General features: G+C 42.3%; 1 protein-coding gene across 2 annotated transcripts; it reads right to left on the reverse strand.

Moving 5' to 3' along the window:
- Nucleotides 1–16,457: 16,457 nt before the first annotated feature.
- Nucleotides 16,458–80,776, reverse strand: MSN (moesin). 2 transcript variants are annotated; one of them, XM_064483083.1, is made up of 13 exons: nucleotides 80,585–80,776; nucleotides 41,140–41,223; nucleotides 32,057–32,152; nucleotides 30,026–30,300; nucleotides 28,574–28,657; nucleotides 27,753–27,899; nucleotides 26,508–26,604; nucleotides 24,655–24,818; nucleotides 20,797–20,927; nucleotides 20,393–20,553; nucleotides 19,870–19,962; nucleotides 19,297–19,521; nucleotides 16,458–18,696 (listed from the first exon to the last, which is right to left on the reverse strand). In XM_064483083.1, the coding sequence occupies exons 1-13, from the start codon at nucleotides 80,594–80,596 to the stop codon at nucleotides 18,532–18,534; spliced, it is 1,734 nt and encodes a 577-aa protein (XP_064339153.1). In that variant the 5' UTR covers nucleotides 80,597–80,776; the 3' UTR covers nucleotides 16,458–18,531. The 2 variants fall into 2 exon arrangements, with proteins under 2 accessions (XP_064339153.1, XP_064339154.1); XM_064483084.1 differs by lacking the exon at nucleotides 80,585–80,776 and adding an exon at nucleotides 56,768–56,786.
- Nucleotides 80,777–144,179: the final 63,403 nt, after the last annotated feature.

Raw genomic sequence — 144,179 nt, forward strand, 5'->3', positions numbered from 1 at the left:
ACTCACTCTTTGCTTTTCTCTTGCTGCCTTTAGGATCATTTCTTTATCCTTGACTCTGGCCATCTTGATTATAATATGTCTTGGTGGGTCTATTTGGGTTCTTCCTGTTTGGGACCCTCTGAACTTCCTGTACTTGGATATTCCTTCTTTAGGTTTGGGAAGTTTTCAGTTATGATTTCTTCAAATACCTTTTCATTCCCCTTTGTTCTTTCTTCCCCTTCTGGAACTCATATTATGCAGAGATTGGCATGCTTTATATTATCCCATAAGTCCCTTACATTGTTTTCATTTTTTAATTTGTTTTTCTCTCAGGTGTTCTGATTGGGTTCTTTCTGTTGTCCTGTCTTCTAGGTCACTTATTCATTCCTCTGCATTATCTAGTCTGCTTTGTACAGCCTTTAGGTCAGCTTTCATATCAGCAAATGTGTTTACCAGTTGTACTTGGCTCTTCTTTATAGCTTCAGTTTCTTTGTTGACATATTTTGTATCTCTAAACACTATCTCATTTAGTTCCTTAAGTACTTTGATCACTTCTTTTTTGAAATCTTTATCTAGTAGGCCATCAATGTCTATTTCATTGATTATTCTTTCAGGTGATTTCTTTTGCTCTTCTAATTGGTAGTGGTTCCTCTTCATTTTGCTCATATTTCTCTGGCACTGTGGCTTATGAAGTATCAGTTATTTATTGTGGTTCTTAAGAAGTTTATCTATCTAAAACCTCTTCAGGAATAAAATTTTTTTAAAAAGAGAGAGAATTGTAAAAGAAGGGAGAAAAAAGTTTGAAAACACTGTAGAATCAATAATAGAAGAGCAAGTTAAAGCAGAATAACAATCGAGTCAATATGTCTTTTTAAAACCTTAAAAAAAAGAAGAAAAGTGCAAAAAACAATATTTGAAACCTGTGTATAATCAATAACAGGAGATCAAAACCAAGAGAAATTGTAATGAAATGAGATGGATTTTTAAAATAATAATAATAAAAATATTTTAAAAGAAAAATTTTAAAGGGGTTAAAACTGAAGACATATACATTTGTTTAAAAAGTAAAAATTAAAAATGTAATAGAAAGTAGAACAGATAAAAAAAGATTTTTTTAAAAAGGGAAATGTGTTCTCGTGGAGACTATGCACTCTTTTTTTTTTTTTCCTTCAAGGCAGCTTTGAGCTGGGGAAGGCCCCAAACCTATCTACTTACTTACTTACTTAATTTACTTATTTATTTATTTATTTATTTATTTATTTATGTTTGTGTGTATGTATGTTAACATTTTTATTGACTTATAGTCGTTTTACAATGTTGTGTCAAATTCTAATGTAGAGCAGAATTTTTCAGTTATACATCAACATATATATATTCATTGTCTCTCTTTTTTTTTTTTTTTTTGCTGTGAGCTGCCACAAGAACTTGTATATATTTCCCTGTGCTATACAGTATAATCTTGTTTATCTATTCCACATATGCCTGTCAGTATCTACAAATTTTGACTTCCCAATCTGTCCTTTCCCACCCCCACCCTTGGGAACCACAAGTTTGTATTCTATTCTAGGTCTATGAGTCTGTTTCTGTTTTGTATTTATGTTCTTTTTTTTTTTTTTTTGATTTCACATATGAATGATCTCATATGGTATTTTTCTTTCTCTTTCTGGCTTATTTCACTTAGAATGACATTCTCCAGGGACATCCATGTTGCTGTAAATGGTGTCTTTTTATGGCTGAATAGTATTCCATTGTATAAATATACCACTTCTTCTTTATCCAGTCATTTGTCGATGGACATTTAGGCTGTTTCCATGTCTTAGCTATTGTGAATAGTGCTCTTATGAACATTGGAGTGCAGGTGTCATTTTGGAGTAGGGTTCCTTCTGGGTATATGCCCAGGAGTGGGATACCTGGGTCATATGGTAAGTCTATTCCTAGTCTTTTGAGGAATCTCCATACTGTTTTCCACAGTGGCTGCACCAACATTCATTCCCACCAGCAATGCAGGAGGGTTCCCCTTTCTCCACAGCCTCTCCAGCATTTGTCATTTGTGGATTTTTGAATGATGGCCATTCTAACTGGTGTGAGGTGATATCTCATTGTAGTTTTGATTTGCATTTCTCTGATAATTAGTGATATTTTGCATTTTTTCATGTGCCTATCAATCATTTGTATTTCTTCCTTGGAGAATTGCTTGTTTAGATCTTCTGCCCATTTTTGGATTGGGTTGTTTGTTTTTTTCTTATTAAGTCATATGAGCTGTTTATATATTCTGGAGATCAAGCCTTTGTCAGTTCCATCTTTTGCAAAAATTTTCTCCCATTCCGTAGGTTTTTCTTTTGTTTTACTTATGGTTTCCTTTGCTGTGCAGAAGCTTGTAAGTTTTATTAGGTCCCATTTGTTTATTCTTGCTTTTATTTCTATTGCTTGGGTAGACTGCCCTATGAGGACATTTTTGAGATGTATGTTAGATAATGGTTTGCCTATATTTTCTTCTAGTAGGTTTATTCTATCTTTTCTTATGTTTAATTCTTTGATCCATTTTGAGTTTCTTTTTGTGTATGGTGTAAGGGATTGTTCTAGCTTCATTGCTTACATGCTGCTGTCCAGTTTTCCCAACACCATTTTCTGAGATTGTCTTTATTCCATTGTATATTCTTCCCTCCTTTGTCGAAGACGAGTTGACCTAAAGTTTGTGGGTTCATTTCTGGACTCTCTATTCTGCTCCATTGGTCTATATGTCTGTTTTTGTACCAATACCATGCTGTCTTGATGACTGTAGCTCTATAGTATTGTCTTAATTCTGGGAGAGTTATTCCTCCAGCCTCTTTCTTTTTCTTCAGTAATGCTTTGGCAATTCTGGGTCTTTTGTGGTTCTATATAAATTTTTTTATGATTTGTATAAAATCTTTTTGGCTCCTCTGTCTGTTTTTTTTTCATCATTACTTGCTTTGTAAACAGTTGTGATTTTGATGTACTCATGGGATGAGGTGAGCTCAGCATTTTCCTACTCCACCATCTTGGCTACTGTCTCATTCTTCTTTTAAAAAGCATTTTTTACTGTAGTAAATTATGTATCATACAAAATTTATATCGTGACCATTTTTAAGTGTTCAATTCAGTGACACTAAGTACATTCACAGTGTGTGTAACCACCACTGCTCTCCATCACCCTAAATAGAAACTCTGTAACAATTAAGCAATAACTCTCCATTCTCCCCTACCACCAGCCTCTAATAATCTCTATTCTAGTTTTTATCAGTATTAATTTACAAGTTCTATATATTTCATATAAGTGGAAACATACAATGTGCTCCTTTTTGTGTCTAGTTTATATTGCCATATTTTCAAGATTCATCCATGTTGTAGCACCTATAAGAACTTCATTCTTTTTTGTCACTGAATAATATTCCATTATATGTATATACTACATTTTACTTATCCATTCATCTGTTGGATTCTGGCCTGTTTTCACCTTTTCAATATTGTGAATGATGTTGCTATGAACATTGGTGTACTCATCCCATTCTTAAACAAATCCCAACCTGAACTGAAGGTGGTGGATCAATGACCTCAGGTATTAGGACTATGACTTAGTGTGTTATTAGAGTGAATTCTGAGCAGTTTTGAAGTGTCTGAATCACAGCTATCTTCCCTCCATTGGCCCACAGTGGTTTCCTATCTTATTGTCCCTGCTTGACATGTTCAAGTTTAGGGTGTTGATGTTACAAATAATTAGAAATTGTAAACGCCAAGGGCACTGATGTATCAGAAAGAAAGCTGATCATCAAACTGTAGAAGGGTAGTGAAAGCCCTCCTGCTAGGCTAGGTGTAGATCTTTTAGTTGCTAGGCAGTGTAAAAAATCTAAGGAGTCCTGAAAGAGGGACTAGAGTGGCCAGGACAATGGTAGGAAGAAAGACTAAGGACCATGGCCATTTACCTACTGACATTGAACTGTTTTAAAATTTAAACAGCTGATACAGCTGTACTAGTAAATTGTGCCTAAATATAGGTCCTGGGATTGTCCATACTAAGCCCTCAGATCGCCAGCTTGGTACCATTCACAAGTTCTTCCAAAAAGTAGAGGAGAGCACAGTCTCCAGCTATGAGGTCAGCATTACCATGAAAACAAAATGTGATAAAGACATCATGAGAAAAAAATGCTATGGATCAATGTCTTTTCTAAACATAGATGCAAAATTTCTGAAAAAAATACCGACAAACTGAAGCATCAACATATAAAGAGAATTTATATACAACAAACAAGTGAGATTTATCTCAAAAATGTGAGATTCATTCATCACATGAAAATCAATCAATATAATGCACAATATTAATAGAACAAAGAAACAAACCACATGATAATCTCAATAGATTCAGACAAAACATTTGCCAGAATCAAACACCCTTTCGTGATTAAAAACATGCAACAAACTAAGAATGGAAGGGGACTTCTTCAGGCATTTACAAAAAAACCCACAGCTAACATCATACTTCATGGTGAAACTGAAAGCCTTCACCCTAAAATTAGTAACAAAACAAGGAAGTCAGCTTTTGCTACTTCAGTTTAACATTGTGCTGGAGGTTCTAGCCAGGGAAATTATACAAGTAAAATTAATAAAGGTTATCCAGGTTAAATAGTAAAAACTAAAAGTCTATCTGCAAATTACCTGTTTCTGAGGAATCCCCCTCAAAACTTAAACATAGAATTACCATATGATACAGCAATCCTCCTACAAGAGAAATAAAAACATATGTCCATACAAAACTCTGTACACACATAATGATAGTAGGATTATTTATAACAGCCAACAAAATAGAAACAACTCAAATTTCCATCAACTAATGATTGGATAAATAAATTGTGGTATATCAATAAAATGGATTATTCAGTCAGAAAATAGTGAAATGTGGGTGGGTATAGCTCAGTGGTAGAGTGTGTGCTTAGCATGCACGAGGTCCTGGGTTTAATCCCCAGTGCCTCCATTTATAAATAAATAAATAAATAAATAAATAAATAAATAAATAAATAAAGCAAACTTAATTACTCCCCCCTTCCAAAAAGAATGAAATACCAGTTATACTAAATATTAAATATGTATCAATACTAAATATGTATGAGCCTTAAAAAGATTCTCCTAAGTGCATGAAACCAGATACAAAAGATCACATATTATATGATTTCATTTATGTGAAATTTCCAGGCTAGGCAAATCAATAAAGAAAGAAAATAGATTAGTGGTCACAGGGGCTTGTGGGAGCAGGAGGAAAGAAGTGGAGAGTGATTGCTAATGGGCCTGAGGTTTCTTTCAGAGATGATAAAAATGTTCTGGAATTAGATAGTGATGGTGTTTGTACAACCTTGTGAATATAATAAAATCCATTGAATTATTCACTTTAAAAGGGTGAAGTTAGTAATATGTGAATTTTATTTCAATATGAAAAAGCTACAATAAAATGTAGTAAAAAAGATAATGATGACAGTCTCATCAGATAGAGAATATCAGTAAAGAGGTATAAATTATTTTTAAAATGGCAATTCTAAGTTTAAAAAATAGAAACTTGCAGCTTCTGTGAAAACTTTTGTGAAGTGATTCTTCCAGTTTCATTTCTGGGTGTGTACTCAAGAGTTGAAAGCAGAGACTTGAACAGATATTTATACACCTGTTTTCACAGCAACATTATTCACAATAGCCAAAAGGTGGAAATAATACAAATGTTTATCAACATGTAAATGTATAAACAAAATGTGCTATATACATACACTGGGATATTATTCAACCTTAAGAGGAATGAAATTCTGATACATGGTACAACATGGATGAACCTTGAAGACATTGTGTTAAGAGAAATAAGCCAACACAAAGACATATTATATGATTCCACTTGTACAAGGTACCTAGAATAGTCAAACTCATAGAAATATAGAGTAGAATACTGATTACTAGGGTTGAGAGGAAGTTATAATGTATAGTTATTATTTAATGGGTACAGGGTTTCAGTTTGAGATGATGAAAAAATTCTGAAGATAGATAGCAGTAATGGCTTTACCACAATGTGAATGTATTTAGTACAACTGTACTATATGCTTAAAAAGTCTTAAAATGGTTAAGTCTTATGTTATGCACATTTTACCAAAATTTAAAAGGTATATAACTGAAATGAAAATTTCACTAGAGATACATAACACTGGATGCAAGCTAGTAATGAAAGAGTAAGTAAACTTGAAAATAGACTGATAGATATTATGCAGTCCAAAGAACAGAGAGAAATAAAGAATGAAGAAAAACATAGTCTGGGAAAAATTTGGGACACCATTAAGCCACCAAACTATACATAATGAGAGGAGCAAAATGAAAGGAGAGAAAAGAGAAAGAAAAGAATTTGAAGAAATAATTATTGTAACTTGCCAAATTTGGTGATATAGCATTAATCTATAAATCCAACAATCTCAACCAACTCCAGGTAGGATAAATGAAGACACACACACACACACACACACACACACACACACACACAGAGCACTGTACAAATGCTGAAAGGCAAAGAAAATCTTTAAAGCAGCAAAGAGAAAACTACTTGTAACATACAAGGGAAACAATACAATTAACAGCTGACTTCTCATCAGAAATAATGGATGATAGAAGGTAATAGGATAATATATTTAAAGTGTTGGAAGAAATTTAAAAAAAGATCTGTCAACCAAGAATCCTATATTCTGGTAAGAATGTGAAGCAACAAGAACTCTCACACACTGTAGTTGGGAATGCAAAATGATACAGCCACTTTGGAAGACAGTTTGGCAGTTTCTTATAAAACTAAACATAATCTCACCATATTACACTCTTTGATATTTACCCAAAGGAGTTGAAAACTTATGTCTACATAAAAACCCGCACACAGATGTTTATAGCAGTTTTATTCATAATTGCCAAATCTTGGACATAAGCAAGATGTCCTTCAGTAAGTTAATGGGTAAACTGTGGTACATCCAGACAATGAAATATTATTCAGCACTAAAAATAAATGAGCTATCAAGCCATGAAAAGACATGGAAGAAACTTAAATGCATGTTACTAAGTGAAAGAAGCCAATCTGAAAAGGCTAGATATTGTATAATTCCAATTATATGACATTCTCAAAAAGGCAAAACTGTGGAGACAATAAAGAGATCAGTGGTTGCCAGAAGTGGGATATGGAAGAGACAGATAAGCACAGCACAGAGAATTTTGGAGGCAGGGAAAATACTGTATATGATATTATAAGGATGGATATAAGTTATTATACTTTACTTTTGTCCAAAACCATACAGCATACAGCACCAAGAGGAAACTTTAAGGTAAACTATGGACTTTGGGTGATTGTGCCAATGTAGTTCATCCTTGGTAAAAAAAAAATGTACTATTCTGGTGACTGATGTTTATAAAGGGAAAGGCTATACATTTGTAGGGGCAGGGGGATATATGAGAAAACTTTACATATTCCTGTCAATTTTGTCATAAGCCTAAAACTGCTCTAAAAATATAAGGCTTTTAGAAAAGGGAAATAAAGATATTCCCATATAAACAAAAAGAGAATTTTTGCTAGATGGGCTCATCTTACAAGAAATACTAAAGAAATTTCTTCATGCTGAAAACACAGTTACTCTAGACAGTAATTTGAATCCACACATAGAAAAAGAGCACTAGTAAAGTTAATAATGTAATTAAAGATAGTATAAATGCATATTTCTTCTCCTTTCTCCTCTTAATTGATTTAAAATGCATGTGTATAAAACAATATGTATAAAACTTTATTCTTGGGCCTATAATATGTAGAAATGTAATATAGTTGACAATATATTGTCAACCCAAAGGAAGTGGATAGAAGCAAAGTTGTATTAAAGAAAAAAACAACCAAATGGTAACTTGAATGCATATAAATAAATGAACAATTTATGGAGCTGTCTAAATTTTAGATAATTTGTCACAAGCCTATTTCTATTTGGGAGAGACTGAATTCTGTCATTGTTAGCGGGTCTCCTAGCCTCCCTGCCCAACAGGGATATAGACCTACTTTGAACAGTTTTCACTTGCCTAAGAACAGCAAGTTAAGTGGCAGCTTAACCAGATTTCTGCCTGGTTTTTCTATTTAAACAGACCCCCAACCCACCAAAGATACCCTTAGACCAAAGAGGGTAAGAATCTTAGGCTGACAGAGACAAGGCAAGGGGTTCAAGTTAAGCTACAAGTTTCCCTGGAGTGGTCAACAGACAAGGAAAAAGAGTGGGTAGAACTGACACTTTCTTAACACCTCTGACCAAATCAAGGGCTGTAAGAAAAATTAAGTTATCCTGGGATTAGAAAACTTTCTGCTATGGATGAGTAAACAACTAGGTGGGAGACAGAAAACAAAAGGTCAGAATAATGTCTCTTGACAGTAAATGCTACTGGTTTAATTTTACATGGTTATAAATGCTCTGAAGAACTAGGTAATAGATTTAGTGAAAATGAGTTGCTAATTCATACAGCAAGTGTTTATGTAGAACCTATGTACCAAGCTTAGTCTGGCAATGGGAGATTCCAGGACGAGAAAGACATGGCCCTCGCCTGGATGGATTATACAGTCAGGTTGAGGAGACACAACACAGATGCACATATGAACGAGGGCCACTCAGGGTAAAATCAGTCATGTCCTGGAGTCAGGGAAGGAGCAGACAATATTGTATAGAAGTTAAGAGAGGAGGGCAGGCCAGAGGCTTCTGAGGGAAAGCGAGGCTGAAGCTGGTTCTTGAAGATTAGATGTTAGAATTGATGGAGTTCAAAACTTGCTACCCCAAATTATGGCACCTTGGCATGTTAAATACCTTAAACTGAAGGAACTTTTTAAAATGGCAGATAGAGAAAGGTCACTCTAAACTCTCTCTCACCCCGCTCTTTCCCCATGAAACAAATAATAAAATTCCTATGTGAAACATACCCTCCCAGTACCAGGAGGAAAGAAGACATTCTTATTACCAGAGACAGAGAATTAGGGGCCCAGAAATCTATATAAATAAACCTTGTTAAACCATCCCTATGTTCCTGGTTACTTCTTCACCATTTACTACCCCTAGCCCAAAGCCCTTTATCTGGTCAATTCTTCACAAATTTATTGTTTCTTTATCTAAAAGACAAAAGCTTCCTGCCTGGTCACCTCTTCAGGTCTTTGTTCTCTTGTGAAGTCTCCCGTGTACATGTAAAAATTTAATAAAGTTGGTATGCTTTTCTCCTGTCAATCTTTCAGTTTAATTTTCAGAACCAGTCAGGAAACCTAAGAGGGTCAAAGAAAACTTTTTCTTCTCCTACAATATTCAGAAAGCAAAGGGGACGATCATTCCAAGTAGAGAAATCCACACGGTCCCAGGGAGTAACCATCCACTCATTCAACAAACATCGAGTATGTATCACAGGATACAGCAAGTGAACAAGATATACTGTATAGCACAGGGAAATATACACAAGATCTTATGGTAGCTCACAGAGAAAAATGTGTGACAATGAATATATATATGTTCATGTATAACTGAAAAATTGTGCTCTACACTGGAATTTGACACAACATTGTAAAATGATTATAAATCAATAAAAAATGTAAAAAAAAAGATTCTCTGCCTTAACTATATTTAATAATGTATAATGGAAAAGAATCTGAAAATTAAAATATATATATGTGTGTGTGTGTGTAAATGTATAACTGAATCACTTTGCTGTACACCTGAAACTAATATTATAAATCAACTACACTTCAATAAATTTTTTAGAAGAGTCTCTGCCTTTGTGAAGCTTACATTTCAGTTAGGCAATACAGGTAATAAACTAGACATCAATAAATAGATTAGGCCATTTCAACTAGTAAGAAATGTTATGAACAAAATTTAAAACAGGATAATGAGATAGAGAATGGATTCAAATCATGGCTCAACTTCTTATTAGTGCAACTTTAGGAAAGTCGTTAAACTTTTTAAATTGAAATACAGTTGGTGTACAGATTTATGTTAGTTTTAATCGTAAAACAGTAATTCAATACCTAAATACCTTCAAAATGATCACCACAATGGGTCTAGTAACCATCACCATACAAAATCAATCCAGTATTAATGACCATATTCCTTATGTTGTAGATTATATCCCCTTGGCTTATTTATTTTATAACTGTAAGTTTGAACCTCTTAATCCCCTTCACCTATTTCACCTAAACCCTCACCCACCCCCGACCCCGGGAACCACCAGTTTGCTCTCTATAAGTCTGTTTTTGATTTGTTATGTTCATTCATCTGTCTTGTTTTTTAGATTCCATGTATAACTGAGATCATATGGTATTTGCCTTTCTCTCTTTGTTATTTCACATAGCATGATACCCTCTAGGTCTATTCATGTTGTCCCAAACAGCAAGATTTTCTTTTTATATAATTGAGTAATATTCCATTGTATATGTATGTGTATGTGTACACACATCTTTATCCATTTGTCTATTTATGAACACTTGAAGTGTTTCCATTTCTTGGATATTGTAAATAATGTGCAATGAACATAGGGGTGCATATATCTTTCTGAATTGATGTTTTTGTGGTCTTTGGATAAATACCCAGAGTGGAGTTGCTGGATCAAATGGTAGTTCATCTTAATTTTTTTGAGGAACCTCTGTACTGTTTTCCATAGTGGTTGTACAATTCACATTCACACCAACAGTGCACGAGGGTTTCCTTATCTCCACCTCCTTGCCAACAATTGTTATTTATTGTCTTTTTGATGATAGCCATTCTTACAGATGTGAAGTGGTATCACATCGTGGTTTTAATTTGCATTTCCCTAATGGTTAGTGATGTTGAGCATCTTTTCATATGTCTGTTGGCCATTTCTATGTCTTCTTTGGAAAAATGTCTATTCAAGTCCTCTGCCTATTTTTCAAACAGATTGGAGTTTTTTTGTTACTGAGTTGTATGAGTTCTTTATATATTTTGAATATTAAGCCCTTATCCTACATATCATTTGAAAATATCTTCTACCATTCCATAGGTTGCCTTTTCATTTTCTTGATAGTTTCCTTAGCTGTGCAAAAGCTTTATAGCTTGATGTAGTCCCATTTTCAAATTTTTGCTTTTGTTTCCCTTGTCTGACGAGACATATCCAAAAAAAAATTACTTAGACTGATGTCAAAGAGATACTGTCTATGTTTTCTTCAAGAAGTTTTGTGATTTAAGGGCTTACATTTAAGTCTTTAATCAATTTTGAATTTATTTTTGTGTATAGTATGAGAGAGTAGTGCAGATTGATTCTTTTGCATGTAGTTGTGTTCAGTGTTCCCAAAACTGTTTATTGAAGAGGCTGTCTTTTCTCCACTTACATTCTTGCTTCCTTTGTTGTACATTAACTGCCTATATAAGTGTGGTCTCATTTCTGAGTTCTCTATTCATTACTGTAGCTTTGTTAACATAGTTTGAAATCAGGGGTCTTGATACCTCCAGCTTTCTTCTTTCTCAAGATCATTTTGTCTATTCGGGGCCTTTTGTGTTTCTATACAAATTTGAGATTATTTTGTTCTAGTTCTGCGAAGAATGGCATTAGTACTTTGACAGAGAATGCATTGAATCTGTTGATTGCCTTGGATAATAAGTTCGTTTTAACAATATTAAACCTTCCAATCCATAAACACAGTATATCTTTCCATCTGTTTGTATCATCTTCAATTACTTTCATTCAGTATCTTACTGTTTTCTGAGTATTAGCCTTTTACCTCCTCAGATTTATTCCTTTTTGATGTGATTGCAGATGGAATTGTTTTCTTAATTTCTCTTTCTGAGAGTTCATTGTTAGTGCATAGAAATGCAACAGATTTCTGTATATTAATTTCATATCCTGAAACTTTGCTGAATTCAGTGATGAGCTCTAGTTGTTTTTTGGTGATGCCTTTGGGGTCTTAAATGTATATTATCATGTCATCTGCAAACAGTGACAGTTTTACTTCTTCCTTTCCTACTTGGATTCCTTTTATTTCCTTTTATTGTCTGATTGCTGTGGCTAGGACTTCTAATACTATGTTTATTAAAAGTGGTGAGAGTGAGTGAGCTTCCTTGTCTTGTTCCTGACCTTAGAGAAAAGGATTTCAGCTTTTCATCATTGAGTATGATGTTAGCTATGGGCTTGTCATATGTGGCCTTTATTATGTTGAAGTATGTTCTCTCTATATATATTTTGTTAAGAGTTTTTTATCAGCATGGATGTTGAATTTTGCTAAAAGATTTTTCTGCATCTGTTAGGATAATAACATGATTTTTATTTTTCAACTTATTAGTGTGGTATATCATATTGATTGATTTGCAGATATAGAACCATCCTTGCATCCCTGGGATAAATCCCACTTAATCATGGTGAATGATCCCTTTAATGTATTATTGAATTAATTTGGTAATATTTTGATGAGGATTTTTATATCTATGTTCATCTTGATATTGGCCTGTAATTTTCTTTTTTTTAATAATATCTTTGTCTGGTTTTGGTATCAAGATGATACGGGCCTCCTAGAATGAGTTCAGAAGCTCTCCTTCCTTTGTAATTTTTGGAATATTTTGAGGATAGGTGTTAATTCTTCTTTAAATGTTAGATCAAATTCACCAGTGAAGCCCTCTAGTCCTAGACTGTCATTTGTTGTGATTTTCTACTATGTCTAGATTGTAAAATGTTGAGGGGAAATAGGTAATGATGAATAGTGAAAGATAAGACAAGTCAAGTTGTGAAGAGCCATGAATGCTCCTTAAGCTAAGGAAGGGAATTGATGTTCTCAGAGAGAAATAGGTTCAAAGCCCTCCATTTTAACTCTAGAAAGTGATGTAGAAGTAGCATGGACTCTTTAAGATCTTGACTAAAATCTTTAAGAAACATCACCTGTGTACAGATATGTAAATGTGGGAGGAGGAGCTTTCTTTAGGAAGAGGATTGGAAGCAAAGTAGCCAAGATGGTAAGGGTGCCCCATGGTAGATATTTGTCCAGGTCTGGGGCAGATACAGGAGATAGTTCAAGGCTAAGTCCTGCCATTGTGACTGTGGACAAGTGCCTTTGATTCTTGGGCCTCAGTTTCCTACTCTATATGAAGAGTAATCAAATTCAGGAATCTCTCTGGCCCCTTCCTGCTCAGACATTTTAATTAAGAGATACAGGAAGACAGGCAATAGTGCACTACTCTTGGATGGCAGAGAAAGCCTGATCCAGGTCTTGAAGTCCCATCAAAAAGGGTCAGAAAGCAAGTTCCAGACCCATATCTGCTGGACTGCTTGTGGGAACTTAGACAAGCCTCATCTCCTCATCTCTCAGAAAAGTATTGGTCTACTTTAGATTCTAGAGCAGTGGCTCTCCAGAAGTCTGGCCCCTGGAATAGCAGCATCAGCACCTGCTGGGAACTTGTTAGAAATGCAAATTCTCAGGCTCTGCTTCAGACCCACTGAACTGGAGACTTTGTGGGTGGAGTCTAGTAATCTGTTTTAAGAAGCCCACAAAGTGATTCTCATATACAGTAAAATTTGAGAAACATTGTTCTAGATATATTCAAACTTTTACAGCAATGGAGGGCCCCCTCTTTCTTTTCTTTTTTTATTGAGTTGTAATTTACATACACCTTGATGAATTTTTACATGTTTGTACCCTGTAACCACCACCCAAACCAATAATATTTCCATGATCCCAGATGGTTTCCTTGTGCCTCTTTCCAGTCAGTTTTTCCCACCCCAGCTCCAGACAACCATGACTGCCCTAGAGCTTGATATATATAGAATTATGTATTGTGTCTGCCTTTTTTGTACAATATAATGTCTGTGAGATTCATCCATATTTTTGTATGCATCAGTAGTTTTTTTTTAATTTCTATTGCTGAGTATTACATGAATATACTATAGTTTTGTCCATTCTCTAGTTGATGGATATTTGTGTTGTTTTCAGATTTGCAGCTATTGCAAATAGTACTGCTATGTCTTTTGGTGAACAAAAGCACCATTGCTGTTGTATATATACACATTAGCAACACTGCCCCCTTTTTAAAAATTAATTCTTTTGAGATCCTTTGTAGATTCAAATGCAGTTATAAGAATAATACAAAGAGATCTCATGTACTCTTTACTTGATTTCTCCAATAGTAATATCTTGCAAACAACCAAAATATTGACATTGATACAGTCAAGACAGAGTATCACTGCAAGAATCCCTCATGTTGCCTTCTTATAGCCAGATCTACTTCTCACATGGCTTCCCCCTACTTCCTTAATCATTGACAACCTGTCTGTTCTCCATTTCTATAACATTGTCATTTCAAGAATGGGGGATGTTGAGAAATGGGTAACAATGTTATAATGGCTTAAAACAATGCAAATTTATTATGTTACACTTTTTGGAGGTCAGACAGAAGTCCTAAATGGGTTTCACTGAGCTTAAACCAAAGTGTTAGCACGGCTGTGTTCTGGGAAATAATATGTTTCCTTGTCTTTCCCAGTTTTTAGCAACCACCTGCATTCCTTGACTTGTGGCCTCTTTCTCCATCTTCAAAGCAGCGACACAGCATCTTCAACTCTCTGACTCTGATCTTCTTCCATCTTTTAATGACCATTGTAATTATATTGGGCCCACCTGGATTATCCAGTATCACCTCGCTATCTTAAACTCTTTAATCACATGCCCAAGTCTCTTTTGCCACATAACGTAATATAGTCACAAATTCCATGGATTAGAATATGGACATCTTTAGGGGGCAGGGAGGCACCATTACCCTGTCTACCATATCCATCTTCCTAGACGCATAAGTTCACATGTCTCCCACTTTAAAAAAATAGTTATTTACACATATTCAGCCCAACATACAAAGCAGAGAAAAGCAAACATCCTCTGGTTGAAATTGGAAGGGACCTAGGACTTCTTCACTTTCTAAGGCAACAACAGTTGGGATTATCATTAGCAGATATTCCTAAGGCTCCTTCCTACACTGATGTTCTGAAATCCTAGAATTCTATTTGTTACCTTAGAATTGAAGCTGTGCAAGTAGTCATCCCTCGGTATCCACAGGGGATTGGTTTCAGGAACCTTGCAGATAACAAAATCTGCAAATGCTCAAGTCCCTTTTATAAAATGGTGTAATATTTGCATATAACCTATGCATATCCTCCCATATATTTTAAGTCATCTCTAGATTATTTATAATACTTAATATGATGTAAATGCTATGTAAATAGTAACTGGCATGCAGCAAATTCACGTTTTGCTTTTTGGAAATTTCTGGAATTTTTTTTTCAAATATTTTCAGTCTACAGTTGATTGACTCCGCGAATGTGGAATCCATGGATACAGAAGGCTGACTGCATCTCCTGTTCCCAGTAGGTATCTGTCTTCCCCTAGACCCCTGGTGGGAATGGTAGGGAAAAGATCTAGTGTAGTGGTTAAGAGCACAGGCTCATGAACTAGATTGCCTGTGTTCATGTCCTGGCTTTACTACTTCTAATCTCTGTGACCTTAGACAAATTAATTCATCTTGTTGGGCCTCAGTTTCTTTATCTGCAAAATGAGGTAACATAGTAAGTCCTCAGAGCAGTGGTTCCCAAGTTTGTCTACACATTGGAATTAACAAATATGCTGTGATGCTTGTGTCCCCCTGCTAGAGATTATAATTTTATCTGAGGATGTGGTCTAGGTTTTGGAATCTTTAAGATTTTAATATGCAGACAAGTTTAGGAGCCACTGCCTGAAAGGGCTATTATAAGGATTCAGAGCTCACAGAACACACAACTTACTTTTCCTTGCAAGTATTGGCTCACCAAGAAGGAAGCTTAAATGAGAGTATGCCATGTCCAAGACAGCCTGGAAGGCTTATCTAGGTCTCAGTTTCCTCAACAGTAAAATTGGGATAACCAATGTAGGCTATAAAATTGACACGAAGTACTGCCCAACAGCTTTTGTACAGATATACAATCTCCATTCTTACTTGACACTCCACTCCCCACCACCTTTTGCAACAAAGCTCAAGATAATTTCTCTGACGTTCATTTGCACTGCAATAAATGAGGGTAGTAGGAGGTGAACAAGCCTGGAGGCCTTCCTGACAAGGAGGCAGGAAAGGGTCTGACCACCCCAGGAGAAGTCCAGAGATAAAAATCACCCCTCACAAGCAGCCCCAAAGCCCCAATGCCAAGCAAGCCCATAAGCACCACATGGTCAATGCAGGGCCCACCTACACTGGAAAAGTTGGCCTGGGGCTATGAAAGGGCATAGGCTATTAAGTCATACAGTCCTGTGCCCTTGGGCAGTTATTCTTTTTCAAGTCCATTCCTTCCTCTATAAAATGAAGAGAGTCAGATCTACGCCCCATACGACTGAAGTGAGAATGGAATGAGACCAGGGATGGGTAGGTGGTCCAGAGAGTGGAAATTACAGTGAAGTATCTTGCAGCCACTTGCTCATTCCACAAAGAAAGATCAAGTCACAGTGATGTCTTCCTAAATTTTATTGGCACTGAGATAGAACATGGGTTAAGCATAAACCCCTCCAAAAACAAATTTTAAAACCCAAAAAAATACACACAAAAAAACCTGAATACAAAATCTAACCTTTCTCCCCAGCTTTCCTGGGAGGGATGCGGGAGGAGGGGAACTGCCCTAAAGGTAGCTAGATTGCCCCACAATTCCAGGTTTGAATTTAGCCAATGTAGGTTGTATCACCAAGAAAGTGTTAATATAATTCACAGCAATGCACATAAGACTTCCCAAGGTCAAGCAGGAGGCAAAGGGAGGGAGGGATCAAAACCATGGGCTCTGGGCTCAGGGCACTGCATGGAAGGACAGTATCGCCCTTGGGGACCAAACTCTGGGGAGACGGCAAAAAAAGGAACAATAAAACCAAATACCAAGTACTTTAAAAATTGATTGTATGACCTATAGTGACAGGTGATATCACTAATACTGAAAGCTTCTTACATTAATGTTTCTGGCAAAATATTCTCTTATAATGTAGTATAAGCTTCCCAAGTGAAGGGGTGGTAAGGGAATGAGGCCAAAATGATCCTGTCCCAAGACTAATATCTTCTTAGGGTGCATTAGCAAGAAATGCAGAAATCAATATTGAGTTAGATGCCACTAAAATATATAATACTGGTAGAAAGAAAAAGAGCACACATGAGACAGAGATGAAGAGGAGGAGAAGGCTGCTCCTGGGTTGAGAAAAAGGGGTGGGGGTGTGAAAGGGACCAGGCCAGAGCCCCTAACAGCTCTCTGGTTTACAGCTCCAAGTGACAGCTCAGCTGGTGGCAAGACCTGGGTTAGAGGTTTGTCTAACACAAGCAGGACCCAATTACCACCTTGGAGAGAGGTGATAGGAAGGGGCTATTAGGCACCTGAAGGGGGTCAAGTAAACTGCAGGATCTGGGCCACGGGCTTCTCTCATCACACTCAGCTTCTTCCACCCTCTCGCCAGTTGAGCCAACTGGCATCAAGATCCAGGGCTCACCACACCAAGGCCTTGATGGCCCTGAAGCAGGAGCTATGGCCCAAGTAGCTCTGAAGGGAGAGGTGGTCTGGGATACCTAGCAGGGAAAATACTGAAGCCAGGTGTGAATATTTCCTCCCTTCAGTAAGAGTCCTGGATGATATTGGCTAGGTTTTGGTGTCACCATTCCTACTCTTCTACCTGGAGGGGATTTGGGGATTGGAGTGATGAGCAGATCCCAAGAAGGGAAGAGGAAGCCAGAATAAGAAGTAAGAGATATCTCTGCCCGTAGAGCTCACTTTTAACAAGCCTATGCTCCCTTAAGGCTTTGGGACAGAACTTCTACCCAGTCTTGCCTGAACAGAAGGGCCAATGGTCTTTGAGGATGTTGGTGAAGCCTCTTGAAGGCACTGTCTCCCCCATCTCACCCTGAGGAGAAACTGAGTCCCTGAACTCAGGGACCAAGTTTATTGGGACCAAGTTTGTAACAGGCCCAATCTGGGAGGTAGAGAGTAGAATGATTGAACATCTTTTTAGCCTCCAATCATTACAAAGCCTAAATGACTCGAGAAGGAATAGACATTGGGAGGCCTAATTCTTGGGCAGTTGACATTCTAGAGCATATAGCCAGGGTCCTGCCTCTTTTCCTAAACCCTGTGATATTCCAATTCTGCAAATCACAGAACCATGAAGAGGAAGGCAGTGGTGGGGTAAGGGTAGGGGCTAGTTTTCAACCTACTCCACACTTGACTTCTGCAGAACAACAGTCAATGTGGGTGTATTTCTCAAATCAAGTAGGAAGTGCCTCTGAACTGGGAAAGTGATTTCTTCTAGCAAGCTAGATCAAAAGGGCCAGAGGAAAAAGAAGGTCCCATTGGCACCATAGTGGGCCATCTCTCTGCCTAGGGATGTGAGTAAGGGGTGAGGGGCTAGGTTTGGTCCCATGGCTGCACCAAATGCTTGGCATGACTCCAGGGCTGCTCTAGTTAGTGGCTCCAGCACAGTGTGTGTTAGGCAAGAGTGTAGGAGTGTCTGGGCAAGGAAGAAGGGAGGAGGGGTCCCTAGAGGCTGAGTGCCCATTACATGGACTCAAACTCATCAATGCGCTGCTTGGTATTGCCCTGCCGGATCTGGCGCAGGGTCTTGTATTTGTCTCGACCCAGTCGCATGTTCTCAGCATGGATCATGTCATTAGCAGTCTTCTTGGACTCATCGCGGGCATTGGCCAGCTCTGAAGTGAGAGCCTGTGAGGGGACAAGGGGATGAGGGGTTAATGGCTTCCTCTTATTTTACTCCCTTTATTAACTAGATTTATTTCCTTTCTTCCTGCCTTCCTTCTTTCCTTCGTCCCTCCCTCCCTCCCCCCTCCCCTCCCACCTCTCTCTCTCTCTCCCTCCACCCCCTTTTTATACACACACACACACACACACACACATGTTTTTGAGAACCATTTCCAGCCCTGTTAGAACTGCAGTGAGGCAAGAATAAAATAAAAACATCACAAACTTAGCAGATCAACTGATGACAGGTATTCCCTGAGAGCAGAACAATGTACCAAAGATTCAGGTACGGATTTAGTCAATCAAGTATAAATGGAGTATGGATGGAGGATGGAGTTTAAAAAAAAGGCAAGGGAAGAGGTGGTCCAGGATCTGATTAAGAAGTGAGAGGTGCCTTCCCCTAAAACACTCACTTAAGAAAGGCTCAAGCTTCCATACAGCACTAAGACAGGCTCCTCTACCTATCCCCTCATGATGACCTAGGAAGGTCATGCCCCACCGATGACCTAGTGAAGGTCATAGGCTACCCATGGTCTCCATGACCCATTGCCTCTGCCTGGGTACCTTCAGGTGCTTCTGCACACGCTCATTCTTCTCTGCCTCAGTGGTACGTTCTTCCTCACTGCGGTCCTTGGCCATGGCATCAGCCCGCAGGTCAGCGCTGGCCTCTGCCCCATTCTCATCCTGCTCATCCTGCTCATTCTCAGCAGGCTCTGCCACATGAGGAGTGCTCATGGCAGTCTTCAGCTCCGCACGGGTCTTCTCCAGGTCTTCTTGTACCATCTGAGCCTGTCCAGTAACAGAAGAGCTGGCAGTCAGACCAGGCCAACTTGTGGCATCCCAACGTATGCCTAGAATAGCCTAGCAGGAAGCAGGCACCAGGTAGGCCAAGTCTCTTTGTCTGCCTGATCCTTAGTTTCCTCAGCTGTATAATAGGATTAATTGTACCAATTTCCTTGGGGTATTGGGGAATTCTGGGAAGTATTTGAGAAAGACTTGAGGCCCTTCTGCCATATTGCTCACTATCAAGAGAGGATGTAAGGGTGAAAGAAACCAAACCTAAGGAATCTAAGGAACTGGAACCTATGCATGTAGAACCCCATCCCACACTGCTTTGCCCTGGACACTGTGTCTTACCTTCTGCTGCCATTCTGCAGCCTCACTCTCCTTTTTCTTTCGGGCCATCTCCAGCTGGGAGATCCGAGCTGTCAGCTCTGCCATTTCCAAGGCCTATGGATAAATCAGAAGCTTATGAGTCTTCAGGGCCCAGGTGTTCTCAACTCCAGATTTTCTGGGAACTAACAGAGAACCTGCTGCTCCACTTGCTTGCTGTTCTAGAGGCTCTTTTTACCATAACTCCTCTAGGAAGCCCAGAGGAACACTCCTATTCTCAGATTTACTACAGCACCCTATTAACTCCAAACCATTTCCTTATAAGTCAGAGCTCCCCACTTACACTATAGACCTGAAGACAAACATGTTATCTCTGTCTTTTTCCTCCTTTTCCTCCTCCTCCTCCTCCTTCTCCCTCTTCTCTCTCTCCCCCTCTCTCACTCTACTTACCTCCCTCTCTCTCTCTTTTTGGCATTGCCTACCTCACAGTTAGGGAAGACAAGAGAAAACTCAGGTCACATAATCTCAGCCCATTTTTTAGCTTTACCAGCTGTTCCTGGGTCTTCTTCTGGTCCCGGGAGGCCTGCAACAGGGCCTCCTTGGCCTCTTCAGCTTCTTGACGCTCTTTGGCCAGTTTCTCAGCCTCACTCTGGGCGCGCTTCCGCTCCTGTTCAAGTTCCAGAGCCCTGCGGGTCTGTTCTTCCAGTTCTGGGAAGAGAAAGGGTTAGAAAGATGGTGAAGAGTGCAGAGATAAAGAAGGGACACTTAGCTTCCTTCCTGGAAATGCTTCACCCCAGGGCACAGCTGACAGAAAGCTCTAGGCACTCTTCCTCTTGCCCCATCCTACATCTATCCTATAGCCACAACTGGAACATATGGCTTGAGTCTGCAGCTCAGACAGAAGGGTTTCCAGCCCAAAGAGTCAGTCTCCAAGATGACTCCAAGCCTCACCTTGCTGAGCCTTCTTAGTCTGTTCCTCAATCTGCTTCAGCCTCTCCATCAGTTCCTCCTTTTCCCGTTCAATCTTCTCCTTCTCCTTTTCTGCCATCTCACGTTTCTTCTTCTCATTTTCCAGCAGAGCACTAGGAAAGAAAAAAGAAGGGATGGAACAGGATAGCAAGACTGCATGGAAGCCTTGGGTCCCCCAGGGCTCCCTGGCCCTGGATCTTCAGTCCCCACCTTATCTCTACACCCTTGTCTTCACATCATAGCCCCACATAGTCTGGTATGCTCAGGGCCCTGTCAGCTTGCCCCAGAATCAGGAGATCCAACCTGGACTTTCTGCTCTGCCACTAACCGGTTGGTAAGCAGTGGGTGACCTTAGCTATGTCACTTCTTTGCTCTTGTTCCCAGTACACCTATCTGTAAAATGGCCTAATAAGTCCTTCCCTGTCTACCTCATGGAGTTATAGGGAGATAAGCTTCAGCTCTGTGCTGGTATACTGTGCTTCAAGTCTGCTGATCTCTATGGCTAGGGCATCAGCCCTCTGCCTGCCCTCTGAAGCCCAGTTCTAAGAGCCTCTTTCCCAGAATTTATTGCAAATCTAGAATAAGTATTTGCTTTTTCCAGGAGGCCTTCTTTTCTCCCTTGACTAGATGTCCTTTATCTTTCTGGGCTCTCAGAATACTTGGCCTATCCTTTTCCACATTCCTCCTCCCTGTTATTTTTCTCTATAGTGCTTCTTATCATGTCACATACTGCATAATATGCTTATTTGTTCTGTCTCTTCCCACTAGAATGACAGTTTCATGAGAGTAGAGATTTTTGTCTGTTTTTTTTCACTGCTCAATAAATGTATATTGAGTGAATGAATGACACAGTATTTGTACCCTGAACAGTTGTGTATATACTGTTGCTCCTTTTACTCCTTCCAGACTATGAGGTCCCTCAGGGCAGGTTCCCACCAGATCCAGGTCTGTAATCTGCCCTCAATCTCATTTTTTTCTGAACAAATGTGAAACTTGGGTGTCTAACCTCTCATAAGTGGAGTCATTTTCCAGCCTACTAGAAGTTTCCTGAAGTTCCAAACTTTTAATGACAAAGTACCTACTAGAACAGTCCATGTGTGTACTGTTTTTAATTCTTTTCAGTATACACCTAGGAGTGGAATTGTAGATTTATATGGTAATTCTATGTTTAACTTTTTGATGAACCACCAAATTGTTTTCTACAGCAGCTGAACCATTTTACATTCCCACTAGCAATGAACATGAGTTTCAACTGCTCCATACTCTTGCCAAGACTGTTATTTTCTGTTTTCATTTATTATATCCATATTAGTGAGTATGAAGTAGTACCTTACTGTGGTTTTGATTTACATTCCCCTGATGACTAAGGGTATTTTCATGTGCCTGCTGGCCATTTGCATATCTTCTTTGGAGAAATGGTCAACTAGGATCTTAACATGCAGATTTTGATTCAGGAGGTTTGGGTAAGTCTCAGGTACTGCCTTTCTAAAAAGTTCCAAAGTTGATGCTGATGCTGCTGAGCCTTGATGCACTTTGAGTAACAAGGGGCTACAGTTGCATAAAGGCTTTGTAGGGAAAATTCTGGTGGCTCTGTCCAATTCTACTCAAAAAACCCTACAGAGTCCAGATTTAAATGAAGGGAACCTCCTGCCACTGCCACTCTACTGCTCAGGCAGCCCACAGCAACCCAGAGTCCACCTAGAAGAGCAGTAGCATGAGGGTCATAGCTAATGAGGAACTATGAAATGTCCCTCCCTCCTATAAGCCTCTGAAATCCGAGAGTACTTTTTTTTAGTTGAGTTATAGTCAGTTTACAACGTTGTGTCAATCTCCAGTGTAGGGCACAATTTTTCAGTTATACATGAACATATTTTTATTCATTGCCACATTCTTTTCCCTGTGAGCTACCACGAGATCTTGTATATATTTCCCTGTACTATATAGTAGTATAATCTTGTTTACCTATTCTGCATGTACCTGTCACTGTCTACAAATTTTGAACTCCCAGTCTGTCCTTTCCCACCCCCCTTCTCCTTGGCAAACACAAGTTTGTATTCTATGTCTATGAGTCTGTTTCTGTTTTGTACTTATGTTCATTTTTTTTATATTCCACATATGAGCAATCTCATATGGTATTTTTCTTTCTCTTTCTGGCTTACTTCACTTAGAATGACATTCTCCAGAAGCATCCATGTTGCTGCAAATGGCATTATGTTGTCATTTTTTATGGCTGAATAGTATTCCATTGTATAAATATACCACTTCTTCTTTATCCAGTCATCTGTTGATGGACATTTAGGCTGTTTCCATGTCTTGGCTATTGTAAATAGTGCTGCTATGAACACTAGGGTGCAGGTGTCATTTTGAAGTAGGGTTCCTTCTGGATATATGCCCAGGAGCAGCATTCCTGGGTCATATGGTAAGTCTATTCCTAGTCTTTTGAGGAATCTCCATACTGTTTTCCACAGTGGCTGCACCAAACTGCATTCCCACCAGCAGTGTAGAGGGTTCCCTTTTCTCCACAGCCTCTCCAGCATTTGTCATTTGTGGATTTTTGAATGATGGCCATTCTGGCTGGTGTGAGGTGATACCTCATTGTAGTTTTGATTTGCATCTCTCTGATAATAATGATATTGAGCATTTTTTCATGTGCCTATTGATCATTTGTATGTCTTCCTTGGAGAATTGCTTGTTTAGGTCTAAACAATCCCCTTTAAAATAGCACCCAAAGTAATAAATTACCTAGGAATAAATCTAACCAAGGAGGTGAAAGACTTATACATGGAGAACTACAAAACATTCATTAAGAAAATTAAAGAAGACTTATAAAAATGGAAAGATAGCCCATGCTCCTGGACTGGAAGAATCAATGTTGTTAAAATGGTCATATTGCCCAAGGCAATCTACACATTTAATGCAATCCGTATCAAATTACCCAGGACATATTGCACAGAACTAGAACAAATCATAACAAAATTTATATGGAACCACAAAAGGCCCAGAATTGCCAAAGCATTACTGAAGAAAAAGAAAGAGGCTGGAGGAATAACCCTCCCAGACTTCAGACAATACTATAGAGCTACAGTAATCAAAACAGCATGGTATTGGTACAAAAACAGACATATGGACCAATGGAACAGAATACAAAGCCTAGAAATGAACCCACTAACTTCTGGTCAATTTATCTTCGACAAAGGAGGCAAGAATATACAATGGAATAAAGACAGTCTCTTCAGCAAATGGTATTGAGAAAACTGTATAGCAGCATGTAAATCAATGAAGCTAGAACACTCCCTTACACCATACACAAAAGAAACTCAAAATGGATCAAAGACTTAAACATAAGACAAGATACAATAAACCTCCTAGAAGAAAATATAGGCAAAACATTATCTGACATATATCTCAAAAATGTTCTCCTAGGGCAGTCTACCCAAGCAATAGAAATAAAAGCAAGAGTAAACAAATGGGACTTAATTAAACTTACAAGCATCTGCACAGCAAAGGAAACCATAAGTAAAGCAAAATGACAACCTACAGAATGGGAGAAAATTTTTACAAAAGATGAAACCGACAAAGGCTTGATCTCCAGAATATATAAGCAGCTCATACGACTTAATAAGAAAAAAACAAACAACCTAATCCTGAAATCTGACAGTTCTAATGCCTGCTTCCTGGGGATAGGGATGCCTGAGACTTAGTGGAGGGAGTGTCATCCCTGTACAGCAATCTCTCTCCCCAGTGAAGGATGGTTTCACGCTCGGCCTCTAGCAGGCTTGGCACCTTTGAGAAGCTTCCTTGCCCCAGCCCTCGACCCCACTTCAGTTCCCCCGCACCTACCGCTCCATCTGCTTCTGGTGCTTTTCCTCCCGGGCCTGTGCCTTCATCTGCTGCACCTCAATGGTGTCGGGCTTGCGGCGGCGCATGTATAGCTCATGGTTCCCCATGCACAGAGCCAAGATCCGCTTGTTAATCCGTAGCCGGGGAGCATAGAAGACAAAGTCCTGGTGGAAAACCAGCAATCAGAAAGTGTTTAGAGGGACAGATGAAGGTGGGCTTCTGCCTTCTGAAAAGCTAAGTCCAAAAACATGGAAAGATCATGCTCCAGATGTGAAGACTATTTATCAGAGTAGTGAAGTGACTTGCCCAGAGTCAGACGGCAGGCTAGTGGCAGACCCAGGACTAGAACCCAGGCTTTTTGATTCTGAAACCAGTGTTCTTTCCACCAAGCCACAGTTTCTTTCAACCTTTGCTTATGAAAAGCATCCTAAAATACCCTCAATCCAATTGAAAGATAGAAACTGACTTTATCCGCTAACTAGGTATCCTGCTGGTTCTCAGGGGCTTCTCATAGAGGCCCAATAATCCCTGCATAATATCCTGGTGAGTACAGTATGGGTGGCCTGGACTGTTTCTATAATCTCCTAAAAGCATATCCTAGACTCAATTCCTTAAATCCTTTTTGGAATGAGACAGGTTGTAAATACATACATAAATATATAAATCTCCTGAACATCAATTATCCTGGTTGTTGTCTTTTAAATAAGCCCTTGATTTAGCTGGCTTTGTTACTTACCTTTTTCTGATGAAAGTTGAGCATAGCAGCAGTAAAAAAAAAAACAAAAACACACACACACACAAGAAAATCCAGTGAGTTTGAGTTTACTACAAATACCACTGGACCAAGGTCACCAGCTGATGGGCTAACCACCAGCTCCTCTGCCACTGAACCCAAACTGCTACCATCTCATATATCTTGGGGTACAGTGGAAGAAGCACAAGCTCTAGAGGTCAAATGTCCTTGGTATAAATCCCAGCTCTATTATTTTTGGCTGTGTGATCTTGGGCAAATCACTCCATCCCTCTGAAACTCAGTTTTATCACTCATAAAATGGGTATTCTACTGCTAACCTTGACAATGTCATTGAGGGTTTAAGGAGACAACATATACAAAGTCCCTAGTAGGGGATGTTCAGAGACCTCAAAGCTGGAGAAGAATAGTTGAGGCCTCATGAGAAGGGTCTGGCTCAGCATGGCCATTAGACCTTGTTGGATACAAGGTACACCAAAAGAGGAGACCCTCCTCTCAGTTTTCTACCCTATTCCCAATCACCAGTTTTCCAGTCTTGCCAGTCTCAGGCAGCTGAGTAGGTGAGAGGTGTGACTGGACCTAAGGCACTTTCTAGTTTTTGGATGGCTCTGGAAAGAAGTCTTGAGAGCACAGCAGCAAAGTTATAACAAAAAGCAAGTTTGGAGGATCATCTTTGGATCTGGACATCTTCTCACTCTGTCCTTTTTTCACCACAATTAAAGATAAATCAAGTATATGAACAGTTTCCACTTTCTGGGGCCTAGAGGCTTTAATAGATAAGATGTATTCTCTTTGTACCCCAGAGCCTCAGGGCATTAAAAGACAGTGGCTAAGAGGCAGTACTTAGACTGCCTAGGCTCTCCCTCATTCACGCTTCTCCTGAGACACAGGTAACAGGATGGCACCAGTTACAGGATGCCTCCTGACCATTTCTTGGCATCAACATCCCCTTTCATCACCAATCACCTTTTGTGCTTCCTATTCCCACCCACATACACAAAAAAAGATAGAAAAGGAAGAGAAAACAGAATGACATGATTGCTCCTAGCATCTTCCAGGACTTGGCAAGCACCTGCCTTGGCCAGTGGGAGGAGTCACTTACCGGGGCTTTTTTGTCAATGGGCTTGATGACAAATTTCTTGTCATTGAAAGAGATGTTCCTGATTTCACTCCAGGGGAAGCCTATCTTAGGAGTCAGTCTGTAGAAATGGAGACCAAGAACATCAGGTCAAGGACAAGATAAGAAGGGACAAGACATAGCAGGTTGGCATCTTGCCCTCCCTACCACCAACTTCTCCCTTAAGGAGGTAGCTTCATTGCCAACTCATCCAGTGTCATCACATGCCACCAGATCAGTTGCCAGCATTGAGGGTACTACAATCAACATATCCCTTGTCCCAAAATTTGAGATTTGTTTTACTGTATTTCTTGTTGAGGCATGGACCTTGTAACAATGTCTCATGAGAATCCCCAGCCCTACTTAACTGGAATTCTCCAACTTGAAGTTGTAAAAGTTGGGGAAAATGTAAATAATGAGTTCCAAGATTCAGAAGTTACGTGGAACAATAATCTAGTGATCCCCATTCCCACCTATAGAAGACCAAGGGGAAAAAATAAGCAAGTGAGATAAAGTATAGTGAGAGGGATTATAGGCCAAAAAGCACTTAATCATCATATGGAAATGAGATTAATTGTAAACTCTATGAAGGGAGGTAATTAAGTTTCTTCATTTATTTCTGCTTGGAGGAGGTACTGGGCATTGAACCCCTGACCTCTTGGGTGCTGAACATGCGCTCTACCACTTGAGTTATACTCTTCCCCCGAGATTAACTGTAAACTCTAACAAGGTAGGTTTTAGGCCAGTGTTATTCAACAGAAATATAATGACAGCCACACATGTAATTTAAAATTTTCTAGTAGCCACGTGAAAATAAGTAAAAAGAAATAGGTGGAATTAACTACAATTACAGTTCATATAACCCAGTATATCCAAAATACTATCATTTGAACATGTAAATCAATATTTTTAAAAATATGAATGAGACATTTTACATTCTGTTTTTCACATCGTCTTCAAAGTCCAGTGTGCAGTTTACAGTTACAGCACAACTCAGTTTGGAGCAGCCACATTTCAAGTGCTCAGTAGCCACATATGGCCAGAAGCCACCTTAGTGGACAGTGCAAGTCTAGTCACTGCAAGATTTAGAGGCCTGAGGGAGGTTATGCAATCATCTGGGCTGGCCCTAACTAGGTTAAAAAAAAGAAATATACAGGGTACAATCCTACTCTGTGGTGAGCCCTAGGTGTCAAAGTGGCCCAAAAAAACTAAGAGAGCTCTGAACTATACCTGTCATTCTGCTCATAGATGTTGAGACCCAGGGCATCCACCCCTAGCCACAACTCTGAGCCTTTCTTGTTCTTGATGTTGAAGTAGTTCACACCATACATCTCCAGATCCTGGGCAATCTTCAGATACTCCAAGACAGCATCCTCCCTAAACAGAGTTGGGGGTGGTTATAAAGGGAAGCCTATGAATCAGACCCAGGGAGGTAGAAAGCCTACTAGCTCTACACTTCTGACAAGAATCTTGCCATTAGGGATGAAAAGGTGAGCAGATGATGGTGAACAAAGCACAGCATGACTTTTGCCAAAACATGTTGACAGGAGCCTGAGGTCTGAAGTTCCCAAGGGGAGTAAGGGTGGACTGACTCTTGCTGGCCTCTGGCATGTTAGCTATCATAGAAGTTTCTTTATACAGGCATGTTCTTAACAGAGCCTAGATGAGGTGGTGATGGTGAAATGGCAAGATTTGCTCCTCAACTAGACAACGCCCAAATGATTTGCCATGGTTATAGAATTCCTTCCTCATTTCATTCTTGAGGAGGAGCCCCTGGTGGCCCAGAAGATCCCTAGGGATCCTGAGGTCCCTTCCATTTCATTATGGTCAAAACTGTCTGGGCTATCAGTTGTCATCATTCACAAAAAGTACAGCTTTATAATGGTCCTGATTTGCCTTCCATCTCTAATTTCCCCTATAAACTGCATTCCTGTCTCTCCCTCTCCAACATCCTCCAGTGTTCCTAGCTCTCTGCCTCTTCTCCCCACCAGAACCAACTCTTATTCTCCCTGTCAGGGCAGCAGACCCCACAGTTGTTAAAGCGGGCTTACCTGAGCATGCCCCGGTGCTCCTCATGCCACACCTGGATCCGCTCCTCCCACTGGTCCTTGTTAAGTTTGTGCTGCTCCAGGACCCTGGAAAGACAAATTGGTGGTGATTAGTTTAAAGCACAAAGTCCAAATGCAGTGGTAAAAAGAGGTCTACTTAGCTCTCTAGGGGGTTGATGCAAAAAGGGTGTGGGGTCATTACAGTGGAAGTGGACTGAAATTACAGCAGGAGGTATGAATTAGACATAGGGAACTGCCTGAGAGGTAGGAGAGATACAGAATGGGTGACCAAGAAGACAGTGGGAACACCTTCCTTTGTACCTTTAACCATAAAATCCAATAATGTGCCATGGTCCCCAAGCAGAACAATAATGCATCAGGAGTCTGTGCTGACTTGTGGGGCTAAGAGTATAAATGGGCCTTACAAAGGCATGTACACTCTCTCCTACATCTTTGTGGGGCCAAGTTTGCATTTGTGACACTATTGGTCAGGGATGAGATTACAGCCTGTGATTACAGAACAGAGAACTGAACCCAAATGGCTTTGGGAGAAACTAACAGGCTCAGCTTCCCAGATCTACTAGATTGTAAGCAAGGCTTACTTTAAATATGCTATCATAGACATCATGGCAGTGACTCAGATAGAGTCCCAGGGCACAACCACTATCCCTAATTCCTTCAGGTGAGTTGTACATTTGCACAGCTCCACTGGGACTGAGGTTACCAAAATGAAGCAGAACTCTTCCTTCCAATCCAAAAGCTTATGAAGACAGCCATTGGATGCAGTAGAGGGGTGGGAATCCATGGTTAAAAAAATCAAGAGACTAGGGTTCCAGGTCTAGCTGTGCCTCAAATGAGCTGTGGGAGATGAGCAAGTCAGAGTGAGCACCTCTATACCTCTATTTCCTTAGCCAGCAAATAAGGATAATGCCTGCCTTAATCATTTTGTGTGTTGTTGTGATGCTAAAACAAAAATAATGAGTGTTTGAGAAAGTTCAACTTTGAAGTTTACACAAGAAGAAAGCTCTGTACACTGGTTGTTAATATTAAAAGACTGAGCTCCCCATATTCGTGGCTTGAGTATTTCTCTCTTACTCCTACAAGCCTCTGATATAAGAGGTCTAAATCAGTGAAAAGGATCTATAAAATGGAATCAGAACAAGGAGAATCAGTCCATCTCTCATTCTCTATATAAGCACCAGTTTCCAGGGTAATGAAGTTCTGTAATCAAGTAAACAGAAGAGGGAGAAAAAAAGCTTTTTATTTTATGAACCAGAGTAATAACAACAGGGTATGGTGTCATACGCAAATATGTCTCTCTGAGCAGCATAACATGGTCTTCAGACAGACTCTAGTGGAAAGGGATAGGTCTGGCAGCCCCTGTGTAATAGGGATCAATCAGCTTTGGGCTGCAGCCCACTCTGGCCAGAGTAAATGGCCAGGACATCACCTCACCTCTGTGGCAGCAACTTGTCCCCAGCCAAGTAGCCAGATTTGTGGACTTCCTTATTGAAGTCACCATACTTGGACTGGACAGCATAGGAGGCCAGCAACACGGCAGTCTCAGGTGGGCAGTAAATATCATCATTGAGAATGCCTTCTTTCACTTGCAGGAAGAACAGGCGCTGTGTGATGTCCTGGATCAATTCCTCAGATACATCCTCAGGGTAGAACTTGGCCCGGAACTTGAAAAGCAAGGGGCTTTCCTTCCGCACATCCTGAGCAGTCACCTAGGAGCAACAAGGGGTTATGGACTCTTAAAAACTAGACTTTGAAAACAAAATAAGACTTTGGAGGGTAGGGGAGTGGCTGTAGGGTGGGGAGAAGACACTGAAAAGTCATCAATTTAGCTAATCCCAAAGAGTGAGGTGTTTTATTGGGAACCCAATCCCACATCCATAACTGCTTTCTGTTGGGAATTTCTTCCTGAAATAACCTAACACCCACTGAAGTTATAAGCCCTTAAACCATCATCATCTGACAATATATTCAACTGCCACCACATTCTGAGGGTAAGCTTTAGAATCTCCTCTTTTAAGACTCCCTCAACTCCGTAAATTAGCAAAGTAAAGACTAGGATATATGACTGAGGCTTGGGAATTGGCTAGGCGAGAGCACAAATCACATTGTCTTTTAAAGCCTGAAATTGGCTCCTAACGGCTCCATATTTTCCCAGCAAAAGTCACCTCCACTCTTTGGGAAAACAAGACTGCCAGCAGAAGGTGGGGTACCCATCCCCTAGACACAATCAGGAAAATAAGCCCCAGGACAGTATGGAGACTTCCAAGGACAAAGTCAGCCAGTTTGAGGATAATGAGATGGAGAATTGCTGTGCTTTTACAGAGGTGCTGCTTGGAGGTGGAGAGCTTGAATGAACCTATACTTAAATCATCCCATCTGTATTTGTCATTAAAGAGGAAAGTAGTGTTTTTCTTTTTGATACTGATTTCTGTCCTTTGTTTTTTTATCAGTTTTTCACTGTACTCATTGCAATGATCCTGAAGCTCAATGAAATAAATATTGAATTTGAAGTACAATTCAGTTTCTATAAGGAGCAGCACTTTAAATCTGTTGGAGCCAAACAAAGTATGTTATAATCAGTAAATATCCTTCTGGGTAGCATTCTACAAATGCCAATATACAAATGAAATTTTAAATCCTGTGACGCACGAATTGAAAAAGCAATTTTGTGAAGAGTATAGAACCAATAAAGTGCAAAAAACAAACAAACAAACAAAAAACCAAAAAACCAAAATCATCCCATTTGGAGTTCTACTGAAATAGAATATCCAGAAAGGGGGAAACATCTGTATGGGGTTCAGGTATCAGTTGACAGGCAGGGAAAGGGACAAGATAAGATTATGAGACTTTCAAGATTCTTTCCAGTTCAAGAGTCTATGACTCTGTTTAACAAATTTCATAAAGCCCTTGAGTTTTGAAAGAAAAAAAGGATACCAATCCCCTTTTGAAGAACTACTAATGGCTGTGGTCTATTAATGGGTACTCTCCTCTGTGGACACTGGCCATTCTCACTGTTAGAAATCCAAGTGGAGACAGAGCAAGAGCTCTGCCCTTATTCTGATCCAGTGGTCGACAGACCACCAAGAGTGAAAAATACAGCCCCAGATGCCCTGGATTTACCAGCTAGCACATGTTATACCCCTGAGCAAGATCTTGCAGAGGAGCAAATTTCAAACCCAGCAGTGGGGTAAGCAATTACCTTTGTTGTTGTTGTTGTTGTTGCTTTTGATTTTTTTTTGTTTTTTGGGGGGAGTTGTTTGTTTTTTAAACCACTTTATTGAGATATCACTGACATACAAAAAGCTGTAAATATAATCAACTTGATGCATTTGGAAATAAGTATATATCCATGAAATCACCATCACAATCTATGCATAAATATATCCATCACTTCCAAAAGTTTCCTTCCAACCTCGTTATTATTATTATTACTATTATTATTATTATTAGTGTATGAGCAATTACCTTCTTATTGAGTTTCAGCCAGGTAGAGAAACCCTTAGTGTCCTGGTACTGCAGACCAAAAAACCAAACTTCCCTCAGGCCAATAGTTTTCACCACCTAGAAGAAAAAACACAAAACCACCACTGATTGAATGACAACCCTGTGCCAGGCACAGAGGACACAAACATGGAGCCCACATGGTCTCTGACCTGAAAGGATATAAGGCACCCAGTGTCTGGCAAGAAAATACACTTGGGCAGCAGTTAAGAAGTGATGTCAACATCTCTCTGCCCAAGGTACTTCTGCTGAGGTAGGGGCTGGATCTATTATTTATGAGCACTACCACACACCAATAACTTAATATTGATTATTTCCTTGACTTTTCACAATAGCCCTATTGTACAATTACAGTTAGGCTCATTGTACAGATGGTAAAGTAAGGTTCAGAGAAATGAAGGTTCAGTTAGTGAGTAACAAACAGAGTCAGGTCTATTTGATTCCTAAACCATTCAAACCCAGGGCTTTCTGCCACCTCCTTCTCTCTCTTATGCCATGCAGCTTTACACTCCCAGGATGGTTTAAAGTCTAAAGGTAGAGACTGTTGGCTTAACTCCTGCATCTTGTTCTCCTGGATTGCTCCTTTATCTTTAGAAACTAGGAATAATGCCTACGCCCTTCAGACTGAGTCCCATTTACAATGCCCCAAGAAGGAATGTTTGAGGAGGTAAATCATGGACTGTGGTACCTACACATCCTAAAGCTGTGCTGTGCCTAGGGGCTGAGATGCTTCTTTCTAGCCCTGATTACAGGTTACTCATGATTCCCCTTTACCACTCACACAGGTTGACAGTGGGAATGAGAGTGGAAACAGGGTAAGTACCTCAGTGTAGTAGCTGAGGGGCCCCCTGGTGTTCTGGGCATCTTGGCTGAGCAGTGGGCAGGAAAATGAGACAGCCAGGAGAAGACAGATGGGGTCTGTTTTCCAGTCCCTGACATTAGCATGTAAATAGTTCTGGCTGGTGGCTTAACCCCAGCATGCCCACCACTGCAGATGGTGGCAGTGAAGCTGAGCCACATCCTAATGAGGTAATGCTGGCATCAGGGAGTCTTCTTTATCTTTTCTCTTATTGAGGGGAGGGTGGTATATATTGAGGTGGGAGAGGGGCAGTGAGGTGAAGAAATTTACCTAGAGTTAGAAACAGATAACAAGGATCCAGTGTTGCTTATGTCCTTCCTTGTGAATAAATCGTTATCTCTTCTCAAGACACCCACGCTCACATATTGCACTTTATCCACAAAGTTTCTACTACACATCTAAAGCCAGGCCCCATGGTCACTCCCAGAGCTTACAATCTAGAGCTTCAGAGAGGCCCCGAGGAAAAAGTAGATCATGTTTATTAAGTACCTATTATGTGCCAAGTACCAAATGCTGAACAACCATGAGATAGCTATTATGTCCATTTCATAAATGAGGAAAATAAGTCTTAAGGGAGGCAACCTGTCTAAAACTGTAGAGCCTAGGCTAGAATCCTAATATGTATGACTCCAAAGCCTGTACCCTTTTTTTCTCTAGTATGCTATCTATTTCCTAATGCCAGTGGCTCATAGGATTTTAGAAGCCCTGGGGTTCTCAAGTGACTAACCAGGTTGTCTCTCTTTTGGCCCAGGTACCCCATCCAGACAATGGACTTTGACCACCTCTGCATCGAGATATAGTTCCTGGCTTTCCCACTAGGCTCAGTCGACAACAACTTTGGAGAGAAGCCATATCCCCAAGTCACTCACTTTCATTGCTCACTAGGGTATGCATGGTGGTCACCCTTCCCTTTCATAGCTTGAATCAGGTATTAGTAAACCTGACTGAAAGTCTCACTTCTGGCTCCAACTTGCTGTGTGATCTTAAGGCAGCACATTTCCCTCTCTGGGCCTCAGCTTTCTCATCTATCCAGCTTCCCCATCTACCACGGGTGGTGTGGCTTAGATGGCCTCTTTCTTCTCTCAAGTTCTATCATTTTACTAATTAGGTTATTTATAAATGACTAAGAAATATAACCCCATTTCCCACCTAAACCTTGTCAACTTGGGTAATTAGGAACATGTTTAGAAAAGATAAATGAGGGAAGGTGTGAGGTATGAGGAAAGATCAAGAGATTTCCAGGATTCAATGGCAAGGTGTGTCCTTGATTCTAAGTTAATAGGCAGTAGGGATTGCCAGCAGGTTTTAGATGGGGCATACAAAGTAGTCATGTTAAAAAGTGATACTGGCTTTTTTGTAGAGGATAGAGGGAGAGGATGGACAGGTAAGATCTTTAAAGCACCTCTTACTCATCCTACATCTAAGATAGGGCCTAATTAATAGTTCTAATGGTTTTTCACAGGGCTGCAGAAGAACAGTGTCCAGGTACAATCGGTGGGAAGAAATAAGTTCCAAGAAGCAATTCATCCCCAGGAGAGAAAGGGACCCACTGAAGACGCTGAAAATGGACCACTGGGGCCAGGACGCTAGGTCATAGCAGGCAGACTGGGAATAGAACTTGTAGAGCAGCAACTGACTTTTGCCTGTACCAAGAGCCCAGCTGTAGAGGCCCAGAGACCACAAAACTAAAAGGGAGTAAGGCAGGTATGAACTACACAGCCAGTCCCAGAGGCCCTAGGAGTGAGATCATTGGCCTCTTTTTGCACGATACTGTCTGTTTCACTAGTGGGATGAGTAGGAATGTGATGAGAAGAGGATCATGGGAGCCAAAATAGTTCTAGGATCTGGAGTATCTCTGAGGAGAAGTTGGACAAAGTAATAGCTAAAATGATATAAAAAAAAAAAGATTTCAGGATCAGTGGGGCATTTAAATTTCTCTGACCACTGCCTCCCCTTATGAATACAGAGCCCTCAGATGCATGTAAATTTTCCACTTCCTTAGGCTGTAGATCTTGGAGAGATGAGCAATGTCTCTCAGCCTCCACTGAAGTCCCAAAGTGAGGAAGTGAGGGTATGAGGGGAAGGAAATATGGTCTGAAGTCAGAATTGAGATAGAAAAAGAACAAAGGATAAAACAAATGACCCTTGGAACCCAGGCTATAAGGAAATCTCCAATTAAGGTCCACAGGGTGCTGGGAATCATTTGATCAGGCAAGTCTTGGCCCCACTTCCAAGTCCTGAAATGTGGAAATGAGGCCAATCTTTGCTCACTTCCAGTTGAGAAATCACTCCAGAGGAAAGAGAAATCTCATTTTCTAGTGGCAAAGAGTATCTAGGTTCTGGTTCCAGGAACAACATCTGTGGCTCCAATGACTAGGGTCCTTACCATTCCACTCTGAGAAATGGCTACATCCCTGAGAAAAAAATTCTTTCTTTTCTGCCTTTGATCCCAAACAGCCAGATCGCTGGCCTGAACTAGTATTTCTCAAAGCTGCCATAGAAGAAATTCTTAAGCAGCAGAAAATAATGAATGCATATACCCAGGGGATAGGGGGTCGGGTGGGGGGGTGGCGGCGTGAGACACAAGGAGATGGCTCCAAGAGGAATTTCTTTGAAGCCTCAGGTTTATTTTAATCTTAATCATTTGTGTAAATTTTATTTTCCACTCCTTAAATATCTATGTTCTAATAATAAAATAATTAACATCTACAAGTAAAACTGAAGTTCCAATCCCACAGCTCTGTGCACCTCCTAGAGGGACTAGGACTTTAGTTTGTAAGACACTCGCTGTAGATTCTATTCAGCCACACAATACAAACCCCCAAAACAGACTGTGGAGCATTATAGGGTTGAAGCAGCATAAACTAGAAAACTGGGGTCCAGTAAGGGAAAGAGACTGGCCTCTGAGAAAATCCCCACTAATTATCAAGAGCATCTGGATGTAAGAAAGAACTTCCATTTGCCTCTCTTTTGCGTGTGAAGCTTGCTTATGTCTGATTTCTAGGGAGAGGAGGGGAGATTAGGTCAATTCCAGAGCCCAGAGTCCTCCTCCCCGTATCCCCTATGCATTTATCTGAGTAAATAAACTAGTGACATAATCAGTCACTTCAGAAGCCCAGAGCAAGACTGGGAAGCAAGGCTTGAGCCTCAAGAGGAAAACTGCATGAGAAATTATGTGCAAAACTGCATCAATGCCCAAACACCTGAGGCCCACTGAGATCCCACTACAGGCTTGGCAGCAACTGCATCAGCCACCCACCTGAAAGCAAATCAATGCACAACTGGAATGTTCCAGGAGGGGCTGCCACCATCGAGGCTTCTGCTAACCCATAATGCCTGTGGCCACCTGCTCTGTAGCACAGAACACATTCAGCTAGGGTTCTAAGCTTAGGGACCAAACTTTGCTCTTCGAATGGAAATAGGCAAAGAAAGGGGAGATCACAAAGGACACAGCTGACAAAAGGAACTGGGAAAACTGGAAATGCTATATGCCTTGGTTCAAGCCACTATACTACTTCCTAACTATCTGACCTTAATCGGGGCTTTTCCCCTCTCCACAGCTGAGTTCCTCATCTATAAGATGGGGATACTATTATTATAATAATAGATGTTAGTTATTTTATAAAATAAAAATGGAAAAAAAAAAAAGAAAGGATTGTTGCCTTTAATGCAGAGTCCACAAAATTAAGGCCTTCACTGAGCCAGAAAAGCTTCCTGATTTCATGGCTCCCTTATCTGAACTCCCAGAGGAATTTTCACCCACTTATTTAGCCCTTAACAAGAACAAGCAACATTAGAACGTCTGCTATGCACCCGGCACTTCACTTATTTGAGGATTAAATAAGACCACAAAATCTCTAAGATTAGTGTGATTACCATTTTACTGAGAAAAGTGAAGTCCTAAGAGGCTAAACGAGCCATCCAAGGTCACACAGCTAAATAGCAGGACACAGTTTGAACCCAAGGCTGACACTGAATCCCATGCTCTATATACCACCTCTATACACAATCCGAGCCTCAAGGGTGTTTGTTTCATTCTGTGTGAGAGGAGAGTTGTACTTTTCTCTGCTTCCACAGGTAAGTAACTCCAAGTTCCTTAAGGATAGAGATGGTATTTGAGAGATTAAGAGACTATCCTTGAGATACAGTAGACCTTCAGTCAATATTGAATCAGTCAATAAATAGAAGAATGAATGGATGCATGCTCTGAAATTTCACCTCTTTTCTAGAGCCCAAAACGTTAAGCGGAGGGGGCAGGTAGAGCTAGACTGACAGCTGGAGCTAGAGCTCCTGGCTGAGGAGGAGCCAGGCAAAGAATTCTTAAACTGGAACTTAGAATGATAGCACTTCCCCCTAGTGGGACCTAGGTAATCAAGAGCGCTGAGAAGAACCTCAGGCTTTAGAAGTGGGGCTAAGTGACACAATCACAGTAGCAAAATCTGTTCTCTCTCCTCCATAGCTAGCTACAAGGACACTCACAAGAAGAAACAAAGGTAGAAGGGAAGAACTATGGCTTCATTTCCCTTTCCTACCAGATCTTGGGCCTCCTCAAGCTATGGCTTCACATTGTTGCCTGCTATTTACCGCTGGTGCCAAGGAGGGTGCTTCCTCTCCAGTCTGCTTCCTCTCTGGTCATTAGCCAGACAACTGCTGGATTCCAGGATGGCCCCAGAGCTTTGTCAATTCTTCCCAAGGAGTCCAGCTCCTTCCTTCTAGGCCCCCAATCTCCTTGAATGATGGGTCTCAAAGGCCAGACAGAATGGACTTCCTCCCTTATGCCTCACTGAGTTAGAGAGAGGGAAGAGATCAAATCCCCCAGTGGCCTGTAAACACGGACCTCTGAAGATTCCCATCCATACCTGCCTTGGCCCTGAGAGTGCCAGATGCTCAATTGTGTAAGAGTTCAAATCTTTTTTCCTGTAGTTTTCACCTATGAGGTTTCAGTTCTGCTCCTCTGACTTCACAGAACATAACTGCCACCTCCTTCGTACAGCAGCCCCTCAGTGATCTCAAGACAGAGAATACATCTTCTCTTGCGTCTTCTCCAAGCCAAGCAGGCTCATTCACCCCCAAATAAGGGTAGTGCGGTGGGGAAAAGTATAGTTTTATACTCTGAGTTATATCTAAAACTCCATTTTGCAATTTACTAACTACATAATCTAGAACACACTTTCATCTCTAATAGATGGGATCACTGAGGATTAAAGTACCAAGCTAAGGCTAGTCCATAGTAGGTGCTCACTAAGTGCTATTTTTTCAAAACAACCCTGATCTCCCAGAAGGGAAATCATGAATTTCCTAGTTTTCTCCCTTTCTTCTCCCCAACCAGTATGAAAGATTCAAGTCTCTCAAGGGTTTTTTTTAGGGAAGCAGTAGCTTTCAGAACCAGCATACCAATCTGGCCCGGGCTCCTGATCCATCGTCTGGGTTTCCCTCAGAACCACACCCACAGTACGCAAAGCAAACCAACACTAACAAAGAATTATCAGGCCTTGTGGCTTTTCAAAGTTAATAGACCTCTTTGTTCAAGGATTTTTCTGCCCTAGGCTCTAAATTATGCCTTCCTCACCCTCCACAGCTACCCCCTCCAATGCAAGCGGACAAAGCCCCCAGTGTTGAAGGCAGGGAATGGTGTCATTTGGCTTGAGAGAGGTGGGGTATAGAACCAGGGCTCTGGGAAAAGGCTGAGGGAGCCTCCGGTTCCCAGCTGGACTATAAAATCCACATTGGCTAATACTCTCTCCTCTATCGTTGTTGCCCTGAATGATATTGTCTGAAGCAAAGGGCCCAACAGCCTACCTATCATACAGACACCTTCTTCCTTTTGTCCCAGAGACAGTAAGAAGCCTGTCCCCCCTGCCAGGTAGCTTTTCCCTCCCCACTTCCTGGCATATGCCAACTGCAAATCATACTCAAGTGAAGCATTTCCCTCCCTTTTACAGAAAGGGGTCATTGAAATCCAAATAGTGGAGCTAGAAATGGGAAAGAAAAAGATATGGAATACAGAAATAAATGCCACAGATAATTTTTGAGAGATAACCAGATTTGAGAGATCAGTTAGACACTGTACAGATAGGGAAATGGAGGTCCAAAGACAAGAAGGTTTGTGTAAGGTATCAGGAAACTTAATGGTAGAGCCAGCCCTAAGGCGCAAGATTTCTAACTTTCTACTCAGTGCCTTTTCAACTTCACCAGGCTGTCCCTTTAAAAGCTTTCCAATATAAAACCTGCATGCAAACACAGAATGCAAAACCTTAATGTAATCAAAATGCATTCAGTCATTCCAGACTAGCATTGTAATCACTTGTGAACTATGTGAATGTCAGCACATTACTTTAATTGTAGTAAATGTGTGTTTAAATGTTCCCCTGATTAATTTGTACTGTTACAAATTAAATATCAATGACTACCTTTCACCATTCAATACAAAACAAACTTCAGAGAAGAAGTAAGTTCTAACTAAATCCAAACTTAGGTACTCTGAGGATCTTCAAGTTTATCTCCCAACTCGAGCTGATTTATGAGACAAGAACTATCATCACATTTGGGAGCTATCACTTATGATATCTCTACTACATGCCACATGCTTCACAAAACATTCACTTCTCTATTTGTATTTTCATATTGTCTTTCTCACCTATTTCTAATTTATATTTTTGGATTTTGTGTATCCTTATAAGGCACCACAACAAGTTTTCTGGGCAGCAAGTGAGATATAAATAGTATACTCTTTCATAATCTCACAAAAAGTCTGTGAGGTAGGTACTAGACCCACTTTTTTTTTTTTTTGGATGAGACTACCAGCTCAGAAAGGTTCAATAATTTTCCCAAAGCCTAGCTAAGAAAAATGAAGATTTTGTTTTCATCTGTAAAATGAGGCCATTCATAGGGCCTTGTGATAATCAAATGAAATGGTACACAAAATGCCTGCCACAGTACCTGGCATATAGTAAGCCCTGGCCAAATGTTGACTTTCATTTGTATTAGCCACAGAAAACAATTTTCCCACTCTACCACGTGACATCAGGGACTCGGAGGCAAGCCCAAGCTGTCTTCACATTTCTAGCCCTACCTTTCTTCCTTTTACATAAACAGCTGAATGGAAAACAGCCCTGTACCATCCCCATTCTCTCCCCTCACCAGTCAGGCATATTTACAGGAATAGAATGATCTTATTTGAATATAACTTCTTTCTTCCTTCCTCTTCCCATCTCTAGGGAAGTTCTCAGACAGTAGAGGTACTCTACTCAGAGGGCAAAGGAGAAAGGGAAGCAAGAGGGCCTATAAAATCTATTAAGGAGACATGTGGTCCTAACCTACTGGACAATGTCAGACCCTGACCTCAACAGAGGCTGGTGGGGAAATGGGATAATGGCCCATTTGGAGAGATCCCAGTCTCTGGAAATGGGAGCCCCATTTTTACTCCTGGAAGTCTGGTCACAGATGGCACAATTCTTTGGACCCTGAAGAGGTTTTGAATTCTGAAAGATTCTGTGGCCCTGACCTGGCTATTATATTATAGAGCACACCCCTTCTGATAATGGTGATTCACAGTGAAGGGATACCCCTTGGATTAGAGATGGAAATGACCACTTCATCATTATTTCCATGGCATGGTTGCAGGACACGCAGTACCCTGTTATTGCATTCATCCCCCACAGTGGTGTCCTAAGCCTCAATATTCCTTCCAGGGAAATGTACAGAGAACACACTACCTCAGGGAGAATATGTTGATTTCCTTCTACTAAGAAGAAAAAAAATGTGACAGAGGCCATGTTGTTCAGTGACAAGAATATGGCGTTCAAATCCCAGCCAGATACCAGTGAGTGCAATTAAGTTATTTAATTTCTGAGGCTTATCATTAAAATGGAGACGAGATCATTTACATCTTTCAGAGTTGACAGAAAAGCTCTGTGTGCTGACATTTTTAAAGCATCTAGCACAGTCATATTCCACTTGCCTCTTTTTTCTCCCATGTTCAGCACCAAGGATAGGAGTAATTGGGGCCATCCAAGGTGCAGGCTGCCAAACTTAAACTTTGTCTCCTTTGTTATTAAGGCTGAAAGTCAGCCTTTGTTTTGACCTAAACTGGAGAAGTGAATAGAGGAGATTCCCAAGAAGTGGGCATTATGGTGGAAATCATTGGGAGAAGTGAAAGAGGCTAAGGAGCAACAGGTCCCTCCCTTACCTGGTCAAACAGCTGCTTGCCAGTGGTGTTGGGCTGTATGGCAAATTCCAGCTCTGCATCCATGGTGGTCACACGCACATTGATCTAGGATGAGATCAAAGGAGAAAAGTTAATTGTCTGGCTCTGTGCTCAGCAGAGCCTGGGACAAGTCTCTCTTCAACCACAGAAGAGAGAACTAAGATGCAAGAACCTAAGCAATTTAGATATTGGTGGGAAGGAAGGAAGACTATTGAAGCAAACAGTAACCCAGCCCCTGCTCCCAACTAGTTTACTGAAGAAAACAACAACAACAACAATAACAAAAAAAATAACACAGCTACAGGGCAATGCTTACCAAGGGGCAAACAAATGAATGCAAATCAATATACTATCAGGAGGGAACAAGTGTTGACTGTACTTCTTCCAAGCCTTCCCCACCTACACTAGTCAGCTCTAAGCCCACAGTTTTGTTACCCTAATTCTGATATATAGCCTGGGTTCCCTATAGCACTGGTCTTTGCAGAAGCAAGTTAAAGGCAGGATAAAGAACACTGGGTTCCAAGCCTAGCACAGTAACTGGCTCAATCTATAACACTGGATAAGTTTTATCCCCTCCCTGGGCCTTAGTTCCCCTCATCTGTGCAACGGCAGGAAAGCAGGGGATGGGGGTTGTCAATTACAACACTAGGTGATCTCCAATGGCCATTTCAGTGCTGACGTCTATGGTTCTATATGCTGACTTGCATTGTTAACACATTCTGTATTCATGTCTCATTGGCCACCCTAAGAACAAGAGAGGAAAGGGGCTTCAACAGAGGTAGATGTAGGCAGCACAGAGGTGCTACCAAAGCCAAATCAGCAGAGGGAAAAGGGACAGGGACAGGCCCAGATAAAAATAACAGGTAGCCACACACAGGATTTCATAGGCACTAAAAAAGTACCCTCTACCTTTAAGAAGATATCTCCTAGCCAAGGTCAATGATAGCTGAAATTTCATCAGTAGAGATTTGTTCCTTTGGCTGAAAATTTGGTAGTGATGGTAGTAGTATTAATAGCAACAATAAGCACCAGCTTTCATATATGAACAATTATTACTCACTAGGCACTTCATATACACTACTTCATTTAGTAAGAATCACCCTGTGAAGTAGAGAGTCTTATCTCCACATTGGAGATGAAGAAATAGATATTTGTCTAAAGTCACATCATTAGTAAGTCACGAAGACAGGGTTTGAATTCAGATCTAAGACCAAATCTAACAATTTAAACCAATATTCTAGAGCCTTCTTACATCAAAGTGCAAAATGTCTCCATTAAGAGAAATGAAATGTTAATTTTTTAGTTGTTGGACACTTTGCTTAAGTAACCTATATGGTACACTCAGAGGATGACTTGTTATATGGTCATATAAAATATTCATAAAGACTATTTCATGCCCATGGAAAATATTTCAGTAATATTAAGGAAGAGTAACTAACAAGATTTCAAGAGCTCAATTTTGTAAAATGTATACATAGAGAGGTTACTGAAACCATACTCGAGTGTTAGTCTTGGTAGTGATCTTGTGAGTGCATTTTTTCTTCTTTAAATTAAAAAGAACTAATCTACATTTTCTAGGGTGCTCACATATTACTTATACTATTGGGAGGGACTAAAAATAGAATTATCAAAGATGAAAATCCCCATGGAGTAGGTGAGACATTAAACCTTATCAGTCTTTTGACACCTCTGGGCCTTTCCTGAGCACAGTGGTCAGCTAGCGGGGAAGAGGGAGCCAGACAGCAATTTTGCCAGCTAAACAATTCTGATGAGGACCAGGCCTGGGGAACAATTTTGTAAATAAATCTCACCAGGGAGCCAAGGAGGAAATCTATTTCAGGATTGACAATGGGACAGGAAAGGCCCGGAAGGCAGGAACAAGTAAGGCAAGTACCCCAGTGGGAGACAGTGGGCAAGGTTAGTCCAGCTGACTCAGTGTTACCTAGGCTTCCTGGCAATCTACTGACCTCCATAGAATGGGCTCTTATAAGGTAGGGAGAATGAGGTCCAATGGGCTGGAATTTGGCCTCAACCTCAGCCTTAAATCACCCTTGAGCTGAGTCAGGGGAGACCTCAAAAACACCAGTGACTTGACGGGATAGGAAAGAGTAGAAAAGGGATAGTGGGCTTTTTAGTACATTGAGAGATTTCATTCTCACCTTAATTAGAGTCTTAATTAGTCTTAATTAGAGTTACCTCTCTAGTATCTAAGACTCAATGGGTATTCACAAGATATTGGCTAAATGAACAGTACTAACCTAAGCAAGTCGATATAAGAGATAGATATAGCATAATATACAGACTCAGAGGTGGGAACATCTAACACCATGACTTTTTTTGGTCCATGGACCCTTCTGGGAAGTTGGATGAATTCTATGGACCCCCTTCTCAGAATATTTGAAAATGCATGAAATAAAGTAGATACAAAGAGACAAATTATATTGAAATAGTTATCAAAATTTAATACGTACTTCTTTGTTATCATATTACATAATTACCTAACACTGGGTCTTTCTAGTTATTACTACTCTAATTTCATCTTCAGCATAAATGATATTTTGAGAAATCTATAACAACTAAACCGTAGTATAAAAGTATCCTAGATTTCTACTGTTTACAAAGTCACAGGCACTGCCATTACTATTGCCTTTTTGGGGGAGGGGGGCTACATTCATAGTTGAAAGAGGGGCTAATTTTCAGTGAGAGGCTAGTGAAAACAAATATGTAATTTTCCTCCATCCAAATCCATAGATCCTTCCCAATTCAAATGATACCCATGGACTTCATGGAGGCCCAAGGACTCCAGGTTAAGGAGCTTCCTATGAATTTATTTCAGTTTACTCAACATTAATGGAATTCAATGTTTAAGGAACTATGGCTGCAGTACAGCTGTAGGACCAGTCTGTGACTCCAAGGTACTTACTGAATAACAGGAAAAGTATAATAGACAAGGGGGACCCTGAGAAGTACCATAGCAGAACAGAAGAAACCTTTTGTGGAACTACAGAGCCACAGTTCAAAGTGGTATTTGCACTGGTCTCTAAAGATAACCTGGATTTTGAAAAAGGGAGAATGTGTGAGTCGGGGGAAGAGCACCTGACTTTCCCAGGTAGAGAAAGCAATATGTGTGATGGCCCAAAGGAGACAGAGATGTAAGCATGTAGGCCTACTACAAGGTAAATGAGGCCTGCAGACTGAATGAAGAGTCAGCAGAGTGGCCCAGACAGTAGGTGGAGAGCCTTGAAGAATATGCTATAAAGCTGGGCCCTAATCCTGTTGACACTGGCCAGCCAGCCTGAAGGTTCCAAGCAGGGTGGGGCAGAATCAGAATACGGCTTTTGGGAAGAAAGCACCGAGGGAGGAAACTGAGGAAAGGAGTGGGATTTGAGGGAAACATTCCACAGCCCAGGAGTTCTTTTTAATTCACCCTACTGGGAATCATTTTCAAAGGAAATTCAGTGTCTCTTGCAGATTGTGTTAATCATAGGTCATGTCAATCTAGCATCTTCAGGCGCTGGCCTGTGAGTCCAAATATTTAACTCAAACATTTGCTAAATAAATGTTTCTTAAATAAATAAATAGGTAGACAAGGACTCAGCTTGGTTAGGAATAAGCATGTCAGAGAAGCTAGTGCTGTCCATGCTTCCTCCCTCCTACAGATAGAGCATCATCGCAGAACAAGGGCTCGCCTAAACTCTGAAGATGTCCAGCTGAAACCAAACTGAAACCTACTTCTTCAGAATCCCTGTTCAGGGTTTCTGCCATTCCACTGTGGCTGCTTCTCCAGGGAAAGCAGCCTATGGTTTCCTGAACTTCACTGTTGAGACAAATAATCTTAGGTTTAAAAAAATTAGAAAAGCAAATACAAAGGTACTTCTATTCTTGCCACCACTTAACTCAGAAGAAAATGTGAGTCATGAAGACAGGGTCATGGGTCTGTGTTCTCCTTTTTTCTATGTGTCGGAGGTAGGGGAGAGTAAGGGTAATGGCATAACTGGGGCTGAAAGTTATAGGTAGAGGCAGGAGTTTTGATCAAAGAAGATCCCTTGTTTTCCTTAGGAGTAATCTGGGACCCAAATGTGTAAGATGAGCTGCAGGCCCAGGCCCACTGCCACACAGGGCCCACTGCCTTCCTTTTGGGCCTGGTCTCTTTAATCTCAATGAGAAGAAGGCAATGTAGGTTGGGAGGCAAGAACATAAAACTAAAGCCTCCAGAGTTAGCAGAAAGTTCCTAGGCAGCCCCTCAGCTTGGCAGGAGTGGAGGAGCTGGCCTGGGTGGGAAAGCATTTCAAGATGTGGTCCCCATCAGAGAACTAAATCCCTGTCTGAGCCTGTCCCTGAAGACTGTATCGCTGGAGAATATTTAGGGTTTAAAGAACAAAAAATGTCTGGGTGTGGTGGTGGGGGGAGGGAGGCAGTATCACCCTCTCATACACACTAGCCTTCCCACCCCTAGGCCAAGAACAATAAGTCCACTGTTATTTATTGAACAAGTGAACACAGACACTTCCCACACCAAGCCCTTCACTGGACACTAATAAGCCCATCTCAGTGGTCTGCTGTGCAAAGCCCTCAACAAACTGGGATCTCTCCTGTGTCCCCAGCCGGCTTGCCCAAGAAACAAAAATAACGAGGTTAGATGCTACTTCTGCCTTGGATGCAACAGCTGGGGTGCTTTGGTCCCTGGACCTGACCAGCTTCAAATAAGGGAACTTCTCTTTCCTTAGGGCCAGGAGCTCCCAAATGAACAGTGGCCAGGCCACAGTGAGATCAAGGCAATGTTTCCTCTCACTTGCCCTGTGTCACTGAATTACAAGATGGCTCTTTCCTGGAGAGAAATTTGGGGAAGACAAAGGAGAAAGCAGAGAGAGAGTCATAATCACAAGTAATTTGCTTGAAGCACAGAACTGTAAGCTGGAAGGAACTGGCATTACTAGCCCAACATTATGGTTGAGGAAACTGAAGAGCATAAAGGCAGGTAACAGAATGATGGAAATGAACTCTTACTTAATAGCAACTATGTGCCAAGCCCCACCACCTGCAGTCTCATTTAACATCATTGAAGCCACATTTACTCAGCCAGCAAGTGGTGAAGACGAGTCTTCTGGACATTCCTGGAGCATCATCCATGACTCCACCTACTTCTTCAGTCATCTAGTCACACTGTTTTCACTACTGACTTCAGAAACTGCCTTGGCAACTACTTTGGCCCAAACACTCTGGCATAGGAAGCCTGGGCACATCTGGGAAGCACTGCTTGGGAAGGCCTCCTCGCCAGGGCAGAGCTTGTGAGTCAGCCTAGTTGAGTCTAAGCTCAATGACCTCACCCCTCACCTGCCACCTCCCCATTCTCTTCAAGGGCCCAACTCCTCTGGGCTATCAGTGGCACGGCTGGTATGGAGAAGGCAACGGTAAGCATTGGAGGGTGGCCAGAGGCAGGACAAGCCCTACCAGGGCAACCTCAGAACTTCATTCTCTTCCCTGAACAGAGAGCAGTGACCACAGTGTCACTGAAACTGCCTAGCCCCATTATTTAGGCTCTAGCACCCACCATTTTCCTGCTGCCAGAAGTAGGGTGAGGGCAGGGCAGTGCAGGGTAGGGCCTGGTTTGTCCTGCCTCTTGGGATGACAGCGCTGCCTCAAGCAGCTGTTTTCCATAAGGGGAAAAACAAGGGTTGCTTTGAAACTTTAGCCTAGGAGGCATTCTCCCCCTCCCCCCGCCTCCGTTCCTCCTCCACTGACTCACTCACTTCCCAGCAACTCAGCCTCTTCCCTGTTGACTTAGAAGTGGTACCTGGTACAGCTATCCATTCTGAGCTCTTCCTGACCATTTCCAGACCCTTAACACTGCTGGCAAGACCTGCTGAGGGTTAACCCTTCCTCTGCCTGTGCTTTTTCCCAGCAGTTTCTAGAAATGACAACCACACCCAATGCCACATGACCCATACCTTTAATGAGTCAGTAGTAATTCTTCAATCACTCCAACCACTGCAAAAGGCATGGGGGATAAGGCAGGGTCCCCTTTCACTTGCTTTGGCTCAATCCTGCCTTCCAAAAGCTCCCTGAGAAGCATTTCAACTGGGAGACAAGGGCATATTGGAAACTGGATGTTACTCCCCCAGTTATATATTTCAGGGAGTAACCCCAAACAAAACTAACCCCTCTTAGCAATGAGAATGTAACTATATTGTCACTATGGGAGGAGAGCTCAGGACAGAGACCAAAGCTGAAAAGGTCAGAAACAGTGAGGTTACCTTAGAAAACTACAGCTTCCCCATTAATCCAGCCTTAATTGCACAGCCTTTTGCTAAACCTCAGGCTGAGACAGAGTCCCCCTCTTCCTCGCAATACATGAAGGTCAGGAAGGAAACTAGCTCCTCACCATTTACACCTAACTCCAGGACTTATTTTCAAAATCAGCTCAGCCAAACCATATTCCAGAAGCAAACAACACCCACTCCCCTACCCACCACCCAGCTCATCTCTCATTCCTAGGCACAGGGCCTCCCCCACAAGCTCCTTATCATGGCCACTCCTCCTCTTTAAATTTCCTAAAGATTTCAATCCACCCATCCTAGGATCTCATCTGGCTACTCCAGAATAACACCTTTCTAGGACTTCCCATCCTTGTTCTCCAAGAGAATTAACAATCCAGAATCCCAAACTATCAACCTTAAAGGGACCTCAGAGGTCACTTGATTCAAACTCTGCAATATACAGCTAGGGAAACTGAGGTCCAGAGAAGGGGAGGCACTGGCCCAGGGTCACCGAGCTGCTGGACAGTGTGAGAGTAAGGATTAAAAACCTGGCTCTTGGGGTAGAGAGATAGCTTAAGTGGTAGAGCACATGCCTAGCACACACAAGGTCCTGGGTTCAATCCCTGGTACCTCCGTTAAAATAAATAAATAAGTAAAAGAAACTAATTACCCCCCCCCAAAAAAATAAACTAATTAAATTAAATTAAAATTTAAAAAAAACTAGCTCTTGATCCACTGGCCCTAATAAGCCAGAGAAACACCTTAGCACTTAGAAACCAGTAGACACTTTAGGTGAACTACTGTTGATCTGGAACAACTATGGAACGACTATGTGGAGGAGGTAGGACCAGTTTTGCTTCCACAAAAAACTCCAGGCTGGCACTGCTTGGGAGTCTAGCTTATGACAGAGGGCAAGTCTAACTTTCAGGCTCTGATACATTCATCATCACCTATTCTACGGAGACTAAACCTTTTATAACAACATGGAAGGAAATGCAAAGATCTCTTGTTTCTAGGATAGCTTCTTTTGCAAAAACTTGGATAGCAACTGATTGGCAGCAGGCACAGCCAAGACCCAAGCTGGAGGTTGGGATGGGACAGGATGGGGGACTGGTGACGACACAGCAGGGAAAGAGGTAGAATTTGAGGAACGGATTTATATCTAGGTAGCCAAGAACAACAGATTTTCAATTCTTATAAAACTCTGAAGTTGCTGAAATAAAAGGAGAGGGCTCATCAGTAATAAAATAAGTCTCGCAAATGAGAGAAGCCCCCTTTCTGGGGCCACACCCAGCTAGGTTTCAGTCTCTAGCATCAGTTTCCTGCTTGACCCAGCTTCCTGCCTACAAGTTTCACAGGAAGTATTTGTAGGGTGGAAACACAGACCACTTGCAGCTGCCTGGAGACGCCAGTTCTACCCAGAGCACCAGAAGAGGGCTCTACTCTCTGCTTAGGAACACACCACAGCAACCTCCAGCATCACAGCTCTGAAGCACACTGGAGCTGACCTTAGCCTCAGCTTGGGTTCCATCCATTATTCATGGGATTTCTGCCCTGTCTTGTGCTCCTGGGTGTTAAAATCGCTGAAGCTAGGAACAGTCAACTATGCAAGGGAAGGGGGAGGGTTTGAGACTAAATCAAAAAGCTCTCTTTTCAACCCCACAGCTAAGCTAAGGCTGACTTCCTGCCAACCTTGCTGGTAAGCTAACAGCCAAACCTGGTGTCTGGGGAACTCACAAAATTGGAGCCGTCCGCCAGAAATAATGGTCTCAATTATTTGAGGAACGAATCATGGTATAGGAGAAAGAGGCTCTGGAGTATCTCTGACCTTATGAAACTCAGTTTTCTAATCTGTAAAATGGGTCTAATAATATCACCCTCACAACAGCGTTATTGGGAGATTTAAGGTAAAATAACAGACATGAAAGAATCTGGCACATCAAAGTACAATGTGACGATTACTAACCCCTCCTTTTTTAGCCATATTATTACAAATATTCTACCTCTCAGGAATAATTTAAAATACAAATTTATTCAACTGCACCTGAGGGCTAGGGTCTTCCCAAGAAGACCTCCAGAGAGCCCTTCTAGCATAAAGGACTCTTTCACATTGGGTGCAAACTCTAAAATGTAATTAGATTTCTATTTGGTTAGACAATTTGAAGCCATGCACATCAGGTAGACACACACATACCCTTGCATTATTTTAAATGTTTTCTCTCTTGGGAGGGATGGGAACTTCCCCCAAGAAGCAGAGCCCTGAGGGGAGACAGAACACAACAGAGTGCTTATGTGACCTTGTCCTTTCAAAGGCTGTCTGATCTTCTTTCCTTGTTCTGGGGTCTGCCTTGCCACTTTCTCCAATCATGTCCCATCAGTATACACAAGTCTCCACCCCCTTAACACAACCCACCAAGATGGCCAAACTCAGTTGGTATCCAGAGAAATCACAAACTGAGTCTTCAAACTGTTTCATCATCATCAACTGGGAAAATTTTTAAAATACAGACTCCCTGGCCTCACCCATAGAGATCATGGTTTATTACATAAGAAGCAGGGCCTAGGTATCAGAAATTAAGAGCTTCAGGTAATTCTATGGCCCAGTCAAATTTGGGAATTTCTGGCATGGATTACAGCTCCCTGAACCAACCAGTTTCTCATGGACTGGTATTAATATGGCCAGAGGGATGTTTGATGGAAGGGAAACACAAGTTAAGCAAGTAAAGAACAGTAACTTCGAGGACATCTAGGCCACTGGCCTAGTGAAAGGCTCTCCAGAGTTGAATGCAGCCCACCACCATGAAAGATCAAGGATGCAATCCGTCTGGCTACTGGCCCCAAAGCCCTCTGTGACCTGGTCTCCTTATTTGTAAAGTAGGGCAGGGATTATTCTTGCTCCTCCCTACCTAGTATCATCACTTCCCACTACCACAGACACTATTGTGCACTAAAGGAATTTCTCTATTGTAGAAGGAACATAGCTTTGTACTCTAAGAACCTGAGTGCAGGTTCCAACTCTACCAATAACAAGCCATGGCTTCTTAATCTTCCCACCTGTAAAATGGGCATAATGACACTCACTTGGCAGAATGTTGTGCAGTGTTAATGCAGTGTTTCCCAAACTTAACTGGGAATAATTTGGGGCACTAGTTTAAAAATCCAGATTCCTGGACCCCACTCCAAGTTTACTGAAACAGACTCTCCAGAGGTGGTGCTTGGGGATTAGTAGTTTTGTCCCAGGTGATTCATATCCTCTGGGACATTTAAAGAAAAGTCACCTGGGGTGCACGTGTCATCCTGAAGTAGATTTCCTTCTGGATACAAGCCCAGGAGTGGGATTCCTGGAAACAGCCTAAATGTCCATCAACAGGTGACTGGATAAAGAAGATGTGGTATATTTATACAATGGAACACTACTCAGCCATAACAACCGACAACATAACGCCATTTGCAGCAACATGGATACTCCTGGAGAATGTCATTCTAAGTGAAGTAAGCCAGAAAGAGAAAGAAAAATACCATATGAGATCGCTCATATGTGGAATCTAAAAAACAAAAACAAAAACAAACAAACAGACAAAAACAAAGCATAAATACAGGACAGAAATAGACTCACAGACAGAGAATACAGACTTGTGGTTACCAGGGGGGTGGAGGGTGGGAAGGGATAGACTGGGATTTCAAAATTGTAGAATAGATAAACAAGATTACACTGTATAGCACAGGGAAATATACACAAAATGTTACGATAACTCACAGAGAAAAAAATGTGACAATGAGTGTGTATATGTCCATGAATGACTGAAAAATTGTGCTGAACACTGGAATTTGACACAACATTGTAAAATGATTATAAATCAATAAAAAATGTTAAAAAAAAAAAAAGAAAAGTCACCTGGCACAGATGCTGTTGAGATAAGATAAGAGATTGGACCAGAGCTCCGGTTCTCCAAAATGCTTTCTGGCTCAGAGATCCTCATGGCAGGGACCTTTAGGTTAGGACCCAGCAGAGCAGGCTTTGCAGGCAAGAGAGGGAGGAGAAGACTTTGGAATTCCAATTGGAAAGCTAAGTGCTTTCTAGAATGACCAAACCCTCAGGCAATTGTCCAGGGCCTTCCACTATTCTCCCATCTAGTTAAGAATTAGGCAGTGGGAGGAAACAACTGGTGCAAATACCTCAGCAGCTAAAACACATTGATCAAAATGATCTAATTAGGACCCAGATCAAAATCTTCTTGAGTTCTCTGTCCCTTAAACAATCTCTCTTAGAATTTTCAGGCAAGGAGCAGACTTTAAATGACTCTCCCTTTCCTGGATGCTTTGGGAACTTGTGAAACAGAAAACATGGTGAGAGGGTCTTGCATTTGCATACAGATGTGAACAGGTTGGGGGTGGGAGGTTAAGAAAAGTGATTAATAATGGTGCACTGAAACCAGCTTGCACTAGAGTTGATGGTGAGCCTCTCTGCTCAACTCCTCCTTCAAGGATCTCATGTGGTAGTTTGAAATTAGCAATGGTGAGAGTATTTACACCATAGGGATTGGTAAACAGTACAAATCACGGCTTAACTAGAGAGTCTGTTGTTAAACACTTACCAGAACATGAAACACATATGAGGTAAGCATCCTTAAGCCCATTTTACAAATGAGGAAACTGAGACTCAGTGAAGAGAAGCAACTGCCATTTTTTAGTTGCATGACCCTGGCCAACAGCCAGGTCTGTCTAACTAGCAACAAATCCCTGGCTCTCCCTACCAGCACCCTAGGGGAGTAGGAAGCCCCTCATCAACAAAAAGGTAGCTGACTCAAAGGACTCTTCTATCAACTAATGGCCAAACAAGGGCACCTAAATGTGTCCAGTGTACCACCAAGGAAAGCAAGGGGTAAAGAGCCCAAGACTGAGTCATGAAGGCAACAAAAGATAGTCTCATTCCCACCAGAGGAAAGAGACTAGAGTAGGGCAGAGAATGGGTTGGAAAGCCCCAATGGAAACCACAGCAATTTCTTAAGGTCTCTTCACAAATATATGACAGCGTGTGGGCTCTGGAGGGCAGCCCTAGGCATCTTGAAGCATCAGTTTCCCTAGAAGTAAAATGGGAGAAATAATGTCTACCTCACAGGAATGTCATAAGGACATTATCTCCTTTACTTACAGGAAAGGACCTGCCTTGGCACCTAGCATGTATTAGATGTTTGATACATTTTAGTTCCTTTCTCCTGCAACCTCATTATCCAATCCAGGACCTCTGGCTCACCCTTATACAATAATAATCCGAACCCCATGTGCACAGTGCTTTACAATGTAAGACACTTGTCCAGATGCACCCTCTTACTGAATTCAACTCTAGGAAAGGCAGGGAGGGCAGAGACAAGCACCATTTTATAGATGGGAAAAACAGAGGCTCAGTGAGGTGAACAGTAATTTGCTCAAATGTGAAGGAGACAGTACTAGAACCTAGGTCTCCCCAACTACTAGTAGGACACTGTTCTTTGCCCTTCCAAGTTTCTCATATTTAAGGTTGCAAAAAGGTCTTTCCAAAGGCTTACTTATTATTTATTTCATCCAAGAAATCTAGTGGCCTCTGGCCTCTAGCTCTGTCTCAGGATGCTACAAGAGGGGCTCTCCTTGGAATGGGGGAAGATCAAGGCAGCATGGGGTGGGAACAGTCTTTCTTGTCATGGAGGGAGCCACACCTTTAGCTGGGAGCAACCAGCCAGGAATAGTGGGCCAGTAACCTTGAGATGGTCCCTTCTACCTCTAGATCTGAGTGTCCCCAACTGTACTGGGTAGGTCTTGCTCAGTGGTTTTCAATTTTATTATTTTTTTTTTTTAGCAGCTTTCTGCCTCTTCACTCTCCCAAACAGAAAATCACATGAAACTTCCGAGATATAAAGTATCTAAAAGTAGAACTGTTCTGGTTGAAGGAGAGCTACAGTTCCCCAGGCAGCTCAGCCAAACACAGTTTGCAAACCAGTGGACTAGCAGCTTGGGGGAAGGGAGAGAGCAGCAGTTCTAACCTTGTAAAATTCGACTCCTCTTAACTCTGCCACTAATTCCTCATAGGACTCAAAGACTCTCTAGGCCTCAGTTTCCCCATCTACACTATGAGGTGGTTGGACCAGCTGGCCTCTAATGACCCTTTTTTGCATTGTGATTCTAGGAAAAGGGAGCCTGACAATCCTTATGGTAGGGAAGTGTGAAGAGAGACCAACAAGAGCAAAGCCTCATCCCTATGCCCCACAGAGCCCCTCAGTCTCTAGGTACTCTGAACTCAACTCTTCAGGCAGTTCTTCAAGCACTGGGTAAACGGCAGCTGGGCGGGTGGGCAGACAGGCAGGAAGGCGGGGCCCCACCCTCCCTTGCACAGGAAGCTAGCTACATCCTCTTTTCCCCACCCCAGGCAGCACATCTCCAAAGGTCCCCAGCAGTAGTGGGGGCAGGGAAAAGAAGAGGATGGGGCCTGAAAGGAAACTGAACATGCAAATCACCTCAGTGTGCTAGGGAGCCATCTGTGGGGAGGGGAGTAACTAGGGCCTGGGAACGAGCAACAGAGCAACCCTAGTCTCTACCTGGGCCCAGCTGCCCTAACAGAGCCTTGGCAAAATGGACTATGGCTACAAGAGTTACAAGGAATGGGCTGGTACAGTGAGCCAACCCACTTTTTGCCACTGAGTTTCTCCAGCCTGAAGAGCTGGCCTCATTCACAGGTGTTTACAGTTCTTTCTTAGAGTAAAAGCACAGACATGCCGTGGGTGAGTGGGTGCACACAGGAGTTAATACTCAAGAATAGAGGGGCTTTTTATGCCTGTCAAAGCCAAGGAGGCAGGCATCAACCCTCTTGGCCATACTACCAGCCTACTTTCCCGTGCCCACCCCCATACCCTGTGACTGGGGCCCAGCCCTCCCCACATCCTGTTCTCAGAGAACACGTGGTTGCCTGGGGAAAGATAATGTCATTACCACACTTCCCCTCTCTGGAGGAGGCGTTGGTTGAGTGGGGAAGGAGTTGGAGTTCTCTGCTTGATCAAGCCGAAAAATCTGCAGTAATCTCCTAGTTTCACAGGCAGAGACAAGAAGGGTGACCAGCTACCAATGGGAGCACCTTCCACACTTGGAGGATTCATGCCTAGAGAATGATGGTAATGGTCCAAAGTCCTTCTAGAAAAATGAATTTTCTGGGAAAACACAAACTGACAACTACTCCAACATTTGGAAACTGAAAGACAACATGCCAGTGCTCTTCCTTCCTTGATTAATGAAGCAGGAGATGCAAAAACCCAATAAACACATTTTTATAAAGGCTCCCAAACATCACTAAGTCTCACTACACATAGATTTTAGATGTCAGTATCAGCATTTCCACTAAAGCAACATGATTTGCACACAGGCTTAGTGGGCCTAGAGTAGCTTTGGCTACTGGGTAAAAGAAAACGACTTCAGACCAAAAGGAACAGCTCCCAAAAAAGCTCAGAGGAATGGGTGGCAATGGGGTACCACAGTCTGAACCCACTCATTGTTCAATTTCCCTTCACTCCTCTTTGACCAGCTGACTCCCTGGCTCACCCTTGTCTTTCTTTCCCAGACTATAAGTAGCAAAGAATGTGGCTGAACATTCCATGTGAACATTCAGGGAGAGCCTCCTCATTTATCCAGGGTGAGAAATCAGAAGGCAGATGCCATTCCACAGCACTGCCTCACTAATTGCAGACCTTTAGTGCAGCATAATCCTGGGCTAGGCTTGTATAGGAGACCTTGGCCAACTGAACAAGATGTCCCCAGTCCCACCCAGCCTGCTGTTCTCCCACACCTAATCTTGCAGCCCAATCTAACTCTTGCTCCCATCAAGGCTTATCACATAGGCCTTAAGAAAATACTGACTCTCAGCACCTGCTTCCAGTGGATGTGCTGAAGGCTGAAGAGAGGTGTCACACCTGCCCTAGGTGTCACTGTTTGTAGCCACTAGCTCACAGTCTTCATTTTTGTCATGATTACCTTCCTGGGAGAAGAGGTTTAGAGAGCCCAGATAATGCCCTGGAGCTCTGTAGATCTGTGATTATTTTGGAAAAGTCCTGGGGCGCAGCGAGGGAGGTGGTCACTAAAACAGGGACATGATATCCAGTTTATTACTTTTGGTCCCTATGTAGATTGACCTAACTTCTCTAAAAACGCTTTGTAAAGCCACATCTTGCCATCCAAACCACAAGCTCAGCTACTATTTTACTGAGACTAGTAAAAACTGTTTAACCTATCCAACCAACAATGCCAGGGTTTTTAGCACCCCTACCACCAGAAACATACAATCTTTGTACCCCTAATGCTAAGGTGAACATGCATGAAACCACTCACCCCCAACACATACACACATCAGAGTTCTTAGGGTAGAACAAGAAGCACCCCTACCCTAACTCTGGTCCAGTTTCTTTAGATGGCAGCAGGAAAGAGGCCCACCAGAATCTCTACAGAAATTAGGCAGCAGCCTTTCTAATGGTCCAGGCAATAGGCATTGTTCCATAATCCAAAAATGAGCCCTAAAATTTTACATACAGTCTAAGACCTAGAAAAGTAAGTATGGCCACCTTTTACCTACCTCAGGGGTTTTAGAAAATGACCTCCACCCCTGACACAGTAACATATACACACATGCTGGTTCCATATACCACCAAGTTAGACACCCAATATGGATCAGGCCTTGAGACGATTCTAATGTTTGCACATGTGTATGTGTGAAAGCGAGTGAGCAAGGGTGTGAGAGTATTTTTTTGTTGGAGAGGGGATGCAAGTAAATGGGGAATTACCATGTTGTACAGTGAGGGCAGCGGTAGAGGGAATTAGAATTGTGGAAACCTAGAGGGCCACCCAAACCATAATGGAGAAGACAGGAGGGCAGGTTTCTAGAGAAAAAGCAGACCTGTCCTGAATGATAAATATTATTTTTGCAGAAAAAAGATGTTAAAGTAAAAGGGATGATCATGGTATTCCAGGTAGACAAATAGCTTGTTTAAGGACACAGAGGAAAGAAACACAGTGTATACCCTCCAAATGCCACAGGAAAATACACAATATGTGAAAACGCTCCCAAAAGTATGAAGTTAAGGATCAAGGCCTCCTTTCCCAGCTCCCTGACCGTCTTCCCAGAAACTGTCAGAAGAGAATACATTAGAGATCTTTCCACCACCACAGGATTAAACATCAGCTCATCAGATCTGGGGGAGAAGTGTGCCACAGGCAGAGACAGAAGTCCCTGATGACAAAGCCAGACAAGGTAGCCTAATATACAAGATACGGTTAGGAAGCTGGCTCTGTTCCGCATAGCCCCACCAAGGTACCAGCTTAGATTGATGAGCATTCCTTACCCTAGCTCCCACAAACTTCAGGGGAACCACTCTACAGATCTTGAGGTCCAGATCTTGAGGGACCAAAGATCCCCGCTGCACCCTACCACACACACACACACACACACAGACACACACACACACACACACACACACACACACACACAAAGAGGAAGTGAAAGCTACCAGCACAGCAAGAGCCTGGGGTGAGCCTCAGCTGCCTGGCTTTTGCAAAGGGGCGGGGACCCACTGATTTCACAAACTGTTTTGCCCTCTTGAGTAAGGGTTCCTCTAACCATTTTCTCTTCTGCACATTCTCTATTCTTCCCATCCCATAACCCTCCTGTCTAACCTGGATATCTCATGATATCTCTTCTCCTTTACCTCACTCCCTGGGACTTTTGAGGCTCCCCAGAGCTGGGGTTCCTCTTCACAAAGCAACAGACACACCCACACAAATCCTCAGACTTTTGTGGGGGAGGAGGTAATTAGGTTTATTTATTTATTCATTTACTTTTAATGGAGGTAGTGTGGATTGAACCCAGGACCTTGTGCATACTAAGCAGGCCCTCTACTACTTGAACTATACCCTTCCCCTACTAATCCTCAGACTATTTTCCGCCAACAGGCTGCAATGGAAGATAGTGCAGTACAGGGAGCACATTCACAAATTAGAGGCAAAGCTTAACTAGGATCCTAAAATTCTTTGATCTCAACTACTTAAAGAGGGAACAATACAATGAAAGAAATTACGAGAAATAGGGCATTTATCAAGCACCTTCAATATGCCAGGCACCCTTCTAGGTGTACCTTCACCCTTATGAGCTCTTTTCTCTCTCATAAATCCCAAGGAAGTGGGTATCATTTTTATCTCCATTTAAAAGATGGAAAACTAAGTTTCAGAAAGGTTAAATACCTTGCCCAAGGTCATGCAGCTATAAATAATGGTTGAAAATAATTCTACATAATTGGGCCACTTCACTTATCTTATGGCTACCATCCTCCTTTCTCTAAAGTCACCTTGAACAATGCTGACCAGACACCCGCCCAAAGAAGTCACAAGAAAACCTGAGGCAACTCTACTTGGAATGCTCACCATTAACTGTCACCTTAAAACCATATAAACTACCCTCACTCACTCACTATCCACATATATGCTTCAGTCCCTAAGGGTCAGAAACATCTTTGCACATTCCATAGGTCTTCTATGCTGTTGTGGGTAGAGATGTAGGGCTTTGGGGGCAGTAGGGAAGGGAACAGGAGGACCAGCCCTGGTGAGTGTTGTCCACTCCCTTGTGCCCTGGTTACCCCTGGTCAGGAAGCTCAGTAGTTGAGTTTCCCAGGCCTAGTAGCCTAGAGTTGGGTGGACAACTGCCATCCTAGGTGTGCTGGGGAAGGGTAGGCACAGCTGAGGAGAGAAGAGAAGGCATTCCAGAGAAGATCCAGTGCAACTCCTCTTAGAACCCTGGCTTTTCCAAAATGACTCAGCCTTGGCAACATACTCTATCCATTCCAGGATTCCCAGAGCCTTGGCAAGAATGGGCATGGGTGCACAAATATGTGTGTCCCCACATAAACACAAAACAGCTAACAAAGTGCAAACCCCCAGAACACTGGGTATAAGGGCTACAGATGGAGCTGGGAAGGCCTCCATGTCTAGGTATGAGCTACACTCTAATATCACCCTCCACAACAAATGATCTCAGTGTCTTACTCCAAAAGTCCCATGATTCCTTCTGTCCAGGCATGCTATCAAAAGAACACAAAGGAAGTACCTTCTCAAAAAGCCAGGCTTGATTGCAGGAGGCTCAGCAAAGCCAGGGATAAAGTGTGAGAAGAAGAGCAGGAAGAGTTAACCCCAGCTCCAGAATCCTCTGCTTTGGACTTTTGTATTTTTGTTTTCAAATCTCCTTAATTACCATCAACAGGAGCTATTTACTTATCAGATTGCGGTCCATCTGGGATGAAAAGCTAAGTCTTACACAGTAACAGTGAGCTGGAGGAAAGCATCATCTACTGGGTTCGTTTCACTCCAAGAAGGATACAATTCTAACTCTCCCAGTGACTGTGACCCCAGGCATATACCAGAAGGAGACAGAGTAGTTTGATTATTTAGTAACCAACAGGGAAGGGACTGGCTATAAGCAGCCCAATCATAAACTAGGATTCAAAGGCCTACCATGTGCTTGGCTCAGGAAAGAAGTGACTATTAAGGAATCATGAGTTTGTAAGAAACTGGTGTATAATAAATTGGTAGTGCAAACCATAGACTACCAGGGGTTGACAAACTGTTTCTGTGGGCCATGTATGGTCTCTGTTGCACATTCCTCTTTTTTCTTTTTAACAATCCTTTTTAAAATGTGAAACTTATTCTTACAATACATACAAAATCAGTACTCATGGGCAAGTTTGCTAATTGCTAAACTAGACCAAATGTTGGCAGGCTAGTAACTCCTCTCACTATTTGCAAGGCCTCAAACCTGTACTAACAGCTCTCTTCACATTCTGTCCATAGAAGATGGGCAACAAGAATCTATCTGAAAGTTAACCAAAGAAAACTGGACCAGACAATCATATACAGTAGCCTACTCCCTTCTTAAGTAAAGGCACTGGGGAAGAAAAAGGTAATAAGCTTAGACCACTAACCATCTTCCCCAAAGGCTCATTCATATACTAGAAAGGCCCTGGGCCACGCTAATCCCCCTCAAGAGCAGGCCCCAGACCAGGTGCTGAGTCATGGAGTGCCTGGCCCCTAGGCCTCTAGCTCAAACTTCTGGCCTTGAAGAGAAAGAGGCATGCATGGAGAAGAAAGAAGAAGGGGACCTTCCCAGCCAGCCTATTAAGGGCTCAAGAAACAAAGGGACATATGTGGCTTGCTTCCCTCCCTATCCTCTTAGAAAACATTTGGAGAATAAAAGGACATCAAGTTGGAGACGCCAAACTCAGTGGGAGGGAGAGCTAAGAATAAAGCTAACACCAACCTCAAAGCTCCAAGGCTATAACCTCCCTTAGTAGCCAACACTGCACACAAGCCTTTCCCCTCTGGACTAGGTCAAGGATATTCAGGGTCCAGTTAGCACTTCTCTCACCAGGAAGTGGTGAGTAGAAACAAGCATTAAGGAATGGCCACCTTCCAACCTCCCACTCCATGCCTTGGCTCCTCACACTTTCCCCTTCTGTAGGAAAAAAAAAAGAGAGAGAGAGAAAGAAAGAGAGAAAGAGAGAAAGAGAGAAAGAGAGAGAGAGAGAGAGAGAGAGAGAAAGAAAGAAAGAAAGAAAGAAAGAAAGAAAGAAAGAAAGAAAGAAAGAAAGAAAGAAAGAAAGAAAGAAAGAAAGAAAGAAAAGAAAGAAAAGAAAGAAAAGAAAGAAAGAAAAGAAGAAAGTAAGGAAGGAAGCAAAGAAAGAGAAAGAAAGAAAGAAAGAAAGAAAGAAAGAAAGAAAGAAAGAAAGAAAGAAAGAGGAAAGGAAAGGAAAGGAAAGGAAAGGAAAGGAAAGGAAAGGAAAGGAAAGGAAAGGAAAGGAAAGGAAAGGAAAGAAAAACATATATGTGTAAAGCATGTGTACCCTAAAAGTCAACTACTCCTAAAAACTGTAGGCTTCTGGATACAAGGAATGTCACCAATAGCCAATGCTCAGATGCAGCCCTTTCCTCCTCCTTATCCTCCAGACTCTTCCCCCAGGAGATGGGCTGCTAGGGAATCTAGCCTGGTTCAAGGGAGGGAACAAAAGAAGAAATGCCTTCAAAAGCTATCAGCAGCTATTGAGCACCTGCAAAGTACAGGGCAGGGTACTGGGCACCAAGAATACAGAGATTATGACAAATCCTTACGTCAAGGTGTTTCCCACCTAGTAGTGAAAAGATGTAATTACTGGATCCCACGGAATGCAGTGTGTGCTATATCCACCCTACAGTACCTAGTCACCTTTCTCTCCAAATAAAAAGTTCCTTTGGAGTCTGGTGGGAGAAAAGAAAACAAGATGTCTTCCTGGTGCTGCCCAGTTCTCCACATTAAGCACCTTTTCGTGCTCCTGGGAGGACTGGGAACAAAGTCCTCTTTCCTATCATGAAAGGAACTTACTCTCTAATTGTGGTGCCACATACAAAACAGTGGAAGAATCAAAGACCATACTGTGACATGGTGCCAGGGCTTATGTCAGAGAATGGTGCACTCAGAAAGTATAGGGGCAACAGTGGCAGGAGCCTAGTCAGGTGTAAAGGCCATCCAGCTGAAGCAGGAAGTGGAGAATCAGCAGCCTTTGGTTCCAAAACACCTTGCCTTGGACACAGGGCAGGGTCCCAGTCCAGCACTTCTATATGCAGCTGAGGAATAAGTCACCACCAAGTCCTTGGACTCTTAACTCACCAACTCCCTGTGACGTTCCCACTAACTGAATGCCATGGTGCCCACAGCATTACTCACTTTCCATCCTTTCCTATTCTTTCTCCCCCACCACTACTGGCATGCACATGCCCAGACAGTGAACTCGTGCTCTAAAGAGAGCTGCTTACCTCTCTGGGATCCAGTTAGTTACTCTGAACCTCACCCTTTCTTCTAGCACTTGGAGAGGGCAGTGTATAACTCCCACCTCATCCAGACCCAATAACCAAGTTTAGAGGCCAATTGGGCTGTCACAGCTACCTTTACCATCAAGCTACAAGTGGAATGGAAAGAGCCCTAGACAAAGTGTTGGCTCAGCTCAGTTGTATCCATGCTGTGTGGGCATGAGCAGCATAGGCCTCCTTTGCTCAGGCTCTGTTTTCTTGGATGTAATATGAAGAGGCTTCAGTTAGGGATGTAGTTATCAACGCTGGCCCCAAATTAGAATATCCTAGGGGAACTCTTAAAAAATACTGATGCTCAAAGCCCTAAGCCAATACATTAATCAGAGTCTACAACATGCTTCCCCAAGCTGGCCAAGACCAACTGTACAGGCAAGCTGGACTTCCCCAGTGAATAAAAGTCAAGGAGCCTAGCTGGTCCCATGCAGAACTCAACACCTGACTATAAGAAGGGCAGCTCTAACAGTTAAACTCCACCTTCATTCTAGCCCTCAGGGCCAGTAGGGTCATGAGTTCAAATGTCCCCCTTTCATAAATTGGGAATTTGAAAGTTGCACCTCTTGGGGAGTGATGGAAATGTTAGCTATCTTGATTGTGGTGGTGGTTTTATGGGTGTATACATATACCAAAATTCATCAAATTGTACATCTGAAATATGTGTAGTTTACTGGACAGGAACCATACCACAATAAAGGTGTTAAAAAAAGTCCCCCTTTACCCAACTTTGCTTCAAATCCACAAGGATAAATGTTAAAATGTATCAGCACTAGTAAATTCAACCTCACATGCTTTGACATCAAGCAAGCATTATGACTTTTCCTTCCTCTAAAGGACGAGGTCTATCTGCCATTATTGAACTGGGTTTTTCCATTTGCCGCATTGGTCTCCATGGCCCAACTTTAAGGACCTCACACTCTACACAAAGGGATGGTGACAAGGAAGAGCTGTTCTTCCTGCTTCCATAGCCTTTGAATGCTCTTGTGTCACATTCCCTAGTGACAGCGTCACATTCCTGAGTGCTTACCAACTACTTGTGACCAGGGACTATCTGGCCAGGGACTACACTAAAGTATCTACCTCATGATGTCATCCTATTTCCTGTTTCTGGTGGGTTCCCCAGGAACTGCCTTTCCAGACACCTCTTCCCTCCTCACCTAGATCAGGCAAGGTCTGACTATTGCCACCCTTGCCTGCCTACCCCTCCACCCACTTATGCCCCACAACATTTCCAAGGCCCTTTTATGAAGGTTCTTCCTTTAAAAGCCAGATGTAGCTGACCAACCCCAACCTCTCAGAGTTGATAGAGTTGTCTTGGCCCAGTTTCCCAAAGAATGGGAATATTTCTGAGATGTTTGCCACCATCCCCCTACCCAAAGTGGGGCAGACCAGCCTCCATTGTTGGCACAATATAATATCTCTGAATAAATCATAGACTTTCAGAGCAGGAATGGGCCTCGGAGATTAGCCAAATCAAATCCTTGTAGAACAGACTATGACCCCAAAAGGAGCAGCGGCCTGACCAATATTGCCTTGGGAAGCTAGCAGCAGAGCTCAGACTATAAACTACAGCTCTTCAACTCCAGAAAAACACTCTTTCCACAATTCCCTGATACCCCTTCCACTCGATGACAAGTTGGACCAATGTTCATGTTCCCACCAAAGTAAAAACAAGACCCTACATTAGCTAGGTCTGAGCAGTCTCCAAACAATTCTCACTTCTTAACAAGCAACATCTATGTGTCCAGAACAAGGCAAAGCCAAGTAAGTTACTGGCCCAACCAGGTGGAAAGTTCAACTAGCCTTGAAGGCAGTGGTCTGACATAAGCAAGAAGGGTGACATAGGAAATCAGCTGCAAACCAAGAGTCAGGCCAGGCCCCAAGCAGGCAGGACACAAACAATATGACAGGTGGACATCCATACACAGACTCCAACTACTAGAATTCTCTCTAAAATTTATTCTTCACTCATGATATTTGAGAAGAGACTAAAGGGAAGTTGAGCAACTATTAGAACAGGGGACGGGCCTGATGTTTAAAAGCTGAAACTTCTAGCGTCAGAACTCTGGCCTAACCATGTCTAGAGCTTCAGTCCAGGCCTTTACGAAACAACTCTTGTCTCCCATTTCCACACCCCACCCCAATGCAGAGTCTAAAACCAAAGTCTTCTGTTTTCCACCCAAGTCCAGGCTCCCTTATTCATTAGCTGAGTAATTTCTACAGAGTCACTTAACCTCTTTGAGCCTCAGTTTCCCCGTATGAAAAAGTGGGGTTAATAATTCCTAAACTGCCAAATGGAGAGAGTTAATAAATATCAAATGATATAATAATAGTGATAAGGAGGATTTTGATAACCACAATGCATATCACAAATGTAAAGAATTATCAGTATTCTGTTGGGGACTTTTTTTTTTTTGGTCCAGACATGGGGTGAGAAAAGCTAGGAACACTGGAAAATAATTGGAGGGTAATGCCAGCCAACCTATAAAGGAACTCCTTCAATTCACATCTGACAGGGCTGTTTTAAAAAACAGGGAACTACTTGAAAGACAGCTAGCTACTCCCTAAACCTACAACTCCCTCCCTGCTTCCTAACCCTAGTATTCCCTTCTCTGGGCTGCTCAACAGGTAGAGATTCCAGGAGCTTGCCCAGAGAGGTCTCTAGTAGTTCTTTCAAGATTTCTTCAGTCTTGCCTCTTCCTGACAAAGGCTAAATCCCAGCAGAATGGGAGGAAGGGAGAACTGTTCAAATCCTCATTAGAATAACAGTCCCTATAGGGTAATCTCACACATGGGTCTTTCCTAGCTCCATTTTTTTGAATGGGTGCCTCTCTGCTGATTAATCCCAGGTTTATAAATTTGTCAACCCTACCTGAGTTCACAGCCTGGAGGGATGTTCATAGAGGGCAGAAATGACCTGGGAAGTAGAAGCCCATCACTTTCCTTGCCCAGATGCCAAAGTTCACCATTTTCCTTTCAGTTAAGGTCAGTTATTCACATTACCACAAGAATAATATCCTGTGGATAATTCAGTAGTAGCCATCTAACCACTTTACTTCAACAATTTTTTGGAAATATTTACCTAATTATGTGTTGTTTGGACTATCAGAAGAGCCAAGGGAGTTTGCATTTCCTGGGCTCACATGGCTTAGGACAGCAAGTCCACACATAGCTAGAAAAAGAATGTTTTGTTATGGATATTTGAGAGCTGATTATATGGCAATGCATCACTGGTCCCAAATGGTCTATAAATGATCCTCCACATAAGTGAAGTTATCCTGATAACTGAGGCTTACCGTTTTAAGGGTAACAACCATTGTTAATGGTGAGGTGAAAGTCTTTAATCCACTGACACACTTTACTGCCTTTGTCAACAGTGGCTGTTAAAACATGATTTAAGCTTCTCTGAGCACCTGAATCCTATATGCTTGATTTTCTACAGAAACAACAATCAGCGGCTTTCTAATGTTATTGAAGTTTCACATCAACCCTGTGGATGATCATCCCCAACTGTACCAATGAAGAACGGGAGGCTCAGAGAGGTTAAGGGACTTCCAAAGGGTCACATAGCCAATAAATGCTGAAACACAGATATTCCTACAAGCCTGGCCTATAATAAATGCCTGAGGATACTTCAGATCCAAGCCTTCTCAAGTAGCCCAAGAAATTCTTTATAATGTCATTCATTTTCCCTTTTTAGAGTCTGACCTCAGAGCCTTGCTCTCCCTGCACCACAAGGGTTCAGAAAGCTCCAGTCACTCAGAATCTGCAGGCAGCTTCCTGTTTGTCTAAAGGGGAAGGCAATAATGCGTGCAGTGGCCTGTAGGCCTGGCCGAGTCAAGGTCAACCTCTGGTGGCAGAGGCGCCAGGATTAAAGGCTGGGCAAGCAGAAGCTCAGCTCCACCCACTGTGAAAGTCTGGGAACCAGGAAGACAAGAGAAGGGCAGGACATGCCATGAGTGGGCAGAAGACAGCCTGCATTTCTGGTAATCCTGCTTCTCCTTGTCTGGCCTGGTTCCTCCAACATGCTCAATAACCTCAAGCTAGCAAGTTTCTAAGATCAGCAGTGATCACTGGGCTAGCTTTTTTTTCCTAAATAAACCGCATACAGTTGACTCTTGAACAACATGGGTTTGAACTGCACTGGTCTACTTATATGCAGATTTTTTTCAATAAATACCTACTACAGTACTACAAAATGTGCAGTTGGCTGAATCAGTGGTTGACTGAATCCAAGGATATAGAACCAGGGATATGGAGGGTCAACTGTAAAGTTGTATGCAGATTTTTGACTACACAGGGGTTCACGCCCCTCACTTTCATGTTGTTCAAGGGTCAATTGTATTTATTTGCATTTCACAAATCACTATCTTCCTCAACTCTTCAACTGGATGGCTCCTATGACTGAGTGCTCTGCAAAATCCCACCTTCCTGCCACCTGGACAAGATCCCTGGTAAGTATGGGGTGAGGGGATTCAAATCCAGCTTCACTGCTCTTCTTTGGGGAAGAATGGAAAGGCAGGTGCACACCACCAACACACATACACACAAAGCTTCTTTCCTTAACCTCAGATAGCTACAGCAGCCAGAAGTCTTCTGAGGAATAGGGTTCTCAGCCAGGTACTGTTTAAAATCAAACTACCCTAAACTGGCAAAACCACAGAAAAGGAAGTGGGCCACATTAAGCACAGGAAAGTGGTTTACCCTACCACCAATCACTTCACTAAGATCACTTAGGCACAGGTGAAGTCACAGAAATCTCTACAAGTGGGGTCTACTGAGCTTGGAAATGGGGACAGCTTTCATCATCCTATCCTTCATCCCAACAGAAGGGTCCACAACTCCCACCTTCTCCAGAAAGCTTTCTCTCTCAAATAGGCAAGCCCTTACAATGGTCTCTTTATTTTCCACTCAACGAAGAATATGGGCCCTTTTCATTTGTGTAGATTTTAACAGTTCCACTTGTTTGATCATTTGCTTATTGATGAGCCCATAAAGATGTTAAAAATATGATTTAACATAAAAAGATAGCCACTACATAGTAAGTTAAAAAAAACAAGTTGCAAAACAGTATAGATTTGTGTTATGTGTATATTTAAAGTTATAAGTGTATAAATGCATTTTAAAAAGAGTCTAAGTTCACATAACTAACTGGTTAATGTTGGTTCTCTCTGGAGAACAGCGCTGGGGCAGAAGACAGGGGATTTTATATTTTTCAGTGCTGTTTTATTTCTTACAAATATGTATTAGTTTCATAATGAAAAATCACAAATCAAAAATTGTAAAATAATAACTGAATCACTATGCTGTACACCAGAAGCTAACAACATTGTAAACTGACTTTATGTCAATAAAAGGAAGAAATAAAAAATACAAAAAAATAAAGTCTGGTTGTATTTAAGTCTGCCCTACCAAAAAGCAAAGACTGTGTCTGTCAACATTCTTTTTATGGTGTCTAGTTCAGCACTGTAAGAACAGATGGAAAAAGTCCTTTAAAGACAAGATGACCTTCAGAGGCTCTTGCTATTTTAGGGCCCCCAACCCTATCTAGTAGGCCTAAACCTGTACCTCCCAAATGCTGGCCACATCCTTCTCAGGAGTGGGTGGGAGGAAGAATACCTCCATTGCTCCCCAAATTAGCCTACCTTGATTAAAACATGCCCAAATCTGCAAAGATATGCAGCTCTGGGTCCTGAGACAGCCTGGTGGTGGAGGTGGTGGTGACAACAGCATCAACAGCAGAACACGGCTGCTGGGTGCCCCAACATGATGATCTACAGGATCTCCCTGCTGTCCTCCCTGATCTGTGTCTGTCCCTACCCATCTCTGAGCAAAGAAACCAACTCAATCCTTAAACCGCGGGAGCACAAACCTCTCAGGTTTAGATTACACAATGCAGTCCTGCCTGCTGGCCATGCCACATACAAAAATTTAAACATTTTCAAAAACTAGGTAATGCTTCAAATATGCACTGTAGGGCCAAACTCTGGGTTGCTTCACAAAGGCAGATAGAAATGCTTGCATGGCTACCTGTTAGAATCCATTAAAACCTTTGATTTGAATATTCTCCCTTGGCGTGAACACTACTGTATTGTGTGAAGACTTGGGAAAAGGGAATGGAAATTGGCTATGAACAAGCTGGTCACTCACAGGTAAACAGGCTTTTCAAGGTGTACAAGAGGGACAACTCTTCCCCATTGCTTGGCAATACTCAGCTCCATTCTGCCAGGGCCCAGGTGGGTCCACGTTAGGTAATTTCCAGTGAGCCACTGAAATTGTTCTTTGGCTTTCTAGTAGACCTAGCCAAAGGAATCTGTGCAAGACAATTCCAGCTTGACAACAGTAGCTATTAATGTATCTGTTCAACAAATATTTGCTGAGTATCTCCTCTATGCCAGGCACTATGCTAGGTACTGGAGATGCAGTGGGTAGTGGGAAACTGTCCCTGTTCTCATAAACTTTACATTCTTAGTGGGCTAGGCTGATAGAATGAAAAGAACACACTCCTGAGAGTCTTGGCTTAAAGACTTGCTTTTGCCCCTGACTCCCACTACAAGACCTTGAGCAGGTCTCCTCCCCTTGTGTTTTATAGCTGACCTACAGATCTTCCATAGATTCAGGTAATTTGCTTCCTTTATAAAACATAAAATCCTGTGGGATTAGGGGTTTTCAAAGGGCCAGGAAAGCAGCAATAAGCCATGAGTAGTATGTGGAGAAAACAAAAATCACACTAGATGGAGGAGAATCTCTATCAAAAGACATTGAATCAGGCTTGGATGGTTCCCCATGAGCTGTTTGCCCAAGACAGGTGGGATGGGCAGGCCTTTGAAGAGCACATAGTCAGTGACAGACACAGAGTCCTGTCCTTCTAACAATACATGGCTGGCTTGCAGCCAGAAGGCCTAGAAGTACCCAGTTTGACTGCAGTGTCTGTAAATACTTCCACCTCCAGCTGAAGGGATATTAGAAAACCCTCTACTCTAGTACCTCTCATGTGCTGCTGAAGAACTGGGGAGAAGGTGGTACCTTCCTTCCCAGCCACTTGTGGCCATTCTTGAGTAGGGCTGTGCTGGGGCTGTTGAAGCCATGCTGCTCAGGTAAGTGGGGGAGATGGGACTCCCCTGCATACCTCGCACTAAAAGCATCAGGTAGGTGGGCACCTGTGGGAATGCTTGCTCAGGGAAACCATAGCATCTGACATCTTGGTCTCAGAAGCTTGATGGGCAACACACATAGGAACAGAACTTTAAGAGGCCAACTGGAACACAAATTCTGGGGTATCCTGAGCCTACCCCACCCTGTGCCCCACACCTCACAGAGTACTTCCAGAGGCAGATGCATTGACTGAATCATCACCATAAACCTGAGAAGAAGGGTGCTATTACTCTTTCCATTGTATAGATAGGAAACTGAGAGCTGGAATGGTTTGAGAAGTTTGCACTGGTGGGTCAAGGCCAGCAAGACTCTCTCTCAGGCCTCTCCTCCTTATAGGTTCCAATGCACCCTTCCCTTCTCCAAGGTGTATTTTCTCTGTTACTGGTGCCTAGTACATCCTACCAGGTGCTCATCCAACACTGTTAGAGCCTTGACCTACATTACAGCTGCTTCTCCTTTCCACATATGTCACTGACTATAAGCTCTTCAAAGGCTTGCCCATCCCCAACCACCTCCACCCAGACAACAGCCCCTTCTTGAGATGGAAGGAGTTAGAAACTTTCACAATGACAAGTTCACTAAAGGAGAAAGCATGGGAGCCCAGATGGCTGCAGTACCATGTGGTAAGGATAATGACAGAAATTCTTACATAGTACAAGTGGGCCCACAAAAGATAGTGCAACTAATACTGGGTGCATTAAAGAAAGCTTCCAGAGGAGGTGACATGGGGGGAAGGTGAAGAGGAGACACTCGACAATTCAAGTTGAAAGAAAAAAACATAGGCTCAAGTTGAAAGATATAAGAGGTATGGCTTACTTGGGGAAACTTGACCCCACAAAGCTATAACATAGCATACAGGTGGGGACAAGTGGAAGCTAAGTGTGGAAAGAGAGCTAGGATGGAGCCAGGTATCCAAGGTCTCTCCATATACACCATGCTAAGGGGTTTAGATTTTTCTTGTTCATATTCACTGCAGTGTTATAAATGGTGGCAAATTCTGGGACTAGTCTAAATGCCCCCCCAAAGGGGGAATGATTAGTAAATGATCACATAGTCATTGACAGAATTTTGTAAAGCCATCAAACTGTTTATTTTTCAAAAGTAAATAGCATTTACTTAAGTTTGTAGTGATATGTTAAATAGGGATAGAAAAGTAAGATTTTGTATGTATCATGCGATTACACCACAGAAAACTAAGGAACCTAAATGAGATATGATAAGAAATACACATAAATAATAATTGCTATGTTAAAATGGTGGCTTTATGGAAGATGTCTCCCTCTATTTGCTAAACTTTGTCATATGCCATGTCAAGTTTTATAAAAAGGGGAACTACAAAAATAAAGAATCACTCTTCTTACATTTAACTCCTTTTTCCTTCTCCCCTTCTCCTTCCTCCCGCTGCTTCCCTACTTTCCCTCACCAACAGTCTTTCTAATCTACCACCTGTGACTGGAATCCTTAACAACAAGGCCCCTAGGAAGGAAAGGCTGCCAGCAAGGTGGCTGCTCCCAGCAGAAGGCTCCTACATGGTCCAGAGGCCATTCCAGCTCGATGCTAGAGAAGAATCTTCCACCCAAAAGCATCGTCCAGCTTTACTAACTAAGACTTCTCTGATTAAACTGCCCTAGGAACTTGTCCCCACAGGAAAGAAGACAGATGCCAAGAAGACTTCTATCTTGCCCTTACTCCAGGAGGCTCAGTGCAGGTGAAGTTCAAGTTGATGGCCAACTCCCAGGTGGCTGAGATACAGCCTGGGATCCTTGATTCACAAGCAAGGACTGTACAAAATGTCAGGAAGGAGGAAGAAGGGTGAAAAACAATCCAGCCAAGGGCACACCATCTCCAGGAACTTGCTTATGCCCCATAACCCATCAGGCCCTCACAGGAAATTCAGAAATCCTTCCTCTTTGATCTACAGGTCTAACACCAAAGGAAGCCATATTCACAAAATGCAGGACCAGTTGAAGTCTGAACACAAGGCTTGTGGCAATCTCCCTCACTAGAAATTCCTCCCCTTCACTCCACCCAAGACCACATCACCTAGCTCTCCCATCCAAAGGCAACACAGACCATCAGTGACTCAGACGGAAGAAGGGGAAGGGGAGCTTAGCAATTTAAGACTCAGCCAAAAGCAATTTCATAACCCTAAGGAGAGGGATGTTGTGGGGGAAGGGAGTAGAGGAAGTTAAATCTCATTTGCAGTTCAGTTTTGGTTTGTTTCTTGGTCTTCCCCTTCCCCACTGGAACAATGACCAATTCAAGGGTCTTCTATTCTTCCTGGAGTCACCAATGACCCAACAGCCAACAAGTATTCTTTGCAGGCTGAACTCCAAGGCCATACACCCAAGGAACTCAGTCAACAGTTGTCTCTCCAAGCCAGGATACCCATCGCAAGCTCTGTGGTAGGTGGACCCAATAGGTCTAAGCAGAACTCACTGAAATAGAGAGGGCTACTTACATAGTGATAGCTGGGAGGTGGGGGATGACACTCCTAATGACATTCTAAAGAAGGACAACTTCTGCAAACAGTTACTATTCTCTGTTCTGTTATACTCTTTCCAAGAACCTCTTACTATCTTCTTAAAGACTAGGCATAAATAATCAGAATGTCAGAAAAGCTAGTGCCCTCATTTTACAGATATGAAAACTAAAGTCCATAAAAATGCCTTGCCCAAAGTCGCACGGGCAGAGACTGAAAACAAGATATCCTGGTTCAGTCTGTTAGTCTTTTCACTAGACCATTTCTACTCAAAAGCATTTTTTAAAAAATCCAGACAGGTACTTCAAGCTGTAAGTTTCAAAAGCTCAGCTCTTCTAAGCTAGGGCTCAGGACTAGGGATAAGAGGCAGAGGGACACTGGACCAGCCCACTCAGGAAGGCCAAGTGAGAAGCCTAGGTGTACAAAAGGTGCACATAAAGAACTTACCTACTGGAAGGCTTTAACCTACTCCAAAGGAATAGTTTCAAATGCTGAGAGCCCCACCCACCCCACCCTACCCCAACACTCTGAGCCTTTTCAGGCAAAGTAAGACTACTCTTAGGCTATCAGAGATCTAGGTAAGAAGCTAGAGAGAGGTGACCAGGCAGGGTGAAGAGGGCAAGGGGAGATAAGAAAGCAGGGTGGAGAAATCACAGTCATTCCAGAGCTCTCCCATCTTCCTCTCCCTTTTCTCATTGCCCCCTTCACCTCATCAAAGAGCTTCACCTCCTGCTCTAAACAAGCCCTAAACAAGCAGAAAGAAAAGCCTGCAGGTGGCACTATATAAACTTGAGAAAGGTATCCCCTGTACCAAAGGAGAACAAGTTGAGGTAGCAAAGGCATTTGAGGGGGGAGAAAATAGCCAAATAAGGCATACTTGACTGGTAAGGAATCATCAGGAAAGGTTCCAGAAGCTGACGTCGTGGGGAGGAAGCCTTTAGTCACTGGTTTCCTCTGGCAACTGGCCTAAGGCCAGGAGGCAAACTCCCAACCTTAGGAAAATGCCCAAGCTGTGGCAGACAGAAAGGAAACTAAGGCTAAATTTTCCCCAGGCCCTCTTCAGGTCCCACTGGAGCACCTCTCCAAGTACCAGCAAAGAGGTGTGGTATAACCCTGAAGCAAAGCAGCAGATGTTCTCACCACACATTTGCTAGATCCACCATGGCCCAGGTGCCAAGAAGAGTAAGGAACCTGGGAAAAGGGGCTTTACTCCAGTTACATATTTCTGGTATTGTTGATATTTTCAAGTTAAAAGAAAAAAATTCAAAGACAAAAATGGTAAGTGACTTTTGTTCTCAACAAGGGAATTCCTGTGGGTTAGTCAAGCTCCCAGGAATATCTGCAAGGATGTTTGGAGAGAAGTTTTAGCTCACTTAAAACACTTGGAGATAGCAAAGATTTGTACAACTTAATTAATGACACCTAAATTGCCAATTATCTTGACCTCCACCTTCCAACTCTATACCACATAACTGTCAACCCCAGTTAAAGATTACAATAGGTAAGGGCCTCTTGGTATACTTCATCTAACCTACAGGCTTTCTGAAAAACACAGCGGGGTGGGAGGGGACATGCACAGATTAGACCAAGACAGTAAGATCAGGAGCCTTATCTAAACGTACTTCACTGGAGAAAAGCAAACCTTGATCTTTCCCAGGTATTTAAGGGAGGCCAGGACTAAAGAGAGGGAAGGAAATGCTGACCAAGCTTGACAGGTAAGCCTTATTCCCCCTCCTAGGCCCTGGCCCCATCACCTCCCAGATATATATTCAGGAAAGGATTTTTCAAAATTATACTTTATTATGTATGACCAAATGCCCACATCTAAACTTTTCTCTCATTAGGCCCTGATTGATACCCTGGCCACATAAAATAGCTATCAAACTCTCACAAAGTGGAAGAGTCACCAGAGACAGGAAGATATTTCAACCTTCGAAGTCACCCATCACAGGAGCTACCTGGCAAAACCTTACTACTAAACAAACACAGGGGTAGGTCACCATACCAATGGCCTAGGAGCTGTGTTAACCCTTACCTTATATCACAACAAGCCCACTGAAAGGAGCATCAAATCTAGTTCTATCATCAGGCACAGACAAAGAGCTGTGCTTTTAAAGTCACCCAAAAGGCCCTTTCTCTGAGTTTAAGGCCCAGATACTGCAGCTGGGTCCTGGCCGGAAAATGCCACACTCCTCAACCTATCACAATCACACGCTAAAGAAATCCTCCCCTTATTTCCATCCTTTCTCAAAGACCTATCTCATAGCAAAGCCACCGAGAGAACTGAAAGCTGTTTTTAGGTTGCTGGCCTAAAGAGAGTATGCACTAAGCTCTACTCCTTGGTTTAGTTCACATGGAAACACGAAGGAAAGAGCCTCTCAGATACACACTTGGGCAACAGAGACACAAAAAAATTTGTTTTAGTTAATTCATCCATTTCTGGAAAACCCAAGGTACAGTCTACCCTAACACACCCCTTCAGAAGGGGTTTGCCAATTAAGACAGGACTGTTGGCTCCAAATGACCCTAGAAAGAGCAACTTGGTCTATGCTCGCATGTAGTCTGTGGCTCCCCTTTAAACAATCGGCACATCAAGCCTTCCTTCATTTCAGACAAACTCACTTTCAAGAGAGCGCTGGCCTAGGGCCACCTGGTTTACAACCACGCACCAAAACCACATCACTGCTTCACCCAGAATAGCCACTGCCCCCAAGTGTACACATCCTTCAAGACCCGTTTCATGTCCCAATAAACTCTCTTCTTCTAAAAATCTACAGAAAATTCCGCCTAAAGTATATATTTTTCTCAAACTGTTTTTAAGTGAGTTAGCCCTAAATCTCCAGCTAAATATGAATTCTATGAAGGCAGCAATTGTATCCTCCATTAATTTATTTGTGTCCCCGTCATAGTAAATAGCAACCACTCAATAAATGGTGAGAATGCAGCTGCCTGCCTTCTTTCTCACCCCCTCCTACCCAGCACGTGGTTGGGCATATAGTAGTTCCCTAAATAACTAATAATAACTAACATTTGCATAGCACTTATTGGATGTGAGGCACAGTTCTAAGCACTTTATAATAACTGCTTCATTTAATCCTTACAACAACCCAACGAGATAGGCACTACTATTATCTTCACTTTGCAGTTGAAGAAAATGAGGGACAGAAGTTAAGTAACTTGCCCAAGGCTACAAAACTAGTTGGTCATAGAGCTGGGATTTGAATCCAAGCAGTTTCAGAGTCTGTGCTTTTCACCAATACTGTATGCTCCCTTTCTGTAAAGACCTGAAAAGTCCTTTTTGGCTAGCTACCTTCACTGGGCTTGGCCTACAAAACCTACAGGTGAATAGTGAGAGTTAAGACCAGGTGACTCTAGCCTGGATCCAAATGGTTGCAACAGCAGCAAATATGGTCACTACAGGGGAATAAAGTACCATAATGTCCTTCTAACTCAAGGAGCAGGTCAAGCTGGGGCACTGAGTCAGAATACAAAGAAGTCAGAGCTCAAAACTGTAAATGGCAAAGAGAAAGCGGGGAATTTAGGTAAGGGGCAGGCAGGAAGAGAAAAAAGTCATTCTGAGGCCCCAGAAGAACTGAGTCACCCACTGACTGAAACCTGCTATAGCAGAACCTATTTAGGGGAACTCCATTGTGGCTATATTCTTAATGTAATCACCACAGAGCCAGTTCTCTGGAAGTCTACGTCCCCTGGGTGAAAAGAGTCATCCTTCCAAGGCAGGCAAGTCCAGTGAGAGGCCACTAACTTGGGAATCGGGAAAGCAAAGTTCTCCTTTCAATACTATTACTAACTTTCTGTAATCCTGAACAAGGTAGCTAACCTTTCTAAGTATGAATATGGAAAAGAAAGAACTTCATAAAAATTCTTATGACAACGAGGCCTCAAGCAGGAAACATGGCTAGTCTCCTCTCCTTACCTACTCAGTGCACACATCTGCTTTCTACCACCCTTCAAAGCCAAAGCAAAATACTTAACTCCTGGGAGGTGCTATAAAGAATCCCAACAGTAAGTCGAAACCATCTCCATTATCTCCATAAAAAGTAATCTCTGAGATCAGCTCTACATACTCAGGACTTGCTCTTCCCAGGACCATATTAACACTATGGTTAAGTCACCCACAGTACAGAGGGAATAAAAACACTGAGCACCCTGCAGTGAATGCCATTTAAAAAGGCAGACATTCAAAATTCTTCCCCTAATCTGGGGACCAGGCAAGCTGGATTTTACTCCCAGCCTTATCACCAGTTCATTCAAATCATTTCTCTTTCCTGGGCTTTGGTATCCCTAATCTAAAACATAAACTAAATGAACTAAAAAGTTTAAGGCCAGCTCAGTTGCTCTGTGATTCAAAACACTCCTGTGAGAAACCTAGACCATCCAGAACAATCAGCTAAATGGGAAGCTTAAGGCTGAGGAACCTCTGGGTCTTCATAAATGCAGATGCGTTTGAAATGTTGCATCCCACAACAGCTAACCCTCAGCTCACTGGTGGTAAATACCTTAAGAGGTTGGTTTATGCCTACCAGCTCCTCACTGTCTACCACTGTATCTAACTACCACACTCAAGAGGTTATTTGAAGCACAACTCAGGGAGAAGGGGGTTATGCTACAGGCAAGCAGTGAGAAGAATGGGGGGCATGAGGTCTTCAATGTTTGACTGAGGCTCTTCAGCTCTTCAGTCAAACTACAGCCTTCACAATATAGTCTCAGCTGGCTTTCTTCTTATTCCACAGTAAGGAAAGATGTAGCCCTTTCTCCTCCATAGACTTAAGAAGAAACGGCCAAGAATACTCATGCCAGTGTTCTTTTCAGAACTACTAGTGAGACAAACTGACTCCCAAGCTAGAAACTCTCTATTCTGATCTTAGTACCCAGGAAGAAACAGCACTCCAGAGGTATATGGGATAAGAAGACACTTTAGCAAGTGCTGTTCAGCTTTGTATTCCCAGCAGAGCCTAGCACACTGGTACACAGAAGGCATTCAAATTTAAAGGAAAAAATATCTGAAGGGATAGAAATACAAATGGGAGGCTTGAGGCTGTACCATCAAGGCTTTCAAGAACATCAGTACTGGAAGGGTCCCTAGACTGTATCCATTGCTAGTATAGTCCATTCATGACAAGCAGGAAAGACTGAGGGCCTGAAGAAAGAACTTGCCTAAAGGTCCACTTCATTTGGATCATTTTACTGAGTACAAGGAAGATGTTCTTCTTACATGGAAAGAAAAGAAGAAAAATTATCAGGTCAGTGTTACCTGTCATTTTCCAACATCCACCTTCCAAATCAATGGAGTCCTGAGCTAACCCTACAACTGATTGCTACTGTACCACAAATCAGAACCTGGAACTGAAAAGCTTTTCAGCTCTATCAAGGATGAAATAGGAGGAGGGAAGAACAGCAAAACCAGTCAATCATGACAAGACCACCTCCTTCATTTGGCCAATAGACTGCCCCAAAGGAGACCACCTCTGTAATGGCTTTTTTGGGGGTATAAAAGAATGAAATGGGACAGCAGGGAGAAAATATTATGTCTTAGGAAAGATACACATGATAAACTCAGTTCTATCTTTGAAAGATCAGAAACAGACTGTATCAAACCTGTAATGATGCCAATTTTCAGCAACTCTAGCTGTGAAAGGCCCAGTCCTAGTAGTAATGATAGCCGGATAGCCTCCCCTCTGAGGACCTTGAGTCTTGAAATTTCAGTAAAGGGGACTCCCAGGAAGATACAAATGAACCTAGATATACTGTTGCCAAGTAACACTACTAGAACAGAATTCAGAATAAATGTAGCTGACATCTCATCTTATCCAGAGAAAATTGGAATTAGAGTCAGAAAATAAACCAGATGACCTCTAAATGTCCCTTCCAGCTCCACCATTCAGTTAAGCAATCTCCTGAGAGGAAGAAGAAAGAGAAAAGTAAGAAGAACTTTAAAACAAGTTATTGTTATAGGCAGCTGGATAATAATGAAGAGTTAGTAGACTAGTGATCAATACCATCTCTGTCACCCACACAGAGCAACTTTTCCTTCTCCAAGTCTAATATAATAGAGTATAGATTAGTTAGTACCTTCAAGGGTCCCACAAAGGCTCTCCTGCGCCACTAAACCCTCTCTGCTCAGAGAACTATTCAAAGAGAAGCCTAAAGGAAATCTCCAAGATGGTTCTTGCTCTATCATCTAAACTTTTAAAAGGGCGAAGTGAACTGGAGAACCAAAGAAGTGGACAGATGCAGGATCCAAAGAGTCAATCCCTCTTACATAACCTCCATTCCTGCTCCTTTGTCCACCCTTGAAGTCTGCAGGCAGAGCTGATTCAAGGGTTAAAAGACTGAGATTCTGACTCCTATTCACCAAGTATCACTTTAGATTCTGCCTCCTATTCACCAAGTATAACTTTAGTGCCACTCGAGTGGCTCAAGCAATGCTAGGAATGGCAGGAGAATAAACAGTCCACACAGCCCCTGTTAAAATTTAGCTGGATACAGACCCAGAAGCCTTCAGAGAGTTTAAGGAGCTGGGCTCCTTCCATCTGCTCATAAGTTTGGCCCCATCAATGACCATTTGATCACCCTTCCCCCAACCTGTTGAGCTAGGGCTAATAACCCAGCAAATTAAAGAGGTTTTACCAAGACTGATCATTTAACTAAGGCCCAGATTAAAATCCTAGCTTTGCTACTGACTTGCTGCATCATCTAGGTCAGTCTCTCTCTATATGTGGGTCTCAGTTTCCTCATCTATACAATGAGAACAACTGGACTTGACAGTTGTGAAGAGCCTTTTCAATTCTAATAAACCAAAAACTCAAGAACACCTTGAAAATTCAAAACAATCACTTTTTAGGGAATCCAAGAAAAGTCCCAAAGACTTTGTGATCTTAAAAAGAAAAAAGAGGGTTGAGAGGAGAAAGGAAGAAACCTTTTTTTTTTTTTTTAACACAACTGTCTTATCACCAGAAAGTATAGATGTCAGTTAATAAGTTTCTTCATTCTAGCTACTAAAAGAGACTCAGAAAACTGGGAACTTGAAGTAGAATCCAAGAATTGTAGTGCAGAGGGGCATGTTTTAATGTATTTAAAGGGAACTGAGTAACTAAGGGAGACAATTGGCTGTAAGAGTGAAACAACACTGGAGATACTGTAGACATGTTTCATATGAATGAATGAATTTGATTTTTCCACTACCCTTCCCTGTCTGTCATACTCCAAAAATAACCTAAAGCACACTTGTGAAGAAAGAATGGAGAATAAGGAATTGCCTTCCTTCATTAAAGGTACTAGCTGGTATGCAGTGAACTAGAGTGTGCCCCTGAACACCTCAGCATTGGAATAAGAAATGAGAAAAGTAACAGGAGGCACCTTGTGACACTTCCAGCTCTCACCAGGAAGACCACACAAATTCCAACATTGGTTACTTTGCCCAAATCATCCACTTCCTTTTATCTGAGGACCAGAAAGTCCTGAGAATAGGAGGCAATTTGCTTTGAGCAAGAGAGGGGACTCAACTTCAAGAGTCCTTCACTGATTCAGCATAGAGGGTAAATGGGTCAATGAACATCAAAAAGCATAGACCCCCCCCCATCTTGGTTCTGTCACCATCCGCCCTTAGGTAATAGGTCCTATCCTGTAGGCCTAAATATTCTCATTAGTTGAGAGACAGAGAAATGTACTAGATAGATAGTGTCTGAGGTCCCTTTCAAGTTAAGATTCAATAGTCTTAATAGGCATGTTATAGTTGTTTTCCCTAAAAATTGATCACTCCTTGAGCTAAACAGCATGGAAAACCCTCCAAAGCTTCCAGACTATGAAAATTCAGCCCTCTCTTTCCAACTTGATTCAGTTTTCAGTCAATCTGCATAAAAATACTTCCAGTAAATATTTAGGTACTTTCAGTACCCTAGGCCTGATCTCAAACAGGTCATACTCCAGTCTCTCTACATAGCCCGCAAAGATCACCATGCTGTCTTTTGTACTACTTCCAACTGAAGTGGGATGGTTAAAATGACTTTGAGACGATTTCCAGGACCATCAAGTTACGTTTAAATGAGAGCTATTTCAGAATCAAGGATAAGAGATGCCACTAGAGAAGAGAGGTTGTGGGGCACAGTTTATTCCCAGAGATCTAGCCACCTAATTATGCAAAGCCACATCTGAAACGGAGTCAAGGAGTCAATCACAGAGATATAAACCCAAAGAGAGGCTCCTAGAAGTATCTTTATAATCCTCTGTGAAGGCAGAAATAGTGGGTTTTTTGCCCTCTCTTTTCAAAACCATTCTTTCAGTTTGTGTGTATGTGGGGTGGAGGGAGTGTGGAAAAGCTCTATGTCATAAAACCATGAGCAGTTGTAAAGAGAGAGACGGTAGAAGTATATACTTGTTGAAAACTTGGTATTTCTGAAGGACAGGGTTCTGGAAAGGCAAGAATGACTTAGCAGTAAGGCAGGAACACAGCAACGTGGCAACCAAAGCTCAGCACACACCCAAAGAACTGGGCTCCCCACTCCTCTCTTTCAGAAACCCTCAGCCCTCCTCACTATCTCAGATCTACAAAGCTCAGGCAGGCCTAGGGAGAAGAGTCCAGGAGAAATGCACAGCCTAGGCCAGTGCAACAAGCTGCTTGGCCTAAGGGACTCAAGCCAGGGTGGTCACCCGGCCTTCCTGAGCAAGGGAAGGGCCTCAGCAGCCATTTGGCATGACTTGCACAAAAGCAAGCAGGGCTCATTATTCAGACACACCCCTCCCCCCTCCCTCCTGGGCATCCGGCCCCCTAGGCCCCGCTCCCGGGAGGCTTCTGTACTTCTCATAACAGCCAGTGGGGTAGAGACCAGATCCTAGAAGCTACCACCACTCTAGAAAGGTGTGGCCCCACAAGGAGAGAATCCACATCTCACAGAACAGTCCAGAGGGGCTAAGAGGAAATAGAGAGCCAACCTCAGTAAGTAATGGGAAAAGCAGGGAGTGGAGAGGAGGAAGAAACCAGTCTTCTCCCCTGGGAGGTATGGCAGACGGTCTCTTTCTTTAGACTGGTGCCTAGCGAAGTGTTAGCCACCCCGGGTAAAAACAAGCAGCCTCGATGAGTTCCCTCCACAACTCTCTCCTTCCCTCCTAGAGGGAAACAGCTGAAGGCACCTGGGGTGGCTGTGGGAAAGGTAAGCGGGGGTGCGGGATCCGCCCTGAGCAGCTCCCACCCTCCCCCTTGCTTCTCGAGTCCCATGGCCCCTCCTGGACAGTGGCAGCATTGCCCCATAAAGGCGCCAACTCCTGGACTGGGCTAAGTGTTCTCCTCTGGACCAGAGTCCTCTCCCCAGCGCCGATGGCCCGTCTGGGCCAAGAGACCTTGGGCCCCCAGGAAGCCTTCCCTACTGTCGCATTCCAGCCACAAGGAACTGGAATCTGAGAATGAGGCTGCCCCCGCCCGGGCCACACTTTTACCCCCCGGACCCCCTCAACCCGCGAGGGCGCGCGAGACCCGGACTCCACCCCCACCCCTCTCCACGCCAGGCCTCAGCAAAGGGCGCGGCGTTGCGAGCGGGCGGGTGGCTGGCCAAGCCCCCAGCCATCAGTAAGGGGCTACGAGGGTCCACTAGAGCCCCTGGGGCCCGCAGCGCCCACCCCCTGCACTCACGGTCTTGGGCATGGTGGCGGCGGAGTTGGCGAAGTTTGGCTGGAAGCTGTCGGGCAGCGCTGAGCAAGCAGTACACACGGCTCGAACTCCGGGGACTGGGGGCTCGGATTGGGTCTCTCGCTAGCTCTGGGGCGACTGCTGCGCTTCCTGCTAACGGGCCACGACTTCACAAACCCCACCCAGGAAAGAGCCGCCCCCGTCGCGCCGCCCGCTCCTTTATGTGGCGGGGCTTCCGCGCCGCTCCCCGCCCTCGCGCCCGCCTTCTTGCCGGCCGCCGGCCTTGCCCCGCCCAGCCCAGCCCTGTCCAGCCGGGCCACACCAGCAACTTGGGGTCCAGGCTGGGCTTGGGGACCCCAATAGGGGGGTCATCCCCTCACCCCGGCCCACCATGACCCCCTCCCACCCCCTTCACAGCCCCTGGCCCTCCGCATCCGCGCCACCCGGCCCCACCCCCAAGCAGGGCCGGGCCCTAGGCCGCACCCTGCAAAGAAGCTTACAGCCCTTGACTGCAACTTTCCACTAATGGGGAGCTCACTACCTATAAAAACTACCCATTCCCTCTCAAGATGGCTCTGACTCTCAGAAAGTTCTTCCCGTGTGTATTTGAACTCCACTTCTCTGTGGTTTCGCCTGTGGATCTAAGTTCTGCTCCCTGAGGTCACACGAATCCCCTGCTCTCCGTAACAACTCCTCAGAGATTTGAAGATCCCATATCCCCGTGAAACTTCTCTTGGCTAAACTGCCTCAGCTCCTCCAACACTTCATCAATTCTCTTCCGTAGGACACTACATCCCTTTCCCCACCATATTTTGTCCCCATCCTTGCTCAAGTCTCATTTTTGTCAGAATTGGACTCACTTCCCCCATATCTGTTCTCTATTCATTTTCCTTCCTTCAAATCCCGGTCTCTACCTTCTTCAAATCAACGCCCTGATCCTTTAGACCCCTCCTCCACCACATTCACAGATCTACCAGATTCACTTTCTGATTAGGCTATAATTCCTTCAGGTTGGTTGCACCCCCAGTCCACTCCTTTGTGATGTGTCTGCCAACCTCCTTTCTATTTCTTGTCAAGGTCACAGAATCCCAAGACAGAGGTGTTCTAGACTGTAGCAATTATGTGGTTGAGTTTTAGTTTGAAAGTGATCAGCCATAGTCCTTTTTTTTCTCTCCTATCCACTGGCAATTATGCAGAGGCATGGTCTGAGTATCCTCTGTGCAGCAGGGCAACACATACCTCAGGGATGATGAGCCAGCCTGGGGCAGTGAAAAGGATATTTGAGAGAAATGGTCAGGACACCTGGCTTTTAGTCATAGCTTTGCTATTAACTCACTCTGTGACCACTACATAGCCTTGGGTAAGTCCCTTTTCCCCTTTCTGGGCTTGAGTTTCCCCTTCTGTAACAAGAAAGGGCTGGACTCCTGGGCTTCCAAGGTCCTTTCCCACTATAACATTAAAAAAGAATAAGAATGGAAGTAGACTCCCTAGGACAATAGATGAGTCTATCAGGATTCCATAAAGACTGGCCTCGCATTTGCTCTCAGGAATCAGCAGTCCTATTCTCTACTCCTCTTCTTTCCCAGCTCAGCAGTGTCTGTGTGCCAATGTGCCTCAGTTTCTCTCACTGCTGCTGAGATTCATCGATGTACGCTAGGGTAGACAAAGTTCCCTGCCCACTATCTTCCTGAGCTGACCATTGACCCGAGGAAGAGAAGAATTCCCCATAAAGCCCCAGCAGCATGGGTAGCAATGGCATCCAATCACATTCCTTGACATTGCCATGGCCCTTTTCTCCCAGAAGTTCAAGGAACTCACTAATTCCCTCATTCATATTCTCCTAGAGCCCACAGGGGCCTGAAACTAGGCTAGGTGCCTAAAGGGGGAGGGGAAGTTGATTGGAAATGCCAATTTTTGTTATCCATCCTGGAAAATGGAAATCCCCTGTGTGTCTTTCCCCACATCCCATGCCAACATCCCCCCTCCCCACCAAACACACACACACAAGAAAGCTGGTTAGGGAGTGTCAAGCATTTGAATACAGTATTAAAAGGGAAAGGAGACACAGGAGTCTGAGTGTGGGAAGGAAGGTCAAAGGGTAGGGAAGCTAAGAAGGTTGATGGAAAGAGGGACTGAGAGAGAAGGAAGTGGTTGGCTCCCTCGGAAGGAGAAGGGTGGGAAATGAATGGAAAGCATACTCAGAGACTGTTTAGTCTAGCCCACATTCAGGCCAAAGGAACTGAGGATCTGAAAGAGGAAAGAACCTACCCAAGTGTGGAGGATGGATTCAGGGGTAACAGAAAAGACAAAGAGCTCAATTAAGCTGTTGCCATAACACAAGCAAGAATTTCTGAAGGCTAGAATCAGGAGGGTAAGGCCGCCCCCACCCCCACTTTGCCAGACAGAAGCTGGTTATGGTGATTATGGTCAAGCAGCTGGACATGGCTTGAAGGTTATACTTGAAACCCTCTGGCTAGGAGGAACCCATATTTGGTATCTCCCTGTCTCCAAAGCAGAGTGGAGGAAGCTAAGGTGCTGTCTTGTTCTTCAAAATGGCCGGGGAAACACACCTTTGTTTCTTACCTCTTTGTGAAATACTTCATGCCTATATGGCCAGAACTTCGGATCTCCCTCACCCACCCCAAACCCTACCTTGATCTCCTGTGAATTGAGTTACCTCAGTCTTCTTGGGATCAGATTAATCCTGACAATTAGGTTTAGATCTGATGAAGTTTATATCAGTGTTTGTGGAGGGAAGACATGGGAATAAGGGCTAAACATCCTTATGTATTTTGGCTACCCTAGGTAAAGGAAGTAAGAAGTATGAAGACACTTGGGTTTTTAGAAGAACTGAAGGGAGGAACAGGCAAGTTTTTTTTTTTCAAGCATGAAAGGTAGGTGAGGGCCAGTATGAAAACAGGGTGACATAAGGACATTCTGGAGCTGGAGTCCAAGGAAGCTGGGGGGATCTGAATTAGATGGTAGGAGATACAAAAGGAAAAGATTTGACCTGAGCTTTAGGACCAGCCATGGGGTCTTAGTGGAAAGGCTCAGGATTCCTAGAGGGGGCTGGGACTGTTTCAGAGCTGCAGCAAGCCTGGATCTCAGAATCAAGGAAATGCCAAGCAGGAACTGCATAAGGCTGATTTATGTGAAAGCCTATGCCAAACTCAAGAGAGAAATGAGACTGGACTTGTAATCACCTCCCACTTAAGATATAAGCTCACTGTAGTAAAGAAGCTTCTGCATTCTAAATGGCATTCCTCTTTCAGAGGACACAAGAGTACAGGAGAGGCAATATCAGAGGGGAACTGGGTAGGGAGCAGTCCTGAATCCCAGGAATACTTTGAATAAAGAAGCACTCCTCCCCAATCCATTGGATGTTGGCAGTTGAAAGTTCCCCACCACTGAGAACTTTCTGAGGGCTGCTTTTCATTTTTATCAGTGTTGGAAAATCCTTCTTTACATCTAAATTAAATCTCTTCTGCTTCACTCAACACAATTGCTCTTGGCTGATGCTTGGGTAAGGAATTACCTAAGCCTCAGATTTGCTCTTCTCCATTCACAGAAAAGAAATGTGGCAGAGAGAGGAGTACAAACATAAGTGTAAGGCTACACACTCATAGTCTTTCTCTCTCTCTTTTCCTTTCCCTGGGTCAGTAGCTCAAGCACTAATCTAGCTGTTCCCTTTATACAAACAAGAGAATAATCAGAAGAATATATTGTTGTCTCTCCAAAAGGAAGAAGTCCTCTTGGTATAATATGGCTAAGAGCACAAACTGCAGCAGTAAAGAAATCTTGCTTTTAACCATCCTCAATCTTCCACCCACTTTTGGGAAACAAAAGTTAGAGTTTGGGTAAAATGTGAGAAGATAACATTAATGAGAAACTTATCATATGCTAAGCAGTAGGGAGGCCATTTCAATATATAAAAAGAAACTTCAGGGGTAGAAATGAGGAAATTATTTACAAAACAGAAACAGACTCACAGACATAGAAAACAAACATATGGTTACCAGTGGACGGGAAGGGATAAATTGGGAGTTCGAGATTTGCAAATACTAACAATTATATATAAAATAGATAAACAAATTTCTACTGTATAGCACAGGGAACCATATTCAATATCTTGTAGTAACCTATGGTGAAGAAGAATATGAGAACGAATGTATGTATGTTCCTATGCGACTGAAGTATTCTGCTATGCACCAGAAACTGACACAACATTGTAAACTGACTGTACTTCAACAAAAATATATTTAAAAAATAATAAAATAAAATAGATAAACAACAAGGACCTACTTATAGCACAGGGAACTATATTCAATATCTTGTAGTAACCTATAATAAAAAAGAATATAAGAAAAGAAAACAAAAACAAAAAACAAAAATAAAAAGGAAAAAGTATGAAAATGAATATATGTATGTGTATGTATGCCTGAAACATTATATTGTATATCAGAAATTGACACAAGATTATAAATTGACTATACTTTAATAAAAACTAAATAAAAAAATTTTTAAAAAAGAAATGAGTCTCTAAAAAGTTATCTGAAAGTCTATTTGTTGATGGTGGGACAGGAATTTGGGCCCGGGTCTTGTGAGTCTACCTTCTTACCACTAGCCTGACCCGTGACCTTCTCAGTCCCAAGCTGGGACCAGACAAACCTGAGAAAGTAGGTGGCTTTTAAGATTCTTATCACTCCTGCACCTCAGTTGTCAGACTAGACAGCTCGTGATAGCCAATGGGTAAGAATAAACAGTGGTAACGTGGCATCTTGCCAATATCGAGTGCCTGGGAATATTTATTATTAATCATACTAATGGACCACGGTGAGAGGGAAGAGTTTCTCTCTGGCTTTTCCTCTTATTAATAAGGCTGGAAGCTTTTTGAGAGCTTCTCCCAGCCAACCAATATCAATTCGATTTGAGCCAGTGCCCTCTTGGAATATGAAATTAGCCTTGCAGAGAGGGTCTCCCAGTGTCCGAGTGGCATCTCTAGCTCCTAGCCCTGTCCTCAGCAGCCAGTGACCAGCAACCACCCATTTGTGGCCAGACTGCCTCTGGGGCCTAGAGAGAAAACAGCCTGCTGGAAACAGTATGGCCCTTCCATGGAGAGCCCGCAGCTCAAACTCAATACACCTAGAAAGGAACTATCTATCTGTCCTCCCTATAGGCCTCCAGCAGTGACTAGGTGCCTGCTAGGTGCCCAGTTCTACATGAGGCTCTGCATGGAGAGCTCACCCTCTTCCTCCCCAGGATCTCTCCTTCCCCACGGCTCTGTATCTGTTGGTGGTTTTGTTGTTAATGCCGCCCTTTGTGTGCATGATGTTGTCATCTTTAACTTCTCTCCCTGACCCCTACCATCTGGTCACCAAGCCCTGCTCTGTCTGTCTGTCCGTCCTTCACAGCTTCTCCCCCTCCCATCTCCACTGCCAGTGCCCTAGGTCAGCCCTCACTGACTCTCCCTGGTCACCCATGCTCCAGGCTGCCCCATCCAGGCCATCCTCCACGTGGGCCCCACAGTGATCTTCAGAAATGCAGCCTTCACCTGTGCTCAGAGACGTCAGGTGACCCCCATCCACCCAACACACACACTTAACCTTTGCAGGCTTCTCTTTCTCCCACAGCTCCTGAGCACAGCCCTTCCCCTCGAGCCAGGCTCCTCTCACCGCATGTACACAGCACGGTGTGCTCACTCTGGGTTCTGCACGAAGCCCTCCCTTGATCTCTCCTGCCCTCCTTGTGCTCTCTGCCTCCCCCAGCTCCTGTGGTGCCCAGGTCTGCAGTGCTCATCTGGCCTCTGTCCCACATCCTGCTTTGTCTTGTCAACTGCTGCTTTTTTTTTTCTTTTCCTCCATTCCAGGCTGGGCTGTAGTTGCTCCCAGAAAGGGATCCCACTTTGTGTTCCATGCAGAAGGAGCACAGCACATTTCCAGGCATATCTTTGGAGCTCAGAACAGATTGCTCAGCTAAAGAGCGGGATCCACTATTCTTATGTCCAGCCCTGCAGGCCTATCAATTTGTATTGTGTCTAGATTGTCTAAAGGCCCAAGTTCCCCCTTACATGCTTCATGTTCTCCCATTAGGAGACAAAACTAATGGAACAGAGCCTCCTATTCTTCTCATTACTTCTCCCCCCCCATTCACAACTCTGTGTGTGTGTGTGAAAACACTTAGGGAAACACTCTGTTGTGCACAAAGAGACATTTACAAGGACATTTACTGCAATACTGTAATAATTAAGGGAAACTAAATGGCCATCACTAGGGGACTGATTACATGCTTGGTATATTAGTACAACAGGATATTATTCAACCTTTTAAAAGCATGAACTACCATGAAAGGAGGTTTTTATAAAAATCTTCTATGAAATCACAGAACAATATGAATAGTATGATACCTTTTATGAATTAAAACATCTATGTGTTTATAAATATGTTTGTAAGTCCCTAGAAAAGGGGAAAATTTGTACAGCGAACTAATACCAGTTGTTGCCTCTGGAGAGAGGACTGGGATTAGAGAGGAGAGTAAAGGGAGAATTTTTACTTCTTAATGTATATATTTCTATATTATTTGATTTTTTTCAATGAGCCTGAATTGCTTTGTAATTATTTAAAATGATTTTTTTTAAAAAAAAGATGAATAGGAGGAAGAAGAAAAGGAAAAGAATATCTGGGAGAGAATGTAGGTAGGTTGAGCAACAGAGTCAGGGTTCAAAAAGTTTATAACAAGCCTCAGTGATGGGAAGCTTAAAAGGAGAACAGATGTAAAGATTGTGCTTGGGTCCAAATGTCAACTTCCTGAGGAAAAGATGGAAAAGATGAGACTTAGCAGCAGTATGGTTAAAAAGACCTCTGAGGTTTTCTTGTTAATAAACTACATAAATGTTGGCAGTGAGCTGTGGCTGCCAGGAGAGTTAATTCAAACTCAGAAGGCTAATTAATGTCTAGGAGGAAGGGGACAGTCCTGCCTTTTGCTTCCCTGGTCAGACCCCATTTGAAGGACTATATCCATATCCTGCTGTGCCTCCCTCTTTAAGGGGGAGACACACACACTGGGGAATGTGTATCTATAGGAGTGTGAGCTAGCTGGGGAAGGAGCTGGAACTCAGAACACATGAAGAATAGTTGAAGGATCTGAGGTTGTCAGACCTTAGGAAAATTCAGGGGCTTGTTCTCCAGGTCTTTGGACTGCTAAATGATCACCTTAAGAAAGAGGGAACAGATAGGCTCTATATGTCCCCAAAGGGCAGAGCTGGGAGAAAGCTATAATAGGATGTAAGGAGGAAGGTTCTTATAGGCATATATGTCTAAAACTGGAGAGATTCACTCAATGAGTACTGAAGTCATAATTGGAGGTGTATGAGCAAAGGATAGATGATCCCATACTCTGGGGGGTTGAGGATGAGATTCCCAAACTCTGAGAGTCTATGAAACCAGTATGTTAAAAACACTCAAGTGAAAACAGGGCTACTTTGAAATCATTATCTCATTCACTCCTAAGAAAAACTTAGGTAGACAGAGTAGGTATTAATCCTTATTTGACAGATAAGGTAACTGAGGTTCAAAGAAGTTATGTCACTTGGCCATAATCACACTACAAGTAAGAACTTGAAATTAAGACATTTGACTTTATTATTCACCCATCTATTCATTTTATTCATTCAGAAAATGTGTGTGTGTGTGTATGTGTGTGTGCTTACTATACACAAGGCACTGTACTAGGCCCCAGGTTTATAGACATGAAAAGATGGAAGTCCCTACTCTCACAGAGCTCATTGTCTGATGGGAGAGACAGACAAGAAACATATCATGGAAATCATGTGTTCTTTCTACTACTCCCCACATCCTAGGTTTGAGGGAAGGGGATCAAAGGATTCATCTCAACAGGGCCAATTGAAATCATTGACCTGGCATAGAAAGCACTCATGTTCTGAAAAAGAAGCTCATAGGTGAATGGAGAAGGAACAGAAGGGAGGACGACCCAGGGGTTTGAGCAGTCTCTTCTCCCCATTACTGAGGCCTCCTTAAGAGTGCTGCTCAATACCTTCTGCTGGTGACTATAGATGTATATGTTTCATGTATTTATATATATGTGTGTGTGTGTGTTGTGTGTATAGACATTGACTTTATTATTCATCCATCCATTCATTTCATTCATTCAGAAAATGTGAGCACACATATACAGCATATAAAAATGTACGTATATGCAGCAAGACAGCAGCATGATTTTTTCTATGTGTATGGGAGAGAAAGGAAGTGCCACTTGGAATGCAGCATGAGATAGTATAAACAGCACTGAGTCTGGAACCAGAAGACCTGGTTTTAGTCTCAGTTTTGCCATTTATTAGTTCGATAAATTTAGGCACATCAATTGATTAACCCCAAGCCTCAGTTTCCTTATCTGTAAAAATGGAGGTAGTAATAATTGATACTTCCCAAGATTGTTGTCAGAAAGATATATAAAGCCGAACATGAGAAGTGTTTTTGCAAACCATAAGGTGCTTGCATGTGGGAAAAGGATGGTCATAGTTATGTGTGTGTGTATATATATATATATAAAATATATATATATATATAATTGAAGTATAGTCAGTTTACAATGTGTCAGTCATGCATGAACATACATATATTTGTTTTCATTTTTTTCACAATAAGTTACTACAAGATATTGAATATAGTTCCCTGTGCTATACAGTATAAACTTGTTTCTCTGTTATATATTATATATATGTATATATGTATGTGTATGTGTATATATATATATATATATATGTATGTATGTATACATATATAGTAGTTAGTGTCTGCAAATCTTGAACTCCCAAATTATCCCTTCCCCCGCACGTGGTAATCATAAATTTGTTTTCTATGTCTGTGAGTCTGTTTCTGTTTTGTAAATAACTTCATTTGTGTCTTTTTTTTAGATTCCACATATAAGTGATATCATATGGTATTTTTCTTTCCCTTTCTGGCTTACTTCACTTAGAATGACAATCTTCAGGTCTATCCATGTTGCTACAAATGGTATTTTTAAATTATTTTTATGGCTGAGTAGTATTCCATTGTATAAATATACCACAGCTTCTAACTATATTTTGAGGCCTTCTTCCCTTTCTTCCCACCGCCATCCCCCTCCCCTGGCGCTTTGCTTATGTTCAACCCAGCCATGTGTGTACATGCAGATGAGAGCCCACATGTAAATATCTCTCAGTGGGGAAAATGCAGGGTCCTCCACTGGGTTGGATGTGCCTCTCAGAACCAGCCACATCATGTGTTCCCAGACCTCCCCAATGGCTCCAGAAGAAGTGTGCTGGTGGGTGTAATGCCTCAAGGGAAAGAGAGCAGCTGTTCTCCACTTCCCCTCAAGTACATACCACTCTCCAACACCTTCAGCCTCCCCTTCTCCAATGCTTTGGGATTCGGGGCCCGAGAAGTCTGGCTCTACTTTCCTCAGATCAACAAAGTTTCAAATATGCTACCAGATGACTGGGTCCCAAGACATTCAGACAATTATTCTGAGTGTCAGAATGTTTGGGAGAAGATAGAGAGCCCTGTGTCTTAGAGCTGGCCTGGTCCTTCACCACTGCCTAATCCCTCCCCTCTCATATTCTTGTGAAAGGATGAAGACAGAAATCAGAATCCTGAAATATCAGACTTCTAACATCATTTTTGCTACATGTCCCTATTTTATATGTGAGGAAATGAAGGCCAAGAGAAGCAAATGAACTTGCTCAGGGAAAAACCTACCTCTCCTGACTCCCAGGCCCCTGGGTCTCTAGAATCAAGGGCAATAGGTATCAAACAAGTTAGTTAAAAAAAAAAAGGAGGAATGGTCCTATAGCTCTGTTGCTTTGGGGACATCTGGAAATAAGACCTTAGTGGTTCTTAGGGTGGAGAATAAAGTACAGAAACTAACTGGTGAGTCTCTCTTCTGAAAGCAAGCCTAAACAAAGTACCTACCATGGCTCAGGGCAGTATCTGAGACCCAGGGAAAATGTGGGCTTCTCTTGTCCACTCGCTGATCTGGAAATTGGGTAGGTCTTATTCCTCCTATGACATGAGTCCCAGATCTCCAGCCAAAGCTCCTGAAGTCAAGGATTGTGGCTTTTATTCTCTCCTCACCTCACAGAAACTTGCCCAGCTCCAAGCCTCCTGATTGATGATGTTTGCCATAGAGATGAGATCATTCTGGGATCCTGGGCAAAGGCCTCTGTCTGGATCTACCCACTGGCTGACTGTGTCCTTAAGCTGGAAGTCCACCAACCCTTTGGTGCTCCACATTCTGAGTGTCCCCATCTTCGAGGGAGCTGAATCAGCACAGTATACCCCAGGGTTCATCGGGTTGCCTGCTGATCTGGGGGGGAGGGTATGCTGCTTCTCATCCCTAAGGCTCTAACTTCATAGACTACATGGGTAATGGAGTTAAAGGTAATGAAACTCCATCATTTCCTAGCATTTATGCATATATCATCTCATTTACTCCCACAAGGTATTCTGCTCCTACTTCAGCTTTCCCACTTTCTAGGCAAGGCTGGACTTGGGCTCCTTCCAGATACATTTTCCCACTTTAGGGCTTTCCAGATGCTGTTCCTTCTGCCTGATACACTGTTCCTGGAACACTCTTCCTCTATTTACATAGCTGACTCCTTCCCTTCCTTTAGGTCTCAGCTTAAATATAATTCTTTTCCTTGCCCATTCTTTCTAAAATACGAAGCCCCCCACCCCCACCCCCATCCCCAACAAAAACCCTTTTATTCTCAATCTCAGAGGTTTGTTTCTTTCTCAGCACTTACTATAGTTTGTAATAATGTATTTTATCTATGTATTTACTTGTTTAACATACACCTCCCTGCAGTAGGCAGAATAACAAAATAATGACCCCCTCAAAGATGTTCACATTCTAATCACTAGAACCTATGAATATATTTCATGAGAAAGAGGAATAAATGTTGCAGATAGAATTAAGGTTGCTACTCTGCTGATATTGAGATGGGGAGATTACCTTGACTATTCAACTGAGCCTAGTGTCATCACAAGGGTCCTTATAAGTGGAAGAGTGGAAGAGGAAGGCACGAGAGGAGGTCAGAGTAATGTGATGAGGATTCAACCTGCCATTACTGGCTTTGAAGATGGAGGAAGGGATCACAAGCCAAGGAATGAAGGCAGTCTCAAAAACTGGAAAAGGCAAAGAAATGGATTCTGCCCTAGAGCCTCCAGAAGGAATGTAGTCCTGCTGAGCCGTTTTAGACTTCTGACCTCCAGCCTGTAAGACAATAAATTAATGTTGCTTTAAGCCACTAATCTTGTACTAATTTGTTATAGTAGCCTTAGAAAACTATTATACTCCCCATTAGAGTATAATTTTGATGACGGCAGGAACTATGCTCTGCTTATCATCATAACCCCAGCGTGCAGTAAAGTGTCTGGAACACAGTAGGATCTCAGTTAATATTGGTTGGTTTAGATTAATGAATGGAGCCTGGGCATGCCTTATACACCTTCCCTCCAAGTGGGGTGGCCTTCCACCCAAGGATCTGAGTCCAAAGGAGGCCAATACATCCCCAGCCAGTACTTGGTAGGAGAAAGAAACTAGAAGCCTGGGAACATTTATATTTTTTATTTCTCAGAAAAGGAGGCCTGTGGACTCTATATCAGCCACCTGTCTGTCCACACAGGAATGTACAGCTGTTCTGTTTTACACTTTCATATATACAAATGCTGATTTTCATACAAGAACCTTTTCTGGAGCAACTGCTATGTGCCATGTGCAATGTTAAGAACTTGCTCATATATTATTTGTACATGGTGGTGGTGATGTTCTGTTTTCCCACATGTTGATCTTATTATCTCTTTTACTCCTGGTTTTGACAAAGTAAAGATTCCCAGCCCTACTATGAAAGAGCTTAGAGAAGGTATGAGCCCTGCCCAAAACCACACAGCCAGTTAGTATAAGAGCTGAAATTAGAATCCAGCTTACCAGACACCAAACCTAGTAATAATTTTATTTTTTAACTACCACCTACCTCCACTATTCCCTTGTATACAATATTCCATACACTGGACCTATATTATTTTCTCCCTTAGACCACATCCTAAACATTCTATCATCTCCCTGCTGAAGTGATACACCCTAACTTTTAGCAACCCCTTTTTCTTCATTTTCCTTCTAGTGAAAGAAAACAGTAAGTTGAGTAGAAAGGTCTTAGGATATGGCATCCTGGCCTAGGTTTGAGTGCTCACTTGGGGACACATTAACAGTGTGATCTTTGGCACTCTCTCCCGGTCCACAGCCAGGCCCTACCTTTCATTTCCAGACTCATCTCTCCCTTTCAAATGCAGCTGAATTTCTCTAGTCAAGCTAGTGTCTCCTTTGTCCATGTCCACTCCAATCCCCTACCACACACACACACACACACACACATATCCAACAAAAATAACTACAGTCAATATTTATTGAATGTTTATTATGTATCAGACATTTTGCTCAGTACTAGATATGCATTATTATCTTATTTAATCCTCATAACAACCTCATATCATAGGTATTATTATCTTTGTGCTGTAGATGTGGAAGCTGAAGCTGAGAGAGATTAAGTAACTTGTTTAAGGTCACTGGTGCTGGAAGATGACAGAATATGAGCCCAGATGCACTGACACAAGACCTATGCTTTTAACTATTACACTCACTGTGTTTTTCTATATTCACACACACACACACACACACACACACACACACATCCTGCACATTCACACCTTAGAGACTTTCTTCTAGCTACTCTTTCCTTCTGGAAAGATGGGGTAAGGGCTAGGGAGTAAAGAAAGTGGTGCACCAGACAGAAGGAACAGGATCTATAAAGTCAAGGAAGCAAGAGAAATCACAGAAATTTAGAGATCTGCCAGCAGATTGATGAGGCTGGAACATTAGGCCATGTGGCAAAGAGGTTCCACCTCACAGATGCCTCTAACTCAACAGTTCCCAAAGTTGGATCCCTTCTGATCTCCCTCTCAAACATGTCCTCCTCCAGAAACCTAAGATTCATTTTTAACATCTCCTTCTTTCTCACCCCTACCACTTTAGTCCATTGCCAAGTCCTGTCAATGGGCCTCATAAATAGCTACCAAATCTACCCACTTTTTCCCATTTCCACTGTTACTACCCTGGTCCCAGCTGAGTCAAATGGACAACTGCAGCAGGTTCTAAACTGATCTCCCCACATCCTTTCTGGCTGTCCTCCAATCTATTCCCCACTAAACAGCCAGAGGAATCTTTTCAACATCTAAAACTGATCCTGTCACTCTCCAGTTTAAAAGGCGTCAGTGGCTACTCCGCTTAGCTCTTATGATGGAGAACACAATCTTTGTCATGGGCCTTAAAAGCCCTTTATGGTCTGGTTCCTGCCTACCTCTCCAACCTCTCAAACAACTCTCTGTTGCTATATGTATCCCAGTCACACTGGCGTTCTTTCTGTTCCTAAAATGGATCATGCTTCCTCCAATCCAACCTCTACAAAGGTCTTTGCATACTATTTATTCTGCAGGGGGCACATACTTCTCCACTCCTACAATTTACCTAGTTAACCCCAACACGTTACTTCTTTTAAGTCAAATACCACTTCTTGTGGAACTTTCTAAAACTTAGTCAGGCCCCCTGCCATTATGTCCTCAGAGAACTAACCACCCTTCTTCCAGAAAACTTACCACAGCTTGTAAGTATACATTTATTTGAGTCTTTAGTTGATTAATGTTTGTCTCCCCAAGTAGACTGTAAGTTCTGTGAGGGCAGGAGCAGTGCATATTTTTTATCACTATTGAATGCCAGTGCCTAGCACAGTATTTAGCATATAATATAGTTGGTATTCAATAAGTACAAATAAATGAGAGGTGGTAAGTTCCCAAATGGAGTTGCACGTCACACAATGAGTCTTTAATATTATCCTCAGGGCAATGAAGAACTGCTAATAATTTTAAAGCAGAGGAATGACTTGATCAGGATTTGCTTTTATAAAGAATAATGTTGCAGGCCAGATTAGAAGGGATGAGATAGGGTGTGGGATATAGAACTCACTTTGGAAGCCATTGTAATAGTTCAGGTGAAAATAATGAAGATCTGAATTACTTTATCTCCTGTGGGCCAACCATCTCTCAAGTCATTCAGTTTTCAACTCATTCCATAAATGATCTGAGGTAACTCACCACAGAAATGCAATAAAGTTATAAAAATAAATAAATACAATTTGTAAATCAAGATGACAGACATTAGAATCAGGAAATCAAAACTGAGGAACCCTGTTGATGATGGTGAGACAGGAGGTTAAATTGGTAAGAATAGAGGACAGATATAGAGGCCATGAAGGCTCACATAGTTGAGCTATGAATTTGGCTCTGATCATCCTGTAGTCCATATGAAAAGGGACACATGATCAGTCACACAGTTCTCTTTGTAGAAAAGGAAAAGGCATACTCATTCTTCAGTACTGGATGAGGATGGTAGTATTAGGAATGAAAGAAGAGGATAAATTACAGAGAGACTAAAGAGGTAGAATTGCTAGAACTCAGTGATTAGAAGCCATAGAAGAGGACCAGTTTGTGGTGCAAGAGAATGACGAAGTTTGGGGACATGGTAAATTTGAGATACCCATGAACCATCCAGGTGGAGAGGCCCAGGAGGCAGTTGATCAGTCTCATCTCAACATTCACTCCTCCATTCCCTGCCTGACTTCACCCTACCATGCATTTCCTCTATGTGGGAACCACATCTAATCATCCCCAGGTAGGGTCAAAGATCTGTTTCTTTGAGCCTATTGTTCCTTCAGTTTTATAATCCTTCTCCCCCTGACCAATCCCTACCCAGCTTCACATTCCAAACCAAATGTCACTTTCTCTAGGAAGCTGCTCCCCACCAAAAAAAATATCCCTTCCTTCACTATGCTTTGGACACCCAACTCTCTTACTGTTCTATAATTGCCTTCCTCATCTGACTCAGTGGATGAGCATGCTTCAGAGAAACTCCATGGGAGAGAAAGAAAGAGAACTCTGGGGACCTGAGAGTTGAAAGGTAATGAATCCTTAAAGATGGATGGGGAGCATTCCCCCAATGCAGATGGGAACAAGAACCAGAGCAGAGATCTTGAAGGACTCATTGCCAGGGGGCAGTACCTGCTGGGGTTAGAGGGGCTCAGGGTCCCTGGATCCCTAGCCCCAGATCAACCTGGGAACACACTCTTTGAGGGAGAGCCTGAAGGCCAGCCATCCTGAGCCCAGAGTCTACCTGGCTCAGCCTAGACTTGGCCCAGACAGGGGAGGGTGGAGCTGAACCTTTACACAGGAGTTGGGCCTCCACCCAACCCAGTATCCCAGGTATGAGTCAGAGCTAAGCATCAGCTCCATTACTCAGCAGCTTGAGCCAGGCAAGTGAGTGTTTTGTTCTGAGGATAACTTGAGGATAACTCTAACTTTCTCATTGTTTTTGTTAATCCCTCTCTATTTGCCCTGGAGTTAAAAGTGGTTAAAGAGGTTAGGTATCTATCTGACCCAAGTTTAAAACCCTTCAGTGGTGTTCTGACATCTATAGGCTAAAGTTCAAACTCCTTACCAGGGTACATATAACCAGCCTCATCTGTCCATCTACCTGCTCTCCAGTCGTACCTATCACTGGACTAGGCTAAAGAACCATGTTTTCTGGCTCCTCTGGGCCATTGGGCATGCTGTTCCCATTGCCTAAAATGCCCTTCCCCTGCTGGTGTCCCCCTTAACACTCCTGTTTACCTGAAGAACTATTACTTTTCATTCAGTCTCAGCTTATCTCATCTGCAAGGTCCTTCCGGACCATAGCCACTTTCCCAAGCTGAATTCGGTTACCCTGCCCTGAACTCCCACAGTCCTTTGAGTTTCCTTTTCTCTTTGTTCTCAGACAATGTTTATGGGAGAAATTAAATATAGTGTCCTCAAAAAGGACATATGGGTTGACAGTAGTCAGGGAGGTGGTTGAGCAATGTTATATAACTCTGGAACAAAAGGGCTGGGCATCAAGGTATGTTGAGTTTGAGTCCAGGCTCTGGCATTAATGAGCTGTATGACCTTGGATCAGTTATTTTACCCCCTAGACCTATTTCTCTCCATCTGTTCAATGGTGGGATAAGACTGAAAGGTGTCAGTAGTCCTTTCTAGCTCTGATATCCTGGGATTTTTTAAATGTTAGAGGAAGAGGTAAAGGAATCCAGGGGAGAGAAGAAAAGGATAAATGAGAGCCAGCCCACCACCACAATGGACATTGCAGATTTAACTGGCAAGAATCCTGTGACCTTTACAGCCTGGCAGGTACTGCTTATTATTTATAACATTTCATCCAGTAGTGTGTGCAATGCTTTACAGATCACTGAGCCCTTTCACTAATATTATTCCATTTTACAGTGGCCAGTGGGAGAGGCAGAACAAGCATTGAAAGGCTATCCCTGCTTTACAGAAGAGAAAACTGAGGGAGAAAAAGAAGTGTTTGTCCCAATCTGTGCTCCAATAAATGACTTAAGGTTTAAATACTGGGAGTCATCCTGTGCCGGGTGACCAAACTTTCCAGTTTGCTGGGGACGTGGGACTTACAGTTTTAAAACTAGAAAAGTCCCAGGAAAACCAGAAAGTTTGGTCATCTACACAAGTAACTAGCCCTCCTGCCCCTAATCAGCCTTGAGGTAAGGGGTTGTAGCTGGAGATAGAGGGATGGTACCATCCCTTCCCCATGGTTCTGTGCTACTGAGAATGAGGAAGCTGATTTAGCCCTGTTTGTTCTCTCCCAAACTGGATTATATATGACTGGGCTTCTCTTAAGTTGGTGGTTCACAGCCCTGATTGCACATTAGAATCATTTGGGAAGATTTGCAAAAATAACTATGTCTGGACCCCACCCTAGACCAATTAAGTCAGAATCTTCTGGCTTGAGTGAAGTCTAGCATCAGTTTTTTTTAAAAGCTCTCTAGGTAATTCAAATGTGTAGCCAGGCCTAGGAACTACTGAGTTTAGCTGTTCTAAGCTTTAACCACACAGTAGATTGAGCCCATGGATAGAAAAATTCCTCCCCAGAGACCTCCTCCCCTCTCTGCCTTGCCTAGCTTCCCAGAATACATAACTTCTCTAGACACTCAGAAGAGGCCCTCTGCAGATGCAGAAGCCCTTCCCCACCCCTCCCCTTTTCCTGGCAGCTTAAGGTGATCCCCTTCCCGGAGTTATTGGCATTTTTGCAAAGGAACTTTGGAATGCATTCAAGATTCAGAGGACAAATCACTAATGGTGAAAAATCAGACATTGGGGAGGTCTCTTAAAACAAGGGGATTGGTCTACTGCCCTTGGAATCACACCCACCTAGGTAACCACCTACCTATTCAGCCTAACAATGCAGCCAATTTAAACTCTCTGACCCAGAAGGAGGGGGGAGCTGTGGGAGTTCCAATCTCCTTGCTGGAAGTGCTGCAGTTCCCACAGGTCAGAGGCTATGGGAGAGGGAGGGGCTGGTGGGGTAGAGAGACCAAGAGATGTAAGGAGAGATCTCTCGGAGGGGCTGGGAGTAGGAAGCCAGGCTGACTGTGGTCCCACCAGGCTTTATACCCAGGGGCTCCTGCCCTTGCCTTTCCCATCAACCCCAGGCAGGCAGAGCCGGTCCACAACATTTGTGGAGTCTGAGACTCTCAAAACCTAGAAGGGACTGACTTGGAGGCTATCTGACTCCCTGACCCTCTTTTTATGTACCTTCAGTGGTGAGAAGTTCACTTCCCATTTCTTCCCTGGAATTTTTTTTTTTAATCTTCCTTGGCTCCAGCACATTTACCTCTTTCCCTGAGTTGGGTCCACTCCTTTTTTGCCTACTTACTTCCCTCTCCTCTGGACAGACCCCAATTTGTCATTTGTCTTTGTGCCTGTTAACACACCATGTCCAAAGCTGAACCCTGGAAGACTCTGCCCAATGTATAGATGAACTTCTTCTAGAAATGACATTTTCACTAATATAGTCCAAGATTTCTCCCTCTGTCTCTCTCTTTCTCTCCCCCTCATATACACCCCACCCCACACATATCAATCATAATTTACACTCTCTACGTGCTGATTTATAATCTGCTTTTTTCACACAAAAGTATTTTGTGGGCATCTTTGTATGTCAACTAATATAAGTCTATTTCACCATTTTAAGAGGCTGCATAGTGTTTCATTGCATCGTTGTAAATAAACCATAGTTTATTTAAGCATTCTGCTATCAAAGAACACTTAGGTTGTTTTAAATTTTGTACTATCAAACATTGTAATGAATAACCTTATGCATGTATCTCTACTCACTGGTCCACATTTATTATTCAGTGAGTCAAAGGGTAAGCAAATTTAAAATTTTGATACATGTCACCAATCTTCAAAGAGATTGTTCTCATTTCCATTTCCATAAGCAGTGCATGCAAGCACTTTTATCTTCACACGCCCACCAGTACTGGGTATCAGTCATTTTAATCTTTGCCAATTGCTAGACAAAAAAAATTCCCTTTGTCTTTATTTCATTTATATAATTACTAGTGAGGTTGAGCATCTTTTCATGTTAAGTTAGTCATTTATATTTCTTCTTTTATAAACTGATTCATATCCTATGCTCAATTTTTCCTGAGGTGTTCTCTTTTTATTATTGATTTAGAAATTTTCTTTATATTTTAAGGACATTAGACTTCTGTATGTCAAATATCTTGCAAATATATCACCAGTTTGTCCTTTGTCTTTTGACTTTAACTTTCTCAACACAATTTTTTAAATTTTTCTGTTGTTAACCTTATCAATATTTGTTTTGTTATTTCTGACTTGTTCTGCCAAGGTTATAATATTAATCCATATTTACTTTTAATACTTTTAGGCCCTCATTCTGGATACTGTACATTTCCTATTTCCTCCTCTGCCTCCCATCAGAAATCCGCAACTGACACCCACTTTCTTCTGCTTCCTGCTAGGTGACTGCTAGATTAAAATTCATTAACTGAGATATGCTAATAGCTGCCTATATGTTCTCAGGTTCCCAGGTATGCTGTCCTGACATATTGATAGGGAATTCTTGGAAGTAATTGCTATCCCTGGAAAGCTAGGACTACTTTTCTAATGGAGTAATTTGGAGAGCTAAGACAGGTAGGTGAAAGAAATGATTTGGAGGCAGCAGGTTCAGGGAGGTAGGAATGGAAACAGTGGAAATAGTACCAGGCTTAAAGTTAAACAAATCTTTATTGGGGATCTCAGCACTAGCTGTGTGTTGTAGCCAATTCATATTCCCTCGTTGAGATCCAATTTCCTCATCCATAAAATGAGAAGACTACCATGTGTCCTTTATGTTTATCACCTGTTGGCCATCTGTGTCCTCTCCCCCTGGTCTCCTTCACTGATGCACTCCCAGCATCCAGTACAGCACCTGACAGATAGTAGGTGCTCAGTAAGCTGTTTGAATTTCTACCTGTGGGCATGTGTTAACTTTTTTTTTTTTGAGGGAGGGTTTTAGAGGAAGGAAAAGAGAATATCAGGTTAGGAGAATGTGGAGAGTGGCAGGGAGTTTTGAAAGTTCCAAAGGGAAATGTTGCAAAAAAAAAAAAAATTAAAAAGAGAGTATAGCTCAGTGGTAAAGCACATGCATAACATGCACGAGGTTCTGGGTTCAATCTTGGGTACCTCCATTAAATAAATAAATAAATAAATAAATAAATAAATTAAATAAATAAATAAATAAATAAACAAACAAACAAACAAACAAACAAACTAAATCTCCTCCACCCCCCAAAAGAAAAGAATTTAGAAAGGTAAGTGGGGGCTAATAAACAGGATTAGGCTTGTATGTCAAGTTGAGGGTTTTTGAATTTTATCCAATAGGTACTAGGGAGCTAGTAAAGATTTTAAGCAGGTGTGACACACTCCTATACGCCAACCCCAAAATATGATAGGTTTCTCTGGCAAGTATGGGGGTTAGATTGCCCAGAGAGAGTCTAGAAGCAGAAAACCCAAGCTATTGCAACAATCCATGACAGAGATAGTAAACTAGGGCAGAAGTGAAGGAGATGGATCTAAGAGATTTTTCTCCCTTTCTTTTTGAGAAATATTAATAGTGCCCTCTCTAGTATTCCAGTCTTCCTCATATTGAAGGAGAAAGACCAGCTGACCCCTTCCAGATGGGACACTTTGGAGTCTTGAGATTTGAGGTGCTTTATTCAACTTCATCGTGCTCTCTGGTTATCTCATTTTGTATTGCCACTACTCTCCTCCCCCTCCATGATGCCCTACTCTGGGACAATGCTATTATCATTTCCTCAGGGCTGGTGAGAGTTGAGGAAGAATAGAGAGCAGGCCTTAGTTCTTCTATCTTCATTGAATCTGCTGAAAACCCAGGCTGAATGGAGGGGGTGGGAGCCTTCTGGGATATTTTGAAAGCTTCCAAAAATAGCCTCAAGGCCTCAGTCAGAGAGCTCAGGGCCAGGACACTGACTGAACATTGGAACTCACAGTCTTTGCCAAGTTCCCACCCCAGCCTCCATCCTATTACTGAATAAGCCAATTTTCCCTCCTTCTTTAGTTTTCTCCTTGAAAGGCCCCACCCAAGACTTAAAAGTTCAAATTTAGCCCTAAGTCTCCATCCTTAACTTCTCTGGAGAGAAAGCCTAAGATATTGCAACTTATCCTCTCTGAAAGTCCCTGTAGGCTCTGGGATGGGAAAGAAAATAAGACAAAGACAGGGAGCTGTTGAGACCAAGACACACATCCATAGAGGTCAAGAAGCAAAGGAAGAAGCACTGGGATATGAAGAAAATAGAGAAAGAAAGACAGAATGACAAGGAGAGAAACAGAAATCAGAAGATAAAAGGAGAAACAGAGTGAGAGACTGGAACAAAGGAGGAGAAAGACTCAGAGATAAAAATGAATAGAGAGGGCAAGAAAAAAGCAAAGAGAAAGAGGGAACAAGATATATAGAGTCAGAGACAGGCAGAAGAAAAGGGAGAGTGGAAGCCAGAGAAAAGAAGGAGCTTCAGTTCCTTGTCCTATCTCAAGCCAACTCCTGCATCAAGCCAACAACTTGTGGCTAGAGGCCTGAACTGAGGCCTGAGAGGTAATCCTTACAGAACGCAACTTCTCAGCGGTGGAAGCTGACAGGGCCCCCAAGAGGCCATGACAGACAGGGAGACCAAGGCCAGTGTGGTAATCAGCCCACAGAGTCACACAAGTCTGTCATCATTTACTCACACCCACCATGTACTGCAGATGGGCCGATAAATAGTCACCTTCAAAGCCAGTGCACAAAAAAAACTGACCTCTAAAATGAGAACACTTTTCTATTTGGTATTTAAAAACACTTCAAATTAGTCATCATATAAGAGATATTGGGAATATTAATGAACTTCTTCGCACTGATTTCAATGGCTTACTGTTTTTAATTTGTTTTTTTTAATAAGCTTTTTTTTATTGAAGTGTAGTTGACTTACAATGTTAGTTTCAGGTGTACAGCAAAGTGATTCAGTTATACATATATGTACATATGTATATATTTTCTTTTCAGATTCTTTTCCATTATATGTTATTACGAGAAATTGAATATAGTTCCCTATGCTATATTACTGTTTTTACTTTGAATTACATATTGGCAGGGGCACCACAATCTGATCATCATTTTGGGCCTTTAAAAGTTTTCACCTGCTGTGCCACCATGGTTCTAGGTATTAGTGTAGAGTGATGGAAGGACATGTTTCTTTTCTGGATCTGTTTGCATGCCTCTCTGACTTCCCCTCCTCAGTCATCTTTGTCAGGGTCCCTGGACAAGAAATAGAAACTTTCAAACTGAAACCTGTCCTTTGGAGGGGGGTTTGTGGGGACCAGTGGGGAGAAAGCAAACAGATTTAACTGATAAGGTAAAGAAGGAATATCTGGTCTACTAGTAAGACATTGGACCACACAGGTTTATGGCTCAATTCTGCCTCAGAAATACTATGTGACTCTGGGCATATGACATCATCCTTCTGAATTTCAGCCTCCTTCTTAATAAAATAGAACCCATCATGTCAGAGTTTTCACAAGGTTTACAGAAGAATAAGCTATTAGAAACTAGAAGTGTGAGAAGAGTTCCAATTATTATAAATAGCTTTAGGGAATGTCAGATCATTAAGGCAAACACACCTCCTGGTACATATGAGGCAATCAAAGCTTTCTGAATTTCTCTAGGGCAGGAATAGGAGGAGAAAGCAAGAAACCTGAAAGAGGCCTGGGGAAAAACAGGGGAAACTGGAGAAGAGTGTTAAAAAATGGAAATCTGAGTTTAATGTCTTAATAAGAACTGAGATGTGATTAATTGTTTATGGCCATGTTTGGCCTTTGTTTAGTGATGGGTTAGGGAGGAATTATAAATATGTCTAGTATTTAAAGAGTTTTTTATAACATAAACCCTTGAAAAGGGAGCATGGCCAGCCCACTGGAGACCCAGGTAGTAGTCAACTCCTTGACAGCAGGAAACTGGACAGGAGGCCCCAGGAGACGAGGTGCTCCATGAAAGTCTCCAAGCTGGCCAAGTGTCATTCCTAAAGATTCCACAGCTCCCCAGTACTTATGAGGTTAATTCTAAATTCTTTTTTGTAGTCTCTGCTTGATCCTTCACTCAGCCTCATTTCATCATCCCTTCTCAGCCTCATCATCACTCAATCTCATCATCATCCTTCCCCAGCCTCATCTCTGGCTCTTCTCCACCCCTCTCCCTGACTTACAGCCATATTAAACTTCTGGCCACCATACCCTATATGTACTCTCTGCTTGAAATGCATCCTTGCCTCTCCTCCCTTTGCTTAGCTAAACTAACTTATTCTTCAAAGCTTAACTAAAAATCACCTTTCCTATGAAATCTTCCCTGATCATCCTCCATCTCCATTCTGGGATCCCATAATTTCTGGTTCAGACCTCCTCCACTTACCAATCTGGATTAGCATTATTTGTTTCCGTGTCTTTGTCCTCCATAAGATAATGACTATTTTGAGGGTGGGGACCACATCCTTGACATCTTTGTAATAATAATTATAGTTAACATGTATCTATCTATGCCAGACACTTTACAAACATGAACCCCATTGAGGTGGATACTATGAAATAGCTCAGGTCATACAATGAGATATCACTATATGCCCATCAGAATGTCTAAAGTTAAAAAAAAAAAGTGACAACACCAAATGCTAATGATATGAAGAAACTGAATCACTCATATATTGCTGGTGGGAATGGCAAAATGACATACCTCTGAAAGACAGTTTGACAGTTTCTTATAAAACTAATAAACGCAACTACCAGATGACCCAGCAATTGCACTCTTGGGCATTTATCCCAGATAAGTGAAAATTTCTGTTCACACAAAAACCTGTACATGAATGTTCATAACAGCTTTATTCATACTAGCCAAAAAATTGGAAACTACCCAAATGTCTTTCAGTGGGTGAATGGTTAAACAAACTCTAGTGCATCCATACCATGGACTGCCAGTCAGCAATAAAATGGAATAAATCATTAAGACACACAACAATTTTTGTATGGATCTCAAAAGAATTATGCTGAGTGAAAAAAGTCAATCGTCAAAGCTACATGTTGTAAAATTACATTCACATAACACTCTTGAAATGACAAAATTATATATATGGAAAACAGATTATAGGTTACCACAGATTAAGAAGGAGTGGAGGTGGGATAGTGGTGAGTGTGGCTATAATAGAACATGAAGGATCCTTGTAGTAATGGAAATGTTCTGTATTTTGACCATAGCAATGTCAATACTCTGTGATATTGTTCTATAGCTATAGGTAACTGGGAAAAATTGCCGAGGATCCGCCCTGTCTTATTTCCTACAACTGCATGTGAATCTACCGTTATCTCAAATTAAGACCTCATTTAAAATAAAAAGGAATAAAGTCCTGATACATGTTATGACATGGATGAACCATGTAAAAATTATACAAGTGAAAGAACTCAGTAACAAGAGACCACATAATCCATGGTTCTATTCATATGAAATATTCAGAAAAGACAAATCCATAGAGACAGAAATTAAACTAGTGGTTGCCTAGGGCTAGGGCGGGGGCAAATGGGAAGTAACTGATAAAGTGTACAGGGTTTCTGCTTACGGTGATGAAAGTGTTCAAAATTAAGATAATTGTGATGTTTGCAAAGCTCTGTGATATACTAAAACCCACTGAATTGTATACTTTAAAAGGGTGAAGTTTATAGTATGTGAATTATATCTCTATAAAGCTATTGTTTTTAAAATGATAGATCATGTAGAAAAATGGCAGAGTAGGCAATTCCAAGCTCTCATCCCTCCACAGAATGATCAAAAAGCAAACAGAAACTGTCAGAACCAACGTTTTCAGAACTCTGCAAAGCAGTCAAACGTTTCCAGCATCAAGTTGACACTAAATCAAGAAAGAAGGCAATTGGAAATAGTAGGAGAGCTTTGTAGTGCATTTACATGCCCTTGCTCCACCTCTTCCTGGGTATTGTAGCAGTCTTAAAGTGGTAAAATCCCATGTTTCCCGTGTGGGACCTTGATCCCTGGTCCCAGAGGGAAAAGAGAAGACCTTATTTGCAAAGTATTGTGTATGTCTGTTTTAAGTTCTCTGAGGTATACCTGAAAAACTTATGCAAGGTGCTTGTCCCTATCATGCCTAACTTAGAACTCAGACCACACTAACTTGTACCTCAGGCTCAGGGCAAGCCTGACTAAATGTTGGATTGCCCTAGCACAGAGCCAGTCTTCAAAGGCTGGGAGATGTGTTGGGTGGTTTGTGGGGGCAGATGCTTTTCTTTTATTGTTGTTGTTTGTTTTCATTTCTTAGCTCCTGGCATTCAAGGAAATCTCTGTCCAAACACTAGCCAAACATCAGCTAAAGAAATAGAGACTTCAGAGGCCATTCATGGTAAGGAATACATTCTCTGCAAAAATAGTTTGGAATACTCACTAAACATACAGACTACACCAGTATTCAACAATTAAAAAAACAGAAAACCATGGGGAAGGAGGAGAATCTGATTCCCAGAGTTACCACATTATAATATTCAGACATCCGTTTTCAACAGCAACAAAAAAATCACAAGATATACAAAGAAATGGTAAAGCATGGCTCATTCAAAGGAATAAAATTAATGGAGACGAACTATCCCTGATGAAGTTCAAACATGAGACTTACTAGGAAATGACTTCAAAACAACTATAGTAACTATGCTTAAAGTGCTGAAGGAAAACATGGAGGGAAAAACTAAAGAAAATCAGAAAGAATATGTATCAAAAAGTTTTAAATTATCAATAAAGAGAGAATTTATTTAAAAAAACCAAATGGAAATTCTAGAGGTAAAAAGTATAACTGAAAAAAAAATCAACAGGGATTTAACAACACATTTAATCAGAGAGAAATAAGAATCAGTGAACTTGAAGATAGGCCAATTGAAATTATCAAGTGTAAGAAGCAGAAGGAACAAAGGATAATGTAAAGTGAACAGATCCTAAGGGAACTGAGGTAAATCATCAAGTTGACGAACATAGACATTATGGGAACCTCAGAGGGAGAAAAGAGAGACAAGGGAGAAGGCAGAATATTGGAAGAAATAATGATCAGAAACTTCTCAAATCTAATAAAAGATGTGAATTTACAAATTCAAGAACCTCAACAAATTCCAACTAGAGTAAATTCAAAGATATCCACACAGAGACACATGATCAAAGTGTCAAAGGACAAAGAATCTTGAAAACAGCAAGAGAGAAAAGTGATTCATCTCATACAAGGGATTCAGAAGAAGATTAACAGCCAATTTGTCATCAGAAACCACTGAAGCCAGAAGAAAGTGCTGAAAGAAGAAAACTGTTAACCAAGAATTCTGTATACAGCAAAACTCTTCTTCAAATATAAGGGAGAAATTGAAGCATTCCCAGATAAACAATAGCTGAGGTAATTTGTTAACACTAGGCCTGCCTCACAAAAAATGCTAAAGCAAGTCTTTTAGGCTGAAATGAAAGGACAGTAAATAGAAACCATGTGAAGAAATAAAGATCTCTAAGAAAGATCCATAGATGGGTAAACATACAAGCCAATATTAATGTATTTTTGGTTTTTAACTCCAGTTTTTATTTTATACATTATTTTCAAAACGTGTGCATGAAAGTAATTATAAATCTATGTTATTGGGCACACAACATATAAAGTTGTAATTTCTGAAAACAATAGCACAAAGGGACTGAGCTGTATAGTAGAAGAGTCTTTGTATGCTATTGAAGTTAAGTTTGTAATAATTAAACTTTATTGTTATAAATTTAATATATTAAACATAATCCATATGGTAACCACAAAACAATCTAAAGAATATACCCATAAGGAAAAGAGAAGACACTAAAAATGGTTCCTTCTTGGGAAAAAACTAAACATAAAAGTAGGCAGTAATTCAGGAAAAAATTAGGGACAAAAAAGAACACACACACACAAAAAAAAAACAGCAGAAGGGTAAAGTAAGTCCTTACTTATCAGTAACTTTTTTAAAATGTTAAGTGAATTAAACTAATAAAAAGGCAAGACTGATGAAGTGGTTAAAAAACAGGGTCTAACTACATACTGTCTACAAGAGACTCACTTTATATCCAAAAACACAAATAGATTGAAAGTGAAAGGATAGGAAAAATTATCCAAGTAAATAGTAACCAAAAGTAGCAGCAGGTTGTATAAATATCAGGTAAAATAAACTTTCAGTCAAAATATTGCAAGAGACAAAATAGGAAATTATATACTGGAAAAGAGTCAATGCAACAAGAATATGCAATAATTATAAACATACCTGCACTAAACAATTGAGTCTCCAAAACATGCAGCAAGCATGAACAAAATTGAAGGAAGAAATGGATAACTGTATAATGTACTAAACACTCCAATCAAAAGACATAGAGTGGCAGACTATACTACAGCAAAAACCTTCAATATGCTGCATACAGGAGACTCATTTAGGGAGAAGGACACATATAGATTGACAGTGAAAGGATGGAAAAGGATATTCCACACAAATGGAAAAGCCAAAAAGAAGGCATAGCAATACTGGTTTCAGACAAAATAGACTTTAAAACAAAGGCCATAAAGAAAGATGAAGAAGGACATTTTATAATGATTAAAGGAGTAATACAAGATGAGGATATTACTCTTGTAATATATATGCACCCAATATAGGAGCACCTAAGTACATAAAACAATTACTAACAGAAATACAGGAGGAAATTGATGGGAATACAATCATTGTTGGAGATTTTGACACTGCATTAATATCACTAGACAGATCTTCCAGATAGAAAATAAATAAGGCAACAGAGAAATTAAATGATACAATAGAAAAATTAGATTTGCTGGATATTTTCAGAGCATTACACCAGCCAAAAATAGGATATACATTATTTTCAAGTGCACGTGGAACATTTTGTAGGATTGATCATGTACTTGGACACAAAAGAAACCTCAACAATTTTAAGAAGATAAAAATTATCTCAAGTATCTTTACTGACCACAATGCCATGAAACTAGAAATCAATTACAGAAAAACAAAGGAGAAAAAAAATTAAAGCATGGAAATTAAACAACATGCTACTAAAAAAAAAACAATGTGTCAATGAGGAAACCAAAGTTGAAATTAAAAAATACCTTGAGACAAATGAAAATGAAAACACAACCACACAAAATTTATGGGACACAGCAAAGGAAGTGCTAAGAGAGAAGTTTATAGCGATACAGGCCTTCCTCAAAAAAGAAGAACAATCTCAAAAAAAAATCTAACCCACCAGCTAAAAGAGTTAGAAAAAGAATAGCAAAAAACCTGAAAGGCAGCAGAAGGAAAGAAATAATAAAGAGCAGGGAGGAAATAAAATAGAGATTAAAAAAAAAAAGAAAAATCAATCAAATCAAAAGCTGGTGTTTTGAAAAAGTAAATAAAATCGACAACCTCTGGCCAGACTCAAGAAGAAGAAAAAAGAGAGAGCACAAATAAGCAAAATAAGAAAGGAAAATGGAAAAATTACAGCAAATAACACAGAAATACAGAAAATCATATGAGAGTATTATGAAAAACTATATGGAGCCAAAATGGATAACCAAGAGGAGATGGACAAGTTTCTGGAAACATACAGTCCACCAAGACTGAACCAAGAAGAAACTGACCACTTGAACAAGCCTATCACTAGAAATGAAATCGAATAACAATAAAAAACCTCCCTACAAATCAAAGTCCAGGACTGGAGGGCTTCACTGGGGATTTCTACCAAACATACAAGGAAGATCTCATACCAGTATTTCTCAAACTCTTCCAGAAGATTGAAAAGGAGGGAATACTTCCAAACTCGTTCTATGAATCCACCATCACCCTGATACCAAAACCAGGAAAAGGCACCACCATAAAAGAGAATTACAGACCAATAACACTGATGAACATAGATGCCAAAATCCTCACCAAAATATTAGCAAATAGAATCCAACAGCACATAAAAAAGATTATACATCATGACCAAGTGGGGTTCATCCCAGGGACACAAGGGTGGTTCAACATACGCAATTCAATCAATGTAATGCATCACATCAACAAGAGAAAGGACAAAAACCACATGATCATCTCAATAGAGGCAGAAAAGTCATTTGATAAAGTTCAATGCCCATTTATGATAAAAACTCTCACCAAAGTGGGTATAGAGGAAACATATCTCAACATAATAAAATCTATATATGACAAACCTACATCCAGCATAGTACTCAATGGTGAAAAACTCAAAAGCTTCCCACTAAAATCTGGGACAAGACAAGGCTGCCCACTATCACTACTCCTATTCAACATAGTCTTGGAAGTCCTAGTCACAGCAATCAGGCAAAAGAGAGGAATAAAAGGGATCCAAATTGGAAAAGAAGAGGTAAAAGTGTCACTATATGCTGACAAAATGTTACTATATATAGAAAACCCTAAAAGGTCCACACCAAAGCTACTAGAGCTGATCTAAGAATTCAGCAAGGTAGCAGGTGTGTCAAAATGGATCAGAGACTTAAACATAAGACAAGATACAATAAACCGCCTAGAAGAAAATATAGGCAAAACATTATCTGTCATACCTCTCAAAAATATTCTCCTAGGGCAGTCTACTCAAGCAATAGAAATAAAAGCAATAGTAAACAAATGGGACCTAATGAAATTTATAAGCTTCTGTACAGCAATGGAAACCACAAGTAAAACAAAAAGATGACCTACGGAATGGGACAAAATTTTTGCCAATGAAACCAACAAAGGCTTGATCTCCAGAATATATAAGGAGCTCATATGACTTAATAAGAAAAAAACAAATAGCCAATCCAAAAATGGGTAGAAGACCTAAACAAGCAATTCTCCAAGGAAGAAATACAAATGATCAATAGGCACATGAAAAAATGTTCAATATCACTAATTATCAGGGAAATGCAAATAAAAACTATGATGAGATGTCACCTCACACCAGTCAGAATGGCCAGCATTCAAAAGTCCACAAATGACAAATGCTGGAGAGGCTGTGAAGAAAAGGGAACCCTCCTACAGTGCTGGTGGGAATGCAGTTTGGCGCAGCCACTGTGGAAAACTGTATGGAAATTCCTCAAAAGACTAGGAATAGATTTCCCATATGACCCAGTAATCGTGCTCCTGGGCATATATCCAGAAGTAACCCTACTTCAAAAAAACACCTGCACCCCAATGTTCATAGCAGCACTATTCACAATAGCCAAGACATGGAAACAGCCTAAATGTCCATTGACAGATGACTGGATAAAGAAGAAGTGGTATATTTATACAATGGAATACAATTCAGCCATAAAAACTGACAACATAATGCCATTTGCAGCAACATGGATGTCCCTGGAGAATGTCATTCTAAGTGAAGTAAGCCAGAAAGAGAAAGAAAAATACCATATGAGATCTCTCATATGTGGAATCTGAAAAAAAATAAACTTAAATACAAAACAGAAAATACTCATAGACATAGAATACAAACTTTTGGTTGCCAAGAGGCAGTGTGGTGGGTAGGGACAGAATGCGAGTTCAAAATTTGTAGATACTGACAGGCATATGCAGAATAGATAAACAAGATTATACTGTATAGCACAGGGAAATATATACAGGATCTTTTGGTAGCTCACAGTGAAAAAAAATGTGACAATGAATATATGTATGTTCATGTTTGGCTGAACAATTGTGCTCTACACTGGAATTTGACACAACATTGTAAAATGACTATAACTCAATAAAAAATGTTAAAAAAATACTCCAGAAAGAAAAAGTGATAATAAGAGTTACAAGTACTACTCTTACCTGCTGTGATCTAGGGTAACCATTTATAAAGTACCTACTCTATGCCAAGTACTATTTTAAGTACTGAAGAAACAGTCATGAAGAACATTCTAGTGAGAGGAGACAGATGATATATAAACAAGTAAGGATCAGGAAACTTCATGTATAACCTCAGTACTGTTGTGGCTCTGACACTATGTGGCTTCTGTCCTTCATGACCACTTGATGAGCTCCTGCCTTGAGCCAGACCCTAGAGACCAAGGTTGCAGAACTATGCTTTACATATGGTCAAGTTCATGGCAATGAGTAACTATTCTGAGAGCAGTTTTGGCCCCTCCCTTCCCTCTGTTCTCTAGGAGGCCAATTTTGTCTTGTTCTAGATAGGCTTGAGCCTCAAACCCAAGAGCTGCCTTGGAATAACAGAGCCCAGGCCCAGCATGAAGCATTTAGAGGTTTCTCATCCATCACAATATTCTCTCAAGTCTTGACACCTCACTACCTTCACTTCTCTTTGACTCAGTTCTTTGAGTGCCTGGAGAGTTCCTGGCACTTTCCTTCCCCTACTTTTTGTCTAGGTCTGGCAGATTACCTTTCCAACCTTATCGTCCTTTCCCCACCTCACCTTCCCCCCAACCCTGGACTTTGAAAGTCCAGGGCTCCAGCTCCAGTGTTTTCAACATAGACAAAATAATGGGCCAATCCATTCCTCAATTTGGCAAACATTAAAAGAGCCCTTGCTCTGACCCAGTTGTCAGCAACTTCAGTTTGAAGCCAGAATAATGGTAATAAGCATTCCTTGAGTGCCTATTATGTGCAGGACACTTTCCATGGATTAATTCACTGACTTTTCATACAACCCTTTGTACGAGTGGGGCTTATCCCCATATTTCAATAAAGAAGCTGAAGTTCAGCCAGACATGGCTAGGTTCACTGAGGGCCTGATGCACCTAGACCATTCCACAGCTTTTTGTATACTCCACACAGCCAGTGCACCATGCACTTCTGCCAACATCTAACTTCAGTGTACCCCCTACAATCCATAGCACACACTGCTGGATTCACCCATGTTTCTCTTGCATATCTTACATATAGCATATCTCTTAGACATACTGTCTATATCTAGTGTTCCTTGAAGACCACACAGAAACTGACCTGCACCTCCATACAGACAGACTTTACAAAGATATTGGCACAACTCCTCCTCCCCTGGCACTTCACACACATACACATATCCTTGTTCATGCCATGCATATGATAAGCCATGCCTCCCACCCACCCACCCAAATATGAAAATGCCTCTCAGAAATACAAGTCATGCTGTGTTCTGGCAACAAAACTAGGCGTAGAGATTCTTTACTTACTCTGCCACATCCCCATTTGAATCTCCTCCCTTACCAGACCTGCCCTGTCTCCATGCCAAGCTGTCATAATTTTACCCACATACAGACCCCATGTACTGGCTCATACTCACTGACAGGCCCAGCCCAAGCTACTGCCCAGGATCTGCCAACTCATTCCCCCTTTCTTTGTCTGTCTTCCTGACACTGTGGGTGTGGGGTCACTTAGCAGAAGGTTACTATGCAGACAGAATCTTTCCTGGACCTCAGGGAAGACCAGTCTGGTAGGGCTATGCTCCCGTTCACCTGTCCTTGCAACTTGCCTCCCTTTCAGTGTTGGAGTCTTTTCCTTATATCCATCTTTATAGTGGGAGGTGAACCACTGAACAATTTCCTCTGCCTCCTATCTTCCAGATACTTAGCTCAGGGTAGGGAGGAACTGGAGGTGAGTGTTCACATAAAAGCACAGAAGTAGGGTCTTCCCTAGGAGCTCAGGCATTAGAGTGACAATCAAGTACTTGTTCTATATCTGCCACTGCCTTCCCCCTTCCTGGAATTAATCCTTAAGTTCCTTATTTATTCTATGGTCCCTGAATACAAGGGCACCAGGATCTTTCTTCACTGCCAATATGACTTTAGATAACTCCTTTCCTGGCTCTATGTCTCTATTTCCCCTGTCTCTCAAATAGAAACCAATTCTGAGGTCTACCCTATCACTATGAGAGATGGAGAATGCAAGGGGAACCAGATCAGGCCTGGTCTACACAGGAAGTTTTCTGCATGGCTGTATTTTATTAAGGTCTCCCTCTGGGTCAGGGGCCCACATATCATTTTAGGCCCAAAATGACGTGTCAAAAGCAGCATGTTGTAGTGTGATGAGTAAGCTAGCAAGCTTTGTGGCCAAACTGCCTGCACTTGACTCCTTACTAATTGTGTGACCTAAGGTGAGTTGTTAAATCTCTCTGACCTTGGTTACTCTGTCCTAGAAATGAGGTTAATGATGGTATCTCTTTCATAGGGTTGTTTTGAGGATTAAATGAAAGGATAGAAAAGTTCCTAGTTCATTGAAAATAATTGGTATATTTTTGTTGAATAAATGAATAAATTAAATGATACAGTTTCTACTTAGGCTCAGGATCACAGATCTAATAAATATTAAATATAATACCTACCACCCATTGTGTCCCACTGTAGTGCAGGCTCCATGAGGGCAGAGTATTTATGTCTGTTTTATACCCTAAGCTCCTAGAACAGGGCCTAGAAAATAGTATGTGCTTGAAAAATATTTCTTGAGTGAATGAATGAGCACATGAATATTCCAGGCACTGTGTTAGGCATGTGGAGTAGAGTTCTAAGACAGACAATACCTGTTCTCATAGAGTTTGCAATCTAGTCATTAAATTGATTATCATACCAATAATTGAACCCAGGGTGAATGCTGTGAAAGAAAGGAGAAGGATGCTGCAAGAGTGACACATAAAAAAAATTCCTAGTCTGACTGGGATTTCAAAATGTAGAATAGATAAATAAGATTATACTGTATAGCACAGGGAAATATATACAAGATCTTATGGTAGCTCACAGAGAGAAAAATGGGACAATGAATATATATATATGTTCATGTATAACTGAAATATTGTGCTCTACACTGGAATTTGACACAACATTGTAAAATGTTTATAAATCAATAAAAAACGTTAAAAAAATTTCCTAGTCTGGGAGCTGAGAGGGAGTCTCCCAGAGTCAGTGACTATCTGAGCTTAAAGAAAGAGTGAATCAGATGACAAGTAAAGAGAGAAGGCGGCAATGAACTTGGATTGCTTGAAGATGAGAAAATAGTCAGCATGGCTAGATTGTGGTGAAAAACGGAATGAGTAATAGGAAGTGGGACTGGAGAGATTGGAAGGGGCCAGATTCTTTAGGGCCTTGTGGACCATGGTAAAAATTTTGACTTGTGGTCCTAAAGCGGTAGGAAGACACTGGAGGGTTTTGAGCAAGAGAATAGCATGGTTTACAGATTCATCTGGGCTCATTGTGGAGAATGAGTTGTAGGGGTAAGGGTGGAAGCAAGGAGACCTGTTAGGATGCTAGGGCACTTGTCCAGATGAGAGATGATGGGGACTAAGATCTGACAGCTGGAAGTAAATGAGGAGAGAGGTGTTTATATTACAGATATATTCTGACCATAGCAAGATTTGCTGATAGATTGAATAATGAGAGGGTGAGAGAGAAAGAGGAGAAAATGGTAACTCTTAGGTTTATGACTTGCCACCTGGGTATATAGTGATGCCATCTTTCTTTGATAGGGAAGACTGTAGAAGAATAGGTTTTGGGGTGGAGGGAAACAGAAATTCTGTTTTAGTTGTCTTTAGTTTACCAGCAAGACATCCAGATGGAGATGTTAAGCGTGAGTTTGGAGCCTAACAGAGAGGCTGGGAATCTTTAATGGAATTATATGTCCTGAATGTGCTGGGGGAGCCATGGGGCAGTTGTGAGCAGAGAAGTAACTTTGGTTACTTTGGTCACTAACTTTGGTTTTAACGTGATCATTCTGGATGCTGGGTTGAGAATTGACTATAAGGAGACAAAGATAGAAGTAAGACCACGAAGGAGGCTATTTATGTCATATGGACAAAAAGTGATGGTAGCTTGGACCAGGAAAGTGGGATAGAGATGGGAGAAAGAGGTCAAGTTCAGGATATATTTTGGACAAAGAGCCAACAGACCTTGATAATAAGTTGAATATTTTAGGGAAGTAGATGGAAAGGTCAGAGATGACCCCTAGGTTTGGGGCTTGCCCAGTTGTATTCATGGCAGAGCCATAGTCTGAGCTAGAGACCACTGGGGAAGAACAGGTTTGCAGGGAAGATATTCCCCCTGGGGGAACCCACTGAAGGTTCCCCTACAGAAGAAAATGTTCAATTCCTTTCCCTTATTTCCTTATCACTTCCAGCTGTATGACCTTGGGCAAATCACATAACCTATCTAAGCCTATCTTTTTGTCTATTAAATAGGCCTAATAATAATAGTACCTACCTTAAAGAATTGTTCTAAGGAAATGAGTTAATACTTATAAAGTATTATAATAATACTCAATAAATTTTAGTATTGTAGTTTAACAGTAGTGATACTTGGAATATCTCACAGAGATGGAAGTGCACAAGCATGCATGTGCATGGGCATACACATGCACACACACACATCTCAGAAAAAAAGAAGTATTGCCAGTTGATGAATCTTAGGGGCTAATGGTTTGATCTAGCAATTGGTGCTTTGTGAGTTCAGCATGGTGCACTGGAACCATCGCTGGGGTAGAAATCTGGAGAATCCTGGTTTTAGTTCTAGCAGTGGTTTTAGCCATGGCTCTAGAATTCATTTTCTATGTAACCTGGGACTCATTGTTTCCTTTTCACTTGCCTCAGTGGGGTAATTGCACTGCTCTAGATGGTGTCTCTGCCCTACCAGTTGAAGCACTCTTTTAGGGAAAGGATCCTATCTCAGATGACATAAAGGAGTTAAGATAGAAAAAAAACAAGAGGCACATCTGAGGGATAGTAATTAAAGTTGCCATTTATCAAGTGCTAACTCTGCACTGGACATCATACATACATTATTTCATTTAATTCTCACAACAGACCTGTGACGTAGTCATTGTCCTCATTTGCCAATGAAGAAACTGAAATTTAAGAAGTAATCGTTTGGAAAGGCAAAGCCACTGCTCATTTTCAGACAGCCAGTGTTGAGTGGTAAGGTAGACATTCAAGACATACAAAGTGTCTTGGTTCACCTGTCACCAGAACCACATTCGGAGACACCCTGTCATACTGCCTAGGAGGCTTGATGAAAGAGAGTGGGGCTGGAGAGGTGGGTCAGTCACTGCAGTATAATTATGGAGGAGGTGTGGGAGGAGGAGAGACTGGAAACAGAGACCAGTTAAAAGACTGTTATATGCAGGTGGGATAGTGATGGGGGTCCTGAACTTGTATAAAAACCTTGAGGATGAAGAGAATGGAACAGATGGAGGACATCCTACTGCCGCTATATCACTCTATTGTCAATTCTTTGAGGGTAATAACTGTCTTTTTCGTCTTTATATCCCATACATACGCACACACACAACACTTTGCACACTTTGCACACAAATCCACTGTTGATTGAATGGAATGAATTTAGTTGAATTCACAAGACTGGATGACTGATTTGCTCTGAGGAGAAGACCAAGATGGCTTCCAGGTTTAAAACTTGAGTCTTAAGGAGAATTCTGAAGTTGCTTTCTGTGGAGTGGTGGAGTGGTAAAGCACTCAAAGCATGTCCTAACTACCTTGCTTCCCCTACCCTAAGCTCTGTTCTTGGCAAGGCCCCAGCTAGAGTAACTCTGGCCTTCCCTCCCAATCATCTAGCTCTCTGGGCTGGGAAGGGGCTCTTTCTCCTGGGGTCCTCCCTTCCGCTTTTCCTGGCCTGGGCAATGAATCCTTCTTCATAGTATTTGAATCAGAGGAAACAGATAGACTGAGGAAGTGAAGAAAAAACAGGCTGCCTGGGCTCTGCAAGCCAATGTAAACACTCAGTGGTTTCCTGTTGTTGCAGCCCAAAGCGTCCCATGACATCATTCCTGGCCTTTCCAGAACACGCTGGTTTGGCCCAGCCTGCCAATCTGCCCAGTGTTGAGTGGCAGTCACCACCACCCCCTTCCCCGCCCTTCCCCACCAGGGTTAGATACTCCGGAACTGGAGAACTTCTCCAGATGAACCATTCTCCACCTGACCAGCCAGCCTCTTAGGCCTTCCTAGCCCTATAAGGTTTTGGACGCTGCAGGCCAGACATGCTATCCCACTTCCCAGAGGCCCAGTGGCTTATGGGTCAGAGCAAGATTTCCCAAACCGGAAAAGTTATTTTACTTCTTTTAATGGAGATTTAGAGTCAAGAGAGGGCGAGAAGGGTGTGACACACAGCCTCTGAGACAGGCCCTAACGGCTTCCTCCCCTCTCTACCCCACCCAAGGGCCTACAGGTTTATGTTCTCAGTGTTGGTCACAAATTCCTAGAAACAGACTGTAAAAGCCCTTTCAATACTTTGTAGTCTGATCTTTCCATAGTGTAGATGAGAGAGCACTGAGGCCCAGAGAGGGAAAAGGAACTAGTCTCAGTCACACTATTGGTCAGTGCAGTATAAGCCATGTACTCCAGAGGTCTGAACCTGAGCCACTCAATCCTGAGCAAGATGATATAGATACCAGAGCCCTTGACAGGAAATTCAGAAACCAGTGTTCAAGCTCTGATTCCTCTATGAGAGCTTGGATAAATTTCTCTCTTTCTTTGGGCCTTGGCTTAGCCCTAATCCAATTTAAGGCAACAAATACTCATGGACAGCCTACTGTGCTTGGTGAAGCTGGTGGCTCTTGGGAATAAGAAGAAAGCAGGATGAAAACACTCCCCGTTTCACAGATTGGAAATGGAAAGAAAATGACGGGGATGGTCTGAATTCTGAAAGTGACCTAAAGCCTGTGTGGACTCCATGCCTCTGTCTTTAGGCAGAAATAAACTATAGGGGAGAGGGTATATCTCAAGTGGTAGAGTGCATGCTTAGCATGCATGAGGTCCTGGGTTCAATTTCCTGTACTTCCTCTAAGAATAAATAAGTAAACCTAATTACCTACCCCCACCAAAAATGTAAACTATTACCAGGGGTCAAGTGTCTTTCAGGGCTGCAGCCCGCTCCTTACTCCCTTCACAATGCAGCAGAGAGCTCTCATGAAGCTGGAGTTCTGTTTGCAAAAAAACTTTCTCAGTTCTGGTCTCATTTAGCTGGATACATTTGCATGCATAGGTGGTAAGGTCCTAAATTATTGTCTGGAAATTAAGCCAAACACATTATGGTAATTCCTACCACCAGCAGTAAGGGATTTCAAGCTATAGCAGCGCCACAGAGCATAGGCAATTTGAAATAGCTCTTTTAATCAATCAAGTTCATCACAGCCTAGATTAGCAAGCAGAATTCAGAAGCACATTTAGAGGAAAGGATGCCTATTACTGCACCCCAAAATGCATAAAGCAATGTGAAGTCATTCTGTTAGTTAATCAATTTAACCACAGCATAGATTAGACAAAGCACACAGAAAATATAGACCCATTTAGATGAGGCACACATACACAGATGCAGGAGGCTGCACGTGCACATTGGGAGACATGATGTAACACACATATACACAGTCTCAAAGCAGCAGCCACACAGGAAAAAAACACACACACACTCCAACTGGAATCTACAAAAGACAGCTGTCTGGGAGTCTGGGAGGGCTACTTTCTGAACCCCTGCTCATCTTTCTCCTTCCTCCCCCCACAATCATCCTAATTCAAATCCTATAGAGTATTCTTTCCAAAGAAGCCTTAGAAAGCTATCCCCTCCCCATCATATCCATACTCATTCTCACTCCACTGCATCAGACTGTCATTACCCATCTATTGCCTGGACAACAGGAAAGATCTCTTATCAGGGTTCCCTGATGTCAGTATCTTTCCACTAATACATCTTCCATGCTGCTGCCTGCCAGAGGGAATCTTTCTGGAGCTCAGCCCTGTTCTTGCCTCATCCCTGCTCAGAATCCTTCCTTTTCTCCCCACAGTCATCACAAACCAACCCAGACACCCAACACTCATGGCATGACCAAAACCTGGAGCACCTTGCTCTTGTTCATGCCCTCTGCCCTCTGAAAAGTAAGTAGCACCTTGTCCAGCTTCTTACCCATGCCCATCCCAAGCTCTCCTGACTCTTGTGCTATTCCCTTGAACTAGAACCACTCCCTCCTGCACTTATCAAAATCCTACCCATGTTAGATTTTTCTGGGTTGTTTGAATTTTTCAGAAGGATGACAATATCTTTGCCATTGAAATTTTTTTAAGTTTTTAATCCTTTAAGGTCCAACCCTAAAGTAATCTCCTCCATGATGAAGTTTGCCTCTAATCTTCCAAAAGCACTCTGTTAGAGAACTGAACTTACCCCATTCAGCCTTCACAGGCATGTGTGTCTTGGTCCTCAGAGGAGAGCTGATGGAGGAAAAAGGTGAAATTTCCTCATGCTCCTCTGGGTAAAACAATGTGCTAGCACTCTTATGTTACTACATTGCCCATAGTCCAGCAAAGACACACTGACAAAGCCTAGGTCTCTGGAATCTCAGTCCAACCTCTTTTAAGTTACCCCATTCTAGTCATGGATTTGAGTCTTGGCACTGCCACTAGCTTGCTGTGTGACTATGGGCAATTCTCAATCCCTCTCTAGCCTCAGTTTTATCAAGGATACTTCCAGTTCTGGATTCTATTATTACAAGATGCAGGATTTTATGCAACTACTCCCATGAGGATGTCTGGGACTAGGTGTGTCCACTGTTATTATCATTCTCTCTCTCTCTCTCTCCATCTTTCTCTCTTTGTCTCTCTTTCACTCTGCCACCCCCTTTCTCCTCTCTTCTCTATTTTCTATTTCCCTCTCTCTTCTTTCTTTTTCCTCTCTGTGTATCTGACCTTTTATCTCTTCCTGTCTCTCTCTTCTTTTCTCTCTCTCTGTGTCCTTATGTTTCTTCATAAGGAGAGACATAGAGACATGTCCCTATGTCTCTCTCCCCTTTTCTTCCCCCGTCTATTCTATCTTTTTTCTCTTTCTCCCTCTTCTCCTCTCTGTCCTTCTCTCTTCTCCCTCTTTGTCTATTTTTTCCTTTCTGCCTTTCTCTCACTCTTCTATGCCTCTCTGTCTCTGATTCTTTCTCTCTGTCTCAGCCCCACCCCCAACCCCAGTGGGTGAATCTAGCTGAATAGCTTCCTGAGGGTTGCTGATGAGTAGAGGTAGGAATGAGTTCCTTCTGAGGGTCTCAAGAAGCTCAAATCCCCCACTCCTCCTCTCAGAAAGGGCTCATAGAACTAAGGAGGAAGGCAGCAGGATATAGAGTCTCCTACTCTCCAGCTTTTCACCCAAAAGAGAGTATTGCCCACAGACCACAAAGGATCTCCATCTCCTGGATGATCTAAGCCAGAGTTCTTAACAACTGCATGCTCCCTCTTCCCACTCTCCAGCCCTATCGTTTTACAGATGTGAAAATGGAGGCCCACAGACAACAAGAAAGGAATGGCCCACCACTCCCCAGTGAACCAATAGAAGAACTGGAACTAGAAAGCTGGTCTCCTGACTCCTAATCAGGTGCTCTGAAAAGGTTATAAAATTGATTTAACACCATCAGTTGAAAGGCACTTTTCAGAGCATTTTGCTAGGAGAAGAGAAGGTTGAGGATGAGTGGTGTAGAGACTTGATAGATATCCAGATTGTGAACAGTAGAGGGCAGGGTCCAGGTCTTCTTTGTCTCCAATGAAAGCCCAATACAGTGTCTGACAGTGATGAATAAATGAAGGTGGGACCTGCCATCAAGGCAGCTGGGGGACACTGATGCTTCCTCTGAGGCTATGGGTATTTTGTGGAACACTCCAGACACTTGGAAATCAAAAGATCAAGGGATTTAGTCTCAGTCTGTTCTAAACTTGTTCGGTCAAGAGTTCCCCCTTCACCAACCCCCATACATCAGTTTCTCTTTGTAAAAGGAGTAATGATATCTGTCTCATCTGGCTCCCTGGGGCTTGGAAAAGTTGCAATAAAAAAAAAGATAGGAAAGAGCTTTGACAAAAACAAGACAGCACTCTGCAAATGTGATGGTTGGGTGCTATGGTGATGTCCCAGCTAGCAATTATGTTCTCAGCAGGGACAACTGTGGGCGCCAAATGAGTCATCCTCTCACTCTCAAAGCTAGAGGCCTTGAAAGGGGAGAAATGAGGTGAGTCTTCATTAAGAGTTTTTTCCATGAAGGAGGGCCAGAACAAGCATGGACAGAGCCCCCTACCCAACATACACATACACACTGTGCCTCAGATTCCTGCCTCCTAGGGACTAAATTATCAGCTTAAATAAGGACTGCACCCCTTCCTCTGCTATTTAATTCAGAGATACCAAGTCCCCAAGCCACTGGGGCTTCTGAGGGACTCAAAGACCAAGCCCCCAATTTCTATTCAGTCTCTATTTCATAGCCAGCCTTGAGCTCTAGTTCTGACTGTAACTGATTATACTCTGTGACTTCAGGAAGATTGCATTCTTTCTCTGAGCCCTTTTCAGCTGTAAAATACAGAATGATTTAGATGCCTAACATTATCTTTCAAAACCCCTGGACTAGAATTTAGACTATCTGGATTCCAGTCTTAGCTCTGTCACCACAACTATATGACTTTACACAAGTTCTTTCCTGGGCCTCGGTTCCTATAACTATAAAAAGAGGCATCTGGATTAGATGCTTAGCACTGTGTTTCAAGAGTTCTGGACTGAGATTTAGGACATCTGAATTCCAGCTCTAACGGCTACAGACTGAATCATTGTCTGAGTTTAGACTGGTCTCATCCCTTCTCTGTGCCTCAATTTTTCCTATATGTATCATAAAGGGATCCGAATATAAGTTATCTAAACACACCCTCTGCTTATAATAACCTGTGGTTCTATCTAGAATTTTACAAGCTCTAAAAATGAAGGAAAGGGAAGGGGAGACCACACCCAGAATAATTTCTCATTAACTAGCAGTGGTTGCCCTCTATAGGTCTGACCTGAAAGTGCAGGTCCAACTAGCCGATCTGCTGAGATCAACTCTGCCAAAGAGCTGAGGTGGGAGTGGGACAAAAGACAACTGGATGTTTCACCAGAAAAAGCCAGATGCATAAACTAGGGTTGGCCGACAGACTTCTGGCCACTCCATAATGAGAGGGATCCAGGTAGAAGCGTGTGCTAGGAGATTGCACCTTCCCAGCTACCAGTAGCAAGAGGATTTCCAGGGCTATAGAGAAGCCATGGCCAGTGGAGTCTCTGCCATGGGTAAAGGAAGTAGATTTAGGGGGATGTGGATTAATGTTTGGCGGTGGAATGTGATTGTTCTGTGAGGATGAGTATGAGAACAAGATCGTTCTGTAGCTGAGAAGTTTTCATATGTGAGGCAAAGAACTTTTCTTAACATATGGCAGGAACTGCTCAAATTAAAGTGTTTAGCATCCCTATCTACTTTCTGCCCTCCTCAGAGTAGAAGCAATTCATGCCTTGGCAGAAGACCCAGTATAGAAGTGACAACGGAAAGCATAGGAAGGAAAATAAATTCTGAAAGTATTTGGGGAAGGCCCTAAGTTCTAGGGAATTTGTGGGCCCAGTCTTGGAGTTTCAGTACATTTGGGACAATCTGTGGACTCATTCTTGCAGGGAATTATGTGCTGGAGGCTTAGGACAGATTCAGATATAGGGTTCTGTTATACAAGTAGGTGCATACTATTGAATGCTGTCATTCTCTGTTTCATTATAAAAGTACTAGGCAAGTCATGAAACCCTATGCTTCCCTCCCCCTTCTCTCTTTCTTGGTTAAAAAATCTGACCATCCAACACAGATATAAGGGAGAAAACAAAAGAAGACAGTGTTCTTGCATGGCAGACATGGTTGTAGCTCTAGTTCCGCTCCTGATTCACTCTATAAACCAGGTCAAGTCCCAGTCTCTCTCTATGCCTCAGTTTATCCACCTGAAACAGGAGGGGGTTGGACTTGATGAGCTCCCAGGCTTCTCCCAGCCCTGACATTTTACCTGGTTCTTTATATAATGTTCTGTGTCATTCTCCCCCTAACCATTCCCTAACATCTTACCTTACTCATTCAATCTTCCAAGGTTCTCTCTAACATCCTAACCCTACTTCCATCCCCTCATCCCACTGCCGCTGCCTGCAACAGGGTCCAGTCTTCTCTACTTTGGGTTGGAAATTCTAATCATCCACTTCTGATGCTGGTGAGTTCACAAAGGCTGATACAATATTCCTCTGAAGTGACAGAACTCCCAGCTCTGCCACTACTTCTGAGTGCCTTTGGGGAAATCCCCTTCCTTCGCTACACCTCATTTTTTTCCCCCATTTTTAACTTAAGGGCAGTGGACTAGAATGGTCTCTGAAAGTATCTAATTGTTTCAATATCCTTCATGTCTAGGTAGTGAGCAAGTGGAGATTGCCTTTGATATTTTGTCATAATCCTGATCTTCTTTCAGTGCTTCTTAAATGGAAGCCTCTCCCCGACCAACTTCCCACCTATGGTAAGAATTTCCACCACCATGCCCTAAACAGGAAAGCCATGCTTCCATTACACTTCCTCAGCCCCTGGACCTGTCTCCTTCCCCTCCCCACTCTGTTCCCACCACAAACAAAAAGTTCTTCTTTCCTAGTCAAGTTATCTGTAAGTGATAATAGTTTATTGTGAGGAACACATGCAGTAAAGATAGAAAACTGCTTTTTACCATATCAAATGATTTTCCCACACATCTTGCCATTAGTTTATTACACTATCCCTATCCTTGCTGATGCCCATCAGAAAAACCGCAGATGGACCCCAGAATGGAGACTTCAAAGGATATTTTATTTAAAAGTTTTGTAAACAGAATTACGCTCACAGCTTCAGCAGCAGTGAGAGAGTTCAATGCAACCTCCCAGCTCAGCCAAGTTGCCTGGGGAACTTCCTCAGACACCCCAGTGCTTGACTTGAAGCCAGATCTGGAGAGGTCATTTCATTCCTTCCTGGAAACCAGTTCCGAGAGAGTTGTGGCCATGGGCACCACAGAAAAAGCCAGGAGGGAAGAACATGCAGGTAGTAGATGAGGAGGAGGAGGAGAAGAAGGGGAAGGAGAAGAAGAGGTGGGAAGGTGGGAATATTCAATAGCAGCGAAGATTGGAGGTAACCCATTATGGGTACTGAAAAGTGTTTGGAAGAAATAAAAAAGAACTGTAAATGAGTAGAAATCCAAAAATATGTTTTAAAAAATCTCAAAGAGGGAATCATTTGCCTATTCTTGCCAACAAATCCAATTTCCTTGTTTCTGTCTATGCAATGTGCAACAGTAATATTTCATGTCTATTAGTGACAACATATTATTATCATAGCTGAGACAGAGTGGCTAATATTGACTAATATATCATGGTTAATGATGGTTAGTACTATATCTAAAATATTATTAAAAATCATGAGTTGGGAAGGAGAGGGGAGGAGTGGGGAATGACAAAATGGGATGAAGGTGAGAGGTTATGGAGTCAGAGTGCTTCTCCAGGTTCAAATCTGACTAACCCTCAACAGTTTGAAGTCTCTGAGAATCTTCAAAGGCCCCCATATGATTCTAAGGATCATTTGTCCCAGGAGAAGGACAGGGAGCAATGCTACAATCTGGCTATGCCTGGGCACTGCTGGTGCTTTCACCACCAATACCCATAGCCAGTTGCTATCAGATATCCACAGACCATTGCTATCCATATCCACAGCCAATGACCATTGATATCCAGAGGTGACTGATGTTGACATTCTATCACTACCATCACTCAAAATTCTCCCAATCTAGACTACAGTCTACTTAAGGGCACAGGGATGAGGCAATGGGAAAGAACTGGTTGAAAGGGGGATATAGCACCAAATCCAGGAAGAACTATACTCTACCTCTCCTGGTCACTCCAGGATTAAGAGAGATGCCTAGGATGGGGCAGGTAGAAGCTGAAGCCTAGCTGGTCTTGCCCCTAAGCCACTTCCTTCAAGGTGGATGCCCTCACCCCTCTTAATAGGGAGGAGTCTACACTTCAGGCTACGGCTAGCTGATCCTGATTAGCAGGGATTGTCATGACCTGGATTTTTTGCCAAATCTGAAGCCAGAAATCCTTATCTGTAACCAAAAACTATCAAGAGGAAGGAAGGGAAAGTGGGGCACGCCCTTCTAGATCATTGGGCCCATCACAGGATCCCACTGGGCATTAGTTTCTGGTGAGTCAGGGCTACAGCATAATAGCCCTGGAAGCAGACAAGGAACACAGGCACCAGCAAGACACTGATGCACGTGCCCACAGTGGCTGTGACAGCAACAGTGAGCTGGCCCAGAGCAGAGAAGGTAGACATCTGCATAGCCAATGGTGGTGAGAGTTATGACAGTCCACCAGAGAAATATAAAGATGTCTCCAAAGTGAGGCTCATCCTGACCTGAGGTGGACATAACAAAGAACTTCCCAAAAGAGAAAGAGCAAGCCAAAGAAAAAGATCTCAGCCACCCAAATCAGGAAAAAAAGAGACACATATCTCCTTCCAGGAGAAACAGAGGGTATGAACCAGGACTCTAATGGCCAGGGACTTGTCAACAAAGCCCAGGAGGCTAACCAACTTGAGGACACAGAAAGAATGAATGGCCCCTGGCGTTAAGCTGAGATGGGGTTGCCATTCAGCTTTGTCACTCACTACCAATTCCACCAGCACAGGGAACAGGCAGAAGATGTCAGCTAGACTGAAAGGGCTACACAAGAAGTCCACCTTATCAGGGCAGGAAATAGCCTGGGCAAAGAGCTCAGTCTCAAGCCAAAGTGCACAGAGTAGTTCCAGGTAGAGCAGGTGGGGGCACGGTGGTAAACAAGACCGTTGTTCTGCTGCTGCTGGTTTCCCCCTTCTCCCACCCCATGTCCCATAGGAGTGAAGTAGGCAGAGAAGTCATCCAGCTGAATTGCCATTTCCTGGAAGAACATGACCAAAGCACACACGGCAAAGAATGTGGAGACCATGGAAAGGCACTGGGGAAAAAGAGGCATGTCAGAAGTACTCCCATTTACTAGTCATCCCACTTCTCTAACAAGACTCCTGCCCTTTTTTAGCTCTCTTTCTTGGGGGAATTTCCTTAAATTGTCTTGGGTGTCTGTAGATTCAGGGCCCAAACACCATGCCAAGTATGTGGCCATTGTGGCAACTTGGCAGCGTCCTTTGGGAGTAAGCGTATCTAGCATAGTACCACACACTGTGTGAATGAGTTACCTTGGGCCCCTAGGGAAGACTAGGGTTGGTAAGATTCACCTGGAGCCATGGCTTCCAAGCATTCCACAGTCTCTGACCTTCAGTGGAGTTCATCCACATGGGCATCTTCACGGGCCTTCCAAGACAGGAAGTCCTCTGTTTGGATGTCCTTGCCACTCAGCTTGAGCCAGCAGCAAGGTTCAGGCAACATTTTGGCCAGGGCCCAATGAGCCAACTCCTTCTCTAGGACATCCTGAAAAATGTTGGCAGGGCAGTGTAGCTGCCAAGTACCATAGTAGCTCAGCACATAGCCAAAGAGCTCAGGATTTTAGTCAAAGAAGAACTCTCAAACTGATGGACCCTGATCAGCTGGGGTGCCTGGTGGGGGTGGCTCGGTCAACTTGTAGAGGCAGGTGCCTGGAAAGGCCTGCTCATTGTTGATATAGGTCTTGTGGTTTGTACCCACCATGTTCAGGATCAGTTTATCACCCAAGCACTCCATGGCAAACCATGAGCCTGCTTCTTGGCTGGCTCATATCTGCTAATGAGAGGAGGGATGACAGGGGGTTAGGACAGGTCCTCCTGCCTTCCTCTCACCTCTCAGGCTTGACAGGGCAGGGAGGGGGTTGAGGGCCACAGAAGCAGATGTGGTAGCCAAGGCACCCAGGCTGGGAGATGAGGGTGTCTCTTCCTCCTGGGTCTTCAAGAATCAGGAGGACAACCAGCAAGGTGTGATCACAGTGACCAGCCAGAAACTCTCTTGGGCCCAGCAATTCCAGGGAAAAATACCAGCCTAGCATGGAAACAGAAGTCTGTCAGAGGCTCTTGGGTGACGCCTGGCCTGGTGACTCTGAGAGAACAATTGTGCCATGGTAGACAGCAGGGTTAATCACAGACAGGCAAACACAGATGAAATGGCCAAGATAGGGACAAGAATGGCTCTTAATCCTCTGTCATTTTGAAAACTTGGGACTCAGGTGGAGTAGGGTGGGGGAGGAAATGAAAAGAGGAGGGCCGAGGGAGGCTAAGTGCAGGGAGTGAGAAGTGAAGATGAGGGTGACAAGGAAACTGAAGGACCTTAGAGATCCCTAGGCCTCCACAGGGAGCAGGAAGTGCCTGACTTGAGAAACTGGCTGGGGGGTCAGCAGACCTGACAGCGATGGTCTTTGAATCCGACTTCCCTGGCACCTGGTCCCGGGCACTCATCAGCAGCACCACCAGCACCACCAGCACTAGCAGCAGCAGCGGCTTCTGTGGATCTCCCTACTGGGTGCCCTAAAATTGCTTTGGGCTTAATGAGTTCCTTGCCTGGAAATAGAAAGGAATAAGAACAGAGTTGGGGGAGAGGACGGATGCAGAGGAGAGAAAGAGGGCGTGAGGAGTGCAGAAAGGCAAACCAGAGAAGTCAAAACACCTACACAGATCAACATTTCATTGTTCTCTACCCCTGACAGGCAGAATGCTGGGGCTTCCCATGTTTTGTCCCTGAGGGAGAGGACACAGACAGCCACCTCCAGTTTGGGAACTTCACACCGCACTCCAATTCCCCCGACCCCTTGGCCAACCCTTGCTCACTCACTTGGTTGTTTTGCATGGTCCATGAACACTGGCAGTGATGGGAGTGGTGGCTGGCTGGGCGGTGGGGCCCGCAGTGCTGGGACGGGTGATGTAGCCAGCATTGCCACCACCTCTGGAGTTTGTGACTGCTCTTGCATGGAGAGATATCAGGCCCCAGGACCAGGGTGTGCTCATGGAAGAGCTGGTGAGGAGCTGGGCTTTTCCAGGAGCCTCTTATACCCTCTGTGGCCAGAGGAGCAAGTGCTGAGAGGCAACAGTCCGATTCAGGACTATATATGTTCCCGCCTGCTTGCTTAGGGAGGCTGGCCTGGCCCCAGCTTGCAGGGAATCAGACAAGAGACCTTGACCAACTTTGCTGCTGCTCCTCCTTCCTCCCTCAGCTCAGTTCCAGCCCAGAGCAGAGGGAGGGGAGGAGGCAGCTGGAGGAAAAACAGGAAGTTAGGTGGTCAGGCTCCAGACAAGAGACCACCTCATAAGACCAGTTAATATTTCAAACAACCTTCTTCCTGCAGTGCAACCAACCCAGCCCCACCCTTATATTCTGAACAACTTTCTCCCTTCTCCCCCTCCCCCCAGTTCCATTACAGTCCTCTTATCAGAAGCTTGCAAAGGAGGAAGGGGTGTGAGGGGGAGGGAGAAGTGAGGACCAGAAGACAGCCTGGAAGGCCAGATGTGGTCCTGGCTGTATCCAGCTATTTCTGCCCATTCATTTTTCTTCCCTTTCTCCAGAGGCCCTGGTGCCAAGGATGGGTGTAGGAATGGGAGAAGGGGAGGGATAGGGGAACAAGTCACTTCACAGAGAAACCTGCCTGCCTGTGGCCTGTGCCAGAATTGACAGAGGCTTCAGAACCTGGGACAAGCTACATCTCTTCCTCCCCTTCTGCCACAACTTCTGCCTCCAGGACTCCACCCTGGAAATTGGGCCCATCTCCTATTTTGCTGCTGATGAAAGTTTGCCAATGGAGCACCTAGATGATCATTAATTCCAAGATAGCCCCCATCCTCAACCCTTGACCCAGGCCCCTCGTCTCTCTCCTATCACCAGATCAGAAATTCCTATGAGGAATGCAGATTTTTACCACAATCAAACATCCTCCCCAACTTTTCCTTTTCAGCCCACCCTTCAGAACCAGGGCCTTGTTGGACTGAGAGTTTTAAGACACAGCTCCTCTTCTCCCTCTTGGTCCCCATCTTGTTTTGGAGCTGGTGTGGTGGAGGGTTCCCTCAGTGGACTCCACAGAGAGAATGGGAGGAGGAGGGGTTGGTAGTGACAAACACAGCTGAGGACCTACAAAGCCAGACTTTTTTCTTAGCCAAAGAGGGCAGAAAATAACTTGGGCACTTGAGCACTTTCCGAGTGGGAAGGGTAGCAGCAGCAACCTCCTCCCTCCCTTCATCCCTACCCCTTTCCCCTCATCCATCCTGCCCTGAGTCCATGCTAGCCCATTTGCTTTTTTTTTCCCTTTTTTTCTTTTTTTTTAAATTGAAGTATAGTCAATTACAACATGTCAATCTCTGGTGTACAGCATAATGTCCTAGTCATACATATATTTGTTTTTATATTCTTTTTCATTAAAGGTTATTACAAGATATTGAATATAGTTTCCTGTGCTATACATAAGAAATTGTTTTTCCCATTTGTGTTTTGATTCCCCAAACCAGACAGTCTCTTGATGACTGTCCCATCCCCTCCAGCTATCTATCTTCTAGACTACTTACTCTTCCATATCCATCTCCAATGTCACCTCTTTGAGGGAGCCTTCTCTGAATCCTCCCAAGACAAGGTCCTGTCCTCTGCATTTTCACAACCTGTGCTGGGTTTTTATTTTCCTAGAGTACTTTTTATACTAGAACATAAGTATGGATACATATCCATTGCCTCATTGTGTTAGTTTTCTTATTGATGCTGTTAACAAATTTCCACACACTTAGTGATTTAAAACAACATAGATGTATTATCTTTCAGTTCTGTAGGTCAGAGGTCCCACACTGGTTTCACTGGACTAAAATCAAAAAGCGCTGGCAGGACTCCATTCTTTTCTGGAAGTTCTAAGGGAGAATCTGTTGCCTTGACTTTTCAGCTTCTAGAGGCCATTGACATTCTTTGACTCTTAGCCCTGTTCCTCTGTCTTCAAAGCCAGCAACAACAAGTTGATTCCTCAAACCTCATCATTCTGATCTCCTTTTCTGCCTCCCTGCTCCACTTTTAGAGACTCTGTGACGACATTAAGTCCACTTGGGTCATTAAGAAAATCTTCCTATTTTAGAATCATCTGATTAGCAAACTTAATTCCACTTGCAACTTTAATTTCCTTTTGCCATGTAAAATAACGTATTCACAGGTTTGGGGGATTAGGACATGGACATCTTTAGAAGGGGCATTATTCCACCTACCACTGCCATCCCAACTGAATTCCCTAAGGGCTAATCCATGTCTTATTTATTTTTGCAACACCTCCCTGCACTCCTCCCTGCAGCTATGTGTCTGGCTTAGAGTAGGCACTCATCAGTAATTGAGCAAACACATGTTATTACCAGTCATGGTTACCAGATCTCTCACTTCTCAGAGAACAGACTTCTTCCTTCCATAAGTCTAACCTAAATCTTACCTGCTTTGTTACCCTAATTGAACTGATGCCAGGTCCTGTGATACCTCAACCATTTTGCTATTTGTCCCTGGCTAGTGAGATTTAACTGGAAACAAACTGATAACCAACCCTGCTAATGCAGCCATAGCAGGGGTAATTAGCCAGTTCTCCTAGTATTTTTGTCCCATTCTTGAGACAGAGCTTAATCCTCTTCCTCATAGATCAGATCTTTAAAACCTTTACCATGTCTGTTGGGAATGTCTGGGAAAGTAGAAGAATGAATACTACCTGCAGGAAGACCATCCCTCAGAGTCCCCTCCCAGGAAGCCCCTCCTTTGATGTAGTCAGGCCTGCCTGCCCTGTTCACCTAACTGTTCTTTAATAGCCCATCTCCTGCCCACTCCACTTCTACCCATCACCAGAGCCTTACCTCTATCACATGGTGCCTGGCACCAAATTTGTGATCAGTCAGTGCTTTCTCAGCAAAGGAATGGCTCCTTCATCCCTGGTACCATGGAAGTCTCAGGTCTTGGTCCATGTGTTGCAAAGTTCTCCTGCTTCCAAGATCCCTGTCCTCCTCACCCCCAACTCCACACACATACTCTGGTCCTTGTATTTTTCTCTATACTCATCCTCTCTGTGACCTAAAGGCCCAAAGTTGCACCACTCAGATGACTGTTGGGGTATACTCATATACTTGCCAAATGATGAAGCTGGAAGAGACTTTAGGGAGCCCCCTCATCAGTTTCCCATTTCACAAAATGAGGAACTGAGACTCACTGAAGGCAAGAGAATTGCTCAAGCACCTTCGTTGTATTATCAACCGAGTAAGAACTAAATCCCTGAAAAGTTTTCAGATAAGTTCAGTTTGCTTTGCACACAGCCACTAGCCATTAGCCTTGCACGGAAAAGTGGGTAAATGGTGCCATACAGTGGCTGAGAGGCTTAGCTTCACCTTCCAGCCTTGTTTCTCGAAAGTGGAATTCCCAGCTACATCCTGTTCTTATCTCTCCTGAAGGATGAGGGGACAAGGAGATCAACTTTCAGGGGTAAGCCACAGGATACCCATATAGCCCCACTTTCTGCAGGCAGGAAACAGGACCTACACACATTATTCCACATCTTTACCAGGAAAAGTGGCGAGGGTGGGGAAGGGGTGGAGACAGCAAACAGCTTGGAAGCCAGAGAGTTGGGCTTCCTAGAGGGACTTAGAAGACAAGATTCAGACCTTCCTTTTATGAACCAGCTCTGAAAGCTGTTCCCTGGGCTTGTGCTGCTGGGCTGGCTATTTACCAAATGTTTCTTTCCATGTTTGGCCTACTAAGGACTGGCTTCACATCCTGGCACAGGCCTGTCTATCCAGAATTCCAGAATTTGCAGATCTGAAAACCTAGGGCTCAGGGCTGGAGAGGTGGACATTCCCAGATTCATTCATCCTTTCTTCCTTTCTCTTTTCCTTTCTTTCTTTTATTGAAGTATAATAATACTTACATTATATTAATTTCAGGTGTATAACATAGTGATCTGATACTTTTTATACATTAAAAAATGACCACAATAATTCTAGTTACCACCTGTTGCCATACAAAATTGTTACAATATTATTGACTATATTCCCAACCATGATTTATGTATTTTATAACTGAAAGTTTGTGCCTCTTAGTATCTCCAACTTGTTTTACTTATCTCCCTACTCCCTTTCTTTCTGGCAACTACCAGTTTGTTCTCTGCATCTACTAGTTTGTCTTTTTTTATATTCCACCTGTAAGTGAAATCATAAGGTATGTTTCCTTCTCTGTCAGACTTATTTCACTTAACATAATGTCCTCAAGATACAGTCATGTTGTCACAAATGGCAAGATTTCATTCTTTTTTAATGGCTGAATAATATTCCATTACACACACATACCCACATCACATCTTCTTTGTCCCATTTATCTATTGATGGACGCTTACTTAGGTCCCTTCCATATCTTGGCTATCATAAATAATGCTGCTATGAACATAGGGATGTATATATCTTTTCAAATTAGTGTTTCTAGAAGTGAAGTTCCTGGATTACATGGTAGTTCTATTTTTAATTTATGGACAACCATCCATACTGTTTTCCATAGTGGTTGCACTAATTTACAATCCCTTTAACAGTGCACAATGGGTCCCTTTTCTCCACATCATAGTCAACACTTGTTATTTGTTGTCTTTTTAATGGAAGCCATTCTGACAGATGTGAGGTGGTATCTCACTATGGTTTTGATTTCCATTTCCCTGATGATTAGTGATGTTGAGTATGTTTTCATGTGTCTGTTGGCCACCTGTATGTATTTTTTTGAAAAATGTCTATTCAGATTCTCTGTCCATTTTTCAATCAGGTTGGGTTTTTCTGATGTTGAGTTATATGAGTTCTTTGTATATCTTGGATATTAACTTGTTATCAGATATATTGTTTGCAAATAGCTTCTCCCATTCAATAGACTGCTTTTTTTGTTTTGTTGATAGTTTCCTTCGCTGGGCAAAAGCTTTCTAGTTTGATGTAGTCCCATTTGTTTATTTTTGCTTTTCTTTCCTTTGCCAGAGGAGACATAGGCAAAAAATATTGCTAAGACTGATACCAAAGAACATACTGTCTATATTTTTCTTCTAGGAGTTTTATTATTTCAGGTCTTACATTTAAGTTTTTAATTCATTTTGAGTTTACTTTTGTATATGGTATAAGAAAGTAGCCCCAGATTTTTTCAATAGGGGTTTAAAAAAGCTAGTTTGGAGGTTAAGAAGCTAGGTTTTTCCCTACATTGTTGGTGGGAGTGTAGATTGGTGCAGCCACTATGGAGGACTGTATGGAGGTTCCTTAAAAAACTGAAAATAGGCTTATCATGTGATCCAGTAATCCCACTCCTGGGCATATATCCAGAGAAAAATAAAATTCAAAAAGACACATGCACCCCAATGTTCATAGCAGCACTATTTACAATAACCAAGACATAGAAACAACCCAAATATCCAACAACAGATGACTGAATAAATAAGATGTGGTACATATATATAACGGAACACTACTCAGCCATAAAAAAGAACAAAATAATGCCATTTGCAACAATGTGGATGGACCTGAAGATTGTCATTCTAAGTGAAGTGGGCCAGAAAGAGAAAGAAAAATTTCATATAACATCTTTTATATGAGGAATCTAAAAATAATAACATAATAATAAGGACACAAATGAACTACTTATTATTTGTAACTTAGATAATTGATTTCTTGAATATGTGTAAGCACATTTGACTGTCCTTTATGATTGAATTACCGCATTCTGTTGATTCTTACTTTATAGTTGGCTTTATTCCTTTGATAACTATGTAAGTTTAAAAAGCTAAAGCTCTAATCTGTTCTTAGAAACAATGATCAGTACATATATGTAAACTAAAAGAAATGTTCAGTATACTGTATATATGTATTTACATGCAATATAATGTGTATGTGCAGTCAGAGTGTAATAATTCTGCTTAATACAACTGAAAAAGGAAAAAAATAGCTAGGCTTTCCCCTCTTTGGGCACAGAACTGTATCCTACTTAACCTCCCAAATCCTTCTTGGTCCAGCTTCTAGCAGGAATCTTGTACATTGTAAGCCAGAGGAAAAGGAGGTTTAGTTTCAGGCAGAAAGGGGAAAGGGGAACAGCTTTTGTATCATCTGCCAAGAACTGACAGTATACCTCATCTGGGAATAGAGATTCTTGGAAGTTTAGGAAACAAGAAGCTCCCTAGGGCTGAACCTAAGCCAGGAACACTTGCTTGGGCCCTCCAATGAGCCATCATCCTTGACCTCATACTGGCTTATGGCTGGATGCCTGGGTTGAAGGAAAGATGAGGTAGGGAGTTGGACTGCCAAGAAAATGAAGCCTGGCCCTACCCTGGTTCCAGAATGAAATTAGGGGCAGATGACTATAAATCAGGCAGGAGTCCTGGGATAAATAAATTTTTCTTCATTCTTCTCCCATCTGAGTTTCCAGTTCCGGGAATCTATCCAAAAGTTGGGATCCTGAGTGAGCTGATTGCTGGCAGTCTGGGGAAGGGAAGGGATGCTTAGAAAGTTGGGTGAGGGGCAGAAAGGATAATAATGGGATGGGAAATGGAGAACACATGGCAGTGACAGGGGCTTAGACATGGGGTGAAGTATATTTTGCAGGCTAGGATGGAAGTTATGCAGCCAAATTGTGTTTAAATAAAATGATCTTGAGAAATGTTTCCTTGGTTGGCTTGAAACTCCTAGGAACAGAGCACCCTTCTCCAAGCCAAGGACTCAGACCATAATTTCCTCTCCCATCTACCCTCCTCTTTAGGCCCACAGCACAAGGTGCCATTTTCCCCTGGAGTTGTCCCTTTACCCCAGAGGGGTACCATTTCTGGAGCTGGGGTGTTTCTAACACATTGTCTAAGCTTTGTATATCCATGGAGTATTCCATATATTTCAACTACCTTTCAACATCTAACACTCAAATAGAACACATGGGGCAATCTGACCATGACAAGTTACCACCTGGATGGCCATATAATTAGCACCCCATAGCTCTGTGAGGTTAGCAGGACAGGAAGAGCTATCTCCATTTTACAGATGAGGAAATTGAGTTTCAAAGAGATGAAATTAGTTGACTCAGAATCTCAGTGCTGGAGGGATCCAAGGTCACTCTAGTCAAATCACTCTTTGATTCTTAAGTCCCAACTCCCCCCACCCCACCCCCCAATGCCCCTACCAATGCCCATGTCCAGTGACTGGGTAACAGTTCTTGAACACCTCTAGCAAGTTGTAAATAACTCTGATCTGACTTGAGACAGGCTTTGTCCAAAGCCCACAACCTATTAGTATGGAGCCTGAAGTAGGAACCCACAGTTTAGGCTAAGTTTAAAGAAGAACTTGCACCTGATGTTGAGATACTTGCTATTTCCTAAGCTGGGGACTCTTACACGGCTTTAGCTGGTTTGTATCAGGCATCCTCTTATGCTGTAGCAAAATCAGAACTCAAGGGAGGAGAGGGGAAAACCCACCTGAGTAAAGAGAAGACGTAACAAACCATAGAGTGCTGAAAATAAGTCTTTATTCTGGGCCAGGATGAGGATGGGAAGGGTGGAGTGAGGCTCGTATGGGAAGGAAAAGGGAAGTCTAGCCAACTCCATAGAACCCAGAAGGCTTGAAGAATATCCAGCTGGCTGGAGATTAGGAGTTTTGGTCCTGGTCAGAAGTGACAGCATGAGGGTCTGATTCCAATCCAGGTGCTACACCAGTTTGGCCACTTTATAAAGACCGTCCAGGTTAGCATCTGCCACATTGCAGATAAACATCTCCTTATCCTTTGCTAGAATGTCAAAGACTGAAATAAAAAAGAAGACTCCAGCTCCCTTCTAGCTCTGAACTAGTTTTGGAGTTGGGGGTAGGGATGGGGTCATCTAGAACCAGAGAATCTAGTCCTAGAAATTATTTTGTTAGTGCCATTATTATATAAGTAATAGTCACCATGCATAGAACTACTATTAATAGGAAAATTGGGGTCCAGAGAGAAGTTATCATCTATATGAGATTAAAACTAAGCAGCCTAATTTGGTCAGTTTTGGTCAGCTTGATTCACCTTATTGATTCAGTGGGAAACAATTGGCTAGTAGCACTTTTTGGCATGAAGCTGACGAAATAAACAGTTTTTCTGACTGAAGTTTTTTTTTTCCCACCACTTATTTTTGATTTATGGAGACACTATATCTGGGCCTGAATTGGTTTTCAGGTGTTCTCAACTTACCTGGATGCTCAGAAAACAGAAGACAGAGGCAGTCCTGTGCCTATCCTATGCTCACAGCTATTCTCTCTGCCCAGCCTACCCTTGCCAGGCCTGGATCCTACCTCTAAGCAAGAACAGGAGCCTGTGGAAAATAGCTTGGAGACTTTCTCTCTCTATCTCTCTCAATCCCTCTTTCTCCCTCCTTCTCTCCCCTCTCTCTTCCTCCTTCCCTCCTTCCCTGTCTCCTATGGGCCTATGAAGGGCTCTGGACTCCTAACACAGGGCACCTCCTGGTAAGGGAGTCTTTGTTTTTAAAAAAAAAATTGGGGAGGAGGTAATTAGGTTTGTTTATTTATTTTTAATGGAGGTACTAGGGATTAAACCCAGGACCTCTTGCATACACACTCTACCACTGAGCCATTTCCCTCCCCGCTCTTTGTTGAATTGAAAGGAAAGCAAGGGATTTTCTAAGGAGCAAGAACAGAGAAATGAAAGGGAAGGGAAAAGAAAGTAGGTGAGGTTGGCTAGCTTGATCCCTAGATTCTCACTGGGACCTTGATCAAGTTCTGGAGGCCCTGGGAACAGTAAGTTACTCTACATCTGCATCTTCTCCACCTTGCCCGGTTTTCCCACAGGAGTTAGAGAGCCATCTTTTGTACAGCTGATGTAATCAAATGCATTTGTAAATACTCATTTTGGATGCTTAGGGCCAGGGAGTGACAGGCAGTAAGCTAAACAATGAAAGAATGAGGGGGAAAGAAAGGAGTAATTGTAAAGGGACAAAACAAGGGGGAAAAAAAAGGAGAGGAGGTTGTGCAGAGGAAGATAAAAGAAAAGCATGGGGTTGAACCCACAGCAGGGCATCCCCACCCCTTGTGGGGCTGGATCTAGCCTAACTAGGGATGGACTCTCAACAACTAAATTGATAGGGCCTGCCTCTTCAATGAGTAGGGGCCCAAAATGTGAAGACTCCTTTCAAATTTCTATGAAAACATGACACCAAGACAGTACCTAATAAATACAGCACTGCTAAAATATGAATTAGTGAGGTAGACTCTTATAGCTGGAAAAGGGACCTCAGGTCCCATTTATCCCATACCCCTCTCCTCTCCACTACTACTACCTTAGAGCTGAAGAAACCTAAAGAGAAGTGACACCAGCAAGTTAGTCATAGTTATATTCCCTTAACTTGGGGTAAGAAGGGAGAAAAAGGCCACCAGTGGCTTTCTGTAACCATGAATCTTTAACACAAAGGAACACTTCCTGAGGGTGGATTTGCAGGCACTCCTTTGGTAGGCTAGTAGGGGATAGATTGGGATAAAAGACAACTCCACTGTGTCCATGCTGTACACACTTGGGCTTTTGAGCAAGTACTCACTTACAGCCTCCATGGAACACACTCACTGAGCTCCTTGCATCTCTAAATACACACAATCGTTCCTTTCCCATGTTTTTTTCCACGTCAAAGAAGAACTTTACACAGAGGGGGATGTCAAGGACCACGTGCCCATGACATACTCGCCCAACTGATAGAGCATCTCTAACAGGGGACACATGCTGACCTGCATTACTTTCTCATTGGTCTCGAAGAGTATACTTGGGAGGGCTGGCAGCTAGGTCTGAAGGACATTATACTGAGTCACCAACCACAGACACATTACATCAGGAAGGCCCCTCAGAGATCTGTGGGCCTAAATGCATCCCTCTCCATTTACACATGGGAAAACTGAGGTAAAAAGAGGTAGAGATTTTCCCAAGGTCACACCATAAATTGATGGCTGAACTGGGACCAGAACCAAGGTATCCTGACTCTTGAAATAAAGTGCTATTTATCTAGTAGAAACTCTTTAAAGATGGGGAAATTAAGTTCCAGGGAAGTGAAGAGACTTGCTCATGGTCACACTACATGTTAGAGACAGATCTGGGACAAGAATTTAGGGTGGCTGAATCTTAGACCAGGGTTCTTTCAAAACAGTGTTAGGTATCTTACCCAAGTGCCCAGAGAGAGCCCTGTCTAAGATCCCCTATGTCTTCATGGAAAATCCAGGGGTCTTTCCATTAAGCCATACTGCCTATCATGGAACACTCTAGTGCTTCCCCAATAAGGGGAGGGGAGTGATAAGAAATCTGCTTGTCCCAGACTCCCCATTCCCAGAGGATGGCCTATGCCAAGAGGGGCCTGGGGTAATGGTGCCAGAGATTTCCTCCCTCCATTTGCTCTGCTTCCCACTTTACATTTGGGCTCTCTTCTCTCACATTCTCCAGGGTGTAGAGAAGTTGTTGAAGCCATACAGGCTCACCACAACTTATCATCAGGCTTCTGTCAGACATCTCTTTATACAGATAGCTCAACTCTAAGTCTTGAGGCAAGAGCTGGGACATCCAAGAGCTTCAAAAAGGCTGGGAGAGTTAGTCCCTGAAGTATTTGGCCCCACTGCCACCTTTGCCAGGTTCCTTCACTCAGCCCTTTGTTCCTGCCTTGATTTTTAAATTTTTTGCCCAGGAGACATAGACCTCGACTTAGATTGAAAAATTCAGGTAGTGCAGTGTGAGAGTGTTCAAATGTGTGGTGCAGGTCTCTTCTGAATAGAGAACCTTTGGAACAAGGAAAGAAAACTGGTAGAACTAGTTTTAGAGACAGGGGACTTAAGTTATAGTCCAGACTCTGCCACTGAGTCCCTTAGTGATCGAAGCAAGCCACTTCCCCTCTCTGGGGCTTATAATCCTGACCTGCAGCAGACATCACCCTCTCTTTATTCCTCACCCTTCTGTGGTGCCCATTGACCAGTCAGTTGGCCATTGAGTCTCTCATCCTGCTTGTCAGGCACACAATTCTGGGGAATCAATAAAGTCTTTTAGAGGAAGAACTATCAAGAACATTGAGCTCAAAGATGCAATGGATTTGAGTGGTCAGAGTAAAGATGTTGTGGGAGTACATAGCCTTCATGGCTTCTTAGTACCCTGGAACAAAGACCATCTCCAACATGATGCTCATGACCTGCAAGAGACAGATAATCAGAAATGTAAAGCATTCCCCCTGTCCTGGTGGAGTGAGGGCTTTCTGGGCTAGGAAGCAGAGGGTAGGTGGTATCTTCACGGGTTGTATAATTTTGAGCAAAACACCTAATTTCTCTGGTCGTCTCTGCATCCAAGAAGAGTAATTGCTTCCTATCCTGCCCTAGTTTTCCAGTTCTTATGCAGAGTGGAGAAATGACATCTGTGAAGAACTCTGAATTCAGATAAGGGAAAGTCTGGCTGGTGTAAGAAGAGTTGGCAGGATATTCCTTCCTCCAGAGACTCCCTAACTTCTGTCAGAGCTCAAGTATCTTTCTTCTCCATTATATGGGCTGAAAAATTTTCTTCTACTCTTCTAGGTTCTTTTGCCTAGTCTAATAATCAAAGTGACATAAGACAGATGGACAGAAAAAAGAAGGTAAATTTAACTTTGTATGTACTGAGGCCACATTAGTATAGGATCTAAGAAGTGACTGAAGCAGACTGTTTATTCACCCTTTTAGTCAAAGAATCAATTATTTGTGAAGATTTGACAAAACAAAGGTTTTTGCTTGGGGGTAGCGAATTAATGAAAAAGTAACAGAGTTTATTTATATAGGTTTCTCAGCCTGGAATTCCCTATCTATGGTGACAAAAATGTCCTGTATCCTCCCAGCATAGAAAAGTTAACTTCCCATGGGAGATTTGTTTCTTGCTTTCAGGGGAGCAAATGTAGAGTCAGAGTATTCTTCTTGCACTGGGTCTTTCTCAAGGAAGTTGAATTTAAAATAATCAATATGCCACCTTGGCATATATGGGGGCAGCCTGCCTCGAGCCCCATCCCCATCAGTTTTTATATCCCAGGAGTTAGCCCTTTTTGTCCAAGCCCCTCATAACTTGAGGAAGGGAGCACTCACAGCAACTCACAGCCAGAGACTCTGAATAAGGACCGTTGGCTTCTTAGATCTCCTCCAGGAATAGTCTCTTCTCCAGTTTCTCCAGCAGCAGCTGTAGGACTTTGAGGCAGATCCAGGAGTTGGCATCTATTGCCTTTCTCAGCAATGCCAACATACATTATGGGCGCCAGCAACACCCTCCAGTGAGTTCAGGCCAGGTTCAGTCAGCACCCAAAAACACATGCAGGCTGTAGGACACTGGCTTATTTTCTCATTAATCCATTCCACAAATATTCCCAGAGCTCCTACTCTGAGCCAGACACTGTGCCCAGCATCAGGAACACAGTAGAGACTATGACTCAGTCTTTAACCTAAAAGAACAAATAATCATAATACCCTCCATATCATTGTCACATGTCCTTTTGGGATGTAGCAGTGTTTGAATTAATACATACTATATGGAATATGCATATGTAAATATATGTTCCATTAGAAGGGTACACAGAGTTCCAGTGAAGTTCAAAAGAGGAGAAGCAGAGCAGGTCTCAGAGACAAGGGAACATTTGAATTGGGTCTTAAATAATAAGTAGTTTTCAAGGAAAGGGGGTGAAGGAAAGCCCAAGTGGAGGAAATGCATGTGCAAAAATAGACACAGAGGCATTAAAAAGCCTGGCGGTTCCCAGAATAATGAGGATTCCATGGAGCTAAATTATGAAAGAGAGTGGAGATGTAGGAAGTAGGAGTTAAGGTTGAAAAGATTGGTAAAGGTTTGATTATGAAGGGCCTTGAATGCTATATTTTGATTTTTTTTCTGATAATGGCAAGGAACCAATAGAAAAATTTTTATTTAGTTTGGATTTTAAAGCAAAGAATTCTTAAGCAAAGAGATTTCAAGATCTTTAATCAAGACTGAATTCTTCTAATTTTTAATTTTGGGGGGGAAGGCAATTAGGTTTGTACTTATTTATTTATTTATTAACGGTACTGGGGATCAGACCTAGGACCTCATCCATACTAAGCACATACTCTACTACTGAGCTATACCCTCCCCACTAAGACTGAATTCTTCAGCCCTCCTAGAGCAATGTTTCTTAAACAATGGTGAGTTCTGAAATAGACTTTTAAAAGGTCAGCGTTTTACAAAAATAAAGTAGAAAAGAATAAGTCAGAGTACATCACACATGGTGAGGGTCAGTATTATTTCACGAAATTTTTGTTTAAGGCGCGCGCACGTGTGTGTGTGTGTGTGTGTGTGTGTGTGTGTGTGTGTGTGTGTGTGCATGAAGGGGGGCAGTACGTAAAATGTATTTCCAAGTGTGGGTCTCTGTTGAAAAGTTTGAAAATCATAGCTCTAGAAGCCTAGGCTCTGAGATATGAGGAATTCCAGCCCTAATCCTGAAGGGATCTTCTCCATCATTCCCAGCCATCTCCCATATAACTCTTCCCAGGAAACCTCCTCCCAACGGGCTGTGGCCAGTCAGACTTTAAACTCAGTACCTGGTCATGGTGGCAAGAAACTCTAGAAGCATAGGGAAAAGTTCCTGCACATGGTACCAAGTCAGGTAGAAGGTGGGCTGCAGCCAAAGTCTCTTTCACTTTAATGATGTGTATGTGGGAGAACTGGTGGTAAATCCACTTGCCAATGCCAGTCACCTGGAAGGAAGGACATGGGCTGGAAATGGGCTGAGTTTGAGGGAGATCCTCATCACCATCCACCCTCTGTCTCACAGTTCTCTGAGAAAAACCACATGAATTGAATTTTTTAAAGTGCTTTGTGAGAGGGAGGCAATGAATAGGCAGAACACAGAGGACTTATAGGGCAGTGAAAGTACTGTATTTGATGTTTTAAAGTTGGGTATATGTCATTATACATTTGTCCAAACCTATGGAATGTGTAACACCAAGAGTGTACTGTAGGTAAGCTATGGACTTTGGGTGATTGTGTCAATGTCAGTTCATTCTTGGTTAAAAAAAATGCACCATGTACCATTCTGGTAAATGATGTTGATATGGGGGAGGCTATTCATGTATGAGGACAGGATATATGGGAAACCTCTGTACTTCCTATCAATGCTGCTGTGAACCTGAAATTGCTTTAAAATTAATAAAGTCCTTTTTAAAAAGTGCTTTCTGTGAAAAAGTGAGGTATTTTCCCCTAGGAGAGAAATTCTTTTATACAAAATGTCTAGCATAAGTTGAAATTGGCAGAATGCTATGCTTATTGTCAGAAGCAATTTTTTGAAAGTGGCTAGTTCTGAGGAGAATTAATAAGAGAGACTTCATTTCTTACAAGATCTAACCAGGGAAGTAAAGTTAATTAAGGAAGCAGTCTGACTGAAAGATAAGGTTTCAGGGGGAGGTTGAAAGACTCCTTAAGCTTAGGTGCTAATAGCTAAGGGTTTGTGATGAAACTACTAGGGCTTGATACCTTCCACACACATCCCTCATATATTCCTCATAAATTACCGATGTTAGTAAGAATATCAGTTCATTAAACTGTCTTAATAGGTTGATCTTATATTGGGGAAATGTGAACACTGATATGTTATTTGAAGATATTAAGGAATTATTTAACATGTGACAATGGCATTGTGGTGATATATATGTATTTTTCCCTATTTTTTTGGTTTTTTAAATTATTATTTTAGGGGAGTGGTAGTTAGGCTTATTTATTCACTTTTAGAGGAGGTACTGGGGATTGAACCCAGGACCTTGTGTATGCTAAGCATGTGCTCTACCATTTGAGCTATTCCCTCCCCCAACTACATATGTGTATTTTTAATGAGAGTTTATATTTTAGAAATATATAATAAAGTGTTTATGGATGAAGTAACATGATGTCTAGGATAATCCAGTGGGGGTGTTATAGATTAAATCATTAGTTGATAATTATTGAAGCTGGGTAGTGGATATATGAGGGTTTTTTTTTTTTACATTATTATCTTTACTTTTGTATACACTTAAATTTTTCCACAATAGAAGATTGTAAATACAATTTTTAAAAGAGGTTTTTGATAAGAAAGTATAACAAATAGTCAGAAAGATATGGCTGGCATAACCAAGAATCATCCTGTTCTTTGAATCAGTCCCTTCTAACAAAGTCCCCATGCTGAATTTGATAGTGTCCCCCCAAAATTCATATAATTTCCAGAACCTCAGGATATGACCTTGTTTAGAAATAGGGTCATTGCAGATGTAATTATTTAAGTTAAGGTCATACCAGATTAAGATAAGCCCTTAATCCAATATGACTGGTGTCCTTAAGCAGAGAAGAAAAGAGACACAGATATACATAGGGAGAATGTCATATGAAGACACAGAGAGATTGGAGTTATACCACCACAAACCAAGGAACACCAAGGGACTGACAGCAACCACCAGAAGTTAGGAGAGAGGCCTGGAACAAATGATCCCTCTAAGCCTCCAAGAAGGAATTGACAACTTGATTTTAGATTTCTAGCCTCCAGGGCTGTGAAAGAATAAATTTCTGTTGTTTTAAGCCACTTGGTTTGTGGCGCTTTGTTACAGCAGCCTTAGCAAACAAATACAGACATCACTGGCTGTATATGTTCCCCCAATGGCAGTATATCGTGATTTGAGACCAACAGCCTGAGGCTTTTCTTCTCCAAACAGTGACCAACAAACATCCCAGAGAATACAGCAGCACCACGGGTGCATAGGAGGCTAGGGAAGGGCAATGAAATCACAAGTTAAACATGGCCATCTTCTTGGGGAACTGGTTTCACTCAGTGGATAAATAATTTAAATCTTATTTCTATACTAAAGGAAACATGGGTATAGCATGGAGTATAATGCAAAATTGGCATAATTATTAAAGATAAAACACAAGACTTCAAAATAAAATGTTGAAGCCATAGCTGGTGCCAAATCTCCTCCCCAGATCCCCAGGGGCTCAAGGACTCCTCTGAGATATCCTGTTGTGGAAATACTTGAAAAGCATTAGCTTGAGGGAAATAAACAGATTTAGAGGTGCTAAGTTTGGGAAGTTAAGTATAAAGTTAGGACATTTCCAGATTCTAAGATTTAAATGTTAAGAGAGAAAAAGAAAGAGACTTAAGAAAACCAGACAAAATTTCTATAACCTTTTAGTAAAGAAACCTTTTCCAAACACCATATAAAATTCAAAAGCCATAAAAGAAAAGATTGATACATTTTACTACATAACATTTAAAACTTCTGCATCACACAAATACATACAACATAAAATGAAAACACAAACAGCAAACTAGAAACATGTATTT

The sequence above is a fragment of the Camelus dromedarius genome, chromosome X (assembly GCF_036321535.1).
Source record: "Camelus dromedarius isolate mCamDro1 chromosome X, mCamDro1.pat, whole genome shotgun sequence".
Taxonomy (NCBI): Eukaryota; Metazoa; Chordata; class Mammalia; order Artiodactyla; family Camelidae; genus Camelus; species Camelus dromedarius.

What these genes read in the sequence shown, in the direction of transcription:
- MSN (XM_064483083.1), bottom strand. An exon ending in GCAAGCAGCTGTTTGACCAG is followed by an intron (nt 32,153 to 41,139) that starts GTAAGGGAGGGA and finishes TTTTTCTTCTAG; the next exon opens with GTGGTGAAAACTATTGGCCT. An exon ending in GACAAGTTGCTGCCACAGAG is followed by an intron (nt 28,658 to 30,025) that starts GTGAGGTGATGT and finishes TTGTCTTTCCAG; the next exon opens with GGTCCTGGAGCAGCACAAAC.